Source organism: Haliotis rufescens, unplaced genomic scaffold (assembly GCF_023055435.1).
Source record: "Haliotis rufescens isolate VD_foot unplaced genomic scaffold, xgHalRufe1.0.p SCAF_17, whole genome shotgun sequence".
NCBI lineage: Eukaryota > Metazoa > Mollusca > Gastropoda > Lepetellida > Haliotidae > Haliotis > Haliotis rufescens.
The window spans coordinates 16,203,268-16,347,446 of NW_025963857.1; the positions used below are offsets into that span (position 1 = coordinate 16,203,268).

The 144,179-nt window shown below is 42.1% G+C and overlaps 3 protein-coding genes across 4 annotated transcripts; all 3 read right to left on the bottom strand.

The window, feature by feature from the left end:
- Positions 1 to 5,651: 5,651 nt before the first annotated feature.
- LOC124138029 (cAMP-regulated D2 protein-like) lies at positions 5,652 to 15,890 on the bottom strand. Its single transcript, XM_046504540.2, has 5 exons — positions 15,643 to 15,890; positions 11,961 to 12,084; positions 8,923 to 9,112; positions 8,153 to 8,283; positions 5,652 to 6,707 (listed from the first exon to the last, which is right to left on the bottom strand). Exons 1-5 carry the CDS (start codon positions 15,798 to 15,800, stop codon positions 5,703 to 5,705), a joined length of 1,608 nt encoding a protein of 535 aa, XP_046360496.2. The 5' UTR covers positions 15,801 to 15,890; the 3' UTR covers positions 5,652 to 5,702.
- Positions 15,891 to 19,713: 3,823 nt separating this feature from the next.
- On the bottom strand, positions 19,714 to 27,146 carry LOC124138030 (flocculation protein FLO11-like). The gene is made up of 2 exons (XM_046504541.2): positions 26,623 to 27,146; positions 19,714 to 21,164 (listed from the first exon to the last, which is right to left on the bottom strand). Exons 1-2 carry the CDS (start codon positions 26,690 to 26,692, stop codon positions 19,753 to 19,755), a joined length of 1,482 nt encoding a protein of 493 aa, XP_046360497.2. The 5' UTR covers positions 26,693 to 27,146; the 3' UTR covers positions 19,714 to 19,752.
- Positions 27,147 to 34,141: 6,995 nt separating this feature from the next.
- Positions 34,142 to 66,955, bottom strand: LOC124137941 (Bardet-Biedl syndrome 4 protein-like). Of its 2 annotated transcripts, XM_048397635.1 has the most exons (15): positions 66,866 to 66,955; positions 65,942 to 66,041; positions 64,473 to 64,616; positions 63,811 to 63,922; positions 60,335 to 60,407; positions 49,322 to 49,345; positions 47,634 to 47,687; positions 46,969 to 47,096; positions 46,178 to 46,232; positions 45,166 to 45,387; positions 42,854 to 43,025; positions 41,855 to 41,924; positions 39,113 to 39,248; positions 37,902 to 38,121; positions 34,142 to 36,002 (listed from the first exon to the last, which is right to left on the bottom strand). In XM_048397635.1, exons 1-15 carry the CDS (start codon positions 66,923 to 66,925, stop codon positions 35,647 to 35,649), a joined length of 1,926 nt encoding a protein of 641 aa, XP_048253592.1. In that variant the 5' UTR covers positions 66,926 to 66,955; the 3' UTR covers positions 34,142 to 35,646. The 2 variants fall into 2 exon arrangements, with proteins under 2 accessions (XP_048253592.1, XP_048253593.1); XM_048397636.1 differs by lacking the exon at positions 49,322 to 49,345.
- Positions 66,956 to 144,179: the final 77,224 nt, after the last annotated feature.

Sequence of the window (144,179 nt, forward strand, 5' to 3'; positions counted from 1 at the left end):
ACAGATAAAGATTTAGAAATCTTGTAAATGATTTCAAGTTGAACATGTTATCCAAATACACAAATGTCGTGCCATGAGGGGCGGTCGGGTAGCCTAGTGGTTAAAGCGTTCGCTCGTCACGACGAAGACCCGGGTTCGATTCCCGACATGGGTACAATGTGTAAAGCCCATTTCTGGTGTCCCCCGCCGTGATATTGCTGGAATATTGCTAAAAGCGGCGTAAAACCTCACTCACTCACGCACGCACGCACGCACGCACGCACGCACGCTCGCTCGCTCGATCGCTCACTCACGCACGCACGCTCGCTCGCTCGCTCGCTCGCTCGCTCCCTCACTCACTCACTCACTCACTCACTCACTCACTCACTCACTCACTCACTCACTCACTCACTCGTGCCATGATCGATATTGACAGATTGGTGGAGTTGAACATGCATTAGATAAATGTCTTCAAAGCACTGAAGTTACATGTATTCTTGTAGCACAAAAATGAGATCGTTTTATAGAGCCAAGTAGTCGAGGAATTTATGCTCTCATTTATTATGTTTCAACAATGAATCCTTCTCCCAAACATGGTCTGCCAGCGAGAATAAATTACCCATCATAAAAGAAGTTATGAAGTCTCCAAAAATTGAAGTTTAACTTCAGTTTAAAAGGCATTGTGACATTGTATCCAAGTGATGCCCCGCTTCATCTGACCCCAGTGACTGGTCAGTTAACAATGACAATTTGAACCAAATAAACTAAATGAGGTCACTCTGTAATGTAATGACGTCATATAACAATAGGTTACTCAGATCTCAGCGGGAGACAAGTAAACGGCTTGTATCTTCAAATTAATGTGTTTAGAGTAAGTGAGTGAGTTGGGTTTAACGCCGCTTTTAATAGTATTCCAGTTATATCATGGCGTGTCAGCTTAATGTGGGAGGAAAGCCCGAAGTGATGCAGGTCTCCGACGTTTACCACTTCGATGAAACCCGGGACCACGGGTATGGTGCTGACAAACCTAGAAACATAATTGGGGCGAATCGGGATTCGTACCCACAATCATAGGTTTCTGGCGTGTCCAAGGAACGCAACTCTGCACAGCGAATCGCGGCTCCTCAGACGACTGTGGCCCCTAATGTGTTTAGAATGAGAGAGGGTTATAAATAGGGATTTATGATTAGGGAACATGTCAGTCACTAATAAACAATAATTTTACTCGTAGCATACTTCCCGCAGTCGCATGTATTTCGTTAATTCATCCACCACAATCCGGGCCACAGTCAAATGTGTGTGACACCCCCCCCCCCCCCCCCCCCCCCCCCCCCCCCCCTCTCTCTCACCCACCCACCCCCACCCCCATCACCCTCACCCTCACCCCTCACCCCCATTCTTCTGGTCGTTTACACCTGAATGTGAGCTGAAACTACCACGAAAGTATGTTACCTGCACGGTCGGTCGCATGGGCGTGCACAGCTAACTGCATCATGCCAGTCAAGGTCAGCCGAAAGCATACACATTTACTTGCAGATCAGGTGCTGTTGCTAGATGTGTGCAAGTCCCGCGAACTGTGCTGTCAACATGAATTATCACTGTGTCATCATTCCGATGTTCAGCCTGATGTATGTGCAACGAAACAGATGTAGACACATTAACATATGATGTCTGCACACATATCAATGGCCGACTCCGTAATTCACAAAAAAATGTGTAAAACTTCACGAATATTTATTTCCCCAAATGCAAGATATATGTTGTTGTGTAGTTGCTGGAGTGTTGTACCACTGCATTGCTCATCCGCGACAATGTAGGATGAGCCGCAGGCCTTAAGGTCCTTTGAGCTACTGGTAAAATAACAACCGTTGGCGGCCATTTTGGAAAATTGTTGCCAGAGGACAAACCTGCGATGGTCCTAAAGCTAAACTTCTTCCTAAGGGCATGCTCTGAAAGTGTACTAAAGCTCGTGCTTGTATCACCAAAGGCACAATTCGCCCATACATTTTAGGAAGATGACGGATTATAATAGTGAACTTGCCGCTTCTTAGACATAATTTTGTCTCTGCACATTCGCTTTCCAGTCGTTTACAGTCAGTGTCACGGCACTGAACACAACTAACTAGTGATGTAGGAAATTATTGGTGATTCAAATAAATAAATAAATAAATAAATAAATAAATAAATAAATAAATAAATAAATAAATAAATAAATAAATAAATAAATAAATAAATAAATAAATAAATAAATAAATAAATAAATAAATAAATAAATAAATAAATAAATAAATAAATAAATAAATAAATAAATAAATAAATAAATAAATAAATAAACTTTTATTCTTATTATTATTAAAATGTTGAGGAAGTATTGTACATGTGGTAGACTTGTTCTCACCACTAACACATTAAAAAACACTGGAATATGCAATACCGAAGATACAACATGGTCTAGTTAACTATGTGCTCACATAAACTAACTACCAAGTGTTATGAATGAACAATAAAAACGTACTGCGTTGTTTTCTCACATGTCACAATCCTAAAACGTGTATATATTTTGATGATTTCACTACAATGTAATTACTTGAATGCTAGTAATAAGTTGTTATGTAGTTGCTAGTTTGTGTGAATAGTACCACTGCATTCCTCATCCTTGAAAATGTCGGGTGAGCCACAGGAATGAAGGTGGTCTAGAACATGAGTACCTGTACAATAACAAGCACATTTTGGAAAGTGACCGCCGTTGTTGCCATAGCAAAAATCTGCGATGGCCCTTCGATGAATATTATTGCATAATGCATTTCTTTAGTGATGTCCATGCATAGTTGAAGCCGTGTGTTACAGCTAAACGACTATAGTGAATGGTGTTTACCTGACCGCACGCATGTATGTTGATACAAACTTACAAATTACAAAACTGATACAAAATAAAAAGCGCAGCAAAGAGGGTTTGGGTAATCCTGGCACAGTCAGGCTGGTTAGGTTCATCATCAGTTCAGGGCCCTTGCCCCCTCTACACGCAGCCCAGACATCCGATGGGAACTCTCCCAGGTAGCGCTGCCATGTCGTACCCACGCAGAACTTTTCGGAGAATGTGAAGACCCCCCAACACTGCAGCCATCTGAAAGGCTGTATTCCGGGTAGCAAACCCGGGCACTCACCCAATGTCAGTCAGCAGATTGGGAGGTACCAAACCTAAGGTACCGAGAACAATGGGGAGTCGGACAACTTGGTACCAGAGATGCAAGCGTGACATTTCAAAAGGCGATGTCTGCATATTTGCCATGTTTTTCTTCAATCTTGTCAATCACATTAGTGTCAAAAGGGACTGAAAATTTAATAATATAAATGATTTCATTGGATTTATGAAAAAGGACAAGATCAGGTTTGTTGGCGGGGATACGTCTGAGTCTGCAAACGGGCCTATGCCTATGAATTTTGTATATCATTTTCCATGATGCCCTCTACATATTCTGAATTGTACCATGAATGGGCCTCTGTGTCAAAACCACAAGAATGGCGAAGACGGTAATAAAATGATCGAGACACTCCCTCATGTCGCTTAAGATACTGTGTTTGTGCCAAAGCGGGGCATCCACTGGCAATGCGTTGAATAGTCTCATTAAATTCATTGCATAATCTACATTTCATATTTACATTTTGATGCAAAATCACACATTGACGGTTTCGAGTGGGAGGTGACTGGTCCTGAGCAGCAAACAGAAAGTCTTCTTTTTCACTTTTCAGGTCAGGCGATTTCAACCAAGCGAAGGAGTGACTCTGCAGGGTTGCTGATCATATAAACTCGATGCAGTGGTCGTTCAGATAGCCTCTCCTTGAACAGCTGAGTCTGGTTAATATGGCACTTCGCTTGGTTGGCACTCCTTTCTGTGCCATCCACGCAGTACAGATCCATCAACAAAATCAAAACTGACATTTACATTATGTCCCACATCCTTGGCTCGTTTTAGAAAACTGTGTAATGCCTTGTTTTCATCATGAGTCTTGACAAGCTTCACAAGAGGATCATCAGACAAATAAATGTGTGCAAAAGGTGAGGGTCTATTTTCTGACATGATTCTTCATGTGAGGGTGTCGTTACCGTGAACTTCTTGTTTCGTCCAATCAACAACACCAAAAGATTATGAAAGAACGGGTACAGCATAATTGTATTTGTGGCTCCCACTTTATGCGAGCGTTCTGCTTTGAACTATTTACAAGAGGAAACGCAGAATTGGATTAGGTTTAGTGTCTGGCAATCCATGTTTCTATCCCCTGTTTTTCTCAGGTGACGACAGCCCGATAAGAGTTACTTCCCTTGGATCGTATTTCCCAAATCCATTTGCAAGTAGGGCGGTTTCTGATATTCTGTGAACCAGTCGTTACCAGTGACATATCCAGATTAAAGAAACATATATATCTGCGTCCCTTCAATTATATTTTAACCATAATAATCAGTTGTCCTTTTCCAGACTTTCACTGAATTGTTGGCAAACACTACATTCTCTACATAAACTACATTATCCCTGCCTTCTTCTCTACATACACTCTACTCTACATACACTCTACTCTACATACACTCTACTCTATATACACTCTACATACACTCTACTCTACATACACTCTGCTCTACATACAGTCTACTCAATATACACTCTACTATACATACAATCTGCTCTACATACACTCTACTCTTCATACACTCTACTCTACATAAACTCTACTCTACATACACTCTACTCTACATACGCTCTACACTACATACACTCTACTCTACATACACTCTACTCTACAAACACTCTACTCTACATACACTCTGCTCTACATACACTCTACTCTACATACACTCTCCTCTACATACGCTCTGCTCTACAAACACTCTACTCTACATACACTCTACTCTACATACACTCTACATACACTCTACTCTACATACACTCTGCTCTACATACACTCTACTCTATATACACTTTACTCCACATACACTCTACTCTACAAACACTCTACTCTACGTACTCTCTACTCTACATACACTCTGCTCTACATACACCATACTCTACATCGAACTCTTCTACATGTTTTAGTGAACGCTGAATATTTCACAATCGAGATTGCAGTTCACAACACAGGCGACGGAATGCATGTATTTACACGTGTGAGTTACTCAGGACCATCAACATGGAAATGAAATCAATCAGTGGTTGATTAAAATGCTTGAGTTCATTCCAGGGAACTGTACGCTTGCCCCGGAACATGTATTTCATAACTGTAGTAGTCTGCGAGCAATATGCACGTGCGGAAGGCTCAGAGCTTCACGTGCATGATATTGCATCACGTAGCGGCAACTGCCATGGAGTTGAGTGAGTGAGTGAGTATGGTTTTACGCCGCTTTTAGCAATATTCCAGCAATATCACGGCGGGGGACACCAGAAATGGGCTTCGCACATTGTACCCTTGTCGGGATCGAACCCGGGTCTTCGGCGTGACGAGCGAACGCTTTAACCACTAGGCTACCCGACCGCCCTTCCATGGAGTTGAAACTATGTTCAAATGTGGTTACTTGGTAATATTAGTCATGGGTTAAGTGGCGTCTAATCGTTGGAACTGCTTGTTTTAGTCATCCGACACACACACATTGCAAATATATACGAATACGAAAATACCTAAAATAGTGACAATATCAAAACTTCAATTTATTTTACACTAAACATGCGTACATGTCAGTTGTTATATCCAACTTTATCCCAGAAGTCACAGAAGGGTGCGTTGTAATATGTATCAACGAAAGAAGATGGTGTTTTGAAGTGCTGATAGGGCCACTGGTTCTCTGAATGATACTGAGGCCAGTCCGGGACGGCCTTGACCTTGGCCCCAGTGTCAGACACACCTTGGGGGTTACCGGTCTTGGCAAAGTTTGACCAGTAACTGATAACCAAATCACTAAGAACCAATTCTTCGGGGGTGTACTTAAACCCCCCAATGCCAGCCGACTGGAATACAAACGGAACTTCCGACCCATGGCAGACATAACCTTGACAGAAGGTCAGATTGCCCCAGCCAGGGAAGGAGAACGCGTGGTCGTAAATGTACAGCCATACGTCAGCAATGCCGTACTTCACAATTTCGTGTGTGACGTGCCGTGTGGGACAACCAAAGACATAGTCCGTTGCAAGTGCGACCAAGTTGTCCCTCTCGTCTTGAGGGGAGTTGGCAGGGTATTCGCGAAGGATTGCTATAGCGTGGTTAGGGTGCGTTGCTGTTACAGCAGCTTCGTAAAGAACGTTGTCTACAGGTTTGTTCCAAGCGCCGTAGATGTAGAGGCGAGTCTCTTCAGACGTTGTCCCCAACATTATAGGTTTTCTCTGGAAGTGTCCCTTATCCATGGTAGTAACCGGTTCCCCTGTCACGATGACGCCGTCCACCCAGGGACCCCACGGCTCGAAGTCTTCCAGTAACTTTAATGAGGATAGTTTGTTCCTGCTGAGGTACTGGGCGTAGGCGATGTCGGCGCTGTTCCTCTGGCGGAGGCAGCCGAGGTCCCTGGCGGTGCAGTTCAGGAGTTTGGCCATGTGAGCTCCAAGGAGGAGAGCTTCTGGGTACGTCTTGTATGGGATGGCAAAGGGAGCGCTCTCTATGATGGCGTTACGGAAATACGCCCCGCTTTCTGCCGAGCCGAGGTGAATCATTGTGGACTGCGCTCCAGCACTCTGGCCAAACATAGTCACCTGTAAAACATGGACGTTTTTGAATTATAACCATGGTATTTAGTTAGAAGTTTGTTTTCTAATAGCGCCATTGGCCACTTCATACATCCGAAAAAGTAATGACAGGCATAGCTGAAGCCCATTGTTTTAACACCACTTTGTTTGCCACAGTGTTTCGGCTCACTTAGGGAAGCATGCCAGAAGTAATGCAGGTTTAACACGGGCACGAGTATGCTGACAGGCCAAGATTTGTTTGTTTGTTTGTTTGTCTGTTTGTTTGTTGTTTAACGCCGCACTCAGCAATATTCCAGCTATATGACGGTGGTCTGTAAAACAATCGAATCTGGACCAGACAATCCAGTGATTGAAATCATGAACATCGATCCACGCAATTGGGATCGATGACATATATCAACCCAGTCAGCGAGCCTTACCACCCGATCTCGTTAGTCGCCTTTTACGACAAGCATAGTCGCCTTTTACGGCAAGCATGGGTTGCTGACGACCTATTCTACCCCGGAATCTTCACGGGTCGACAGGCCAAGACTCCTAATCAGGGTTAAAATGGGATTCGAACCCACGACCATAGGATTCTGGTACACCTATATAAAGGCAGGTATAAACAGGTTTGGGTTTGGTTGGTTGTTTTACGCCGCACTCAGCAATATTCCCGCTATATGACGGTGGTCTGTAAATAATCGAGTCTGGACAAGACAATCCCGTGACTGACATCATGAGCATCGATACACGCAATTGGGATCGATGACATGTATCAACCAAGTCAGCGAGCCTGACCACCCGACCCCGTTAGTCGCCTTTTACGACAAGCATAGTCGCTTTTTACGGCAAGCATGGGTTGCTGACGACCTATTCTACCCCGGATCATCACGGGTCGCATAAACAGGTAGGTATCTTGACTAATACATTAACATGAATTGGAACTAAATGTTACCGTTGTGCATCTAAGACCATCCTCGACTATAACCATTCTATTACAGTTATAAATGCCCCTTAACCAATTTAATTTGCCGCCATAGCTTCGCCTTGGAAGTGACGTCTCCATTGCATCTCTCCTATCACAAGCTCAACACAGAACTTTTCTCGCTCGAGATAGTTATTTGATTGGATGCCTTATTTTAGCGTCGCGCCATCGACTTGGGATCACAACGAAGCTATCCTAAAGAATGAGTGAAATATATTTATTGTAAGTGAATGAGTATGTTTTTTCGCCGCTTTTATTATTTATATCACGGCGGGGGACACCAGAAATGGGCTTCACACATTGTACCCATTTGGGGAATCGAACCCGGGTCTTCGGCGTGACGAGCGAACGCTTAAACCACTAGGCTACCCCACCGACTAGGCCTACCAAATCGACGATGATCAAAGGCAAATTTCCAACCTTGCTGAATATCAAAACGACCGTTTGACACGGAATCTAAATGTGACAAGTCGTCAATTCTCACTCTGCTTGGGTCGCCTCCAAACGCCTTGATGTTCTCGCTGACCCACTTCAGGGCCTGTCTCTGGTCCAAGATCCCGTAGTTCCCCACGGCGTCTCCCTCGCCTTTTCCAGTTACCAGGAAACCAAGGGCACCTACGACATCAACAAAGTTTCTAGGTTAAAAGGTAACAGCACCGACAAAATCGTTATACAAGAAGTTAAAAAAGAAACCTTGAATATGTTTTCTATTGGTCTGTCAATAACGTTGTAATGTGCCCGACACCGAAAGAAATATTATTTATGAAACATATTCAAGGTAAAATTGCCGGTCGGAATAAAATCGGAAAGAAAATATAATACAATTATCAAAACATGTTTTTTTTAAAGTGATCACTCTCAAAACATATCGGACGGGCTACATGAATGTGGTGTTTTTTTAAATGGTTTGTTGATTAAAAGGTTAAAGGGTTTCTACCTATTTTATATTTCCCGACTTTAAAGTTTTCTTCGTAAAAAGAACTGCACGTGAAGAAAACATTGTTCAATTATTCCTTATTTAGGAATTTGACTCGGACTTACAAAACATATAATAAAACAACTGCCTCAAAATGTGTAGATCGTTTTGCAATAGAGGTAGATTGTACAACATTAGATCTTGTTGAGGAGGTTGGCGACCGGTACCATTGATCAAAGATAATATATCAAAGGGACGCAATTCTGCACAGCTGATTGTGGCGCTGTAGACAAACCGTGTCCACTTAATAATTGAAACAAGCAATGCATGGGACTCACCGAGCCGGTAGTCCACATTGACCAGGATGATGTCGCCTTTCTGGGTTAGAATGCTGCCGTCGTACAACAAGCTGCCACCACTCATGTGGACGAAGTTGCCGCCGTGAATGTAGACCATGACGGCGAGGGAGGAGGTGGCGTTGGTGCCGAGAGGGGCCCAGATGTTCAAGTACAGGCAGTCCTCAGACGTCTATGAATAACATCAATGACTTATGAATGTACATTGAAACTTCTTCCCTTGTCTCCATGCTTCGTGAGCATTGTTCAGAATTGTCTCTCATTCCAAATATTTATTAGTTCGTGGGTGATAGGATCAAGGTTGTGGTATGCGACCTTACAAAATGTCGAGTTGTCGAAGTGTCGCCCTTTTGGTAAAAGTGAAAATATTATTCAAGGTACGAAAACGCGAACTCGTTTTCGCATTGTCGCGCTTTGGTTAGTAATGACACTACCAAAAGTGTTAGTAAATACAAGTGTTTCGGAAGGTTCTTCGCGGCATTTCGAAACCAAGTATTACACATAACAATATAATTAATGATACTTGGTTTGATTATTTTAGCAATGTTTTCATTGGTAATTCCACATGTGATATAGACTTAAACATGTATAATGATGATAATGTGTTTGATGTAGATCCTTGTGATTGTCACAAGGTCGATGAGGTAGATCAATATATACTTGAGTCTCCTATTACAGAACACGAAACACAAAATGCAATCTTTCACTTAAATGATGGCAAAGCCACAGGTATAGACAATATTATTATGGAAATGTTAAAAGTCTCCGAAAACGTGAGAATGCCTTTCTTGAAGGCATTATTTAATAGAATATTTAGTCCAGTGTGTTTCCTGATGTTGCTGGAGCGGTTATTATCCCTATTATTGTCTCGGGCAACGTGTACACCACTATGCTATGTATACGACTAGTGTTCTGGTCAAACAGTAGGAATAAAACACCAGAAGCTCAAGCCGGCTTCAGACAGGATTATTCAACTACTGACCACATGTTTACATTATATTCGATGGTACAGAAGTGTTTGAGCCAATAGAACCAGAAGCTCAAGCCGGCTTCAGACAAGGTTATTCAACTACTGACCACATGTTTACATTATATTCGATGGTACAGAAGTGTTTGAGCCAATAGAAATGCAAACCATGGGCTGATTATGTAGATTTTAAGAAAGATTTTGATTTAGTTAATCGAGGTAAATTACTTTAAATTCTTATGGTCGGAATTGTAAAATGCTGAACGCTGTAAGACGTATGTATAAAATTAATGTGTTAGATCGTGTTTAAGAAGCAACGTAAAGGTCACACGTTGTTTTGACTGTCCGAATGGTTTACGCCAGGGATGCATTTTAAGCCTGCTGCTTTTTTCATTCGTCATACGTGAACTGTCAAAGGAAGTTATTTCAAATGGCAAACATGGTATTCAGTTTTTTCCTGATTTATTAGAAATATTGTTTACTTTTATTTGCTAACGACGTTATTTTAGTATCAGACTGTGCCAATAGGTTACAGACGCAACTAAATATTAATGACACTTATTCCAATAAGTAAATTCGGCTAAAACGAAAAATCTGGTATTTAGACGGGGAGGTCCTCTTTCGATAAATAATACTTAGCATTATAAAGGATTTTTTTATTGAAGTTGTACCAAGCTACAAATATCTTAGTTTATTCTGTACATCTTCAGGAAATTTAAGCAAAAGTTTATCAGATGCCATTAGGGGAAAATGATCACTCCTTAAACTAACTTGTTTCGACTATGGTACTTTAAAGGATATGTGATACTCTAATACAGCCAATTCTACTATGTGGTTCTGAGTCGTGGGGGTTCCAGAAATAATCCATCTTCTAGCCATTAAAAAGTTTCTTAGTGTCGGATTACAAACACCAAATACAATGGTATATGGCGAAACAGGTCGCTTTCAAATCTATAGATACTCTCTCTTCAGAACAAGAAAACACTGGCTTAAATTAGTTCATATGCATTAAGACAGATTACCTAAGAAGGCATATGACATGTCGTTGCATTTAGGTAATGGTGGTCGCCACACATGGACCTCTAATATCCGTTCGCTATTTTTTGTAGCGGTTGGTCACACATGGACCTCTTATATGCGTTCGCTATTTTTTGTAACGGTTGGTTATCAACTGTCCTTTCTGCACTTATTCAAGGATGCATGTATCAATATGGGTTTTTTTCAGAACTGGTACTCTCTCCTTAGTTAAAGTTCACGTTACTATTTACATAAAGAATTCAAGAGACTATTAGAACTAGACAAACATCCCTCATCTTATCTAAAAGAAACTTTAGAAACTTTCTTCTAAGGTTTAGAGCGGGACTTTTAAAATGTAGGGAGATATTTGGCTATGGACAGATCACTAAGGATATGTCCAGTTTGCAATTACAGTATAGAGGACGAATTTATTTGTTCATTTTATGAAGATCTTAGTAAAAATATATCTACCACAAAGTTTCTGTAAATATCCTAGCCTAATTAACCTTAGGTCTAGTTTGGGCACTCACAATGAACGTTTAGTAAAGATTTATCACTATACTTGTTATGTGCTTATGAAAAACGTAAATCGATTGTAATGAACTGATATAGTCCTTGTGTGTTTGTATTTATGTTTTTTGTATCCATGTATTGTATCATCTAGTTCCTGTGTTTAAATGGTTTTGTATATACGGGCCTGATGCCTTCATGCAAATAAACTTCTTCTTCTACCAAAATTCATTTCTCAACTCTCATAATAAAACTGAGAAATACTTTTCCGTACTGTTCCTTTTAAAGGCGTTTGCATCCGGTGTATATCTCCATCCTATTATAGCACCTACCTGGACCCTTCGTCACCTTAGGGAAGTGACATCACGGTCTTCATCTTTCTTATCAAAAAGTTCCCATCGCACATCTGTCGCATTCAGTGCATTTTGATTTGACGGTTATTTGAACACTGTGAGATGTCACGGACTGGCTTATCGAGGGCGACCGGTGGATATTCGAGGGGAGATATAGTCGTATATGTACTCACTATTTGGGGGCAGACCATCGGGGGGTCCAAGGCGTCACACTTGAACTGTGGACAGCCTGGTTTAATATGGGTGGCGGTGTACACGGACGGGGCCCATGATGCAGGTTCCTTTGGGGGTGCCCATCTGGAGGTAGGTAAAGTCAGTGAGTATGGTCAAGCGTCTCTAATGTTATGCTATGTGGGAGAAAAGCCCGACGTTACTGGACGTTTACAAACGGAAACCCACGAGCACGGGTACGGTGCTGACAAATCAAGAAACAATCAGGGCGAAGCGAATTCAAATCCTCGGTCAGTGCAGACAGGAGTCCGTTGACGTTAACTCGTCGTAAGAGGCGACTACCGGGATCGGGTGTTCAGGCTCGCTGCAGGTCATCGTATCCCAATTTCCAGGGCGATGCTCATGAAGTCAGTCACTGGATTGTCTGGTCCAGACTCGATTATTTACAGACCACCGTCATATAGCTGGAATATTACTGTGTGCGGCGTTAAACAACAAACAAACAAACAAACAAACCCCCTCTCGCAAATAAAACAAAAGCCAACCAAAATACATCATCAACAATTAAATCTTTGACACCGCACAAACATGTATCGGAATATGTGTATGTTCCATTAAAAACTAGCCAAGAAGTTCCTACAAGACCTACCACAATATCGGTCTTCTAGAGAGTAGATAATGAATACTTGATTCGAATGCATCCAAGTGGAGGTCAAACGTGTTGACACATTTCCAATAAATACTAAGTCTGTCAGTACAACTCTACCAATCACGATACATGTTATGCTGAAAGCGCTCGTTAAATCTCCCAAACGAGTTTATTGTATATATCATAATCAGGGTGAAACTGTGATTCTGATAACAGGATCCTAGAACGTAGAAGGGACGCAACTCACATTGATTTGCGCCATTCGTCACCACTCGCCCCTTTCCGTAACCTGCAAGAAGACTCGTCCCCCTATCGATGAATGTTATGTGCGAAAATACGACAAACCAATCAGAATGCGCTTATGACTTGAAGTACTTTATTAAAGAAACCCCCAGGAATATATTTTGATTTTACATATGTCTTGCATATAAAATATACTCAAGATACATTTCAATCATATTGTATGATACTGTATGTCCCGATGTGTTTTAAATCACATCTGAAATATATATGATATATGGCGGAAATACGCGTGAATAATTACCCAACGAGTTGACAATTCTTTTAGCTATGCCCATTTGCGGTTAGACGAAACCCAGTCGCAAAAATGGCCACGAGAGGGGCACGAATCGGTATTCGGCTGTCCCGGAATAACACGAGTTGGTCGCGAACGTGATTTGCGCCCGAGACAACCGAACCACCCGTATTCCACTTTAAACGTAAGTGTTATCCAGATGACCATAAACATGATAACAAATGTACGTTATCAGTTACGATAACTAATGTGTAAAGGGGCGTGATGGATTGAGGTGGGTGATGGATGGGGTTGTTGATAGATGGGGGATTTGTGATAGGCGAATGAGGATGATGAGTCGGATGGAGGATGGTTGAAGGTGGATGCTTTTGCTAGTGGTTTTTAACACCACACTCAGCAATTTTCCAGCTATATGGCGGCGGTCTGTGAATAATCGAGTCTGGACCAGACAATTCAGCGATTGACATTATGAGCATCGATCTACGCAGGTCGGATATGACGACATGCATTAACTGAGTCATCTAGCATGACCATCTTCGCCTCTTACGACAAGCATGGTTGCTGAAGACCAAATGGGGTAGATGTTGGGTGGGGTTAGGTTTGGTGAATATTTGCTTGGGTTGATAGATTGTCCTGAAACGGGAACGGGCGTAATAACACACAGATAACCGCATTGTAGAGTGAGAGATGTGAGATATGTAGACCCTGGTATATAACTGTGGACGTCTACAAATACAGCTGTGTATCTTCGGGAATGGGTAGATACTGCTTATCTACTCGGACAAAGTCTGAACGTCCCAGATGTTGTTTATCAGAATAAGTCAGTAGTACATTTTGGTATATAACTGTTTATAAATAGCTTTGGGATGTTAAGCCCTAATTACATTGGTATGCCCAGATATAGTGGTAATAAGTTTACAAGCAGCGGCGTGCACGTATTCGTCTTCATATTCTTGATGGGTGAGGTTAGGTGAAATGGGGTTAAACGTCGCGTCTAAGATTATTGCACTGTACTACTCCTGACTGACGCCGATTTTATAGTGCAAGCACACTGAGATACCATGCCGCAGTTTAACATGAATATCCCACTCAGACACAGTATACAGACTCCCAGCCAACCAGTCCTTGTTTTAGAACCTTAATGCCGAGCGCCAGGCAGCATAACAACAAGTATATTCTTTTAAAGTCTTTAGGTATGACGCTCTCCGGGCGGACGCTCTACCACAGAGCACGGAGGGGAAGGGGGTGAGTGAGTGAGTATGGTTTTACGCCGCTTTTAGCAATATTCAAGCAATATCACGGCGGGGGACACCAGAAATGGGCTTCACACATTGTACCCATGTCGGGAATCGAACCCGGGTCCTCGGCGTGACGAGCCAAGCTTTAACCACTAGGCTACCTGACCGCCCCGACACAATCAGTGAACCAGCATGCACTACGGAACTGTTTTCAGGTGCACTCATGGGATAAAAGAGTGAGTATGGTTTTACGCCGTTTGTAGCAATATTCCAGCAATATCACGACGAGGACATCAGAAATAGGCTTCACACATTTTACCCATGACGGGATTCGAACCCGGGCCTTCGGCGTGGCAAGCGAACGTTTTAACCACTAGGCTACCCCAACGCTCCTTAGATTAATTACCTAAAAGATGTATGTTTACTGTACTGGGTAAATGCTATACTGGCACAAGGTTTAGGAGCGGGATTGGGCCAATGTGAAACAAACGTCATACATACTGTGGTACAATCACATGAATGCAACACGATATTATAACGCTTGTACTGAACTGTATATTGCTTCCAAGAGATGGGTCAGGATGATGAAGATGAATCGCACTTCTAACCATTCTGATGACCTCCAGATTAAGGGATGCACGTTTAAACTAATAATTATATATGGGATCACGTCTCTTATTTATCACTGAAATAACATATTACTCAAAATACGATAAAGAAGAGCCGAATTTTTATGTGACTGCAGTTAATATGTCATGGCTGGTTGGTATTGCAACACACAGCTCAAATTGTGGGCTTACTCTTTGTTTGTTTGTTTGCTTGTTTGTTGTTTACCGCCGCACTCAGCAATATTTCAGCTATACGACGGCGGTCTGTAAATAATAGAGTCTGGACCAGACAATCCAGTGATTGACATCATGAGCATCGATCCACGCACTTGGGATCGATGACATGTATCAACCAAGTCATCGAGTCTGACCACCCTGTCCCGTTAGCCTCTTACGACAAACATAGTCGCCTTTTACGGCAAGCATGGGTTGTTGAAGACCTATTCTATGGGGCGGGCTTTCTGTAACTTCTTTTGAATGATACAATAATCAGTATAGGTAGAAAATGGTGATTCGTTTGTTCAACATCAGTTGTGCAGCTATTGGCTGCTTGTTAAACCAATGATGATGTCTCTCATCTAGTAGACGTCTCTCATTTACTAGACGTCATAAATATATGTAGGTAAAGCACTACCACAACGAAGAGAGACAAACCTGAGAGCACCGACAGGGGGCTGCGCATACGGCACTCCATGGTATATGACATTGGTGGCGGTCTCAGCTCCCTGAATCGGCCCGTACTTGGTGTCGGCGATGGGTGCGGCGCCGAGCCCCAGCGAGAGACAGACGGAGAGGAATACAAGACGGAACATCCTTCCAGGGAGACGGACAGTCTGGCAGACGCGGTGTCTGAGGTGATGACAGAGGTGACAGCTCAACTTGGCCTCATATCAGATCATGTGACCGATAAGAAAACCAACCATCTGACACCATGACATCTGACTCCTGTAGGAGCACGTGACCAATAAATTGCTTAACTGCATATGTTTAGAACTGTCAATTTACAATTATTGCCAATGTCATCTCCAAGTGTAGAATACCTTATATCACAATTAATGAAACTGTTATTAATAGAAATATTATCGAAGTTGTACTACGTTTATTTACTACTTTATTCTTTAATTAAATATCAAAGGAGGAATGGGTGTCTTAGTAGTGCCGGGCGCCGCAATACTTTGGGCAGAGTTGCCTCAATTTGATGTCAGGATACGCTGGTCTTTGGCGCGTATCCAAGATCTGCCTAGATCATGATTTCTTTATCTGAGAGCACAATACTCTGACTCATGAGTTTCACCATTGTTATAGGGGGCACGGGTGATCCAGTCGTCTAAGGCGCCGCGATTCGCTGTGCAGAGTTGCGTCCCTTGGGCACGCCAGAAACCTATGATTGTGGGTTCGAATACCGGTTCACCCCGATTATGTTTCTAGGTTTGTCAGCACTATACTCGTGCTCGTGGGTTTCACCAAAGTGGTAAACGTCTGAGACCTGCATCACTTCGGGCTTTCCTCCCACACTAAGCTGACACACCGTGATATGACTGGAATACTGTTAAAAGAGGCGTTAAATACAACTCACTCACTCACCATTGTTATAAACCTACTGCCACTTTTGTCTGTTGTATTGTGGGTATCTTCATATCTTATAGTAACCTTGTGAGAGGTACTACTTTAAAGTGAGGCTTGGTTAGAAGTTTTACATTTGAATTGTAAGACCAAGGCTTTACATTTGAAGGTTTACGAACCTGCTGTGAGGTTTTACGTTTGAATTCTAAGACCTAGGTTTTCCAATTGACATTTTCTTAACTGGCCTTTTGATGTGAATATAATGTTGATTTTTGATTGTTTAATAGTCATTAGTCAATAACCCACTGTTTTTTTCCCACTGAGCCAGCGGAGCAGGCGATGAAGGAATTTCAATTTTACATGCCATGACTTTGGTTGTGTGCATGTTGTACGTGGTCTTTCTCTTGATCGAATTCCCGTTGTACCTCGGCACACTGTATTGTTTCAATGTAAGGTATCCCGATGCTTTCTCATTTTATCTGGTATATCCTGAACATCTACGATAAAACTACAACAGCGAGGTTATCGGTTGCCACCTGGTATAAGGTAAATGGCGGTGGGACAGTCTAGCTGTAAAGCGTTCGGTTAACCATTTGGGTATACTGTCGGGTGTGCCTCCGACCTGGAATGGCTGGAATATTGCTGAAAAGTGTTTTCGTATATCAACTACACAATGCCTAGACATCGAGGTTGTTTAATTCTTGCCACGATGCTTGTTGACAATTAATTAAACTGAGGGCAAAGGGAAGTACACCTTTGTTTTTTATGACTTTTTTTCTAATTTTGAAATGTTTAAAATCAAATTATATTTTTACGAATAAGATCATGTAGAAGTAAAGTATCTTAAGTTATCGAAATTATATCGCCAGTACAGATATTTCTGGCGATATAATATCAATAACTTAAGATATTTTCAATTGCAAATCAAACATATGATAAAATCAACTGAGAGGTATTGTTTATTTTCCTCCTCAGCTTTTTTGATAACGTCTGAAGCTGGTACCAGGTGAGAATAAATATCACTTCCGTGATCATTTGTCTCCAACGTACAGGGGCGGTCGGGTAGCCTAATGGTTAAAGCGTTCGCTCGTCACGCCGATGACCCAGGTTCGATTCCCGACATGGGTACAATGTGTGAAGCCCATTTCTGGTGTCCCCGCCGTGATATTGCTTGAATATTGCTAAAAGCGGCGTAAAACCATACTCACTCACTCCAACGTACATAAGCAAAGCTACTATAAAAAAAAACACTTTATTATTTATATATTATTTTCTACATAAATACATACTACAAAACACATGTACGATTGATGGGTGATATAGCTCACATAGAACAGGAACCCATGCAACATAATCCCTGCAAAACACAAAACACAGGGTGTTACTAACCAACAAATCTAAAAACGATAGTGTTATAATATATTTAAGGAGGGCAAGAATGTTGCTTTTTAATTTTGATATTAAGCCTCAGTAAAATGTCGGAATGTGTCGCTTTAACCTTCGTGGTCACTGCATTTTCCGCCACACAACAAATGAAAGAAAAGAAACATGCCGACACATGAATAAACAAGTGTCGGCTAGGTTCGTTGTTTACGTGATCCAACAGTTTGTTGTTATAAACGCATTATTCGTTCGTTCTTTAGTGGAACTTCCGAATCGTTAATCCAGACTGGACCGTTCATTATGACATCGTGTGGAATAACAGATATTCGTATACAACGAAACCATTATTATGCAGTAATATGGTTATACTCCTGACAGTAATGGCATACGTTGTAGATCATCCTAAAATGTTAACCTAAATAACTTAAAAAGAGGTTATTTCATGTGTCGAGTGATATATTCTGATCTCCTTTTCCACCGTCACGAGATGAGAGAAACATGATATTTCACGAGACCTGTGGAAGGTGGAATATCTTATTTAGTATATACTTTTTAGAGTTTTGTAGTTGTCTACCGGAAAATTATATTTTTCATTACGAAGGTAAAACCTTGAGACGTAAATTCTCCCAACCTAACACACAGGGATGGATCACCACCCCTTGTATTTGCGACTTAAAAAGTAGTTCCTTGTTTGCAAAATCTTAAAAATATATAACCAAAAAATTAAAAATATTTTGGGTCACGAAAATCTTTAGTATACATTTGGATATGATTATGTACAAAAACAACTTTAACAAAAGATATTCTTGAAAACTTGGAGACCGCTGTTAGAAGCGAAAGAATACACGCTGGTCAAGTAACAAAACACACACCGTCGCAGTGGTGACTTAGCATAACACCACTGCCACAGGCTTATTTGCATATCACGTGACCGGACTTTTCTCTTGTTTGTAAACAAACGCGCTTTTTCTGAAATCAGTATAGAACGGACTAATGCAAGTATTTGGGGGCGCTTTACATATTATTTTGCATAACTATATAGATATGCTACTACAACTGCGACAGTGAGTTGCATGGCAATATATATTTATGCATCAAAGTGACCGTGTCGCTAGCTCTCCGTTGGGCTTCGATCACAGAACGTGGAGCCGTACAACCAATGTAAACATAGGATAACTACGCAAAAACAAGTAGATTTTTACGTATTTGCATACTTTCTCAATGAAAGTTAACCATTCTTTGACATTTGTTTATGAAAATGTGTAGACTTGGCAAACGTGAAACGGATGAAAAGCATATGCAATATCTTGAACGGACTGTGAAAGATGTGACGAATCGTCACATGGCGCTGGCCTGTGGCAGAGGTACTATGCTAGCTGGTTGCCGGCCGCTTTGCGAAACGAACACTCACGATTGACGAGTTAAATGAGAAATTGACAGTTTATAACGAAACATTTTCGAGAGAATAGCAACCGGCTAGAAGTGAATATTAACTCCCAAATGACCTTCTGTCATTATTTTGCCTTTTCAATGTGGAACTCACGTAAAAAGGACGTCAACAGTTTGTGAACAGTTTGCCAGACACTTAAGATCAAGGGAGACAATTTAAGGGGATGTAACTCTTGTATGACAATTGTACCGTCAAAGTAGTATGTTCACTGCAGTTTTTCTCAACTTCAGAAAACTCAGTGTTTCACACTGAAGTCTATTATAAAACTGTTTTCTTTTAAAACAAAGCGTAGAAGGGGTTGGAACAGTCAATAATTATATATGTATCTATTTTCAAAAGAATCACGGTCGAATATTCAATGTCAGAATTTACTTTTTACCTGAGTTTTTACCACTTTTATTTTTGGTCAAACTTTTCTTTTGGTCGGATTGAAGAAAGTCATAGTCTCCACTGGATGAAGAATTCACATCCTTCTCGAACGATTTCGGATCTTTCGTTGGTTTTACGTCTGTCGAAACAGGAATCAACAGGTCATCAGAATCCCCTCGAAAATGCACGTATTTTTTATGCAAATCCTCATCCACACTGACAGCAACAGAAGCTGCCGTTCTCGTGGATGCTTTAACTTCAGCCCAGTCACCGGCACTGTGGGAGGCAGTATTTTTCGTAGTGTTTTTTCCCCCCGGCCCAGATTTTACAGGGGAGGAACTCCTAGGTGTTACTAATGATCCTTTCGATGGAGTCTTTGGTACTGGTTTTGGGGTAGATGCGTTTTTCTGGATAGCTGCTGGTTTAACAGCTACGATCTTATTGTTAGCTGCTGGTCTGGGAGATGGTGCTGTTTTAGGTCGTTGGGACCCAGTTGAAGGTTTGGTCCCACTGGAAAGCTTCGTGGGACTCGTACTGGAAGAGCGAGGGTGGTCCTTCCTCCCAACATCCTTTGAAGGAGAAGACTTGCCAGAAGCAGCAACTAACGGACTGATCGTGAAGATGTCTTTCGCAGGACTTGATCGCCCAGTATTGATCCCGGTGTTCGTTGGTGTAGTTCTTCCCCCCGATACAGGCCTTTTCACCACCACAGGACTTCCTTTCACAGGAGAATCCTTCTGCGGAGAGGACTTTCCAGAAACATCTTTAACAGGTGTTGTCCTTCCAGATACGGGAGTGGCCTTTGCTGTAACGGGAGTTCTTCCGTTTTCCGACGCCTTTCCGTTATCCTTCTGTGGAGGACGGGGGGGTTCTTTTGAAGCCGCCTTGAAGACTGAATCTTTAGTCGATTTTGAGGAGTAATGACTCTCTGGCTCCGTGATGGAGATGACGGGTACGTTGATCCCTCCTTCAGTCTGTGGTTCTAATTCATCTATAAACGTCACATGTGCTAGTGACTTCTTAACAGTTCCTTTAACCGGGAGTTTATCATTGGCATTAGCTTCTTCAACGTTTATAACATTGTCCGTTGACCTTTGAGACCCTCTCCTTTTTGCGTTGCTTGACCATAACTTGAAGAATCTTTTTGTGTTCTTTTTCTTCTCCTTCGGGGTCATTAGCTTCTTCTTCTTCTTCTTCTTAGATTTTGGTTTCTTGAAGTGACTCAGTGCTATCCGAGCCCTGATCAACTTCCGTGTGTGTTCGCTGATGTCACTTGCGTCGTCGTTGAGGGTAGCCCGGTCGTAGCAATAGTCGACTAGCTTGGACACCACGAACGCGATTACACCTACTGCTACCAACCCGGCCGCCGATATGAAGGCTTTGCTTAAGTCATCCATACCGGACGAGGAATCTGCAAGGAACACACGTGATCATATTAGTCCATGACAACATTGGGAAAACGAGTGAGTGAGTGAGTGAGTGAGTGAGTGAGGATTTACACCGTTTTAAACAATATTCCAGCAATTGGGCGTACCAGAAACGTGCTTCACACATTGTACCCATGTGGGGAATCGAACCCGGGCTTTCGGTGTGACGAGCGAGCGCTTCAAATACTAGGCTACACCAAGCGCCCCTTACAAATTAGTGAGAACAAGCTAACAGTGACTTGGTTTCATTTAACGCCGCTTTGAACAGTATTTCCGTTATGACACAGCGTGTCAGCTTCATGTGGGAGGAAAACCTGAAAGGATACAGTTCGTAGATGTTTGCCACCTTGACACCAACGAGCACAAGCATGGTGATGACAAACGAAGAATAATAAAAGATTCATCTCTTTGACCATGGATTTCTGGCGCACATGATAGATGCACATCTGCACAACGAAGTCCGGCTTCTCAGACTCAGACAAACAGAAATGGTAGAACATTGATTTTAACAAGAATGGGCAAATTTTAAAATCATGTGTCGGAATTTTCACAGAGCTATGATCTAGGTTGTTTCATTTCCATTATTTGTAAGTGGTTAAATGTTTACAAGAACAATTATAGACATTGGCTAAAATGTATGGAAAGGGCAGTTTTCTTTCGATTTCTAAAAAACCCATTTTTTTCAAAAAACGAAAGGTTCACAATTTGCTGCTATTGTCTAGTGCCACTAGTGGAATAAACATGCATGACTTGCAAATATCTTAATTGTCCTTCTGAACAACATCTTGTTGGACATACTACGAGGGCCTTGGCAACCTAATTCTCGCCCGCGGGCAGCTTGTGTAAGTACCTTATGGCTTGATTGGATCACAATCTATAATGCTGTCTTGTTCATTGTGTATGAATGTCTCAGTAAACCCATAGAATAGACCCTGTCTTTACCGTGTAAGTTGCATATCGGCTTAACAGGTGTCACCCTCGATTAATTACCAGCCCGCCCGACAGTCCGAGACTGTCTATTTTGCAGATGCAGGGTCAGTTTTGAAAGGTTTCACGCCCGATGTTCGGGCTATTATTGTATTCCCTACATTTCCTAAGCTTTCTAGTTTTATTCCAATGTAAGAGGTAACAGAACTGTAAACGTTAAACACATTATTCAGTCACTTCCGGGCATGCTAATATCAAGTTACTGTCCATATGCTATTCTCCTATTTACCCTCATGTTACTTTTGTTCGACAGTCTAGAAACTTCTGGACAGGCAAAATTTTATCTGGTCCCTAACTTTGCAGTCCGGTTGTCTGACTGAAATTTGGGGGGATTTTATGCACTGGGTATTACGACAAATAACCTGCACCCATTCGCATTCACGGTCCGATTCGAATGTTACGACTAACCGTACAATGAAATTACACATGTGAGGAAAGTAGTAAATTTGCTTGCGCTTCTCAAACCTGAAAATGTGGCACATGCCAAATGGTACAAAATTCTATAGTAATGTTAATGTTTCGAGATAGCGCTATGTAAGCGGGCAAAATTTATATGTATTTATATAGTGAGGCCTTCGGGGCCGGAGAATAGGTTCGAGATATCGGTACATTCGAGATAATGAGGTTCGACTGTAATTTCTCTGGCTGGATGCTTGAGGTTGTCGGTTCGTGAATAAGTTGAACCCCATGGTGCGAGGTGATTCCTTTTCATAAACCGACAGTTACAAGTATGTTTTCTGACTTAAAACACATCTGTACTTTCTAAAACTTGAAATAGGTTTATACTTCGGCAGGGGTAGGGCCTAGCAGTCTATGCTCGTCGTAAGAGGCGACCAAATGGATGGAGTGGTCGGGCTCGGTGACTTGGTTAATTGCTGTCATCGTAACCTGAATGCGAGGAGGGGGCACGGGTGGCCCAGTCGTCTAAGGCGCCGCGATTCTCTGGGCAGAGTTGCGTCCCTTGGGCACGCCAGAAACCTATGATTGTGGGTTCGAATCCCAGTTCACCCCGATTATGGTTCTAGGTTTGTCAGCACCATACCCGTGCTCGTGGGTTTCACCGAAGTGGTAAACGTCTGAGACCTGCATCACTTCGGGCTTTCCTCCCACATTAAGCTGACACGCCGCGATATGACTGGAATACAGTTAAAAGCGGCGTTAAACCCAACTCACTCACTCACTCACTCACTCACTGAATGCGAGGATCGTTGTAAACAAAATCAGTCACTGGTTTGTGTGGCCCAGATACGACTATCTACAGGCCGGCGTCACATAGCTGGAATACTGCTAAGTGAGACGTTAAACAGCAAACTATCAAACAAACGACAAAACTTTCTTTTGATGAAAATATTTTAAAACTAATCCATTGCTCTTTGAAGTCTCTATGAGCTCTGGATGGCGACATGCTTTTCCCATCAACATTCAAATGTCAAAATAACAAAATGTATCCATTAAAACCAAATGTATGTTAATTGAAATGCATTTTCACGATAATGTAAGCATGAAATATTAACAACAAATTCTCCATCCATGAAGGTAAACGGATCGTTTGTACAATAGAGTGACGTCACACATGTGTTGTAATTAAGAAATTAACTACCACGGGTCGTTTATTTCTTATACGACATATCAACATTATGTATTATTATCTTATATATGTATTTAACACTCTGCACATTTTAATATAGGTGATACATTAGGCGAGACCGATTTCACATTGTCTTTTATGCAATGTGCCAAAACACTTCTGGCAAATTAAAAAACAATATTTATCCAGGGTTGATTTTAGCTGAAATAGCTATAACAAAATTCAAAATAATGTTCAGAATGGGCATATTTCTCTCAAACAAAGCTTCTTTTTTTTATTATCTACAGATTAAAATTAAAAATGCAGTGAAGAGGGTTTGGGTGATCGTGGTACACTCGGGCTGGTTAGGCTTATCATAAGCTCAGGGCCCTTGTCCCTACTACACGCAGCCCAGACAGCGGATGGGACTTCTTCCAGGAAGCGCTGCCTAGTCAAACCCACCCAGCACTTTTCGGAGAATGTGAAGATTCCCCAACACTGCAGCCTTCTGCATTACCCAAATTGTCAGAAGGACTGCATTCCTGGTAGCAAACCCGGGTACTCTCCCAATGTCAGTCAACAAATCGGGAGGTACCAAACCTAAGGCACCGAGAACAATGGGGAGTCGGACAACTTGGTACTTGGGATGCAAGCGTGACATTTCGAAAGTGAGGTCCGCATATTTGCCATGTTTTTCTTCAATCTTGTCAATCACATTTGTGTCAAAGGGGACAGAAAATTCAATTATATAAATGATTTCATTGGATTTATCAAAAAGGGCAGGATCAGGTTTGTTTGCGGGGATACGTCTGAGGCTGTAAATGGGCCTATTCCAAAGGATTTTGTATTTATCATTTTCCATGACCCCCTCTACATATTCTGGGTCGTACCATGGATGGACCTCTGTGTCAAAACCACAAGCATGGCGAAGACGGTAATAAAATTATCGAGCTACACCATCATGTCGTTAAGATACTATGTTTGTGCCAAAGCTGGGCATCCACTGACAATGCGTTGGACAGTCTCATTAAATTCATTGCATTATCTACATTTCATATTTACATTTTGATGCAAAATCACACATTGACGGTTTCGAGTGGGAAGTGACTGGCCCTGACCAGCAAACAGAAAGCCTTCTGTTTCACTTTTCAGGCCAGGCGATTCAACCAAGCGAAGGAGTGACTCTGCAGGGTTGCTGATCACATAAACTCGATGCAGTGGTCGTTCAGATAGCCTCTCCTTGAAAAACTGAGTCTGGGCCGACTTGACATGGCACTTCGCTTGGTTGACACTCATTTCTGTACCGTCCAGCAGTACAGAACCATCAACAAAATCAACACCGACATTGAGATTATGTCCCACATCCTTGGCTAGTTTTAGAAAACTGTGGAATGCCTTGTTTTCATCATGAGCTTGACATGCTTCACAAGAGGATCATCAGACAAATAAATGTGTGCAAAAGTGCACACAAAAATTCTATCATGAATAGCCCCAACGTTAATCAAACCACGTCCTCCCATACTGATTGGTAAATATAAGCGATTGAGGGAAGAGCGAGGGTGGTGGGCGCTATTGTCTGACATGATTCTTCGCGTGAGGGTGTATTATTAATGTTGTTGTTGTTGTTGATGGTGTTGTTGTTGTTGTTGTTGTTGGTGGTGGTGGTGTTGTTTTACATTTGCGAAAGGCTGGGTTTCACGTTTTCACCCTTATTCAAATGTGTAACGCTGTGTACCTCTGATATACGGTGAATGACTTTGTATCTTATTAAGCAATGAAAATCGATTTTCATGTAAATATTTGAACACTATAACTCTATGAGAAACATAGGTCGTCATTAACTCCTGCATTAGCAAATAGTTGTATTGATGTCAGATCAGCAACAATTCCACTTATTGATTATTATGACATCTAGACACACGGGTACTTGTTCATTAAGGTAATTATAACGCTATGCCCTTCTTACCACGTTAGGCTACACTGGATCCCAAGTTGGCTTGTTTGTTGTTTAACGCCGCACTCAGCAATATTCAAGCTATATGACAGTTGTCTGTAAATAATCAAGTGTGGACCAGACAATCCAAAGTTGACGTCATGAGCATCGATCTACGAAATTGGGATACGATGACATGCAGCAACCAAGTCAGCGAGCCTGACCACCCGATACCGTTAGTCGCTTATTACGACAAGCATAGTCGCCTGTTACGGCAAGCACGGGTTGCTGAAGACCTATTCTAACCCGGATGGTCACGGGTTGGGTCTCCTGTGCCCTAAAGTTAGTTACTGAAATGAGGATCGGTGGTTACAATGCCACTTGACAGAGTACGTGTCATTGTTCCAGAACGAAATGGAGTCTTGCTATAGCTCTTGCTATCAAACAGTGGTGTCCTAGCCTCTGTTCGAACTATTTATAGGCCGATCGGATCGAGCTAAATATTGCAGATACAACATTCACTCGTTCACGTCAAACATGAAGGCGAATACAAATATACCAATGAGATACTTTTTGTTCAATGACACTTTCTACGAAATAAAATTAACGTTTTAACTTTTTTTTGAATTTTTTGATAGTTTATTGTTAATAATATTCATATTAACACAAATTTTCAACTGTACTTCAAAAGAAAGTATACACTTGTATACAATTGTATTTAATCAAAACGTTACTTTATCAAAACAGTCGCCGAAACAAAGACGTACAAAACACAACTATGATATCCGTATCAAATACATCACCATCAAATAACCATTTCTTGTTTGTTTCATTTTAGCCTGACATCAAACATAGGTGTATACTTTCCTTTGGCCAGGCAATTTATGATTTTCAATCTGAGAAAGTTTAAAGAGATACTCGAGAACGGTCGTTTTCAAAATAGTGTCGTACTTACTTTGAGCCTTGACCTTGACAACCAATATTGTTGTCAGTATCCACAAGCAGACTTGGTCGTTCAGGTTCATGGCGATATGAGCGCGGGTTAATGAGGTACTTATTTCCCTGTGTTATTCACAAGCATGTCCATAGGAGTCCATGTACGTAACGAATACACAGTCCGTTTGAACCACAAACCTCATGATTGAAACATACATAAAACTATGTACATATCACGTCGTTAGTGAAATGTACAGTTGTGTGACTGGACACACTCCGTGACTAAAGTGTAGTGGCATACACCAGCCATTGCAATATAGAACCAGCCATGGCCCGTCAATCACAATTTGAAATACCTCACACAGGTCAACGTCTCACACCATTTCAGCCACACACAAATAAATGTGCTTCAGTCACTGTGGACTATAACAACCGATCATAGGAATTCGTCACAGACGCACTTGCCAAACTTTCGAAGTCACTGCCAAGTTTTTCAAATATACAATTGTATCTCACCAGTGCTGAGTGTTCAATACCCACACAAACCTTGTGTAGATCAGCCGTTCCGCTCGGCCGCGCGGCTTTGTAAAATACGGAATATAACACAACCCGCGTAATGCTTTAGAATAAGCTTATGAAAGCCACCAGACCTTGTGACAAGCTTCTTAGTAGCACAGCCGGTGGTGTTGATAGCTATGTACAAAACACACGTCATTGTTCACGTCAACTAACCATGCTGAAAACAGTACTACCGTCTAACTTCTTTGAGAGGCATGTAGAAGTCGGAGCACTAATTAAGGATAAGATTTATGGAAGAATAACTTCTTTATTACTTTGAGGAGCGACGTTTCGGTGTAGGTTCTAAGACCATTAACACGTATCACTTGCTTGATAACGGTGTTGGAACCTACACTAAAACGTCGCTCCTAATTGTAATAAATAAGCTGTGCATCCATATCCAGTGAGTAATGTCTCTATTGTTATGTATAAATGGGAAAATTATTATTATTTTTGCACAGTCATTAATTATAAATTAAGGAATGAATGAATAAACAACATAACAATATTAATAGTTCGTTTTTAATGATTTTATTACAAGGTACACACGGTTAGTATCTATCGTGAAGACGTCCGATTTTCGATCACAAATCACTTAATTTCGTTAATCCGACACAATCATGTGCAACCAACGATGTCGGATTAACGAGACTTGACTGTATATTAAACTAATTAGTGATTCCGTCGTATTATTAACGAAGTGCCCTCATAACCCTTGGGTGGGCATGACCGTAAAAAAGCCAAAGGTTGGGTTTTCAAAAAAATCTAGGCAGCGGTTACGGGCGGAAGTTTTGTCCGCCATTGCATGGTCGCGATAAGGTATTTAATGCTCGAAAAAACTGATCCAATTACGAACCCTGAAATAACAGTACCGCTTGATTGGTGATTGTGAACGAGACTTGTCGCTCCATGCGTTAAATAAGAGACTTACAGCATGTACCATTGGTTAATGGTGCTTTTTGATTTTTTATAATGGATAAAAAAATTAAAAACACGTTGACATTTAAAAAAGTCGTTTTAATGAATTAATGCTAAAACCATCCCCTCATTAATTGATGGGTATTACTATTCGTGACGTCAGTGCTGTTCTCACCCGCGTAAGTCTAATCGAAGCTCCACACAGCGATATGACGTTAACTTCTGAAAGCGTAACGAATGATATCGCGCTACTTTGAAATCCTTCCGAAAAAAAATTGGACGTTTAATTTACATGCGTCATTGACATCGTTCGTAGGCGATTTATCTTGCGAACGGTTGACTTTAATCTTGTTAATCAGTTTTTGTTTAAACACACCGATATCTTCTCACGAGAGAGGGTAATAAAAATATTTTTTGAGAGATTTATTTGTCATATACATAAAATGTAAGAAATTAATACAAACTAGGAATTCTGGTGTTACTTCCTTAATAATACACATGCTATATTCCCCGATGTGTATTCCGGAGTACGACCCGCGAAGATCCCGGGTCTTCAGCAACCCATGCTTGCCGTAAAAGGCGACTATGCTTGTCGTAAGAGGCGATTAACGGGATCGGGTGGCCAGGCACGCTGACTTGGTCGATGCATGTCATCGATCCCAATTGTGTGGATCGATGCTCATGTTGTCAATCTCTGGATTGTCTGGTACAAACTCGATTATTTACAGACAACCGTCATATAGCTTGAATATTGCTGAGTGCAGCGTTAAACAACAAACAAACAAACAAAAATATTCCGGTGTACAACAAGGCCTAAACACATCATACTACATGTTGTAGTACTAACAACGCATAGTGGTCAATATAGTCTCTAAAATAGCTACTAATTGGTGGCATGTCATCCTGCAAAGACCGGAAACTTATAGTTTATATCCTACCTAGAAACACATGGGCCATGTCTATCTGGAAACTATAGTTTACACCCTACCTAGAAACATATGGGTCATGTCTACCTTCGAAACTATAGGGGCGGTCGGGTAGCCTAGTGGTTAAAGCGTTCGCTCGTCACGCCGAAGACCCGGGTTCGATTCCCGACATGGATACAATGTGTGAAGCCCATTTCTGGTGTCCCCCGCCGTGATATTGCTGGAATATGGCTAAAAGCGGCGTAAAACCATACTCACTCACTCACTCACTCGAAACTAAAGTTTACACCCTACCTAGAAACATTTGGGCCATGTCTACCTGGAAACTATAATTTACACCCTACCTAGAAACATATGGGTCATGTCTATCTGGAAACTATAGTTTACACCCTACCTAGAAACATATGGGTCATGTCTACCTGGAAACTATAGTTTACACCCTACCTTGAAACATATAGGTTATTTATATCTTGAAACTATAAGTTACACCCTGTCTAGAAACATATGGGCCATGTCTATCTAGAAACTATAGTTTACACCCTACCTAGAAACATTTGGGCCATGTCTATCTGGAAATGTATAGTTTACACCCTACCAAGAAACATTTGGGCCATGTATATCTGGAAATGTATAGTATATACCCTACCTAGAAACATTTGGGTCATGTCCATCTGGAAACTATAGTTTACACCCTACCTAGAAACATAAGGGTCATGTCTCCCAGACAAGTATGGGTCACACCCTACCTAGATCCTTTTTAATAAGAAGCTTTTCCCAAAATTAGGGGGCGGTGAGATAGCCCAGAATACAACTTCAACCTCAAAAACAGGTTTCGATGTCTCCCAAGGGTACAATGTGATGCCCATTTCTGTTGGCCACCGACGTGGTATTGCAGGAACATTGAAGCCCCTCATTCACTCCAATATTACACTGAACACACAATTTTCCCATTCGTATTGTTACACATGTACATCGTGTCGCTAATGAGAGCGATTCGTTATCGTTTATCAATAGGTATAGCTCTATGCTGGTTAATATTGCACAAAGTACATGAATGGTACAATTCTTTATTGAGCGTTCCCATTCACGGCGTGCGTTCAAGATTAAACCAATTACCCAGTCAAAGGTAATCCGCCACAGCACACCGTGTCAATGTGTAAAATATTTAACCATTTCATGACCAGCGAAGATTCTATGTTCTTGCTTTCGTGTTTGCAACGAGATCATTAAGCTTTTTTTTCGCTCAAAGCATTCGTCGATGTCTACAAACTCGCTGGAAAATGCTGTTCAACTTAATTGTTCAACTATGACGCTACCTTGAAGCCATGCAAAGTGAGCATGGTGTTACACAGCTGTTAGTAACATTCCAGCAATATCACAGCGGGGGACACCAGAAATGGGCTTCACCATGTGGGGAATCGAACCCGGGTCTTCGGCGTGACGAGCTATCTCACTGAAGCAATGCATTTTGTTAATGAATGATTTTAAGTTGATACGGCTTTTAAACCGTGTTAAATACTCTTGAAATTGTTAAACCTTGTTTCGTTACACCGTAATGGACATACTTCTTTAATGCTTCCCACACTAGCTTCCAGACACTGGCTTGGCAGTGTCCTGACTAAGTGTCAATAATATACAGTTACGAGTGAGTGGGTGAGTATGGTTTTACGCCGCTTTATCAATATTCGAGCAATATCACGGTGGGGGACACCAGAAATGGGCTTTACACATAGTACCCATGTCGGGAATCGAACCCGGCTCTTCCGCGTTACGAGCGAACGCTTTAACCACTAGTCTACCCGAACGCCCCATACGATTACGACCATTTTCGGGTGCTTTCGCAATGACATACATGTAAATGAAAAACTGTGAGTGAGTTGGGCATAATACTGATTTTATCAGTATTCCTGTTATATCAGATTAATGGGAGAAAAGACCGATGTCGTGTAGATCTCAGATGTTTACCACTTTTATATACCTCATTATTATGGTATGGTGCTGACAAACCTACAAACGTAATCAAGGCGAACAGGGATTCGAACCCACGATCAAACGTGTCTGGCGTGCCAAAGCGATGCAACTCTACAGACAGTTGTTCAACTCGCTCAGTAACATGAACATCCTTCACAAACAAATGTTCCAGAAATTAAGGATAAACGGAGGGTAAGTGACTGTGGCATCACACCCTTCTGGTCTTATCACAGTGCAGAATGCCTGGAATAGGCTTCACACATAGGACCGGTGTGGGATATGAAACTTGGGTCTTTGTACACAGTGCAAACGCTGCAACCACTACACTGTCTCCCCACTGGCGCTGGGTCAAGGATTATGACCAAAGAGTGTGTGTCGTAGGAACTGCACACCACCCAAGGTAAGGGGGTAGAGGTAAGGTGTCTCAAAAGTAGCATCACACACCTTGCCTGCTGACTATTCTATGTATTGACACTGGATCCAGTGTTTAATTGAAATGCAGGAAGACAAGCTTGCCTGATGAAAACCAAGCACTGTTTAGTGTGTGTGTGTGTGTGTGTGTGTGTGTGTGTGTGTGTGTGTGTGTGTGTGTGTGTGTGTGCATCACTTTGGTGAAACCCACAATCACTGTTTGTGTGAGTATGTGTTATGTGTGTGTGTGTGTGTGCGCACATGTTTACCCCCTAGGTGAAAACCACAAGCACTGTTTATTGTGAGTGTGTACGAGCATGAGTGTGTTTACCACTTCAGTGAAACCGACAAGCACTGTTTATGGTGCATGTGTGGTGTGTGTGCTCATATGTTTACCACTTCAGTGAAACCGACAAGCACTGTTTATGGTGCATGTGTGGTGTGTGTGCGTGTGCTCATGTGTTTATCACTTCAGTGAAACCGACAAGCACTGTTTATGGTGCATGTGTGGTGTGTGTGCGTGTGCTCATGTGTTTATCACTTCAGTGAAACCCACAAGCACTGTTTATGGTGCATGTGTGGTGTGTGTGCGTGTGCTCATGTGTTTATCACTTCAGTGAAACCCACAAGCACTGTTTATGGTGCATGTGTGGTGTGTGTGCGTGTGCTCATGTGTTTATCACTTCAGTGAAACCCACAAGGACTGTTTATGGTGCATGTGTGGTGTGTGTGCGTTTGCTCATGTGTTTATCACTTCAGTGAAACCGACAAGCACTGTTTATGGTGCATGTGTGGTGTGTGTGCGTGTGCTCATGTGTTTATCACTTCAGTGAAACCCACAAGGACTGTTTATGGTACATGTGTGGTGTGTGTGCGTGTGCTCATGTGTTTATCACTTCAGTGAAACCCATAAGCACTGTTTATGGTGCATGTGTGGTGTGTGTGCGTGTGCTCATGTGTTTATCACTTCAGTGAAACCCACAAGCACTGTTTATCGTGCATGTGTGGTGTGTGTGCGAGTGCTCATGTGTTTATCACTTCTGTGAAACCCACCAGCACTTGTACTAAGAAACCACAAACCCCAATCAGGGTGAAGTTTATATTCAATCCAGTAATATATATAGGGCTAAACTCGGCCACCAGTGCTACCCACAACACGTACAGCTAGAGTGGGGTCAATAATGTCTTGGGTCACTGCTCTCATCAGCCAGGGTCTGGGTACTCCAAGTTTCACCACACACCTGAAGTTTGGTCTCCACCCTAAACTGAATCCTTCTGACCAGAAAATGTTTTTTTATGTACACCAATATAAATGTCCCAAACTAATGACCACATGATTTCAGTTAGGTTATACTATAGATCTAGTACATAATCTCATAAAGTAAAAAGTTGAAGCAAATGGAAACAGAATGGGAACAAAATATAGAAAACAAGATGTTTTATTCACCACCATATAGGGTTCCAGGTTCCTGACAATTAATAACAAATAGTAATGATTAAAAATAAACAACAATACAGGGAGCATCCTAACTGGAAACCGGGACCTTCGCAAACATACACCTCCAGACAAGCTGAGTGTTGATTACTGATAAAGTTAATTTTCTTAAACAAAATACAGATCTAACAAAGTTTCACTGTAATAAAAAGTACATCTTTATGGACGGAGATCAAAGCAGATCAATGAGTCTACTTCCAAGTGCATATAAATACACATCATCATCATTATCATCATCATCATCATCATCATCATCATCACCACTGATGCTATCAGTTATGTACATGGTTGAGAAAGTGATCACCGTATTTGACATAATAAGCGCCCAGGGCGCTCTCAAAATTAGAAATAGGGGGCTCTTATTAGAATAAAAGATCGTAAATTTCGTGGTTTATGCTGACAGCCTGAAATGATACAAAAGAAAAGTCTGTGTGTATTATACACGGCAGATATAGTTTTCCAGAATTTAATTGCCCATAATTAAGGGTGCATATAACACACGAGTGGGTATTATACATGAATAAATAAGTCTTGTGTATATTGATCAATCGGAAGGAATTTGAATTGTTCACTAGCCAATATATTAGCAAATATCGCCGTGGACGCTTATTAGAGTCGGGCGCTTATTACATGGAATACTGTACCACAAATATACAAGACTTCCTCTGTTGTATAGACAGAGCCAATCAGTACAACCTTCTACAATCAGTGGAACCTGTCAGAGAGCAGCTCACAACATGACATTGATGCTCAAACCAATTGCAACACATTAATAAATCGTATTTGACGGCTGTCAATGGTATTCACAATGGTGACAGTGTACAGTACCTTACTCTGGGCGGACACTCTACCACCTGGACCAGACAATCCAGTGATTGACATCATGAGCATTGATCCATGCAGTTATGATACGATTAGTCACCAAGCCTGACAGGCATGGGCTGCTGAAGACCAATTGTAATCCGGAATCTTCACAGGGTTTTTGGTGGAGTGAGTGAGTTGGGTTTATGGTCACTTCTAGTGTTGTAGGGCAATGGAGTAGCCTAGTGGCTAAAGTGTTTGCTCGGAGGCCAAAGTTCAATTCTCCACATGGGTACAATTTATGGTACACTGGAATATTGCTAAAAGCACCATAAAACCAAACTCACTAAATCACTCTAGTGCTGTAAGGTATGATACCCCTAGCACTCATATCCCATCCCAGCCCAGCCCAGCCCAGCCCAGCCCAGCCCAGCCCAGCCCAGCCCAGCCCAGCCCAAGCAAGCCAAGCCAAGCCAAGCCAAGCCAAGCCAAACACCCACACCCACTTTAACAATATAACTGCTGTTTTCTCGTGACCTGCTCAAAAGACCAAAGTAAATTAATTAATCGATTCTCATTTCACTAAGTGATGTCAGGGCTAAAGTTTGTTTGTCCCGCTGTCGGAATCATTACTTCTTACTTTTACTTTTCAGGTATAGCACAAGAAAACATCCTGTAAAAAGAGGCCCTTACTGAGAATAGTTCGCAATCTTACGCATTGAGCTTGAGAGTTGGGCTATTCACTTTGAGACTGAAACAGTATTTCAGTATTCTATACAAGTTGAATTTGCTTCATGTGAGTGGAAAGTCTATCATGATGCAGATCAAAATGATTTACCACTTTGTTGAACCCCATGACAGACCAAGGATCTTAAGTGAGGCATATCTGGATTCAAAGCCAGCAGATCCTGGCATGGGTAAGAGACTTAACCCTGTGTAGCCACTCTGAAGACAACAGGGTCACCAGTGCCCCCATTATTTCAACATACAAACATTTCTCAATTGACACTCCTGTGTAAACATGGAATGTCCACATACATACACTGCTACATGAAACCGAAAACAAACATTGCAAACAGTGAGGGAGAAGAAATGTCACACTGCTTTGAAGACCGTATGGCTGTTAATAACTTTTAACCTTTAGATAATCTTTATTTGTTCACAGGTTTTGATCATTAGAACAACAAGAGTTTGCCACTAACGTGGCTATATCCCCCCGTCCCTGTTGCAGAATTTATGACATAATTAAATCTAAACAAACCCTAACCTTTTTTAACCGAGGTGGAACTAGTCACGGAAATTGTAAAAAAAAGAAGAGTTTGGAACCTAAGTCCATCTTGTTGCCATGGAAACATAAATGACAGACCTGCAAAGTTTCATGAAAAAATATTGAAAGGTTTCTGAGTTACATGTATGCTCCGGAATCGAAACGTGACAGACGGACGGACGGAGCCCCTTTCTATATCCCCCGCCAACTTTGTTGGGCGGGGGATAATCATACTTTCACACTGGCATTCTACAAGTCAGTGTGGATAGTGACAAACAAAGACATCGAACAGCAACTCCTTTGTCAAGGCCAACCAATCATTTAATGTTACCGGTAACATTAAGTTTGAAAAAGTAAATCATAATTTAAGAAATTTAAAACTAATTTTGACTTGAATGTTGTTTTATTCCAGGAGCAAATTTATTGTGCTTTCTACCTTTAAGTCTTTGACAAATGAAATCTGTAAAACATGAAATACAATTGAACTGGACGAAAAATTAAATAACAATGTTGCTATTCTGACCATTGTTATGTTTGTGGAAACCAATACAAAATGACCAAGAGGACAAAAAGAAACTGTAACATTGTTCCATTATTTACCACGATACTCTTCAGTATCAAGGTAGTGTCAGATCTCTACTACCATCATCACGTCACGATCCATCTATTTACAAATCAAATATAAGAATCTCTTCTTCACAAAGCTGGTACAGCGGATCTCTTTTGAGGCTTTTCAATTTCTTCTTCAATTTCATCCTCAATGTCATCGTCGTCATCATCTTCGGTCGGGTTGTTCCTAGGTGGCGCCGGTAGGGAGTCGAGACTCGGCAACATCCCAGCCCTCCTGACCGGAGGTAGTCCTCCATCCAGATTGGGGAGGTCATGACCTTTCTTCAGGGTGTCCGAGGACAATGCTGGTGGGGGCGGTGAGAAGGGGTTGTCGAACCGTGAGACAGGTGGCTTGTCATCACCCATCAAGCTCAGATCGGTCGGCTCTGATTCATACAGCATCTCAGGTTTCAAGTTGGGCGGTTCTTTGTCCAGGTCTGGTACTGAAACAGATGGGTCAAGTCTTGAATCATCTTGAGGTGAAAATTTGAAGAGGTACAACATCCTACTTGTTTGTTGTTTAAGGCAGCACTCATCAATATTCCAGCTATATGACAGCGGCCTGTAAATAATTGAGTTTGGACCAGACAATCCAGTGATTGACATCCTGAGCATCGACCCATGCAGTTGGGATACAATGACATGCATCAACCAAACCTGACCACCTGATCCCATTAGTCGTCTTTTACGACAAGCATAGTTGCCTTTTACAGCATGCATGGGTTGCTGAAGAGCTATTCTACCCCGGAATCTTCACAGGTGCAAAATCCTACTGGTGCTGTGAGGTCACATCCTGCAAACTACCCTGGATCTGTCCCAGTGGAAGAATTAGTTTCCAAAGTTCACAGGCCAGGAAGGCTTGTTGACAAAAAATGTTGCACACCCTCATCATGTTTTACTAGCCCCACTTAATGGCTACAGCCTACATATTTTGTGTTAACCTAAATATATATCATATGTTTGGAGACCATTACACTAAACAATGTTGAAGATGATTGGCTGCTTGGTACTACATGTATATGGTTGTCTCACGTTTGTGGAAGTTCTTAGGCTTTCACATGCATCGCTAATAACGCATGTACATGTATATTGGTCATAATCAGTGTACAGGAAAAAAACAGTTTAATACTTGGTGTGGGTTTCTGATAAAGGCGCTAGACGTAACATGTGTCTAAATGCAGGGCAGGACCGAAGTCCTATAAACACTAAGAGGCAAGCTGCGAACATGGTCACCCATCCAACTACTCTCCTCCACCAGCACTACTAAACTTCACCTCATTTGCGACCTGTGCTCTGTGCACAGGACAACGTGCGACCACAATTTCCACAGACTTCACACTCTGTATGATTGGAATCAAACTAAACCAACACTTGAAACACCAAACTGCCTGGCAATATGATGGGACATGATCAACTAAGGCTAAAGAATAGTCTTGGTTCTCAGACACTGCCCACATCATCTTAAAGTCTCCCCCATGTTTCGTTTTTATTTCCATTTGTAAAAAACATCCTTATACTAATAAAAACAATGCGATCCAATATATGACGCAGTTACTTCCCTTTACATGTGCACTGATTTACTGCACATTTTGTGTTTATGGTCATGGTGGCAATAGGAGTTTGTATGTTTGTTTATGTAGGGAGGACCTTTCCCAGGTTAATGGTACAGAACTGTTTATTTGGTTACATACTAATCTGAACCAACAAACAAAACAAACCACCGCCCGCCCACACTATAACCAATTCTTTTACTTTTTTAAGCCTAACAAAGCTGCTATATCCCCACGTAATATGTTCGAGCCTCACCTCTATTCGAGCCCCTAAACAATATATAACGATGTGCTTAATGACGAAATCAAGGTAGATGCTTCAACGCTCAGTGAAGTAATGCTACGAATTAAGCTACACGACGTAAGATATTAAATAAGTAATGAAAGCATACCTCAAAACTTACTTTTTTCACTAATGCACATTTTAATCAAACTTGATCTGATGATAATTTTGCATCAGAACAACTGTATCCACTGATGATGATTCTGCTGCTGTTTGCAACTTCCTGTCTGCAATGTCATGTGACTGATCATGTTGTGCATCTATTTTTAACTTGACTGTCAGGGAGGGGCTCGAAATCAGTGACAGTAACAAGATGGCACCTGCTTGACTCGTATCCCTTGGCAATGCATTATCACGATTAAATTGACAGGATGTGGTCATTTGACGATCCAATTGTAAACAGAAATAAATGTTCGCAAAGGTAAGACTTAATTTTAGTGTATTGCAATTGTTATTAGACAAGTAATGAAAAATACACCGAAGACGACACAGCATGAGTGGATACATACAAGGAGTAGCTGACAGACTGGCTTCCACAGCGGACGAGGTTGTAGGTCGAGGTCCAGACTGAGGGATGACAACAGGGTCAGATACAGACGAAGTTGGACGGGGCGATTTTTCTGGAGTGGATGGTTTTGCTTCTTTCTTGGGTTCGGCTGCTCCCTGTTTCCAGGTGAGGTTGCCCCCCACCTGTAGAAGTGGACCCATCTTGCTGGCCACGTCCATCAGCTGGGGAGACACAGAAGTCCATAGTCCACAAATAATGTTGTTGGTTGGTTGGTTGTTTAACGCCACACTCAGCAATATTCCAGCTATATGACGGCGGTCTGTAAATAATCGAGTCTGGACCAGACAATCCAGTGATTAATATCATGAACATCGATCCACGCAATTGGGATCGATGACATGTATCAACTAAGTCAGCGAGCCTGACCCCCCGATCCTGTTAGTCGCCTTTTACGACAAGCATAGTCGCCTTTTACGGCAAGCATGGGTTGCTGAAGACCTATTCTACCCCGGAATCTTCACAGGTCTGCATGGCTTAGTGACCATCTTGGTGAAGCCTACAAGCACAAGCATGATGCTGACAAACCAAGGATGACAATCGGGGTGAAACTGGGTTACAGGTATGGCAGGAGTGAGTGAGTTTGGTTTTAAGCTGCTTTTAGCAATATTCCAGCAATATCACGGAGGGGGACACCAGAAATGGGCTTCACACATTGTACCCACGTCGGGAATCAAACCCCGGTCTTTGGCGTGACGAGCGAACACTTTAACCACTAGGCTAACTGACCGCCCCAGGTATGGCAGGACAAGGAACACAGCGCTGGTCATTTGTTTACAGGGGTGGGTGGTCAGAGCTTTTCCATGCACCACTGAACTGAATATAATGACCCTCCCTTCAGGCTCATATTTTTGGATGACCTACCCCATGTCCTTGTACACCTTTTCGATGAAGACAAAATTCAAAAGCATTTAATATTTAATTTTAAAATGTTCGTATTATCATTATCCTCCCCAAATATGTGTCATCGTTTTTGGAATACTCCCCGATCTCCTGTGACCCCACCCATCCAATAAATGACAGATCCCTAATTGGGGTGAATCTGGGGATACAACAAGTAGCTCCTGGCATGACAGTAACGTAGATATATATTATTGTCAGCTCCTAATCTGAACACACAGTACACACTTAGTACAGTCATCTACAACACATTACCTCCTGATCAATGGGCACGCCAGACTTGTAGTTCTTCACCCTCTGTTCAAACTGAGAAAGATTCTTCTGAGCCGACCTCCGGTCTCCAGTGTTGAGCAGGAACACAGCATAGTTGAGAGGGATGGACGGGTCCTTACTGGGGCACAAACAGGGTACAGATGTTTTTTGTTTTGTTTTGTTGCTTAACAATGCACTCAGCAATATATACAGACTGGGATGTACCAACTCCAGCTTTCAGTCTCATAAACATCTGATGTTTTACCTTGCGAAATTTGACCACCCAATCCACAATGATCCAAATGAAGAATGCTTCTCTCAGTTAGACTTCAGAATTTAAAAAGTCTTCATGCTGGTTGGCTGGTCAAAAAGTTCACAACCGTGAAGATCCGGGTTAGAACAGGGCCCACTTGCACAAAGCGCTACGACTATTGTAAGCCTATGTTAAAGTATGGGAGATACGATCATCTTAGCACTAAGATCGCTTTGTGCAAGTGGGCCCAGGTCTTCAGTAAAACCATGCTTGCCATAACAGGCGACTTTGCTTGTCATAAGAGGCGACTAACGGGATCAGGTGCTGACTTGGTTGATACATGTCATCATATACCAATTGCGTAGATTGATGCTCATGATGTCAATCACTAGTTTATCCAGACTCGATTATTTATGAACGCCGTCATAGAGCTGGAATATTGCTGAGTGCGGCCTTAAACAACATACAAACAAACAATTCACCTCATGTGACCACAGGTATTGTATTAGAGGAAAAGATCCAGCTATGATCATAATCATATTCTAGTTATCGGGAGAGTGAGTAGGGTTCTGCGTAACTTTCAGCAATTTTTCTAGTAATATTATGGTAGGGTACACTAAGTTGGAGAATCAAGCCCAAGTCGTCCTGGCACCTGCAAACACTTTAGCCACAAGGCTATCCCGCCTAGCAACTACGCTTTAGTTTACTTTAGCTTGTATTCCACTGCAGGAACACTGCATAAACCTTGCAAACTGCTAAATTATGATTACAAATAATTGAAGATGACATCGTTCATAACTCGTAATGTCACAGCATGTGTAAGTTCTTTGGAAAATCAAGGTGTAATTTGGAGAAAGAGTAAATGCTGTTTAACAATGAAGTCAGCAATATTCCATATATCACCAGCTTGTTGATAATCAGGAGTCGACGGAGCAAATCAGTGATTGAAAGCATTAACAATGATCATCTGGGTACATAGCATGCAACAAGTCAATGCCCTGTCACAGTCCCATTGTGCCCACTGAAGATCCAGGTTAGAATTGATCTTCAGCAATCAATGCATGTTGTAAGACTGACAGGATCGGGTGGTCAAACTCACTGACTTGGTTGATGCATGTCATCGCATCCCAATTGTGTAGATCCATGCTCGTGATGTCAATCACTGGATTGCCTGGTCCAGACTCAATTATTTACAGATTGCCGTCAAATAGGTGGAATATTGCTGAGTGCAGCGTTAAACAAAAAACACTATCATTTTCGTATTGCTGATTTGGAACTGCTAGCATTGATATAGCAGTATTTTCTGACCACCATCACATAGCTGGAATATTGCTGAGTGAGGAGGAAAACAACAAGCAAAAAAAACCTGTTGTGTTTGTCTATGATGAGAAAACGCAGGAGAGATTGGGAACCTCTTCTGACTCCAAACAGTGCAAATATTGAAGCGACACTGGCCCTGACTGCCATGGAGTCAGACTATGGCAGTCATGTCATGAAGTCAGACTGCGGCAGTCATGTCATGAAGTCAGACTGCGGCAGTCATGTCATGAAGTCAGACCGCGGCAGTCATGTCATGAAGTCAGACCGCGGCAGTCATGTCATGAAGTCAGACCGTGGCAGTCATGTCATGAAGTCAGACCGTGGCAGTCATGTCATGAAGTCAGACCGTGGCAGTCATGTCATGAAGTCAACCCGTGGCAGTCATGTCATGAAGTCAGGCCGTGGCAGTCATGTCATGAAGTCAGACCGCGGCAGTCATGTCATGAAGTCAGACCGCGGAAGTCATGTCATGAAGTCAGACCGCAGCAGTCATGTCATGAAGTCAGACCGCGGCGGTCATGTCATGAAATCAGACCGCCGCAGTCATGTCATGAAGTCAGACCGCGGCAGTCATGTCATGAAGTCAGACCGCGGCAGTCATGTCATGAAGTCAGACAAGGGCAGTCATGTCATGAAGTCAGACTGCGGCAGTCATGTCATGAAGTCAGACTGTGGCAGTCATGTCATGAAGTCAGACTGTGGCAGTCATGTCGGTGTGAATGTGACTCATCTATCAGTGGAACCAAACAGATCCCCAGGGAAGTCAGACTGCGGCAGTCATGTCATGAAGTCAGACCGTGGCAGTCATGTCATGAAGTCAGACCGTGGCAGTCATGTCATGAAGTCAGACTATGGCAGTCATGTCATGAAGTCAGACTATGGAAGTCATGTCATGAAGTCAGACCGTGGCAGTCATGTCATGAAGTCGGACCGTGGCAGTCATGTCATGAAGTCAGACTATGGCAGTCATGTCATGAAGTCAGACAAAGGCAGTCATGTCATGAAGTCAGACAAGGGCAGTCATGTCATGAAGTCAGACAAGGGCAGTCATTTCGGTGTGAATGTGACTCATCTATCAGTGGAACCAAACAGATCCCCAAGGAAGGTTCCTGTCACACATCATCCAGTTCCCTGGAGTGGAGACACAGAACATCTCGGAGTTCTACACCCACCTGTCTAGTGTCATGGCCTGCTCATAGGCCTGCTTAGCATTGTCCGGGTCCTCTAGGTTGGTCAGAGACACTGAAACAGTGTAAACACACCTGTACTATAACAGTTACATAAAAACAATCAGACAAACATTACCATATTTTCTTGAGTAAAGTGCGCTCCCAAGTATATTGTGCACCCCCCTCAAGCAAATTCAGTATTTTGGAGAAAAAAATAATTAATATTATGTGCAGAAAACAATTACACCGCACCCCTTCAGCAAACTCCGGTAAACGAACGGGTGTTACGAAACTTGGTCAGTACAAATTTATATCCATTCAAAAAGACATTTTCAAAATATAATATGCCATCACAATAGCCTATTTCACAAACACTGGCAAAATTTACAATCACTTTCAACAATTACCGTCTGATTTATGTGATATCTAAATAGTCTGCTGTTTTAACCCACGCCAAGGTAACAGCTGATCTATCCCTACCATCACATGTTCACTGCAAAGTAGGGGGAGGGGGGGGAGGGGAGGGGGGGGAGGGGGTGGGGAGGTAAGGGAATCTTAAGAGTGAAATGCTGGTAATTGAGGCCCTCTCCATGCTATAAAATACAGCTTTTGTGATTCGGAAATCTCAGTTGATAATTCTATCACATAGTTTCCATTTCGTCTAGAGTAACTTACAATGATACAAGAGGAGTGTCTCGATTGGACAGATGAAACATTATAGATGGATTTCATGCCAGGCCATAAACAAGATGTGCCTGCAATCGTAGCAGATGATGTGAGGCTAAATACATAAGCGCTCTCTTTAATATGTCTATGAAAATTAACCCTTGTGTGTTATTGGCCTTTTTTTTGTAAATTGGCATGTATGTTGTATAAATTAAGGAAAAAATCCGATTTTCATATCTCAGTTCCAAATTCATGACAAATATGACATATTTGAACAGTGCAGCTATGTTTTGTGAATTAAAAATAAAGATGATAAATATTTGATAATGTCCCTACCAGCCAAAAGCATGAAGAGCTGCGCCATCTTGGGTCGGAGGTTAATGGCGGCACTGAGGAAGTGGAATGCGGAGGCGTACTGCTGCATGGTGAGGTGCACCAGCCCAAGGTTGTACAGGATCTTCCAGTCAAACGGCGCCAAGTAGCTGGCTCGCTTCAAACAGCTGATGGCCTGCAACACACAGTCAGAGTTCAGACTTACCGTATTCCACGTAATAAGCGCCCCGCTCTCATAAGCGCCCTTTGCTAATATATTGAATAGCTAGTTAACAATCCCAATTAGCACCCCTTCCGATTGATCAATGTACACAAGACTTATTTATTCGTGTATAATACGCACTCGTTTGTTATATGTACCCTTAATTATGGGCAATCAAATTCTGGGAATAAATATCTGCCATGTATAATACGCACAGACTTTTCTTTTGTATCATTTCAGGCTGTTAGCATAAACCACAAAATTTACGATCTTTCAACTCTGTTTTTTTTTTCTCACGAAAATTATATTCTAATAAGGGCCCCCTATTTCTAATTTTAAGAGCGCCCTGGGCGCTTATTACGTTGAATACGGTAAGCATGAAACAGTGGGGTCTGTGGTGATTCCAGGTTAGAACAGATTCCCCAGAAGCTCATGCTGGTTGTAAGAGGCGAACAAAAGGATTGGATCAGGCTCGGAGACTTGGTTGATAGCGTGTCATTCCACCATGACGGCATGGAACGTTGGTCACAATATGAATCACTGGATTGTCTGGTCAAGACATGTTTATTTACGAGCCACCATCATATTGCTAGAATATTGCGGAGTGTGGCATTAAACAACAAACAAACAACAAAAACACTAACTTTTAAGGTTAAACAATTTTACGTTCCCCAGAGTCAAATATCATAGGAAAAACTTCTAAGACCCAAGGGCCTCCAATACTTTTCAAACACAGACAGAGATGGATTAAAGAGTGAACTCTTCATTTAAGTCAGAAACTGAAATATTGTTACATTACACACTGACCAGAATTATTTGGTCAATAGGCTCTACATTCATTGGCAGTGACCACATTACACATACTCACACACATGGGAAGATAACTCTTTTGAAATGCAGAAAAACTGTGAGAAAATATTGAATAGATGGAGTTATCTCCCTTCTGCTGCATGGCATGGAGCTGGCAAGTTTTGGCAGCCCTAGCAGTTGAGTGTGGCGGTAGAATGGGTTGACCGTTACATCACAATGATTCCAAAAGGAAAGAAATCAAGGCAAAAATTGCAGAAACTGACCACTTCCTCAGAATAAACAAAACTTTATATCAAAGAGTAAGAAGGGGCAGAATATGGCATTAAGTGCAGAAAGAAGTCAAAATCTGACATATGCAGCAATCCATCGGGCAATGCATGCTACAAAACCATCAATGTAATTATCAAAGGTCACAGTGAGCCATTGAGTGAGTTTGGTATAACGCCACATTGAACAGTATTCCAATTATATCCCGGCACATCAGCTTAATGAAGGAAGTAAGCCTGCAGTGATGGAAGTCTTAGATGTCCATGAATCCATGAGCACGAGTATGGTACTGACAAACTTAGAAACATCGTCAGGGCGAGCAAGAATCCGAACCCACACTGTAGGTTTCTGGTGTGCCCAAGGGATGCAACTTTGCACAGCAAATTGCAGAGCCTTAGACCCATGCCCCCAAAGGTAACAAGGAAAGGAATGGTAAATAAAGTTTGTTCCAAATTAATACACACCACATATTGTCGAGAAATGCTGTACATATATAGTTGTAAGGGGAACAGTTCAATATTTTCCACTGTAGCATTCGTGACCAACTCGTGTTATTCCGGGACAAGCCGAATAGCGACTCGTGCCCCTCTCATGGCAATTTTTGCAACCGGGTTCTGTCTTAGCGCAAACGGGCATACCTAAAACAATTGTCAACTGGGTGCGTGATGGTTCACATATATTTCCCCATATATTATATATATTCCAGATGCAAGTTACAGTACATCGGGACATGCAGAATTATACAGTATGATTGAACACAATTAACTGTGTCTTGGGTATATTTTAAGATGCAAGACATATATAAAATAAAAAAATATTTCTGAGGGATTCTTTGACGAAGAACTTGAAATCATACACGCATTCTGATTGGTTTGTCTATTTTCGCACATAACATTCATCGATAGGGGGACGAGTCTTCTTGCAGGTTACGGAAAGGGGCGAGTGGTGACGAATGCCACTGTAGTTGCTGGGGAGAATATATAAAGAAGAAACAATTTAAATATCACTACCACCCGTATCAACAGTGAACACTTACAGCCACAAACTTCTTCTTGCCAAAGAAACACATGCCAATATTGTTCCAGAGGGGCGGACTCTCTGGGGTGTTGACGGCAGCGATCCTGTACTTCGTCAAGGCAACATCAAAATCTGCGTGACTCTGCATCATACTCCCGGCAGCCATTATAGCCTTTGTGTGGGTTGGGTCAAAGGTCATGGCATTGCCAAGATTCTCAAACGCTTTCTGGTACTGTCCAATCTATGGTTAGAGACGAGAAACAGAATTTACAGGGCTCTATAACATTTGCTATGATATAGCGGACACTAGTATTTTCTTGTCAAATAACATCCTTATCTCATCAAGTGGCATGATAAGGTTGATATCTTCTAAACCACTGGTGAATATGTCACCTTTGTCAAGTCACAAGATATATGGTCCTTCTGTGAAAATATTTAAAACTTTGCACAATTACCAAATACTATTGCACACTAGGTTGGCCAACCCAAACAGTTTATGATAAAAAATAAAAATAAAAAACATATTGAACTACACAAGTATGATTCAATTGTTCTTTCAAACTACCCATGCTGACTGTCTCCATGGTCTAGTGGTAGAGCGTCCACCTGGTGAGTGGGGTTTGATCCCCGGCCGCGTCATACCAAAAGATGTTAAAATATGGTACTTGTTGTTACCCTGTCTGGCACTCGGCATTAAGGGGTTAAAACAAGGGTCAGTATACTGTGTCTGAGTGGGGTATTCACGTTAAACTGTAGCATGGTATCTCAGTGAGCTAGCACTATAAATCGACATCAGTCCGGACTAGTACAAGCAGCCACACAAACCCATGCATGCACCTCGCTATATAAGTGCAATAATCTTGGACGCGACGGTAAATCCAATTTCACCCAATTTCACCTTACCTCACCTAATCATGCTAACTGGTTAAAACATCAGTAAACCAAAAATGTAAAATGCATGGCCTTGTTTGTGCTAGGTGATGGCTGAGTCCTGGGACGTGTCCCGGAGGTACTGCTCCAGTAGAACATACCTGCATGTACAGCAAGCCAAGAGTCGTCAGTAGGTCGGGATTTTCAGAGGAATAACTAAAATAGAAGATAATTCACAATCAAATATAATATTCATGTGTTGTGTTGTGTTGTGTTGTGTTGTGTTGTGCTGCTTTGTGTTGATTGGATTGGATTGGATTGGATTGTGAGTGAGTGAGTGAGTGAGTGAGTGAGTGAGTGAGTGAGTGAGTGAGTGAGTGAGTGAGTGAGTGAGTGAGTGAGTGAGTGAGTGAGGTTGTGTTGCTTTGTGTTGATTGGATTGGAGTGAGTGAGTATTGTTGTGTTGTGCTGATTGGAGTAAATGTGTGAGTGAGGAAGTATTGGTGTGTTGATTGGAGTAAATGTGTGAGTGAGTGAGTATTGTTGTGTTGTGCTGATTGGAGTAAATGTGTGAGTGAGTGAGTATTGTTGTGTTGTGCTGATTGGAGTAAATGTGTGAGTGAGTGAGTATTGTTGTGTTGTGCTGATTGGAGTAAATGTGTGAGTGAGTGAGTATTGTTGTGTTGTGCTGATTGGAGTAAATGTGTGAGTGAGTATTGTTGTGTTGTGCTGATTGGAGTGAGTGAGTGAGTATTGTTTTACGCTGCTTTTAGCAATATTCCAGCAATATCAAGGCGGGAGACACCGGAAAATGGGTTTTGCACATTGTGCCACTGTGTGGATTGTAGAGGTGTGGAGGGGAGTTGAGTGGAGTGGTGTGGAGCGGTGCCGTGCGGTGTGGGGTGGATGATCAAGTGAGTGGATATATGTACTAGCTGTGTGTGTGACTTACTCGACTGCACTCTTGTACACCTCTATAGCAGCATTGATGTCATTCTCCATCAAGTGTATCTTGCCCAGCATCACATAAGAGATTTCATGGCGCCGGCACTCAATGGCCTGCTTCAAACATTCCTTGGCCTGCAAATGCCAAGTCAGAAATAATCCTTGGAAGACAATAGGATGATATCAGAAGAGAAAAGGTGATAACAAATAATCTGATGTTCAGCACAGTGAGGATGCATTATTTGGATACTGTGCAGATATAATGAACATTGCTGATAGTCAAATAGTCCATATTTTTATCTTGAACCAAATAATGTATTTTCAACAAACTACAAGAAAATCTTCTCAATGTGCCCAACAGGGAAAGATTTTGTACCCAAGGTAGGACATGATTTGTTAAACAATGTACATTTCAGTATTAAACAATAGGAGTTAATTATTTCTGTATTTCAGATAAACAAATAAATAACAAAACAAATGGTGCTCCATTTCTGATGGCCAGTTATTTTCTAAGCTAATTGGTCACTTGACCTAAATTAATTTAAATCCATGTTCAGCAATATCAGAGCAGTATCACCGCAACTGATGGGGGTTATCTCCCTTTGTTCAGTCAAGGATGTAATCACCAGACCTGTATGATGAATGTTTTGTGAAATGGCCACAGTTACGAACCTTGGGGAAGTCTCGAAGGTACATGTAGCACACGCCTTGATTGTGGTAAATCTCCTGCAAACAAATAAACACTATCTGATATATGACAGGAAGCATTTCTTCAACAAGTTATCATGAGTCAATGTAAGTTAATATGTTTTTAAACTGCTTTTATCAATATTCCAGCAATTTCAAGTCGGGAAACACTGGAAATGGGCTTCACACAGAGTATCCATGAGAGGAATTGAACACAGATCTTTTGCATGATGAACGAACACTTGAACCACAAGGCTTACTCTATGGGCCTCCTAAGTGAATACAAGGGAGTCGGGTTTCACCCACATTCAACAATATCACACCTGGGCAAGTCAGGGATTGTCTTCACACACTGTACCCATGGTGAATCATCTTCCTGAGACAAGGGTGTTAACTGATAATATAAGTCCAGTTTCCACCCTTGCTGAACTACGCTGGAATTTTCAGGCTCGATCGTAGCACCACCAGTGGCTATTACGAGTTATGTCCCTTCTTTTTCCCTTCTTTTTCCCTCCTATTGACCAATCAGATTCCATCTTTTATATTACTTGCATTTGCTTCAAACAAAATGGCGGCACCCAGTTAAGAGGATCTGATCCAGAATCAAGATCTTTATTGTTATAAAACGGGACTTACCCCGCGAAGTGCATCAAATCACTTGAGCACCTTGATTAAAAACATGAAAAGATTTTCAAAATATCTGAGGATACCCAGTTGAGAGTATACATGCTTTGCAAATCCTGCAGTCAACCGGAATCTGCACGTTGAAATCCATGTTGTTTACAAACAGGATGTCTAGTTACGCGATTCTGATGGGACTATGCATAGACTCATTAGTCCAGCAAAAATGTAACTCTGGAATACCAGCCTAGTTTTCCCAATTTTGTATTTATTTTTTATGTTTATTCAGGACACAACCATTTGTTTATCACAATATAGATCTTGATTATCGATCAGATCCTCTTGACTTGGGTGCCACCATTTTGTTTGAAGCAAATGCAAGTGATACGAGAGGTGGAATCTGACTGGTCCATAGGTTAGGCTTAGAAGGGACATAACTCATAATAGCCATTGGTGGCGCTACGATAGAGCCCAGGAATTCCAGCCTAGTTTGGCAAGGGTGGAAACTGGACTTTTATAGTCAGTTAACTCCCTTGCCTTGGGAAGATGATGGGGAATAGAACCTGGGTCTTCTGCATGACACACATACACCTTAACCACAAGGCCACCCTGTGTCTTACAATCTTTGTCAAAAATGGAAAATAAGGAAAGAGATGAAGGACTTCAATTTTCAATCTGGAACTCTTAAGTTCTTTTGAAAGACGTATATCTACTTGGACATGTGGAGTTATGTGATTAATAACTAGGTTAGTAAATCATATACATTTTTAGAATATTTTATGACTTGTAGGTAATCAGATGTGGAAATGCTGGGTCCAGATTTTCAACACGATCTCAGGAATAAGACCTAAGATAGACCTAAGATATCTTAATATGTCACACATTCTAAGAAAGCTCGATATCTGTCAGAAGTGTTACGGTAACCAAAGGACAATCAAAAGGAATATTGGCATTGATAATGAAATAAACATAATACAGGTACTATCAGATTAAATGGTTCTATTCAACATGAATGATTCATAGAATAAAAATATTTTTGGAAGAAATCTTACCATTTTTGCAAAACCCTGTTCTCTCTGTTGGTAACCATGACAACCATTATAACAGTGGCGTACACCCATGCAAGTCAAATACCAGGTGAGTTTGGGGGAAAAGGACTTTCATTAGCATTATTATTATCAATTAATTATTATCCATAACAATCACATTGAACTTGTAGATGTTATGATCAGCAATAAATATAACAAATATTAATTACATTGAACATTAAATATCTATTTTAAGTACACGTTTGCTAAATGTTTTGAATAGAAGTTTGTTTGTTTTGTTTGTTTGTTGTTTAACGCCACACTCAGCAATATTCCAGCTATATGTAGCGGTCTGTAAATAATCAAGTCTGGACCAGACGATCCAGTGATTGACATCATGAGCATTGTTCCACGCAATTGGGATACGATGACATGCATCAACCAAGTCAGCGAGCCTGACCACCCGATCCCGTTAGACGCCTCTTACGACAAGCATAGTCGCCTATTTTGAATATTAACTATAATAACTAAGCAATTATCAAAATTAATGTAATTATGTTAATATAAGCAAGAAACAGTATACTTGTACATGCTGTAGTAGAAATTGATCATGAAATACAACACAACACATGAAACCCATGGGCGTACATGTACTGCCATAGTTCAGAGTTTACAGCAGTTGAAGATAGTTGACAGCACAAAATATTAAAACCATATTTACACAACAACAATAACATAGACTATGCACATAGAAATACCGCACATTCTTTTTTCGTTTGTTTATTGTTCTATAGGTTATATAGTCTGTCTACCCTGAACCAGCCAAACCAGCAATAGAAATTGGAACTAGTCCTATAGTCCTTAACTGCTTAATAGTTCATGTATCATAAGGATTACTTCCCTTAAATTTGAACATTATTTAGTTTTCTTTTCAACATGCAGGGCTCGAAAAAAAAATTCAACCCTACTTGTCCTGCAGAGCAAGTGCTTTTTATTTTGTACTCGTCCTGCCAAATTTTCACTTGCCCTATTGCTCAATGCTGAACAGACAATATCATGTATCATGTACCATGTAACCACTGAAAACAAAGTAAATAAATTGTTTCAAGATTTATTTTGTGTTTTTATTTCCACAGCAAGACAATATTGAATAAATTAAGGAATAATAAGTTAAGTTATTTTGAACAGTTAGGTTATGATGAAAGACACATCAATCTGTCACTGTCAGTGTGATGCAGGGGAGTTACAATAAACAGTACTGTAGACCCCAAAGTTCAGAGCAAAAGTTTCACATCAGCCTGTCACTCTGTCAGGGTGATTGTGGAAGAGAAGACACCTGGAGATGATTGAATGCCTTGCAAGCATGATCATTCAAATAATTTGTACCAAGTATTACACCATTCTTAGACTGCAACTGACAAAGACTTGGAAATTTTGAAAATGGTTCCCCTTCTATTGCAACATAGTAGGCTGTTGTGAATAGCTTTTCATAAACTTCACTGTTTTTTTCGTCAACTTTTTGCATTGACTTGGCAAACTGCGCAGTCTGGGGTTTGTCAAAAATTTTATCATGTTCACAGCACTGAATATGCTTCCTACTTTTAGCGTGAAATTTTTACAAACCTGTAGAGTTATGAATTCTCTGATGAAATCCTCCTTGGGGCACTTATTGCATTTTCCTTGCTCAAGAAAATCTACATGACATAGTTGTAACCATTTTCCTTAATAAAAAATGTTACCACACAAAAAACTTCGTTTTTGTATGATATACGACCACCCTTACGGGGCCTCACCCCCAACGGCGCCTCACGCCAGGGGGAGCAACTCTCACCCAAATCACTTTCCATATGTCAAATGCTGACGGAATGTGGGGAGGTGGGTGGCCGTGCCCCAAGGAGGATTTCATCAGAGAATTCATAACCTCTACAGGTTTGTAAAATTCTCTTTCTGATTAAATCCTCCTTGGGGCACTTATTGCATCAAGACAGACTCCCAAAGATAATCTAGGAAGTGGCATCCGTCAGCAACAGGCGTAAATAAATACATCGTATTTGATTATTCAACAGAATAAAATATTGAGTTCAATAAATGGAACCAACCTTATCGTGAGGCACCACCGTCGAAAGGCGGGGGCTAGAGACAGGGCGTGGTCAACCATATATTATGATAAAGCCTGTTTTTGCGGCTTGTCATAAGTTGAGAACTCGAAACACCTCCCACCCCCCCACACTTTTTTGAACAAGTGATATAAGGGCGTAGATCACGAGAGACCATAACCAGCGCTGAGCTAGGCCAGAGGGTTCCCGAGGATCGAAGGAGTGCGTGCGCAAAATACGAGTATTATCGAGTAGTAAGGACTGATATTTATCGACCGCAGAAGATAAAATCCGGACCATTACTGAGCAGTATAACCGGAAGACTGTCTAAAATCTCGAATGCTCAATCAGCTAGAGATTAGAACTTTGCCCAATTCGGAGAACTGACTGACCAAACCGAGTACGCTCGCTTGAGTGTTTGTCGAGTTGGTAAGGTTTGATTCGGCTGGCTCCAAATAGCCGCGGAGCAGATCTGCTCAATGGGCAGAGCCGCGGCGTACGCTTTTGACGCAGCAACTGCTCTAACCTAATGAGCCTTCAACCTGGTAGGGGGGTCCCTGCCTGTAAGCGTATACGCTGTACAAATGGTTGAAACTATCCACCTCGAGATAGATTGTTTACTCGCAGGTGAGCCAACCTTCCTACCGCAGAAACAGCAAAATAGTTGGTTATCCTTACGGACACCCATATTTCTGCTGATATAGGCCTTGAAAGTCGTGCGGACATCCAAGACATGAGCATGTCTTGCAGTGGTCCCCGACGAGGAAGGCTGTGATAGAGCAGGTAGCTCAATAGGAGCCGTTCACGTGGAATCGTGTGCGACCCTAGGACGGTAATAGTCCGGTAGACGAAAACTGACTGTCCCGGTGATATTTATCGACCCCATGGAAGACAGTTATTTTGGGATCGGCTGACATAACACGAATGTCGCCTACCCGTCTGCCGGACGTTACCACCACAAGGAACGCCATCTCCCAGCTCAACAGCTGAAGAGAGAGAGACGACCGATCCCGAAAGGAAGTACCGGACAGCCAATCGAGAATGATTGACAAGTCCCAAGGGGGACTGATCCGCCGGACTGGCGGTCGGATCCTGTCCACACCTGCTAAAAAGCGCTGCACTAATGGGTGTGCACCCAGAAGTGCCCCGTCGACAGGGACGTGAAAAGCTGCGATAGCTGTAGAGTACCCTCGGACTGTTGATGCGGCCAGGCCGTCATCTAGTCGCGACTGGAGAAACTCAAGCACGGATACGAGATCTGCAGAAAAAAGATCTGCAATCCCTCTATCGACACACCAGGGCGCATAGCAGGCCTATCTATCGTACTGAACGTTTGTCGAATCCCTCCGCGAAGCCAGTATTGTGTCTGCAACTCGTGCAGGAATACCGCTCTTCTGGAGGCGATTCCTGACAGTGGCCAAGCCACCCATTGAATCCTGAGATTCGGGTGGAGGGCCCCGTTCTGGGATAGGAGGTCCGGTCGTAAAGGTAATATAACAGGAGGCTGAGCCAGAAACCTGAGTATTACTGGAAACCCACTCTGCGCCGACTAAAGAGGTGCCAGGAGCACAATTAGTCGCGCAGGCTGAGTGCCTAGCTGAGACAGGACCTTGGTGTCTGGTTATTTAACCCAGACGCAAACAGATCCACCTGTAACGACCTGTATAACAGGGAGAAAATCCCGAATATCCCCGGGTCGAGCCTCCACTCGTGAGGAGCGAGGATCCGGCAAGACAGAGCGTCCGCACGGACGTTGTCCACCCCCGGGAGATAAACAGGTAGCACCCTGATATCGTGAGAGTCGCACTATAGTAGGAACTGCCACGTCTTTCGTTGAAGCGACGGAGACGCCGTTCCCCCCTGCTTCCGGATGTAAGTCATCGCCGTTTGGTTGTCCATCTCTAGACGAACCACTTGGCCACGAAGCAGATCCGGGAAGCGTTGGAACACCAACCTGACCGCTCTCAGTTCTAGCACATTGATATGCAGTTTGATCTCCTGCTGGGACCATAGTCCCGAGGCAGTGTGATCATTCAGAACGCCTCCCCAGCCGGAGAGTGACGCGTCTGTTTGAACTGTGAGAGACGGAACGGGGGTGATTCCCGACCTCGGTCCCTGGAGGTGTGTAATGAGCCACTACGGAGTCTCGAGCACAGTCTCGAGATCTTCCGAGTTCGCCCAAAGTCGACGGAGTGCTTGTTGAATGGGACTCATTCTCAAGCGCGCCCGCCAGACCAAATCCACTGTCGCCGCCATGTTGTCCAGTAACTGGAGCCATGTACGAGCAGTGTGACTTGCGCTTAAGGGACTTGATATCTTGTGACAGAGATACACGTCCTCTCACCGTGTTGAAATTAGCCACTAGGAAGACTAGATTCTGAGTGGGGCTCAGATCTGACTTCTTGAGATTGACCATCCACCCTAGAGTGATCAGAATATCTATCACTTGTTGTGTAGCTATCTGACTCAGGGATTGCAATAGAGCTCTTAGTAACCAGTCGTCGGGGTACGGATGGCAGAACCGACCTTTTGACCTGGCCACTTGGGCGGGAATCAACATCAGCTTGGTGAACACCCTCGGGGCCGTGGAGATCCCGAATGGTAGAACCCTGAACTGATAACACCTCCCGTCGAAAGAAAACCTCAGGTATTTCTTGAACTCGGGGTGTATTGGTATGTGGAGATAGGCGTATTTTAAGTCTATTGACGTTAGCCATTCTCCTGTCTCGACAGTTGAGATCACTGTTTGGTGACTAGGAAACAAGTCGAGTAGAAGCCCTCACTTTCCTGTCCCTCGGGACCCGGTTCGATCGCAGCTTTCATAAGAAGTGCGTCGACCTCGGCACGGAGGAATTCCGCCTTCTCTCGGGTAGCAGGCACCGGAGTGTGCTTTATCCCAGAAAAGTGGAGGAGCGGATGAGTTTTCCACCGAGGCAAATGGCCATCCCTTAAAATGGACGGGGTCTGGGGATTGTGATGTAACTGTCTCCCATTCCTTCAGGAATAGAGCCAGTCGGCCGCCTACGGGGACATCCGGCTGGAGGCAGTGGACACCGGCTGTCTGCAGTTCGATAACTTGCGACTGTGGGTTCACCCGGGGCTCTTCGGGCGCTAATGGGAACCCATCGTTCCCAGCCCCGCGAAAAAGCTGTTGGCCTCGACCAGCTGCCTTGCCCCGGCCCGTGCCTCTCTTGTTCCTCCCGGCGCCCTTATACCTGAAGGAAGCGGCGGCTTCCAAGCAGGTGTGGACGTCTGACCCGTGCGTTAGCGTAGGAGGGGACAATTGGAGAGGCCCGCTTACGCGGTTTTAACGCTTGGTACCTCCAACAAGGCCTTATGAGTCTTTGATGGAAGTATATAATTGAGCAGCCTCTCGGACCACCTGCTGAGCCCCAGGGAAGAGGGTGGCACCCTCTTATACGGCAAAGCAAGTAGGTCTTGGCGTGTGTAAGTCAAGTATTTAGATACCGACATCCACCGCCTGCGCATGCCCATAACAGCGCACATCATCTGCGAGGCACAGCTACGAATAACGTCCCGCGCAAGATAACTGAACTTCCGTTAGTTGCGCGGCCAACTCCGAAGAGTCGGCCGGCCCCTCTCCCGCTAACTCCCTCTGTACAGCCGACAGATACGCGGAGTGTACGGACACACGGAGCTGTTGGCATGCATTATGATATTGCTCCTCGAAGCATATGTAAGCAGCCTTCAACTCCGCACCGCACACGGGAAAGGGGGGGCAACCGCCGGCCCTGCTTGACCTTATTCAAGTTGGGTGTCTCCGACTCTGGCATGGGTGCAGCCACCTGAGGCAGTACCTGGACAATCCTGTCCCGCACGTGTCTCTGCACCCCGGCCCGAGGCCGACTCCCGGTGCCGAGGTGCCGGAGGTTCAAGGGAACCCACCTGGCACTGGGCTAGGTATCCACTAGTGAAAGCCTTGGCCTCGGAAGAGGCGTCTGGCTCCGCTAGGGAAAATTGTGCGTCGGTAGTGCACGGGCTCTTTTTTCTTCTTTTCTTTCTTCACTTTTTCGCTCGCCACCCCTTCGCTGGGGAGCGACCTAGAGCCAGAGCCGAAGCTCGGTCTCGGATCGTCCCCGAGACAAAGGGAACCAACCTGGCTCCGGGCTAGGTATCCACTAGTGGAAGCCTCGGCCTCGGAAGAGGCGTCTGGCTCCGCTAGGGAAAATTGTGCGTCGGTAGTGCACGGGCCGGTGCCCGCCACCACTACGCTGGGGAGCGACCTCGAGCCGGAGCCGAAGCTCGGTCTCGGATCGTCCCCGAGACAAAGGGAACCAACCTGGCTCCGGGCTAGGTATCCACTAGTGGAAGCCTCGGCCTCGGAAGAGGCGTCTGGCTCCGCTAGGGAAAATTGTGAGTCGGTAGTGCACGGGCCGGTGCCCGCCACCACTACGCTGGGGAGCAACCTCGAGCCGGAGCCGAAGCTCGGTCTCGGATCGTCCCCGAGACCAAGGGAACCGCCCTGGCTCCGGGTTACGAATCCACTAGTGAAAGCCTCGGCCTCGGAAGAGGCGTCTGGCTCCGCTAGGGAAAAATTGTGCGTCGGTAGTGCACGGGCCGGCGCCCGCCACCCCTCCGCTGGGGAGCGACCTCGAGCCGGCGCCGAAGCCCGGTCTGAGATCGTCCCCGACGCCGGGCATATCACAAGGTCTAGAAGCCGCGTCTGGCGCCGACAACGGGGAAGGCTCGGTCCGCATCTCCTCTCGGAGCTGAGACTTTACCTCCTCCATCATCGACGCCACCTGCGACTTAAGTAACGCAGAAAAGTCTGCCAAAGACAGTGCAGGAGAGGGTGCAGTGCTTACTACGGGGACCCTCGAGCCTTCTCCCCCGGCCCCCGGAGAGAGAGCGGGGGAGACAATCTCGGCAGCTTTTTTACCCTATTTAGATGGGGAGGGGGGGATGTCTTAGTAGATATGATATCTACCCCCGCCTTTAATAGACCTCTTTAAAGTGGAACAAGTCAACTTGTCTCTTTTGGGGGGCCCCGGGGGGTAAAGGCAATGTCCTCCGCCAGACATATTAGGCAGCGTTCGTGCCTGTCTTAGAACAACCCGTACACAGTTTGAAGGGTATCAACGTGTATCAGTGCGATATAAAGATCGGAAAGATACGTGCATAAATTGTGAAACTAGAAGCAAAGGCGTAATGTAGAATGCGATTTGTAACGCGATACTAATAGCCAATGTGTAGTATAATTATAACACCAAAGGGGCGTGTTACGCGCTAAGGTGTAAAACCCGTAAAAAAAAAAAAAAGGTAAGTGTAGTTTATGAATTAACACACCATCTTGGGTTTTGTAAAGGAAAAAATTGTAGACCAATGCTGTATGATATAACAAAACCCCAAGCCGTTTCTTAATGGCCTTGGTGTTACATGGAACTTTATTACATGGAACTACAATATGGACGCCATTACGGCCATTTGAATTCAAAGGTACCGTGCACGTGGCGTATTATTACAACTCTATAACTTCACAATGCGAGGTATTACGCCTTTGCAATGAAAGAAATGTACCATACATACAGTTTGGTCAGCCATGGTTCTTGTCGAACGATAGATTTCTCTTATTTTTGTCTTGTGTGAAAAATCGACACGTCTGTCTCTTACAGATGACATAAGGAAAGTGATTTGGGTGAGAGTTGCTCCCCCTGGCGTGAGGCGCCGTTGGGGGTGAGGCCCCGTAAGGGTGGTCGTATATCATACAAAAACGAAGTTTTTTGTGTGGTAACATTTTTTATTAAGGAAAATGGTTACAACTATGTCATGTAGATTTTCTTGAGCAAGGAAAATGCAATAAGTGCCCCAAGGAGGATTTAATCAGAAAGAGAATTCAAAGTTTCTTTTCTGAAATTATGATGTAAACCAGTTACGAGTCCACATTTGGGATCAGATAGTTTGGGGTATTTTCGACTGACAGTGCAATACAACTCACTGTCATCATCATCAAATTTTGCCCATTCAAATTCACTTAACCACGCAGATTGTACAACACGTTTTCGCTTTTGTGTATCGTATTGTTTTTGACTAATTTTCGTTTCTCCGCCTGTGCAGTCAGCTTTTTGTCGGTACGACCCTCCAACGAGAAAAACTTTCTCATATCCGCCATTTTGGTTTAGTTAGCAACCGGCTGCTTATATCTATAAATAAAGACTGGTTTCAGCGCAAAGCCTGCGCAAAGATACATCAAGAGACAAACCTCAGCCTAATTGTTAATGCTATACGCGACATAAATATCGATCAGCTGAATGGCCGTGATTTCCGTGTCAATATATCGCACATCAAAACAAATATAAATTAAACTGCTGTGAGTATCTGCTCGTCCGTCAGATGAGTATTTGATAAATTAAGCTTGCCTGCCATCAGTTACCACTTGTCAATACGAGCGGACGAGTGGATTTTTCGAGCCCTGACATGTTTAACCTAGGATAAAGAATCCTGTGAATATTGTCACACACTACAACTAGCAAACAATAAACTACATGGCAGGTGCTATTGTGATGATAGTTTGACTGTGTTTGCCATCTAGTTATACTGTGGACATAGACATGCATACTCAACTACAGAATACCCGGTACACTACTAACACAATCCAGCAGCTTCTGTACACTAGGACATAGGTTGTTATAACTAGCACACTTGATCAACTTATATAGATTTAACAAAGAGATAAATACATTGTGTTTAATATATACCACTCCAACTTTTGATAGGGATGTTTTTGTCTTTCATCAGTTGGTTTGTTGTTTAACGCTGCACTCAGCAATATTCCAGCTATATGACGGCGGTCTGTAAATAATCGAGTCTGTTCCAGACAATCCAGTGATTGACAGCATGAGCATCGATTCCTGCAGTTTGGATCGATGACATGCATCAACCAAGTCAGCGAGCCTGACCACCCGATCCCGTTAGTCCCCTTTTACGACAAGCATAGTCGCCTTTTACGGCAAGTATGGATTGCTGAAGACCTATTCTACCCTGGAATCTTCACAGGTCTTTTGTCTTTCAATGATACACAAAAATGATTCTCATAAGATAACATACGCATAATATGATCACATCTGATTATCCCAATCAAAAATTGAGTATTATATTATCCAGTTAACTGAGTTTCCAGCCTGTCTGTTGATCAGGTATTTGGTTTACAGTGAGTATGGTTTTACACTGCGTTTAGCAATATTCCAGCAATCTCATGGTGGGGGGGACACCAAAAATGGGCTTCACATATTGCAACCATATCGGGAATTGAACCCGGGCCTTCGGCTTGACAAGTAAAAGCTTTAACCACTAGGCTATCCCACTGCCGTGGTTTACAATTATCAAGCCATGACAAATGCATGAAATTCTCCTGCATTTCTCAAACATAAAATAAAAAAAACATAAAATAAAAAAATCTCACTTTGCACTGTCAACTCATCAAAATGATCCCCCAAAGAAAAAACAGAATAGTTTTTATCATCCACATTGGTTCTATTGTTTCCTATTTTGCTACCAAGGCTACCAGCTAAATTATGTAAAAGAAATATCCTGTTTAACCTGCGGAGTTACTTCCCTTCATACTGACAGTCAGCAGCTTGCAATATCACAGTCACACACCTGCAAGTGTAACCTGTAGAGTTACCTCCCTTCACACTGACAGTTAGCAGCTTGCAATATCAGTCACACACCTGCAAGTGTAACTTGTAGAGTTACCTCCCTTCACACTGACAGTTAGCAGCTTGCAATATCACAGTCACACACCTGCAAGTGTAACCTGTAGAGTTACCTCCCTTCACACTGACAGTTAGCAGCTTGCAATATCACAGTCACACACCTGCAAGTGTAACTTGTAGAGTTACCTCCCTTCACACTGACAGTTAGCAGCTTGCAATATCACAGTCACACACCTGCAAGTGTAACCTGCGGAGTTACTTCCCTTCATACTGACAGTCAGCAGCTTGCAATATCACAGTCACACACCTGCAAGTGTAACCTGTAGAGTTACCTCCCTTCACACTGACAGTTGGCAGCTTGCAATATCACAGTCACACACCTGCAAGTGTAACTTGTAGAGTTACCTCCCTTCACACTGACAGTTAGCAGCTTGCAATATCACAGTCACACACCTGCAAGTGTAACCTGTAGAGTTACCTCCCTTCACACTGACAGTTAGCAGCTTGCAATATCACAGTCACACACCTGCAAGTGTAACCTGTAGAGTTACCTCCCTTCACACTGACAGTTAGCAGCTTGCAATATCACAGTCACACACCTGCAAGTGTAACTTGTAGAGTTACCTCCCTTCACACTGACAGTTAGCAGCTTGCAATATCACAGTCACACACCTGCAAGTGTAACCTGACACACCTCTGACAGCTAGCAGCAATATCTACCAATTAACTAACCTAACTAGATATTCTTGAAGCTAACATATTTTAATATTTTTTCCATAGATTCTAATGTTAAACCTTGCGAAATTCCAATGAATATGGCACAGTAGGTCATATTTGTAAACATTGTCAATATATCTGAGGTGGTGATAACACTGACAAGCTATGTATTCTGTTGTTATGATGGTAATAAAGCTAACAAACACTACTCCTGGAATGACCCTCAACCCTGGATTTTGAAATACGTTTCAGGGACCCCTTCCACAAAGTGATTATAGCACAAAGAATGTTACTTACTTACTTATATTGGAGATTTTACGTGCGCTGTCCGACTGCAAGCGTACGCCGCACACGGAAAAACAAAGAATGTTGTAACTTTACGTTAAAGTATGGGAGCTACAATCGTGTCAGCACTAAGATCGCTTTGTGGACCAGCTTGTGAGCATTTACATGGCAGGAAGAAGACCAAGTTGACAGAGACAGACACAGGAATGTCATGCAGTGAGACATTGACGACAGAGCTGATGACGAGACACAGCACTGCTACTCACCCAGTCCCTGTTGCTAAGTCTGGCAGCCTCCGTGTACACATCTATAGCAGCCTTGTGTCGCGCCAGAAGAAACCTGCACACAGGACAACAAACACTGAGTGACTGCATCCTTGACACCAGGAGATTACCCACCTCGTCAAAAGCTCATTTTGGACAAGTGGTTATGGATTGGAAAAAACACGCTTACGAGGTTTTGGTAGACAGAGCATGCCCTGGGGAGAGGGAAAAACCAAGGGGGCAAAGCCCCCGCGGTTTTTCCCAACCCCCAGGGCATGCTCTGTCTACTAAAACTGAGGGAAAGTGTTGTTCCATACATATAAACCGTCTAAATTGATTAAATGTTATAACGAGCATCTATAAATGAGGCACTTCATTATAGCGCTTCCTTGAAGACGTTATATCATAACTTGCACGTGAAAGTCGCTGACTTGCCAGGCGTTCAAGAGCCCTTGGATGTGTCAACAACAAAACACAACTAAAATACTTACTTTTAAATGAAAGTGAAATCTTCGGTTTCTAAATGTTTGTGTTGCAATATTCCACCTCTTTTAAACTTTTCAAAACGAAAATTCGCAATTTTAAAGGTGTTTTTTGTTTTACAAGATTTTCGATATAAACAATCCAACTGTTACATAGAGGTAGTTGTAACGTAACGGCTAGCAGTTCCTGCACGTGCAAATTGTGCGGCATTGATAAGCACTTGTTTAAAAGCACATGTTTTGAAACCTTGCTGTCCTTTCACCAGAGACTCTGATGTGGAAAGATGAGCGACCACGACGACGACTTTCATTTTGTTACCCAGTCTTCATTCACTGAAGAAAGCGATGACTTTTCTTATTGATTTGGAATGGATGAAATTTGAAAGTTAGTCATTAGCGTCCATAATAGGTTTTACTTTGAAAGTAAAACCTCTTAATAGGTTTTACTTTGAAAGTAAAACCTCACAATAGGTTTTAATGCCTATAGAAAGAACTCTCTTACTTAATAGAGATCCCAATGAATAGGTTTATAAAATCGTTGTAAGCCCTCCTGCGAGGTGTTACAATCGTTGTAATACCTCCTGCGAGGTGTAACCACAATTTCAAAAACTCCATATCGAGTTACACAAACAGCCAGTAGGTTGATAAATGCAACTACATTGTGTGGTCAACACCTATTCCTTCCTGACTTTCACTTGTGACCATGTTTAACCTGATATTTCTCTACGTTCAGAAATGGTAACAACAAACTATTTATTCATTTTTTTATTTTCTTAGCTGGGAAAACCTTCAGAAAGAGACCTGCAATTGCTGGAGACTCAGCTGGACAATGATCCTGCAAACTCTGAGCTAAATCACCACTGACAAATATGGTGTGGATTTTCCTAGTCATACCTCAAAACCTTAAAGAAATCAGAGCCTAGAGCCTGTGGATGCTAGGACAAGATCTGATTGGAGCTTGTGGGTACTAGGACAGGATCTGTCTGGAGCATGTGGGTACAAGGACAAGATCAGCCTGGAGTATGTGGGTACAAGGACAAGATCAGCCTGGAGCATGTGGGTACTAGGACAAGATGAGCCTGGAGCATGTGGGTACTGGGATAAGATCAGCCTGGAGCATGTGGGTACAAGGACAAGATCAGCCTGGAGCATGTGGGTACAAGGACAAGATGAGCCTGGAGCATGTGGGTACTGGGATAAGATCAGCCTGGAGCATGTGGGTACAAGGACAAGATCAGCCTGGAGCATGTGGGTACAAGGACAAGATCAGCCTGGAGCATGTGGGTACAAGGACAAGATCAGCCTGGAGCATGTGGGTACAAGGACAAGATGAGCCTGGAGCATGTGGGTACTAGGACAAGATGAGCCTGGAGCATGTGGGTACAAGGACAAGATCAGCCTGGAGCATGTGGGTACAAGGACAAGATGAGCCTGGAGCATGTGGGTACTGGGATAAGATCAGCCTGGAGCATGTGGGTACAAGGACAAGATCAGCCTGGAGCATGTGGGTACAAGGACAAGATCAGCCTGGAGCATGTGGGTACAAGGACAAGATCAGCCTGGAGCATGTGGGTACAAGGACAAGATCAGCCTGGAGCATGTGGGTACAAGGACAAGATGAGCCTGGAGCATGTGGGTACAAGGACAAGATCAGCCTGGAGCATGTGGGTACAAGGACAAGATGAGCCTGGAGCATGTGGGTACTGGGATAAGATCTTTCGGGAGCCTGTAGGTACTCGGACAAGATCTGTCTGGAGCCTGTGAGTACTGGGACAAGATCTGCCTGGAGCCTGTGGGTACTGGGACAGGATCTGCCTGGAGCCTGTGGGTACTGGGACAAGATATGTCTGGAGCCTGTGAGTACTGGGACAAGATCTGTCTGGAGCATGTGGGTACTGGGACAAGATCTGTCTGGAGCATGTGGGTACTGGGACAAGATCTGTCTGGAGCATGTGGGTACTGGGACAAGATCTGTCTGGAGCATGTGGGTACTGGGACAGGATCAGCCTGGCGCCTGTTGGTACCGGGACAGGATCTGCCCGGAAAATGTGGGTACTGGGACAAGATCAGCCTGGAGCATGTGGGTACTGGGACAAGATCTGTCTGGAGCATGTGGGTACTGGGACAAGATCTGTCTGGAGAATGTGGGTACTGGGACAAGATCAGCCTGGAGAATGTGGGTACTGGGACAAGATCAGCCTGGAGCATGTGGGTACTGGGACAAGATCTGCCTGGAGAATGTGGGTACTGGGACTAGATCTGTCTGGAGAATGTGGGTACTGGGCCGAGATATGCCTGGAGAATGTGGGTACTGGGACAAGATCAGCCTGGAGCATGTGGGTACTGGGACAAGATCTGTCTGGAGCATGTGGGTACTTGGACTAGATCTGCCTGGAGAATGTGGGTACTGGGACAAGATCAGCCTGGAGAATGTGGGTACTGGGACGAGATCTGCCTGGAGAATGTGGGTACAAGGACAAGATCAGCCTGGAGCATGTGGGTACTGGGATAAGATCTTTCGGGAGCCTGTAGGTACTCGGACAAGATATGTCTGGAGCTTGTAGGTACCGGGACAAGATCTGTCTGGAGAATGTGGGTACTCGGACAAGATCAGCCTGGAGCATGTGGGTACCGGGACAAGATCTGTCCGGAGTCTGTGGGTACTGGGACAGGATCTGCCTGGAGCATGTGGGTACCGGGACAGGATCTGTCTGGAGAATGTGGGTACTGGGACTAGATCTGCCTGGAGAATGTGGGTACTGGGACAAGATCAGCCTGGAGAATGTGGGTACTGGGACAAGATCTGCCTGGAGAATGTGGGTACTGGGACAAGATCAGCCTGGAGCCTGTGGGTACTGGGACAAGATCAGCCTGGAGAATGTGGGTACTGGGACGAGATCTGCTTGGAGCATGTGGGTACTTGGGACAACCTCTCTCCATAACTAGGGGTAGGTGCTGTTAGAAATACTGGAGACAAGTTCTCCGTGGAGTACTCACAGTGACCTGGCCACCTGCTTCAGATTGTCAGCACTGTGAGGGTTGAGTAGTGTGCAGGTCTGAAACATCTCTAGGGACTCCTGTATACGGCCCTCCTGTCGCAGAATCAGGGCTGAAGATAAAAACAGGTCAACATAGTTGTTTAAAAGCCACAAACCACAAAATTTATGGAAATGATATACTTAGGTTTTCTATACTTAATCACTGAATTTTTGATAGATCTGGACAGAAAAACAACAACATTCAAAACAAAGTCATGAAGTGCATCGTGTAGTCTGGGGCCATTATTCATGGGATATTAATAGAATGACACACTATCAGCCTAGTGAAACCCAATAATCATTCTAGTTACAGGAAGTACTCGACCCACTATTACCCAACTCTACCTGGGTACCAGCTGTGGACACAAAATGCCTGATTGGGAATTGTTTTCGAAGCCCTGGGACTATGGAGTTTTATTGTTAAAATTATTGTCAATAAATAACATACCTTGTGACCAACCACATCCTGTGGGGACCCACCCGACCCGATACCCGAGTTACCCATCCCAGCTCTAGTTACAAGGAACCTTCTTGCTGCAACATCCCCATGTGGCTGTGAACACAGTGCAATGATGGACATCTACTGGGGTGAATTGTTGGAGCCCACCCAGTGTTCCCTACCTTGCACATACACAGCATATTCACACATGCCCCCACTTTCAGCCAGCTGCTCCTTGATGAGGGACTTGCATGTGCTGAACTCCTTCCTCACGTAATGCAAGTGGATCAGCCAGTTCCGTCGCTCGTACACCGGCAGCTCCGGCGCTGTGCACAGACATAACACGTTTTTAACTAAGCTCAATAATCATGATTGTGATATAGTGGAGTGAGTGAGTGAGTGAGTGGGTGAGTGAGTTGGGTTTAATGCAGCAGTAGAAACTAACATTTTTAGTGAGTGAGTATGGTTTTACACCGCTTTTAGCAATATTCCAGCAATATCAGGGTGGGGGACACCAGAAAAGTGCTTCACACATTGTACCCATGTCGGTAATCGAACCCGGGTCTTTGGCGTGATGAGTGAACGCTTTAACCACTAGGCTACCCAACAGCCCTAACATTTTTAGCCAACTAGTCCTTATAATGATAACATATAGCAAAACCCTTATAAATGGCAAATTTCTACAAATCCTTGCGATACCTTAACAATGGGCAGTTTGGCAAGGACTATAGGACGAGGGCCAATTTCTAACTCTCTTTAATGCTGCTTGCAATAGTATTCCAGTTATATCATGGAGTGTCACCTTGATGTGGGAGGAAAGATCGAAGTGATGGAAGTCTTAAAATGAATACCCTTTGGTGAAACCCACCAGCACGGGTATATTGCTGACAAACCTAGAAACATAATCAGGGAGAACCAGGATTCGAACCCACGATCATAGGTTTCTGACGTGTCCAAGGGACATAACTCTGCACGATGAAGTCTAGTTTGAAGCCCGAGTCCAGTATAATTCTGTTCCGTCTTGTAAGCTCAGCTAATAGTAGTCCATATAATTACACTAAAATCTACTGAAAAAGATCTTAATGCATTGTTCAGGCTTGTAGACTCAAAGGTTTTTTGGCACAGTCTGTCCATGTCAAGACATGCATGGTTCTGATATTACACATGCATCGAGATGGGGAATGATAGGGTAAACAAACCCTTGATATATTAATGATATGCAATCTTCATGTCAATTCTGCCAGGAGCACAAATTGCCATGGGTTTTATACAACATCCAGCCAATGAAGTGTGAGGTTACAATGTATTTTCTATGCAAGGCAAAAAAATCACTTTTTGCTTAGGTAGTATTTTCATTTCCAGTATAGCAAAATCAAAACCTGCCACATAACCATTATCAATTATATTGCTTATTGACATCATTAATAATTTATTCAGTTCATATCAGTTGTAAATTCTTTTAGTTCCACTGACAAACAGTGAGTACTAAACAGTTAGAACAAACTTGACCCCAGGAATTCATATATAGAATCTCACCCAAGTGTCTAGGCCCCAACCTAGAATTATCCCAGTACCTGTCCCAGCCCTCCTGGGATTTAGGTACATGTATAAGGATTTATACCTGAGGTATAAGCTTATATATCTTTTTTACCTTTTTTAGGCCTGGGTTTGGGAGGGGCTGCTGCAGGCAGAGAAGGCACTACTGCTGCTGGTTTTTCTGCAGGAACTTGTATTTCAGGTTCATCTTTTTCCTGAAATATTCCAAAGTATCACTTATGAGTACATGGATATATTTGGTAATGATTGTCTATATTAACATGTTTAATGTAGTCGTAATTTCAAATGAAAACAACAACAGAGCTGTAACAATACAATTTGTGGCGATGAAATATGTATTTCAAAGGCAATTTTGCGATAACATGCTCACTATAGTTAATCATTATAACAATGATTTAAAGCTAGATACTTTTCATGTTAATTGGTTAAGCTGTATTAATCAATTGAAAATTACAAAGGCCCCTGTTCTCTCACATAACTGTTGAGACATAATATATTTGCTTGATTTTATCACAACATTATTGTGGCACAAAGTGTTGTCATGCATAGCTGCATAAGTACAAGCTACTTTCTCTTGTGATTTATGTATAGCAGCTTGATGATGTATTACTGCAAGTTGCATGTATTCTATATAAGTAATATGACGTGAAATGTATCCGTCAGGCCTAGTTCTCGAATCGAACTAAAACTTTTGGTAAAAGTTACTGGCCGGTGTATGATAATAAACAATCGTGCAAAAATTAACAGTTGCTTACAAATAAACCAAATATTGCAGTTAATGTTTAAACAATAACCACAGTGGTAATCGTTAATAATTTTTGTTCCGCAAATACATTAAATTTCATTCTATTGTAGTTTGTTCGGCACGGAGTTAGTTGATCGAAAATAGGACAACTGACTATTACAACACACAACGATACGATTTTTCACATCGTGTTGCAATTTCTGCAGTGCCAACAAAGTATTGGCAAGAAAACAAACATGGAATAGTTGTGATTGACGTAAACAAAGAATTAACCTGCTTGTGACCATCTGGGGCCACAGCTTTTTCGATATCGGCATTTTCGACGTCCGCCATGACAAACTATTTACCAAACACGGTGCAAAAAGATCCTGAACACTGATTGGTTGAAATACATATTATGGTTAAATTATGGTACAAAAATACGTGTTTTCACAGTGTCGAAAGATTAGAAGAAAGATGATTAGTATCCACTAATACGGTATATCTAAAGGAAACATTTATCTATCTCAAATTTCATCACGTTCAAAACAAATGTCTTGAAAGAATAACGTTGCCTAGCAACCGTCTTGAGACAGCTCCCTGGAATCGCGAGGATGTCGCATTCAATCTCATGAAAACTTACAATGAGATGTTATGTCGTATTTATATAATTACCGTTGATGCACAGCGTTTTATTTACAATTATTTCTCCGATTTTGTATTGGTATTTCAAAGAACACATATGAAATAGATCCAGGTTCTAAACGAGTCGTTCATTCGCACTATTTCATCTTACATGCTTGCAAGAAATGATATAACCACCTCTCTCATACGTTGGTGGTTGCTAATTGTGTATTTAGCGGGACAAGAAAACCGCATTGTACATTTAATTACTATTGCAAAACTGCCCCGTTTATAAGTGCATGACATAGATCTATACAGTACAACGCGGCGTAAATGGTCCCTAAAATTCCTTTCATCACAAATCGTATCATTATCACTTCAATGTCAGGAAAAGAAATGTACGTGTTTAGACACAACGCAACTAAACTTACCATCTTAAAAGATGGATGGTATGGATGAAAACAAACACATAGCTGCTGTCACCACAGTGATTACATGTACAACATATTTAGCTGTAGGTTCGAATCCCAGATTCGTTCCGAAAATGATTCTTTGTCTGTAAGCCTCAGGTGTTTGTGGGCTGTCACAGAAGTTGGTTGGTTGGTTTGTTGTTTAACGCGCACTGAGCAATATTCCAGCTATATAGGACGGCGGTCTGTAAATAATCGAGTCTGGACCAGAAAATCCAGTGACTGATATCATGAGCATCGATCCACTCAATTGGGAACGACGACATGCATCAACCAAGTCAGCGAGCCTGACCACCCGATCCCGTTAGTCGCCTCTTACGACAAACATAGTCGCCTTTTACGGAAAGCATGGGTTGCTGAAGACCTATTCTACCCCGGATCTTCACGGGTCTAACAGCAGTGGTAAATGTGTACGACCTGTGTTGATTGAAGTTTTTCACCCCACATTACACGGACACGTCAACTGGCATGCTGATCAAAGCTACTTCAAACCCAACTGAAATACCCGCTTTATTGTTTTCACCAGGAGAGATAGATATATCACGTGTCCTCTTTCTGCAAACGAGTTGATCAGGTGAAGCGTCCGTAAAATGTTCGGTAACCTTCTATCTGCCCTCTTCGGAAGACCGACCCGGAGTTGGGGCGTCATTGCAATCGGATGGCTGAAACATTTGCCATGAATTTAATAAAAGGTTGAATATGTGAAAGACATGTCAACATTCAGTACCGAATGATGTTTTAAGTGGTATATTTTTCTGCTATATACTCCCGATATAGGCATAGAAATATGAAAAACACCGCGACGTTGACAATTAATAAAACGCGTTAGAATTTGTATTATGAAAGATATACTTCCAATTCATATTACAAAGGGCAAGGTAGGATAAAGGCTCTCTGCATAAATTAAAAAATGAGCAAAACGTTTAGAAATTGTTTTGACAATTGTCGGATAGGTTCACAAGATTTGTTTGTTTGTTTAACGCCGGTCTCAGCAATATTCCAACTATTGACAGAGATCTGTAAATAATCGAGTCTGGACCAGAAAATCCAGTAATTGGCACGGTGAGCATCAATATACGCAACTGGGATACAATGACATGCATCAACCAAGTCAAAGAGTCTGACCACCCGATCCCGTTAGTCGTCTCTTACGACAAGCATGGGCTGATGAAGACCAACTGTAAGCCCGATTTTCACGGGTTTGTTCACATGACAAAGAACAAGACTTTAAATTTGTTCATTTCAACACATCTGTGCCTTGGACTTTTAAGAACAACAAATGTGCATGGAAGGGTAAAGTTTGTCGAAATGGTTGTTTTAAGACGTTTCAGGAAACATTTTTGAAATATTTGAACACGAGCAAGTCTTTGACCCAAGCTGAAAAACATAACAAATATATGGTTAAAAAGTCATGCTGGGTCATAGACTTGATCCAAGATTTTCTCTTCAAGATGTAAATATATCGTCCTTTTCGCTCATTTTGACCATTATTATGAGCTAAAAAACAGAAGTCCAAAACTTGCAAGAGTAAGATAGAAAAAGGCTAAATGTCAATAATTTAAAAATCTAATAATTATCATACCATTATTATAAAGGTTTCCGCAACATTAAACTTTGATATTTCCAGTGGACATGCAAAGAGGGCTCTTATCTTACCTCCTCCCTTAAACTAAAAAAAAGGGCGGTCGGGTAGCCTAGTGGTTAAAGCGTTCGCTCGTCACGCCGAAGACCCAGGTTCGATTCCCGACATGGGTACAATGTGTGAAGCCCATGTCTGGTGTCCCACGCCGTGATATTGCTGGAATATTGCTAAAAGCGGCGTAAAACCATATTCACTCACTCACTAAACTAAAAAAAAACAAAGAACTTCCAAACATATAGCTCTATGAATATACACTCGTTTAACGCCTCTTCAGCACTCAATATTTCAGTTTTACCAACAGGCCTACCAAAAAAACACCTTACCTGTGTTAAAAAACATATGTGTCTGATATTTGTCTATTTTGCACACAGAAATATCGACTGGCAGAAATATGGGTAGATGCTGCACACTAACAGATGATGGTAGATATTGGTAGGCCTCACCAACTCGTGTCATGTTCCTTCCTGAGGAAAACAAGAGGTGGTTGATGTGGACATTTCCCACTTTTGTAAAACATACGAGCACGTGCTGTGACAGATTAATGGCCAAAATCGGGGCGCACCTTGGATTCAGATACACAGGAGGGACCAAAATAACTCAACAGTGTGAGCATGGATCAGGGTCAAAGGTCAAATAAGACATTCATAAGTATTATTTATTTTGAACATTCGGGATTTTAAAAATTATTTTTTATTAAGCACATGTAAAAGAATCGTGTTAACTCAAAGGGTGTCTTTTTTTAAACCCTTTAATATTTTTTTCTTCTAAATATTGTCTAAATCAATATAAATGTCAAGTTCATTCAATTATTGATATTTCCCTTGTAGAATTAATTATTTTCTGTAAAATTATTTAATCACTCGAATGATTAATGGTTCTTATAGGTATCGTCTTCAACGTTATGGACGCGGGAAGAGCAGTTTTTACACAGCTCAATCATTGACATTAATCAACTGTGTTGCCGATTCTAGACATCTCCACTCCGCTTCATATGAATCTTACTAGGTCAGTCATTCTCTTTCCTCATCCAGCTGACACCCTTGATTTTACAATTACCATCCTAAGAACTCCTTACCCTGGCAGAGAGAAGCGCAAAGCATTACAGATTCGGTTTCATTGTTAGGAAGGGCGATGGTCCGAGTTCGTAGATCTTCGATCGGCAGTTTACGTGTCGACACTCCTCAGAGATGGAGGTGTCGCTAGTTACTTTGGGAATATGCCGTTGGCTAGAAAAGCAATCAAAATGGAGCACAAGCTCTGATCCAGATTTGGAATGAGAGCGCGACCGCTCGGAACTGGAAGAAGTAAAAAGTAAATACAAAAGATATTCACTCTAATTCAAAGGAAATTAAACGGGTAAAGGCGGCACGTATCGTCTTAAACTGTAATTTAGAGACCGTCTTCCTTGTAGACGCTGGTTTCAAAATGTTGGCGTGAGTCGTAGGTAGTTTAACAGAAGTAATTTCCGAATAATGTTCCCACTCCCATATTGACAAGTTTTGTGAGGAGTTAGCTTACGAGTCCTTCAATCCTTTAAAGCATGTTCGAAGTACGCTAAAATAGATTGATTTCCAGATGTGTCAGTTTTAGATGATATGAAAATATTCATGAAGAAGAAATTTGGAATATTTGAAACATTAAGATTATTCCTTGGAGTTAATAAATTGTTTCCGTTTGCTATTTTCAGGATTCATTAAAATTAAGCCCTCGTTTCTAGTGAGAGGTTGAATATACTTCTAGCGTTATTCCATTCGCGTTAACCTCACAGGCAATAATCACAACAAAACATCTAAGAACTAACACGCATTCTCAAAAAGTGAGGTCTCATTTGCATTTTATCTCAATTCAAATTTGACATTGCAAAATATAGGCGTGAACTTCAACAGTAACACGTTACTGAAGCGCTTGCATAGAAGCCTAGAATGCGAGGGAGCAATTGCCTTTCTTGATCGAATTGACCAATTTATCCGTATGTCGTAGTACTTAAAATTAGACTGCCTACCCCACAAAGCAGTTAGATTGGCGACTTGCAAACCTATAAAAGCCAACGACAGAGCGTTCTTCCACGAAGCTGAGACTAATCCGGTATCGTTTTCGAGTGTCTGGGCAGAGGAGAAGTGCTGCAGTATTAGCCCTCATTAACTGACCGGTCATACGCCTTCGTAAATTCAATTATCTCCGACATTGTGATATAGACGAGGCTGGGTGTTAATACGATGAATGTCCCCCTTGGGGCTGACTTGGGCCATTTGGTAGTCTATGCACCCTCACCCTTCTATACAACATAAATATTGCATGAACGACCGTCCGTCCACATGCAAATCGTTATGCCATGGTAATGCCTTATCATGCCAGACAAACAAAGACTTATGGCAAAGAACGTACTAAGATCCGTTAGGTTAATGACTATATTTCTGGTTATTATGGGGAGGACACGCGTATAGAATAGTATACAAGGCAACAGGTTCCTAGGTATAGAAGGTGGTGGTGGCATGGTGATGGCGGCGTTGTAGTGGCGTAGTGGTGGCGAGGTGATGGCGGCGTGGTGGCGGCGAAATTGTGACGTGGTTGTGATGGCGTGGTGGTGACGAGGTGGCGGCGTTGTGGTGGCGGCGATGTTGTGGCGTGGTGACGCGGTTGTGATGACGAGGCGGCGGCGTGGTGGTGGCGGCGATATTGTGGCGTGGTTACGTGGTTGTGGTGACGAGGCGGTGGCGTGGTGGTGGAGTGGTGGTGGCGAGGTGGTGGCGAGGTGGAGGAGTGGTGGTGGCGAGGCGTCGGCGTGGTGGTGGCGGCGATATTGTGGCTTGGTTACGTGGTTGTGGTGACGAGGCGGTGGCGTGGTGGTGGAGTGGTGGTGGCGAGGTGGAGGAGTGGTGGTGGCGAGGCGTCGGCGTGGTGGTGGCGGCGATATTGTGGCGTGGTTACGTGGTTGTGGTGACGAGGCGGTGGCGTGGTGGTGGAGTGGTGGTGGCGAGGTGGTGGCGAGGTGGAGGAGTGGTGGTGACGAGGCGGTGGCGTGGTGGTGGCGGCGATATTGTGGCGTGGTTACGTGGTTGTGGTGACGAGGCGGTGGCGTGGTGGTGGCGAGGTGGTGGCGTGGTGGTGGCGAGGTGGAGGAGTGGTGGTGGCGAGGCGTCGGCGTGGTGGTCGCGTGGAGGTTGTTGGGACGGAGGAGGTCTGCCTGCCTCTTATGGGGGAGAGATGTCAGTAACCATCGTATTTGCTGAAGGTATCAGGAAAGTCGTGTGCCGCTGGCGGATATAAGTACGGATGTGATGAGATTACTGTGGGATGAACTGGGTTCAGGGATAATGAGAGTGGAGGAGTCTGAGGAGGTATTGGGATGGAGCTTCATGACTGTTTTGATTGTTTTGCAAAACATTATGCTAAGGTAAAAACTCGGTTATGTGTGATCTCCGGGGGTTAGGTAAGGGTTGATGTCTGGACTGTTGGGTAGGTGGATGTCAGTACCGGTACCGTAGTGTATAAGTCTTGGCGGTGGGGTAGGGGTGAACGTATGTGCGGTGGGGAAAGGATGAATATATGTGTGGCAGGGTAGAGTGAACGTGTGTAGGGGTGAACGTGTTAGCGATGGGGTAGAGGTAGTCGTGTGAGCGATGGGGTAGGGTGAACGTGTGGTCGATGGTTAGAGGTGGATGTGTGGTCGATGGGGTAGAGGTGGATGTGTGGGTGATTGGGTAGGGGTGGATATATGGGCGATGGGGTAGAGGTGGATGTTTGGGTGATGGGGTAGGGGTGAACGTGTTTGCAATGGGGTAGGGGTGAACGTGTTTGCAATGGGGTAGGGGTGAACGTGTTTGCAATGGGGTAGGGGTGAACGTGTTTGCAATGGGGTATGGGTGAACGTGTTTGCAATGGGGTAGGGGTGAACGTGTTTGCAATGGGGTAGGGGTGAACGTGTTTGCAATGGGGTATGAGTGAACGTGTTTGCAATGGGGTAGGGGTGAACGTGTTTGCAATGGGGTAGGGGTGAACGTGTTTGCAATGGGGTAGGGGTGAACGTGTGGGCGATGGGGGAGGGGTGAACGTGTTTGCAATGGGGTAGAGGTAGTCGTGTGGGCGATGGGGTAGGGGTGAACGTGTGGGCGATGGGGTAGGGGTGAACGTGTGGGCGATGGGGTAGGGGTGAACGTGTTTGCAATGGGGTAGGGGTGAACGTGTTTGCAATGGGGTAGGGGTGAACGTGTGGGCGATGGGGTAGGGGTGAACGTGTTTGCAATGGGGTAGGGGTGAACGTGTTTGCAATGGGGTAGGGGTGAACGTGTGGGCGATGGGGTAGGGGTGAACGTGTTTGCAATGGGGTAGGGGTGAACGTGTGGGCGATGGGGTAGGGGTGAACGTGTGGGCGATGTGGTAGGGATGGATGTGTGGGCGCTGGGGTAGGGGTGAACGTGTGGGTGCTGGGGTAGGGGTGGGCGATGGTGTAGGGGTGAACGTGTGGGTGATGGGGTTCGGGGGAACGTGTGGGCGATGGGGTAGGGGTGAACGTGTTTGCAATGGGGTAGGGGTGAACGTGTTTGCAATGGGGTAGGGGTGAACGTGTTTGCAATGGGGTAGGGGTGAACGTGTGGGCGATGTGGTAGGGATGGATGTGTGGGCGCCGGGGTAGGGGTGAACGTGTGGGTGATGGGGTAGGGGGGAACGTGTGGGCGATGGGGTAGGGGTGAACGTGTGGGCGCTGGGGTAGGGGTGAACGTGTGGGCGCTGGGGTAGGGGTAGGCGATGGTGTAGGGGTGAACGTGTGGGTGATGGGGTTGGGGTGAACGTGTGGATGATGGGGTAGGGGTGAACGTGTGGGCGCTGGGGTAGGGCTGAACGTGTGGGCGATTGGGACGGAGGGTCCATAATTTGATTTTGTCAACCTTCTTGCCAAAACGCATTGATTTTTCAAGGAAAGTTTCACCATCTACCAGGATTCAATCACTGCTCTAGGTTCACGATATATATACAGCTTCAAAGTCAAGTCTTTCTTCGGTGTGATAGATTGATGGCTTTTAAAGCCCGGGGCTATACACTAGTAATGCACCATCTTAATGGTTAAACTATATGCCTTTCCAAGCCGTTTCTGTTATGGTTCTTCTGATCGACAGTATACACACGCCCTTGTCCTCCATCTTCCAGAATGTCACGAGCAGTCACGAATGTATTGTTAAGTGCCAATGCCAGTAACGGCAGGTGAAATCGCCACTTCGTGTATTAACACATACACATATGCGTGTACAGAAAGTCATAGCTGTGTAGAACATGCAATTCAATTAACACCCCGTTCAACAGCGCATGTTGTTTATTTCAAATTGAATTGAATTGAATTTAAGAGAGAGGTATTTTGTTGCTCGTAATGACCATTTCATTTTTTTAGTCACTGGTTCTTCACATTGATTTTAAGTTAATTCTTGCAAAAGAAAGCGTTGCAATATCATTTTGAGCTTATGGCTAAGCTGATGGGCTTCTATGGCCATTTTTGTCTCATTTTTGTGTGTGATGATTTTGTTCAAGGTTTAAGATCAATGAATTCACGGCTTTAAATTTGAATTTATTTATTTGCTGCCAGAACAGTACACGACTGTCGCTTAACTCCCCACAACAAAGAGTGTGTGAGCGAGTATGGTTTTACGCCGCTTTTAGCAGTATTCCAGCAACATCGCGGCGAGAGACACGAGAAATGGGCTTGACACAATGTACCCATGTCGGGAATCAAACCCGGGTCCTCGGCGTGACGAGCGAACGCTTGAACTCATAGGTTTCTGGCGTGCCCAAAGGACGCAACTCTGTATCGGGAATTGCGGCGCCTTAGACGACTGGGCCACCCGTGCCCTCTAAAATTCGAAGATAATTGATGAGTGAGTCAATATCGCTTTTCACTTCTTGATCCATTTTACAGCTAATCGCGATTCAGAGAATGGAGATACAGACAAACGATGCATCTCATCGTAAGCCATATATATTTCCTCAGTTAACTCATTTCCCCGATGAAGAGTTAGTGAGTGAATGAGGAGACTGACACAAGGGAGACTATTACGATTGCCTTATAGTCGATGAGTGAATAAAGTTTAGAGCCGCAACGGCTGTAAATATTCGAGTCTGGATCAGACAAACCCATGACTGAAATCATGACCGCGATCTTCGCCGTCGGGGAACGATGACTCCCAAACAGCCAAGTCACCCACCCTGACAACCCGGTGCTCTTTATCCGACGGTATACCATGGCAGCGAGGAACAGTGAAACATATAAAAATCACATATGTACCTGTCAGCGAAGTGTTCACCTACATTATGCACCCCCGTCGCCATTACTCATAAATTATCTTAAACATAACCATTATTTAGACTTTATAACAATATTTGTAAATGCCAATTTCCAACATACGTTTACATTTTGATTGGAAAGTGTTTGTAATTTGTGCCTTAATAAAAGGGCGAAGAGTTTGTACATTAATCATGTAACAATTATTTCAAATCCCTCATTTCTAATCCCTCGGTGTTGAGGGATTAGAAATAATTTTTACCCTCCGAAACACACCCACAAATACGCCCCGACACATACATGGAGAGAGAGAGAGAGAGAGAGAGAGAGAGAGAGAGAGACAGCGAGCAATAAATAAAATTCAATAAAACCCGTCCAACCAAACACAAACAACACACCAGCGCACCTTTATCCACACACAAACACAAACACGTACTGATCTCCCTTTTCCTGACATTTTGTATCAATATGGTATCTTTTATACTTTTTCTCCATCAGAAGCGAATGAGCTAGACGTTTTGTTAATGGTGAAAGTGACAAAAACATATATATCGAACCCACGAACAACCAACTCGTAAACAGGAGACTAGAGATTGTTAATTTACAAGTACATTACTTTGGGAGTAACCCTTGTAAACAGCTGGTCAGGCTAGTGGCCGGTCGTCCCGAATATAGGCCGTCTAGTTTCCCTGAAAACCATTTCAAACTTGATCGTTTTACTGATAAATGGTCTGTCATCGTGAACATTTCAATGCTAAATCCGCATCACTGTCTCAGTGACATGGTCAGCATCAGTTATATACAGAGCGACACCGAAACAGTTGTGCACATTAAAAATAATGAAGTCGACACCCTTAGAAACCTATGTTATCACTGTCATGTGGTTAATACTCACGGCATTAAAATAATTAACGGGATCGGGTGGCCAGGCTGGCTGACTTCGTTGATGCAAGTCATCGTATCCCAATTGTGTAGATCGATGGTCATAATGTCAATCACTGGATTTTCTGGTCCAGACTCGATTATTTACAAACCGCCGTCATATAGCTGGAATATTGCTGAGTGCGGCATTAAACAAACAAACAAACAAAACTTTAAAGTATACGGATAACAAACTGCATAAAGATCATTTTCTAACAGCAGTTAGCATTGGTCATGGAGAACCTGTCAATCCTTTCACACACCCATACATATTTTTGACTAATATTTAGTCTAAGACACTTGATCAACTACGCAAATATGTGTTCGGTGATATAAACACTCCAGACCTCTGCCAAAAAAACTAAACAGAAGGAATTAAATATAAAATAGTAGAATAATTTATGTAATCGTTCCAATCATAGTTCTGATATTATCATCCGCCATGATATTTCAAGTTATATTCCCCCGTGTCCTCATCCTTGGTCAACAACAAAAACCAGTTATGCCATTTTTGTGCCATCTCATTCGTCAAGAACATTTTCATGCCCAAAAGATAGCGAAACTAATCTAAAATGCACTTCCGTTGTCTAATCTATAATAATATTATCGAAAACATTTTCTCTGAGCGTGTAGCTCGTTGTCTCGCCACTTCCACTACACACAAGATAACACTGACTTTTCCCCCATGATCAGCTCCTGTTACAGGTAACCTACGTGGCTACATCTTGCAACAAATTGGTCCCCTGCCAAATGACGGTAATTGATCAATTCTTTTCAATTAACATTTTCCCTCCCGCTTTCCGAACATCTGAACGTCAATTGTGAGACGAGATATGAATCAATAAGAAAGAGTAATGGTGCCAACCTTTGGGAAGTACCATCGTACATTACGTTTTTGACATAAATGAGAGTGTTATACAGAATGTTTATATTAAACAAAGAGATATTGTATCTTTGAATTGATTTATGTACGATCTTCGTTAAAACCAGACATGGATATGTCCCAAAACGCAGTAAGTCTTCTTTCAGCACGTTTATCAACATCGTCGTAAATAAAGTTTTCACAAAATTCTTTTTGATGTAGCTCTCCTTTTTTCAGCAATGTATTGATCCACAGAGTCAACTGAAGGCCGTTTTGGAACGCTGATGCATTCATTATAACTAAATACAGAACTAACAGTTTTTAATTAACAATAGTTGCTAGCTATATGAAGTATGTCATGGTGTGGGGCTTCTTCTTATAAGTGGGACCGCCTCCGTGGTCTTGTGGTAGAGCGTCCGCCCGGAATGCGGAAGGTCCGGGGTTCGATTCCCGGCCGCGTCATACAAAAATACGTTAAAAGATTGTACTTCTTGTTACCCTGTCTGGCGCTCGGCATTAAGGAGCTAAAACAAGGACTGGTCGGCTCGGAGTCAGTATACTGTGTCTGAGTGGGGTATTCATGTTAAACTGCGGCATGGTATCTCAGTGAGCTAGCACTATAAATCGGCATCAGTCCGGACTAGTACAAGCAGCCACACACTCACATACACGTGCATGCACGTCGCTATATAAGTACAATAATCTTGAACGCGACGTTAAACCCAATTTCACCTCACCTCTTATAAGTGAATGAGAGAGAGAGTTTGTATGGTGCAGTCTGGTTTGTCTGGTCAAGGCTCCACTATTTACAGACTGACTTGGTATGGCTTCCATTTTCAACGGTTGCCTTAGATTCAGCACAACTGCTGTGGCGTACAAGTGTTATGTGCACTGTGATCAATGTGTTTGTCCTTGTCCCATATTTTTGACATATCTAGGTCTTAACATGTTTAAGATTGTGTTTGACAGCTGAACTTGATTAGGGTCTAAATGTGTACACACTCCTTGAAATGTTTTGTAGGTGACTGAAAAAAAGGTTCTTTATATGTTTTTATTAGCGTTTAATGGGGATACAGAATTGAGTGTGTGTGTGTGTGTGTGTGTGTGTGTGTGTGTGTGTGTGTGTGTGTGTGTGTGTGTGTGTGTGTGTGTGTGTGTGTGTGTGTTGGGGCGGGGGGAGGATGTTGGTAACTTAAATAAAGTTACGGGTCGATCGTAGGAGACAAATGTACATTGATAGTCAGCTTCAGGATTGAAGTACTATGAGGAATTGATGAACACAAAACCTCTAGAGGATACGAACCTGCAACCTGTCCTTCGGAGAATGATGTCATCACAAGTGTCAATTTTTCTAGTCACCATTAACCGAATTTGATTAATTTGTACATTTACATTAATATTGAACGAAGTTGCTTGTAAGTCCTGTTTGTTTATGTGTTCTGCGAGTGCCCGTGAATCTGGAATGCACATCTAATTTCAATAATTATTATTCATCTTATCCCTATTGTACTTATTGCCTAATGATACTGACTTAATTGAAATAGGTTTAAATTTTAAACATGTTTCAACATGTTTATATTCGAAACATGTTTTAACTTTAAAGATGTTTAATTTCATAACATGATTAAACGTGTGTATATTCTAAACATGTTTAACCGTGTTAAAATTCTGAACATGTTTAGATCATGGGGATGTTGTGTTTAGGTGGTGTTTAGGCAGTGAGTTGGCAGCTCATTTCATGTGTTTAGACCTAAATGCGTTTAGATGTAACACACCAAATGTGTATTCCAGTAAGGAGTTAAACGCATTCCTAATCATGCCAAGTATTTGTGTACTATGAGGAACATAACTCAGACATGTGAGTGAGTGAGTTGGATTTAACGCAGCCTTTAACGGGTGGTTCATAGCCACTGTGAATCGTTGATTGTAACCTCGACCACCGGATCCTGGCACGGTGGAGGGACGTAACTATGCACAAAGAATTGCGGCGCATTAGACCACTGTGCCAAGCGATCCCCAACCCCATCAATATGCCGCTATGATGATTTAGTGTCAAAGAGTCATTATTCAGGACCCGAAAAACACGTTAATGTGCAGTCAATCAATTATGTAGTTTCCTGAAAGATCCCCGTCTTTACCCCTCAGAGTAGGTGTAGTTATGGTAAATGCAATCAGTCATAGGGTTCTTAGTAAGAAGACACAATATACAATTAGCCCGTGACGTTTAAAGTGCTGCAGCTACTGCACAGTGGACTACAGCTTTCAGACCTAATCCCCTACCGCAAGTTAAAACTCACCCATCGATCCCAATTTTCTCCCGATATAAGGAACAGATTGGCCTAGAGTCACACATATGCTACTTAAAGATTAAGCTAAAATAGATCACCAGTTTGCTTAGCAAAACCGATTAGAACTACATATTCGGAATCAAATCATTATAGATAGATACGCAATGCCACAAAGACAAAGCATTTCCAAATACTTCATTCCTTTGTATTTAACACACGTACGACCAGCGTCCCACGACACTTTATTATAAAATACCGACACATCGTCTAATCAAGAAAAGACTGCGTTATAACAATGAAGACACCGGGTGTTATATATTTTTCACATAAGGCCAACACTACGAGCAGCATCCGCTGTGGGCAAAAACACGTTTGCCACAAGCCCCGGAGAAGCTTTAAAAACATGAAGCAATTAAAGGCCGTCGGACGGTTTCCTTAAGAATGTGACTAATCTCTTGATGGACAAACCCACTTTGTACCAACTCCCAGATGATGAACTGATACTTGCCAGTGCTATAAGACCGAAGTGTCAGAGACAGCCTACAGATACAGCAGGTGCGCATGGACATAAAGTGGCCATTATTGCAGCACCAACTGACCACACGAAATCCCTCTGCACATCTCGGTAGGGTTAACTCGTTACGAGACCATCCCAAGAGAGGCTTCTGGGAATCGTCTGTACAATGGCCGTGACACCTGGCTAGGGAGAGAGAGGTTACATTACATCAAACAGAAACTACTCCAGGAATGGTTCTCCGTGGTGTCAATGGCACCATGGTTACAGTAGAATAACATGCTATTGTTTTCTTTATCGGTACAATGTGATGAAAACGTACTTTTGGTAACTGCCTTCGAACACCTTAACGTTATTCCTGGACCTTAATAAGCATGATGATACTACCTAGGGTGGTTAAATTACAAAAACGACCCCTCCAACTCCCACCACACACACACACACACACACACACACACACACACACACACACACACACACCTACTGTGATAAGAAAGACAATTGCTTTTGTTAGAAGTAATTGCTCCATACCCAAACAATTCGATATGTGTTTTTGTTTGTTTTTTGTTTTACTTTCGATGGTGCATTCATTTCCGATTGACATTAGATGAACAATCTATTTGTAGCAATTAAACCACTTCTGGACAGTAGATCATCACCACTACCACTACCATAAATAAAAGCGACAAAATTCATTTAATAATCATAAGAAATCTCTGCCAAAAGCTGAGTGTACGATTCCGACAATGAGTTATGTGTTTTTGAATCACCCACAAACAGTGATGATATTAGTTGTTCGCGAACAGGTGCGCGTATCCTGCCCGACCCATTCTGTCATCACCACTACCACTACTGACTCCAATACTATTACCATACCCACTATCCTACCACTACTGTTTACCACAACAACTACAACTACTATCATTACTATTACTACTCCCGCGACTGCTTCGACTACTGCTGCTACCACGCTGCAACTACAGACACAACCATCTACAAATACTCTCATTACAGCTGCCACAGACACTGCGGATACTACTACCACTACCACTACTACTACTACAACTACAACTACCAGTATCAAAACACCTTCTCGAGGCAACGGAGTTAACTGACTATAAAAGTCCAGTTTCCCTTGCCGAACTAGGCTGGAATTATGGAGTAAGTTATATTTTGGCTGGACTAACAAGTCTATGCTCGTCAACCGAGATTTCGGTCAATTGTAGGATTTGCAAAGCATGTGTACCGCCAACACGGCATGAACATATATTTTTTCAAATCTTTTCATGTTCTTAATCAACATGTTCACGTGACTTGATGCACTTCGCGAAGTAAGGCACGTTTTATCCCAATATAGATTTTGATTATCGATCAGATCATCTTCTCTGGCCGCCGCCATTTTGTTTGAAGCATGAGATTTGGAATCTGATTGGTCAAAAGGAGGGACATAAAAGGGACATAACTCGTAATAGCCACTGGTGGCGCTACGATCGAGCCCAGAAATTCCAGTCTGGTTAGGCAAGGATGGAAATTGGACTTACAGGCAGTTAACTCTCTTGCCTCGGGAAGATGCTACCAAAGCCGCTGCCACTACTTTTACCATAATCACTATTACTTGCATCACCAGTGCCACTACTACAAATACTATTATCGCTCCGACTACTATTACAACTACCACTATCATTACTACTACCGATACAAGTTTTCATTAAAACGTCCCTTACATGTACATCAATTGACACTGACACTCACACGACCACAACCGCTGAAACCACTTTCACTATCCTTATCACTAGTATCACTTCGACCACTATCACTATTCACGAAGGACCGCCTCCGTGGTCTAGTGGAAGAGCGTCCGCACGGAGAGCAGAAGGTCCGGGGTTCGATCCCCGGCCGCGTCATACCCAAAGACGTTAAAAGATGGTACTTGTTGTTACCCTGTCTGGCGCTCGACATTAAGGGGTTAAAGCAAGGACTGGTCGGCTCGGAGTCAGTATACTGTGTCTGAGTGGGGTATTCATGTTAAACTGCGGCATGGTATCTCAGTGAGCTAGCACTATAAATCGGCATCAGTCCGGTCTAGTACAAGCAGCCACACACACACACACACCCACTCACACACGTGCATGCACGTCGCTATATAAGTGAAATAATCTTGGACGCGACGTTAAACCCAATTTCACTTCACTTACTATTCACGAGTGGTCCAATCGTCTGATGCGCCGCAATTAGCTGTGCAGATTTTCGCCCCTTATGCCCGTCGGAAACCCATGATCGTGGGTTCGAATCCCGGTTCGCCCCGATTATGTTTCAGCACCATACCCGTGCTTGAGGGTTTCACCTCTGAGACCTACATCACTTCGGGGTTTTACTCTCACTCTATGCTGACACGCCGTGATATAACTTTAATACTGTAACAAGCGGCGTTAAACACAACTCACTTACTATTCACTAACTACCTTCACTACAGCTATCACTACCACTGACACCTCTACCATTAATATTACTACTTTCACTACCAATAACATTAATACTACCACTGATACAGGCATCACCACTCCTAGTACCATATCAAGTACCCCTACACATTCTATTTTAAAACGGGGGCACGGGTGGCCCAGTCGTCTAAGGCGCCGCGATTCGCTGTGCAGAGTTGCGTCCCTTGGGCACGCCAGAAACCTATGATTGTGGGTTCGAATCCCGGTTCGCCCCGATTATGTTTCTAGGTTTGTCAGCACCATACCCGTGCTCGTGGGTTTCACCGAAGTGGTTAACGTCTGAGACCTGCATCACTTCGGGCTTTCCTCCCACATTAAGCTGACACGCCGCGATATAACTGGAATACTGTTAAAAGCGGCGTGAAACCCAACTCACTCCCTCACTCTATTTTAAAACACGTCCGGACTTTAAAATCGCGGTGCTGTCACTGCTTGCAGGACCCAATAAACAAAGGATTTTCCGTTCCTTTTATCTTTTATCCTACAAAGTAACCATGAATTAAAACGAACATTCTGAATTATCTTCTGAAATGAGATTTTCCACTTTTAAACCAGACGTACGATTCCATTAGGCATGTCTTATACTGGGAATTATCCTTGAGGGCCAAAACAGTCACACTTCTGATGCTATTTCTCAACCTCAGTTAAATCCACAGTCTGCACGTCCCGCATGTTTGACTTGAAACAATCCAATGGAATCATCATTTTACTACGCACGAACCATTCCAAGAATCAAACTATGATATATTCGCAAGGTGGAGGGGCGGTCGGGTAGCCTAGTGGTTAAAGCGTTCGCTTGTCACGCCGAAGACCCGGGTTCGATTCCCGACATGGGTACAATGTGTGAAGCCCATTTCTGGTGTCCACCGCCATGATATTGCTGGAATATTGCTAAAAGCGGCGTAAAACCTTACTCACTCACTCACTCACGCAAGGTGGAATTCTCTTCGGAATTATGGTTCAGTACAGTTACTCTGATGCTCCGCTTTTCCGCAAACTATGATGTTGGAGGACCCCGCGACCGGGTTCCTATGCAGAATGGACTATTGTAACGAGTGAGTGAGTGAGTGAGTGAGTTGGGTTTAACGCCGCTTTTAACAGTATTCCAGTTATATCGCGGCGTGTCAGCTTAATGTGGGAGGAAAGCCCGAAGTGATGCAGGTCTCAGACGTTTACCAGTTCGGTGAAACCCAGAGCACGGGTATGGTGCTGACAAACCTAGAAACATAATCGGGGCGAACCGGGATTCGAACCCACAATCATAGGTTTCTGGCGTGTCCAAGGGACGCAACTCTGCACAGCGAATCGCGGCGCTTTAGACGACTAGGCCACCCGTGCCCCCCTATTGTAACGTACATGTATAGTATCATGATAGAAATACAACTATCTTTATTTTCATCAGGTGGCAAGGCTGATAGTTTCTGTGACGAAGGCTTGGATAGAAAAGATAAAATCAATGTACTGAGCTCAAGTTACTCGAAAAGGTTTTATCACGTTGGATTTGTTTGTTTGTTTGTTTGTTTGCTAAACGACGCATTCAGTGGAATTTCCAGCTATATGATGACGGTCTGTTAACAAACCACGCTGGACCAGACAATCCTCTGATTGACTTGCGAGCATCAATCTACGCTAATAGGATACGATGACATTGCGATTGGAACAGAACTACGGGTAAACTATACCAATAAACTTTATTATTGGTGAATTCTTAAGAGTTCGACTGTATTTTATAAGAACTAATTTTTACGGAGAAAACACATTCAAGTGCGCAAAATCAGTCGCAAGCTAACCAAAGAAGGAACAATGTAATGCAGTGCGTAGTGAACCTCGTGTGATCTCAACTGTCCTGTGTTGTCTCAATACAGTGTTGAAAAGATACATTGACCTTGTTAAGGAATATATACAGTAAACTACGGTTGTAACGAACTCAAAGGGACTACTAATTTTAGTTCGTTATAAACGTAGTTCGCTATAAGCATATATACAGCATAACTACAGCAAATAGTCGGGACCAAAAACGTTAGTTCGTTATATCCATCAGTTCGTTATAAGCGTGTTCGTTATAACCGTAGTTTACTGTATGTGTGTATGTGCATGAGTACTCGAATGCATGTGCAGCGTCAAACATACCTTATGGTACTTCAACAGCTGTACAAACACGTAATTTGTTGAAGAAAGTGAATGCTAATCTATGAACTCTGATTGTTATTTCCTCTGGCCTTTCACTTCAATACATCTGTCCTACAAACAAGATGATGGATTCCCGACCTTTTACGGATTTCATTGACCGTTCAGAAACGATGTTTAGTCGTGTTGTCTCGGAAACCTACCGTTACGCCATACTCAAACTCAGTATAGCTCTGTTACTTTGTTTGGTTTCAGGAAACTTTATAGTCCAATGAAAGTGATTAACTGATTCTTTATTGATGCAGATTTTCTACATGACCTGAGCCAGGGATGTTGTAGGCTATAATATGGACCATTGGATATATAATAAAACTGTAATCCTATGACAATGGATGAATCAATTGCATATACTATGCAAGAAGAAATATTACTTAAATTATTGTTTACTGCCTTCATTGAAACTGTCACCTTATCAGAGACTGTATGAGATGGTTTTGAAGATTGGGCTCAGTAAATGTTGTTTAGATCACAATCAGTAGTTATGAAAATTAAGACTGGACCTGCTAAACCAATTGCTGACAGCGCGAGAAACAATACTCTGGAGTTACCACCCTTGGTGACACGTCCACCGGTAGGTGGCGGGTTAAGCCTTTGCTTGGTATTACCTCAAATATTAAATTTTCAATGAGTTCTTTTAATTACTATTGAAATTGGGCTACATTTAATCTGGAACAAAAGACACGTTTGAACCAGACATCCCTATTGCAGTAAAACATAACGCCTCTAAGTACAGGTGTCTAGTATATCTCCGGGTCCCAAAGGGCTTGTGTATACCCATAGGGGTTATATGAAGTGTATGGCGTCACATTCCACTCATAAATAATCTCAACCACTAGTCTGTCAGAAGACTCTCATACATTCAATCCCCTACAAGAAGGTATGAGTTACATACACTGACATATTCAAGCTCAGATGCTCAGAATCCTGTCCACTCAAATGCCATCTCTAGTAAAAGCACTTGCCATTCACATAAAGTAAAGACCAAGACACAGCGGAAAGTGCAATCAATATCTTAGAGAGCATACATGAAAGACGTTGGTTGTCACTTGTCAGCAAGAACTCCATACCAACCGGAAAGCAACATCTGCGCGTTATTCCCCCCTCGCTGTGTCCCGTCTTCCCACCTCGTTTTCAGCCACAGTCAAACACCCCACAATCCCTTAGCTTTCCCCTGTGTATAGAAACTTTGCGAGTCTTTGAATCCTGAGTGAGTGCATGTCTCCCACAGTTCCGGTGACGACGGATTCACTGCAGCTCTGAGCGAAGTGGAAACAACTTTGACATGTTTGGCAAGCGACCTTCATTGTCTTATTCATCACACTGACCACTTTTACTGACGTAAATACTAGTAGTCATCTTCAATTTTCTTGAAAGAAATAATATTTTAACTTCCACATCCCGCGGTTTTTGTTTTTCCTTCATGATATATGCATTCCCCAACATCAAATATTTACCGCTGCTATGAGCTAATGGATACAACTTGTGACATACTTCGCAAGTGATTGTTGATAGAAGCATTTGCTCACAGCCTTTTGACCATTTTTGCGAACATTAATGGACATCTGCAATGTCTTGAAGGAAATAATATTTGTTGAGCTGTTTATACTGTTTCCGCTTTAATATCCTGCGGAATATGTTCTATTCATTATTAATATATGTATTCCCCTCAAGTATATACGTTTTATTTGAAACAAGGACCTTGTTTAAAGATAAATTACGTAAATTAAATTAAATATTCTTTTCATCTGTTGGAAAAGAGAATGATAACCGATCCATTAGCTGCCTTTCAAATATTTCTGAATTGCCGGATACGTAAGATGCGAATATCCATTTCGTTTTGAGTGAGCCTTGGTTCAAATGTGCCATTTGTATTATCATTTGTTATTACCATATCGTTTTGGGTTTTCACCAGGGTGGTAAATATCTATTACCCTGTGTCATTATTGTCATTTTATGTATATTTAATACGGGTGGTCTCTTTGATCATTGAGCAACGTTTTTCATTGTTTTCTCAGTAAATGGGAAATAAAATGCGATCAATCAATCACTTGTGAGACAGTGGATACTTGATATCTGTACCATAATAAAATATGTATTTGATAGAACAATAATTGGGGTATTTCAAATACTTAATAACACAATATATTAATACAGAGAGAAAGTAGCATATTATCAACCACGCCACAAACTGCATTTCCCACGAAATCTCTTATCGGTCACAATTTTAACAGCATAGGAAATAGGTTCATTTCAAGGTTGTGCACCGGTGAAAACACGGTGATCGGACACACGGGTGAGAGGAGGACAGTTCGTAGTGGATAGGCTAGTTTATATGTAAAAGACAACATTCTGTTGGTCGTGCACATGGTTAATCCTCCTGACTGGAGGTAGGAAGTTGGAGCATGGTGAAAGAAACGAAACCGAGCATATCAAAAGTTAAACTAATCAACGAAATGAATGTAAATGGCATCAAAAGGCTTTCCGACAACCGGGTCTGTTATCGTGGTTATTCTGCTCGTAAAATCACTGTACAAAACACAATATAAGAACAGGGTAAGCCAATTAATATCACACATGTGGATTATCAAAGTGACAAATTGTGTTGACAGTATAAATCAACAGAATAATGAGCATTGATTTGGGCGTTTCCTGACTCTTTTTAACGATTATGTATCGAACAATTTAAACATATTGATTGTAATGCTGAAGAAAGTCATTTGATGTTGCATCGCAGGAACTAATTCTATATTCACTGTGTTTGGGAGAACAAAGGACGTGACATGAAATCAAGTTATGGTTACACTGATATATTATTATAGATTCAGAAAATATACTTCTGACCACATACCGTTGTGCATTTAACAAGTTACAGATAAACAATGGATTGTGTGTAAGGGGGGATACAGAAGATTATTTCATTTGATGCGTATGGTACAACCATAACAACATTGATTGAAGCACTCAGAGAGAAGATGAACGTAGGAAAAACTAACTCTAAACCGTTTACTTACCAGAAGTGGCAAATAACACATAACCTGGCCTCTGGAACAGTGATGAGATCGCTGACATGCCACAGAGCCTCAACAGTTGGTTTCTGAAACAGGAACAGTGATGAGATCGCCGACATGTCACATAGCCTCAATAGTTGGACTCTGAGACAGAGACAGTGATGAGATGCCTGACTTGCAAAATTGCCTCAACAGTTGGCTTCTGAGAAAGGGACAGTGATGAGATCACTGACAATCAAAATAGCCGCAACAGTTGGTCTATGAAACAGGTACAGTGATGAGATCGCCGACATGTCACATAGCCTCAATAGCTGGACTCTGAGACAGAGACAGTGATGAGATGCCTGACATGCAAAATTGTCTCAACAGTTGGCTTCTGAGAAAGGGACAGTGATGATATCGCTGACAATCAAAATAGCCTCAACAGTTGGTCTATGAAACAGGAACAGTGATGAGATCGCCGACATGTCACATAGCCTCAATAGCTGGACTCTGAGACAGAGACAGTGATGAGATGCCTGACATGCAAAATTGCCTCAACAGTTGGCTTCTGAGAAAGGGACAGTGATGAGATCACTGACAATCAAAATAGCCCCAACAGTTGGTCTATGAAACAGGAACAGTGATGAGATCGCCGACATGCCATATAGTAGGATCAGTGATAAAATAGCTTTTTTGCTAACCTATTGCCATTTCCTTCAGAGATATAGTAATAATAACGTCAGCAATAACTTGACATTAAATGCGAAGTGTTTAAACCATCTCATCTCCATTCCCTCAGTTGGTATATTTATACACGCATCAACGACTAATCAAAGGAAACAAATCCTTTCGTCTGGCCAAGGCGTTTGTTATTTGCATGTCCAGACATTATCACTAACGTGTATTGACCTTGTCTGGTGAATGTCGACGTGTTCACAAAGAAGGCTTCTACGTATGGATAGAAATCTTCTGTAGAAGTCAAGCACCTTGACAAAGATCGCCTTAAGAGCTTACATGAGTTGTCTGCACAGTTCACATGTTTTTTACCTCAAAATATAGTGGACACGACGTGTTGGTATCCAAGCAAACGTTCTTAAGTTAGACCAAGAGAGGAGTGTGGTAAGAAAGATTTACTCCTAGGTCCAAATCCTTGCGTCAAAGATTAACCTCAATCCTTAACACAATCAAGGAAGGACTTTTCTTCACAGAAAGTATTTAAGACAAGTTTAATTAATACGAAGTGGAATCTCAAAAACTGGAAGTGCTTGAAGTGTTTCAATTTCAGAAAAGAACCCATTATATCAAAACATTTGATTTTCTAACTTTGTACACCATTATCCCACACTCCAAACATAAAAAACTTCATTCCTTGATCCATGGGACATTTTGTCACTGAGTTTCATCGCTATCTTCAAAGGTTCTGGGCAGTTTGTCTAAAATGAAAGCAAATGTCATCTGAACCTTAATGAGAAAAGAATATCTGAGACTTCCTGGTAGATAACAGCAATGTGAAATTTGGGGATAGGCATTCCGGCAAGAAGTAAGCATCTCCATGGGCACCATTTGTGCCCCCTTCTTGCTGCACGGATTCCGTATGCATACGAGTAAGAATTTCTGCCCGGATTGGCAAAATCAAACGAATTTCCTCATGTCGAGCAACATTCAAGCAGTTCCAGCCTTAGGTGTTCAACAATCGAGTGTGCCATTTTCATGAATATTCCAAACAGCCTCATACGACTGCTCAAAACTTATGTGATAAGTGTTATAACATTCAGGGCCTTCAAAACGTTTTATGGAGGACATGTGAAGAACATTCCCAAATTAGTGATTAGAGTCGGAATCGTACAATGGAGCAAATATTACTTATGGCAAATTAAATGGATCTGATTTTTCAACGATCTTTAAAGTCATCAGCAGCAATATCCAAGTTACTTCTCATACAGGTACCCCTGCAAGAGCATGAACAACTATCTCCGTCTCTCCTACATGTACATAGTTGAATTTTATAATATTGGTAGTGTTTAATGAGTAACAGAGATGGTTAGTGGCTGTATCCTCAAAGGGGGTTGAAGTAGTGTAAAATTATTGTCCCCCTGAGAGGTTATGTAAGACCACGTCCTGAAAGTACGTTTATTCATACCACTGTTTTTAAACGTAGTATATTTGTTTTTGTTTTAATTATGGCTTAATTGCGTACCATCGCCAGCTGCTTAAGGGATGGTGTAAATCCTGCTGGGGAGCCATGCAGGTAGCAGAAGTATTGTAAGTCCCCACGGGCCCCAGTTAGGTGGCCTCACTTTGGTTGCTGGCGATCTCTAGCCCGATTTTTATAATGTATTGTTGAATAATAGGTTATTCTTTTAATTGTTCTAAACTAGTTTTACTTATAAACTGTCATATGCTAGTTGTTCTACTGTCCGTCGATGACAGGTGTTTTATTCTCATGTCAGTATATTAAATGTTCTCGTCACGATATGGCTGAAATATTGCCGATGTGACGTAAAGCTTTAACTCACTCAATGTTATCAGGGTTGTTATCGCCGACATTCAAGCAATTTTGCCTTTAACACTGAACACTGCCATACCAAACAATTGTCCAATGTTTTCATCAGCAAGTTAACGCCAGAATAATTTCGTTGGATATCATTACGCTCCACTGATGATGTACATATATTATACGTCTTTTGAAACAATCAAGCAATTATTGTTCAACTGAAGTGAGTTCGGTGTTCAGTTATTTCACATAATATCATCTTGATGATGGAGGAAAGACGAGTATAGACTCTTCGAGACGTTTATGACTTTGACGAAACTCATAAGCTCTCGATCTGATACTTGCCCACACAAACAGTTCAAAACCCTCTGTCAGCTGATCTTAGCACTGCTAAGGGACAAAAGTCTTTACAGCAAGTTGCCTCTCAGCCAAGTCGGCCACCCTGGCCTCCATTTGGATATGTTGTTGTGGATATGGTAGTTTAATATTCGAAATACTTCAAACACGTGTCCCGAGCTATTGATATTTAAACTTAACAGTCATGCACAGTATTGCATAATGGCTGTAAGTGCTTGGACCATTATGCATATGTAGCATTTTTCGGACCACGCCCGAGATGAAATTATTCCTTATTAGACATTTCTACGGTATCTGCTTATTGAATAAAATGAAATACCTAAAATTGATAGGTAAAGAAAATATGTCACGTAATTACCTTGGATAAGTATATGAATAAGTAATGATTCAAGGAAAAGGGTAAATCATTTAATGAAAGAAGCATAGATCGATATATATATCGGGCTACAAGAATCGTATAAACTCGATGGCATCCAACTGATCGCATGACGCCGAATGGCAACACCGCATTGTAACAACGGCAATGATGCATGTTGATGATACATAATTTATATGGGATTTGGAGGAGACAGAAGAAGTGAACAGTGTTCGTTGCTTAAACTCGTTACAGTGATAAACGTAATGAAGAGATGGCTTCTTCCGCTGGAGGCGATTTGTTTTGTTAAAGCAGAAAACGCGCGAGCAAAACCAGACCGGTGAATGCTGGCTGTGTAACCCTGAATACATCACAGATAAGAGCATTGGGGAATGAGATAGTCTAAGCCAGGTATGATATTTACACAATCGATTCATTCCTACACTCATTTCAGTTTTGCACATTCATCTTCAGTCAAATAGAATATGATATTTGGATTAGCCCGTTATCATTGGTCTAAGGCGAGGGGATCCATTGTGTTGAGTTGCGCTCTTAACAGTACCAGGATCCTTTTATCTTTGGTCCGAGTCCCAGATTGGCACCGATTATAATCCTCGGTCTGTCAGCTCATACGCGTGGGTTTTAACCATATTTGTAAACGGATACGTCAGATTTTATTACGCATTAAGTTTACACGCTCGTTGTAACACAATTTACTAAATCATAACATGAATATGATCCCTGGTCACTGATCCAGGATGCCCTATCCTTCATATGGGTAATGTCTTGAGATGCAAGAATGGTGACAGTGGGGTCATTGCCAGGTTAAATTAACCTTCTTTTTCAGAAGGGGCGGTCGGGTAGCCTAGTGGTTAAAGCGTTCGCTCGTCACGCCGAAGACCCGGGTTCGATTCCCGACATGGGTACAATGTGTGAAGCCCATTTCTGGTGTCCCCCGCCGTGATATTGCTGGAATTTTGCTAAAAAATGGCGTAAAAAAATACTCACTCACTCACTCACTCTTTTTCAGAAGGACCAGCTACAATCAACCTCATTGACCACCATTGTGATGGCACATCCACTGACCATCCCGTGTATGAACGTGGCAGTGTATTTATACAATGATGGCTCGACTGAGAGCAGGTCATTCCATATTGTCGAGGCCCGTACAAAACTCAGCCTTGACCATGTCATACAGATATAAACATTTCTACCCCATCAACCAGATCAGCCTTCATTTCTCACCACCTAGATTATCCCTATCCTAACCCTCCCAGATGAGCCTCCATGCTTTTTCACCCCAGCACCCGGTCACAGATCAACCTTCTCACGTCACAAACAATGTCATCTCCGCCCTCACTTTTTCATATGAGCCTTTACTTCTTACCACCCAGGTCATCCTCACCCTAACCCTCCCAGATCAGCCTTTGTGCTTTAACACCCCATTCCCCGGCCACAGATCAGCCTTCTCACATCACACTGATTCAGTATGGTTTTACACCGCTTTTACCAATATTCCAGTAATATCACGGCGGGGGACACCAAAAATGATTTTTCACTAGTCTAGTGGAGGAGCGTCCACACGGAGAGCGGGTAATCGGGAGTTCGATCCCCGGCCGCGTCATACCAAAATACGTTAAAAGATTGGTACACACACACACACACACACACACACACACACACACACGCACGCACGCACGCACGCACGCACGCACGCACGCACGCATGCACGCACAAACACGCATGCACGCACATGCACGTCGCTATATAAATACAGTAATCTTCGACGCGACGTTAAACCCCATTTCACTTCACCTCAGTCCTTTTCATTACCCTTACACTAAATCCGCGTCCAGACTTTAAACTGGGGTTCTATTCTTGTTTGCCGAGTTTGTAATACCTTCTACAGCTTCCAATAAACAAAGGATTTTCCAGTCCTTTCATCCTCCGAAACCTGCCTTAATAGAAGTGAGCACTGCGGATCACCTTCGAAATTGACTCTCCGCTTTTACACCAAACATACGGTTCCATTAGACATGTCTGATACTGTGTATTAGCCTTGAGCACAAACACAGTCTCACTGCACTTCTTTTAGTGCTACATCTTCAACCAAGTAGATCGGTTGATGTCAGCACATCCCGCGTTTGTTGACTTAAGCCTTTATGCCAAGAAAAGGATGACTGTTTAAATGATCTGTTCAATGTAACTTAAACATTGAAAATGAAACCAACTTTTTCCATAATCAAAAAAAATCTCTGTTTAAAGCAGAGTTCATTGACAATTCCGACTACAACACGTGTTTATAAATCAGCATCAAGTAGTGATGATAACAGGTGGTCGGAAAAGGTTTGCGTATCCTGCCCCACCGGGCGCATCCGTCACAAACACATGCAAAGCAAGTCGAAATAGGATATTGCATCAGACATACTATTTTGTCACTGATGCGTCAAATTTTGAAATGGTCTCCATATGTCTACCATAAAGGGTTTTGAAAGCTTTACAAAGGCCTTGAATGTTGTAACCCTTTTTAAACAACTTTCAGCAACAGTTGTATGACGCTCTTTGAAATCTTCGTAGAAAGAAAATGCTCGATTACACCTCATAAGTTGAAATGTAGTGGAATGTAGACACCAAACTTAAGGCTGGAGTAGCCTATTTGAAGGGAAGGGAACGTAGACTATTGGAAAGTTGGAGTCATTCCTCTTGTCACAGACTTGTGGGGAGTTCCTTCCACAGACCCATTTGTTATCTGGGCACATTTTCTTCTTCTTATCTTCCAATGAATTCCAAGGCTGCTGCGAAAGTGCCCCACCGTTGGGATAGGACACGCTTCCCTTTATCGCAAAAACCTGGTATAATCAGTATTTAATAGTGCCTTACACACACATGTTCATGATATGGTAATTTCTCGTCACGATATGGCTGAAATATTGCCGATGTGACGTAAAGCTTTAACTCACTCACTCACTCACTCACTCACTCACTCATGATATGGTCGAAATCGTGCAGTCGACTCTTCGGTTTGGAGATATTCCTTATGAATATGAAAATGGTTTTGTCGCTTTTATTTGAATTAAATATATAATCAGTGATGCGAGCTAAAGTGAGTTTGTAAGGTTCATATCACACCGGAACAATGCTATGGGCTAACTCTGCTCATCAATTATATAATTGGTGTGAAATAAGAATGTTTACATTCTGGGCACCGTTCCACAAAGCGATTTTAGCGCTATGATTGTCGTAAGCCAGTGTTAAAGTATGGGAGTTACGATCACCTTAGCGCTAAGATAGCTTTGTGGAACAGGGCCCTGGTTGTATTTTATCATATAAGCAAAACCAGCCTTAATGTGTTATGTTCGTAAGCCCAGGAACCAAATAGAGTTTGAAGACCATGCCACGCGTTAAAGAATATGTATATGTGCGCATGCGTGCGTTCTTCCAGGTGTTTTCAGTGTCCGAGGCATGGTATGGTATTTCAAAAACACTATTTTAAACAATGTGTGAGTTGAAGATATGTTTTCTTATCAGTGTACACCAAACTATGAATGAACGTGTTGTTCCCTCGGAATTGAAGGATTCATAAAGATAATGATGTTATTTTTCGATCGATTATCCTGCCTTTTGTAAATAATTGATGCATGAACAGCAATCCACATTTTGGGGTAGAATGACACACACTGCGTCAGTGGACAGAGAGTACCACATGATCAGCTGATACGCCTAAAGCGTGAGATGTTGATGATCTACTCTCGTCCGTATTTTCCAAAGGGGACTGGGGTTGAGGGTCTGTGTACCCTCAAGGGGTTGTAATTGTGTGGGGAGTGTGCAGTGTTTGGCGAATCACGCTAATCATCCCGTTCTACAAATCACTCCGAATAATCTAAAACATTCTTATCTACTACGAGAAAGTATGAAATGAATATTTGGATGAAACCTTTTAAATTCAACAACCTAAAGCACAACATACTAACACATAGTGGTGTTAATCCCAACTCACTCATTCAGCTAAAAATCCCTATTGCAGTAAAACATAACGCCTCCAAGTACTGGTGTCTAGTATATCTGCGGTCCCCAAAGGGCTTGTGTATACCCATAGGGGTTATATGAAGTGTATGGCGTCATATTCCGCTCATAAATAATCTCAACCACTAGTCTGTCAGAACGCTTTCATACATTCAATCCCCAACAAGAAGGTATGAGTTACATACACTGACATATTCAAGCTCAGATTCTCAGAATCCTGTCCACTCAAATGCCATCTCTAGTAAGAGCACTTGCCATTCCATGCCCACTCACATAAAGTAAAGACCAAGACACGGCGGAGAGTGCAATCAATATCTAAGAGAACATACATGAAAGATGTTGGCTGTCACTTGTCAGCAAGAACTCGATACCAACCGGAAAGCAACATCTGCGCGTTATTCCCCCCTCACTGTGTCCCGTCTCCCCACCTCGTCTTCAGCCACAGCCAAACACCCCACATTCCCCTCAGCGTCCCCTGTGTATAGAAACGTTGCGAGTCTTTGAATCCTGAGTGAGCGTGTGTCTCCCACAGTTCCTGTGACGACGGATTCACCGCAGCTCTGAGCGAAATGCACACAAAATGTTTGGCAAGCGATCTCGCTTGTCTGATTCAATCGCTTAAAACTTCTTGACCACTTTTAAGAACGTAAATAGTCATCTTCAATCGCCTTGAAGGAAGTAATATATTAGCTTTCATATCTTGCGGATTTGTTCTGTCCTAAATGAAATATGAATTGCCCCTTTGTACAAAATGTACTGCTGCTATGCGCAAAACTGTCGACATGTTCGGCACGTGATCGTGGGTGATTGAAGCATTTGCTTATACTCTTATTGAACAATTGTGCGAACGGAAATAGACATTAGCAAGTTTCAGTACTTTTTGAGACAACCAAACTATATGAGAATAATATAACACCAAAACACTGTCGTAACTATCGTAACACTCAGTGAACGATTGACACTAAACTTATATTTCACATATAGGATTCAGAATAGCCAGGAGAACACTGCATGTAGTTGTGGGGCTTATCACAAGGTAACAGTTGTCCATTCAACCGAATGACTTGGTACAGTTTGAAGCTGTCATCCTGCTCCCACCGTCCATCTTCCCAGTTTCCACCCTTGCCGAACTATGCTGGAATTCCTGGGCTCGACCGTAGCGCCACCAGTGGATGTTACGAGTTATCTCCCTTCTATGCCTCTCCTATTGACCAATCAGATTCCACCTCTCGTATCACTTGCAATTGCTTAAAACAAAACGGCGGCGCCCAGTCAAGACCATCTGATCGATAATCAAGATCTATATATTGTGATAAAACGAGTTTTACATCGCGAAGTGCATCAAATCACGTGAGCACCTTGATTAAAAACATGAAAAGATTTAGAAAATATCCGTTGACAACGAGTAAACGGTGCACATGCTTTGCAAATCCTGCAATCGACCGAAATCTGCATGACAATTTACGAACCGGATTTCGATTTCGGAGCGCGAATTTGATTGGACTATGTATGCATAGACTCGTTTAGTCCAGCCAAAATGTAACTCCATAATACCAGCCTAGTTCGGCAAGGGTGGAAACTTGACTTTTGTAGTCAGTTAACTCACTTGCCTCGGGAAGATGCCACTGTCTTGACAAAGATCATACAATGTTTCTTAACTTTGACCTTGGCTCGTGACGGGTGCTGCTGGTATGGCATGATTTGTTTACCCTTTACCATATAGACTTTGTCATTGTAGCTTTTGTACAGCAGTTCGTGAATTTAGGTTTTTTACTTTCTTATGGCTTCCCCTCCTGTCTTGATAGAACCCTCCACATTAACCGTTACTATCAATGTAACTGTTACTGTCCACATTGCCTCGTAATGTAGACGTCAGATCTCTAAGAACTTGGACGTGAGATAATGTCAGTATTCCATACTTGTTGCAAAATACACGATAATCGATAGAAAAATGACATCATAATATTTATGAATTCTTCAAATCTGGAAAATACCATCGCCCCTTTCCTTTAAGTCGGTGCGGACATATAATTAACGGGCCACGCAGTTTGTATAATGTTACATCATGATGTATAAATGTAATTGTATGTATGGCTATGAGCCCCTTTGATAAACTAAACAACGTTTCATCATTGCATCAAGAAAATTGGAAATAAATTGTTCAATCGATTGTGAGACAGAAAATAAAGGATACACACTTTACTAATGGAAATAGTTATACAAGTATTGGGATATTCAAAATACTTTCAAAGAACTAATTTTTTAAACTAATTTTTAAAAATAAGCTACAAAACCCGTTCAAGTCATAAGACATCTCTGACTAAAAGCAGAGTCGATTGCACAATTCTTTATTGTAAAGAATATCAACCGCCATCATCATCTTGATCACCATCTTCTGCACCAAGAGACAGCTAGGGTGTAATCTTGCCTCATTTACCAAGTGTGTGAGTGCGTGCGTGTGTGTGTGTGTGTGTGTGGGGGGGGGGGGGGGGGGTATAATGTACGTGTGCGTGCTTGTGTTTGTGCGTGCGTGTACTTGTGCGTGTGTGTGTGCGTGGTATGGTGTGGGGTGGGTGTGTGGGTATCTACGTGTTTGTGTATGATTGCGTGCGTGACTTTATAAGTAACTTGGCGTCTGTGTGTGCGTGCGAGCGTGCGTGTTCATAACCCAACCTTTATTTTAAACATTGTGTTAGTATATGTCTTATTTTACCTTATCCAGATCATGACGTTATAATTTGCTTTTATGTCTAGGTGTCTCGTGGGCCATAGCTGGTCGAATGTTATATATTATTGTTCATGTACGTATTTTAGTATGAAGTGTATATAACATGTGACACTATAATAAACATTATTCTCTCTCTCTCTCTCTCTCTCTCTCTCTCTCTCTCTCTCTCTCTCTCTCTCTCTCTCTCTCTCTCTCTCTCTCTCTCTCTCTAACATAGCGTTAATATCCCCGTGTCATGTCATATCGCTTGAATACCTAATATGCACAATCACCATTTGTTTAGCGACTAATCATTGATATTCTATGAGGGGTTTGGGGACCAGATATTATTTCAGCTACAGCTGCAGATTCAAACTTTAAGACTATATTTTCTCTAAAAAACACGTTAAAGCTTTTGGTCGTCACGCTGAATGCCCAGGATCGATGCCCCACATGGGTACAATGTGTGAAGCTCATTTTCCTGGTGTCCCCCGACTGGATGTTGCTGGAATACTGCTAAAATAAAAACGTGACGTACAATCACTCACACTCTGAAAAAACACATTACAACTCTATTTTTTGCGGCAGACAAAAACAATTCCAACAAAATAAAGCATAATTATTTTTTTCAAGAATGTTCGGCTTTCTCATCATTTCCTGACCATGATGACTGTGACACCTTACATAAAATAGCTTGGAGGGGATAATTCCCATGATGAACAAAACCAGTTTTTAAACGTTATACATGAAAGCATCTGACGGTCGTAGTGACAAATTGTGTGAGTGGCGGTGCTACAGTTAGAACCAGGGCATGCTTACCCTTATAGCGAACACCTGGTGTCATTAATTGTCAGTAATCCATTCATATGGTTGTCATCACTCTTTCCTTCTTTGCCGTAAGGAAACAGTTTCAACAGATATTCGAGACTGACTCTCACAAGCGTTGACGTCAAGACACAGAAACACTACAGATCATATTTGTTGTAGATGTCGAGATCGCATTGTAAGATTCTGCTGGAACATAAACAATATAACGTCACAGCTTTGTTGACATTAAATGACATTAAAGGCTAACTGTTCAAATGATCTCATCTCCACTGACGTGCACTGGCAGCTCCTCAGACGGTTCATTAATACACACATCAATGAGGACCCTAAGGAACAAATTCATTCATTTTGGCGAAGAAGTTTGTTATTGTGCACGTCCAGACTTTATCACCAACGTGTATTGACCTTGTCTAATGAACGTCGATGTGTACTCGAAGGCGAGGCCTACATTCAGACACAAGCCGTCTATAGAAGTCAAGCGCCTCGAAAAAGATCACCTTAAGAGCTTACCGAAATCGACTGCATAATACACATGCTTTGGGCTCAGACATATATAGTTGAAATCCCGATCATAAATCACCGAGCAAATGTTCCAAGGGCTGAGGTAGGACTGTTGTTCGAGATAGATGCGTCTGGTGCTGTATGAACTAAAACGCATTTCTGTGTTTGTCCGTTCATGCGTTGTATAATGTACAGAGAGTACGGCAGTGTGTATACCACAAGGAACAGCCATGTTGAACTCCCACTGAAGTCTTCCCCAATGTCAAGATGAACACTCATTAAACTCATTAACTGTAGGGGGCGGTGGGGTAGCCTAGCGGATAAAGCGTTCGCTCGTCACCCAGAAGACCTGGGTTCCATTCCCAACTTGGATACAATGTATGAAGACCACTTCTGGTGTCCTCTGCCGTGATATTGCTAGAATATTGCTAAAAGCGGCGTGAAGCCAAACTCACTCACTCATTACATGTAGCGCTCAAGCATTATTGAACCTTTCCAGCTCAATCCCAATCAATAAGATTAAAGAATACCATGTGATGCAATGTCGGCGACCCTTTCCAGTGTTGATAGAATAAATATATTTTCGAAATATTTCAAAACGTGCCTAATAACGATTGATATGTAAACTAGGCTGTTTTGTATAGCAACTAATTCCTGAGGGTATTGTATTATAACCATTACGAATGTACGCGAACCACTTGGGTCTTATGCACTGTGCAGACCACGCCAAACAGAATTAATATCTAACTTGACATTCCTTAAGGCGTATCTACTAATTATACCACTTCTTATTAATACAAGAATATACTGTTCAAAGCGGCGTTAAACCGAAGTCACCCACTTACTATTAATATAAGAAAAGTAATAAATAGAATAAATATATGAGTTGAGATATAGACACTGTACCATCGCAATACAATTATTAGAACATAAATACATTAGTAATAATGCTTCAATCAAGCATCGAAGGATGAAAATAAAGGTTTTGGTTTGTTTGTTGTTTAACACCGCACTCAGCAATATTCCAGCTATATGACGGCGGTCTGTAAATAATCGAGTCTGGACCAGACAATCCAGTGATTAATATCATGAGCATCGATCCACGCAATTGGGATTGATGACATGCATCAACCAAGTCAGCGAGCCTATCCACCCGATCCCGTTCGTCGCCTTTTACTACAAGCATAGTCGCCTTTAACGGCAAGTATGAGTTGCTGAAGACCTATTCTACCCCGGAATCTTCACGGGCCCCACGTAATTGGGATATGATGACATGCATCAACCAAGTCAGCGTGCCTGACCACCCGATTCCGTTAGTCGCCTTTTACTACAAGCATAGTCGCCTTTTACGGCAAGCATGGGTTGCTGAAGACCTATTCTACCCCGGAATCTTCACGGGTCTTGCACATAATGTGTCAGCAAAGCAATATGTGCCGGTCTGCATGTGCAGCTCCATAATATATATACAGTAAACTACGTTTATAACAAACACGCTTATAACGAACTGATCGATATAACGAACTTAGTGTTTAGTCCCGGCCATTTGTTGTGTATATGCTGTATACACAAACTAAAACTACTAAAACAACTAAAATTAGTGGTCCCTTTGAGTTCGTTATAACCGTAGTTTACTGTATCTAAGATTGAAGCTTCTTTACCTGTATAACGATACAAAACAGAGTGTCTTAATAAAGGTGTGCATTATATATGGAATGTTGACGAGGGTTAGATCCTGTACTGTCCGTGCCATAGCGCCATAGCAAGGACAGACATTATGGAGGGCGGTTTTCTTCCACTCATGACGTTCTGCTTGTTTCGAGTGGAAAACGCACAAGCAAACCTACCAATTAACGTTTAACGTGAAACAAAGACTACATCACAGAGAAGTACATATTAATTTGACAGCGGTTATCTCACGACAACTAAGCATTTCTCCACAATGCCGGTATTCTGTTGGATTCACTGGATTTTCTGGTCCATCATTTGATTGTCTGCTTTGTTTACATGCGGTCGTCGCACGGCAGGGCTACCGATGCGTGGAGACATGCAACAAAGTTTGACACTTAAAGTTGTATTACATGTACAGTTGTGTGAGTGGGGCATGCTACCAGCAGGGCAGGACACGCTTACCCTTCTCGCGAATACCTGATGTCATCACTGATTTTTTCTGTGATCCATTCATGTAACTTTTCACTTCTAATTTGCCTACTTCATATTGCATGGTGACCCGTGAAGATCCGTAGAATAGGTCTTCCGCAACCCACGCTTGCCGTAAAAGGCGACTATGCTTGTCGTAAGAGACGACTAACGGGATCTGGTGGTCAGGCTCGCTGACTTGGTGGATGCATGTCATCGATCCCAATTGCGTGGATCAATGCTCATAATGTCAACCACTGGATTGTCTGGTCCAGACTCGATTATTTACAGATCGCCGTCATATAGCTGGAATATTGCTGAGTTAAACAACAAACAAACTAATTTGCCTTTTATTGCAATCAGTTTAGGCCGATAGTCGAGACTGGCTGTTTTCTTGCGTTGACGTTATATATTTAAATTACTTTGGTTTTACACGCGTGCCTCTTGTCAACATATTCTAACATTCGGGGCATGATGACCCAGCGGTCTCATGCAACACAATTCGATGTGCAGTGTTGCGTCCCCTTAGCCGTGCCAGGATCCGTTTACCGTTGGTTCGAATTCTAGATTCTTATCGATTATGACCCTTGGTCAGCACTATACCGTACTCGTGCAGCAAAGCGGTAAACGTCTTCGACGCGCGTTATATTGAGCTTTCCTCCCTCGTTATGCTCACACGCCGATATAACACAAGAACATTCTACGTACTTGTGAAGTTCTGAGGAGACTTCTTTGATAGGCATTTAGAAGTTGAGTATTAGGTAAGGATAATAATCTATGGATGAACGTAATGAACATAATTGTAATAAAGAAGTTGTTCATCCATAGATGCTTATCCCTACTCTGAGGAGACTGTGCTGTGTTTTGAGTTATGACCTATATGCACCTTGCTCTGCTATAGTCACCCACAAGAACGCCCACTGTGAGGCTACAGCTGGCCCTATCTAATGGCTGTCACTGAAGCAACTCTTTTCTTAATGCAGTGGTCGTTCAAGCTGAAACTACTGTGAATTGCCTCTGGTACTGCGGACGATCTGTTGATCGTGCGAGAACGTACTGCGACACAGGGCCCATTGTAAGTATTACAGAGAGCCTGACCATTTGACATTCTTTTGTGTGTGTGTGTGTGTGTGTGTGTGTGTGTGCGTGCGTGCGTGCGTGCGTGCGTGCGTGCGTGCGTGCGTGCGTGCGTGCGTGCGTGCGTGCGTGCGTGCGTGCGTGCGTGCGTGCGTGCGTGCGTGCGTGCGTGCGTGCGTGCGTGCGTGCGTGCGTGCGTGCGTGCGTGCGTGTGTGTGTGTGTGTGTGTGCGTGCGTGTGTATGTATGTGTGTGTCAGTGTCAGGGTATTGAAGGGTGGGCTGGTGAGAGTGGCGTGTGGGGTTGGTGTGTGTGAAGTGAGGTGTGTGTGTGTTTTCCAGCTTTTCCCGAAAATGGTCTGTCCAGAAGAATACCAGTTGATACTCCATGGTCCCTACTTTAAGGGTAGTACGCAACCTGCGCTGTGAAGACCATGCAATATATAGATGATAATGATACTACTCTCTTGACAAATCAATGTGCCCAAGCCTCAGGAATAGACGTTTTCGTCCCAGTTTTGGGAGTATACGTACTCGTCCCAGTCTTAGGCGTATACGTAATCGTCCCAGTTTTAGGAGTATACACGTACGTACTCGTCCCAGTCTTAGGCGTATACGTACTCGTCCTAACCTAAGGCGTATACATACTTGTCCCAGTTTTAGGCGTATACATACTCGTCCCGACCTTAGGCGTATACATACTCGTCCCAACCTTAGGCGTATACGTACTCGTCCCAACCTAAGGCGTATACGTACTCGTCCGAACCTTAGGCGTATACGTTCTCGTCCCAACATAAAGCGTATACCTACTCGTCCCAAACTAAGGAGTATACATACTCGTCCCAACCTTAGGCGTATACGTACTCGTCCCAACCTAAGGCGTATACGTACTCGTCCGAACCTTAGGCGTATACGTACTCGTCCCAACATAAAGCGTATACCTACTTGTCCCAAACTAAGCAGTATACGTACTCGTCCCAACCTTAGGCGTATACGTACTCGTCCCAACCTTAGGCGTATACGTACTCGTTCCAACCTTAGGCGTATACGTACTCGTCTTAACCTAAGGAGTATACGTACTCGTCCCAACCTTAGGCGTATACGAACTCGTCCCAACCTAAGGCGTATACGTACTCGTCCCAACCTTAGGAGTATACGTACTCGTCCCAACCTTAGAAGTATACATACTCGTCCCAACTTTAGGCGTATACGTACTCGTCCCAACCTTAGGAGTATACATAATCGTCAAAGCCTTGGGAGTAAACGTATTCGTCAGTCCGTCACATGACAAACAAACAAGCCCCAACAAAATAGGAGGGCAACTTCTTGACTTGAACTTCGAAATCATTAATGACACCAGGAGGTAACTCAGCCATGAATGGACATAGTGACATTTCTTAACACTATTTGACAAGAGGGTATGAATGCTATATTTATTATATTTATTTATTGTTTTAAAAAGTACATCAAGTGTAATGTTTCTCTTAGCAAATTAGATGCGCACACATCAACATGACACCATACTTTGCTTGATGCCATTACATTCCTAAGTAATTCTAAAAAATGGTGACAAAACCCTTTCCATTTTCATAAGGAATATCCGCCAAAGGCAGAGCACATTGTAAGATTCCGACATTATCATAAGCATGTGTTTATGAATCACAATCAAATAGCGATTACACCAGGTGGTATCGAAAAAGTTCACACAACCTGCCGCACCGGTGGCACCCGTCACAAACACATGCAAATCCAAGTCAATTTGTTTACTGACGATGTCAAATTTGGACATGCCCTCCAGTGTAAAGATTTTGGAAGTTTAAACTCTGAATGGTGTAGTTGGTTGGTTGGTTGGTTTTGTTGTTTAACGCCGCACTCAGCACTATTCCAGCTATATGACGGCAGTCTGTAAATAATCGAGTCTGGACCAGACAATCCAGTGATTAATATCATGATCATCGATCCACGCAATTGGGATCGATGACATGCATCAACCAAGCCAGCGAGCCTGACCACCCGATCCCGTTAGTCGCCTCTTACGACAAGCATGGGTTGCTGAAGACCTATTCTACCCCGGATCTTCACCGGTCTTGAATGTTGTAACCGTGATCTATCTTTAAGACTGTCTAACAGCAAACGATATAAGTAAATCTATTAACGACAAACGAACGACACATTAGATATCATGGCACTCTCCTTACTTCAAGTAAACTGCCGGGCAAAAGAAAGCATACACTTGAAAATGGGATTTGACCAAAGTTTTCAAACAATATCACAACGTTACTTGGCTGTAAACAATCGCCGAAACACTGCAAACCTGAGTTCCAAAACACACCTGAGATACGTGTTAAAAATAAATCACCATCGAATAACCATTTCAGGTTTGTTTCATTTTTAGCCACTATCATACATGGGGGGGGGGGGGGGGGGGGGGGGGGGGGTAGTTTCTTTTGCCAGGCAGTTTATGTATCAATGTCAATCGAAGTAACTTCTGACGTGTAAACATGTATTGCCAAGGACGAGAGCGGCCGGGTAGCCTAGTGGTTAAAGCTTTCGCTCGTCACGCCGAAGACCCAGGTTCGAATCCCGACATGGGTACAATGCGTGATGCCCATTTCTGGTGTCCCCCGCCGTGATATTGTTTGAATATTGCTAAAAGCGGCGTAAAACTAATCTCACTCACTGCCAAGAACGATATGATGCCATATAGACGTACAGCACACGATGTCGTTATTCAGCAATTACGAAACGCGAAGCTCCTAGTCGCTTTCCTATATTCATGGGTACACAGACATTGACCTACAGTCTTGACATGTCAGGCATCCCTAGTGTATGAAGACTTACACGATTCGCGAGTGTTGGCCCTATGGTTCTGACACTTCCATTTCCATGCCATTCGGTAGAGATACGAATGTTGAACGTGGGAGTGCTTAAGACAAATTTCATTGATTTCCATGATGGAAGAAATGTATTTCAGTTACCCTCAATTGACAACCGTACTATGATGCAGATGCGCTTGTGATAAAACCTATACAATCATATGTAGAGGCGGAATGTGAGTGTAATGCGTTACTAATTATAACATGTACTCTACCTAGACTTTCTGTATGAACCTATAGTTGATACCCTTTGCGCCCAAATCCATACCAATTAGCACTTCGTGTCTCTTGTCAGAAAGGGGGGCACGGGTGGCCCAGTTGTCTAAGGCGCCGCGATTCGCTGTGCAGAGTTGCGTCCCCTGGACACGCCAGAAACCTATGATTGTGGGTTCGAATCCCGGTTCGCCCCGATTATGTTTCTAGGTTTGTCAGCACCATACCCGTGCTCGTGGGTTTCAGCGAAGTGGTAAACGTCTGAGACCTGCATCACTTCGAGCTTTCCTCCCACATTAAGTTGACACGCCGTGATATAACTGGAATACTGTTAAAAGCGGCGTTAAACCCAGCCAACTCACTCACTCTTGTCAGAAAATGTTAAAGAACCAAAAAGTGAAATGTTAGTATTCCCTTTGAGTGTTAAATAAGACATGATGCCCGATCAACATCATCAGGCAAAAACTAATCTGCATGCTTAGAACTAGGTTTCTTTCTATGTGCTAGTCAATAAAGTACTTAATGTCAAAGAATTGACAGATTAAGTATGATAAACGGCCCTCTGCACGCATTGATGTATGATGTCTTAAGAATCTCGTAGTTGTTTGAAGAAACCCTTCCCGCTTGATATACGATGCTACGAAAGAAAACTCTTGTTAACAGACCGGAGTGCTCTTTTACGCGGAACACTCCCCTGTCAAAATGTATCCATCATGGTATTGATTATAAGTCCTGTCTTTGCGAAAGGTAGTTATAGGCTACTGACGAGTACTGATTCATCCTTTCGAAACGTAAGGTTACATCTCAGAGTTACTGTAATTTAAGGGAAAGCACAGGTCTAAAACATTTCTGGTTCAATCTGGGTTTCCATGCGTTGTTGTCGACGATATTTGGTTCGAAAATTCGGTGCATTTCGTGAGTGTCATTTAAACTATATTTTATGTCATTTTAAGTGTCCTTAACATTTTCCAATGGTTAGTAAATGACAGAAAACACATTAAGCCGCATAAACAACATTGCTGATATTCGCTGCTGCATGGCATCAAGTCAATATAAAACGTCAATCTCGACCATCCACTGAAGCTTGTTCCCTTGGGCTCAATAGGCAACACAGCGGCGAAAACCATATGAACGGAACTCTGAAAGTCAGAGACAAAACCAGGGGCGCGCGATAAGGGCAAGCATGTCTTGCCCCACCATTCCTGCAGTTGGTTGAGTGAGTGAGTTGGGTGTAACCCCGCTTTTAACATTATTCCAGTTATATCTCGGCGTGTCAGCTTAATGTGGGAGGAAAGCCGGAAGAGATGCAGGTCTTAGACGTTTACCACTTCTGTGAAACCCACGAGCACGGGTATGGTGCTGACAAACCTAGAAACATAATCGGGGTGAACCGGGATTCGAACTCACAATCATAGGTTTCTGGCGTGTCCAGGGGACGCAACTCTGCACAGCGAATCGTGGCGCCTTAGACGACTGGGCCACCCGTGCCCCCTCCTGCAGTTGAAATTAAAACATTCCTGAAATGTCTTGCAGAATGATAGCTGTGTGTATATTTACGTGTAAGAGATGTATATAATAGAGTTGCTGTCGCTTAAAATACGTGCTGACTGATAATAATTCACTACAAAGAATAAAAAGTATGCATTACCAAAAGCGCAAAAAGGTAGGTGTTCAGTTCCGAATCGGCGTTGACATCAAAAGATTTTTAGAAAAGTGGCACGTTGTGTGAATCAAAAGAGAAAAAAGTCTTTCCATATTCATAAGAAATCTCTGCCAAAAGCAGAATCGATTGTACGATTCCGAATAAATGATGAGCGCATGTGTTTATAAATCACAATCAATTAATGATGATACCAGGTGTTCGCGAAAAAAGGTAGCAAATCCTTCCCCAACCGTGGGGCACTTTCGCAGCAGCCTTGGAATTCATTGGGAAAGAAGAAAAAAAGTGTGTTCAGATAGTAAACGAATCTATGGATAAACTTTCCACAAGACAAGTTGGATGACTCAGACAACACAATGAGCATGCTTTATGAATAAGAGACACAATCCAATAAACTTGTCAAAACCACAACCATACTTGGCTGCTGAACCCAGACCGATAAACGGCAGATGTGACACTTCATCGTTTGTCACTTGCCAGCAACATGCCACCAGCGACACGGAGAATATTCAGGTCGTCGGCAAGTTGTATTTCAGACGTTTGTAGTGCACTGTTACCAGGCGTCTAGTGAGTGAGTTGGGTTTAACGCCGCTTTTAACAGTATCACGGCGTGTCAGCTTAATGTGGATGAAATGCCGAAGTGATGCAGGTCTCAGAAGTCTTTGTACGTCAGTTTATTGAAGGTAAAGTAAGGATAAGACATATGGATGGACAACTTCTTTATTACATTTGGGAGCGACGTTTCGGTGTAGGTTCTAATATCGTTATCAGGCAAGTGTCCCAATTGTAATAAAGAAGTTGATCATCCAAAAAATCTTATCCTTACTTAGTACTCCATCTCAACAACCCAAAGTGTAATGTGTGTGTGTGTGTGCGTGTGTGTGTGTGTGCGCGCGCGCGTGCGTCTGAGCCTAAGGTTGCGTATTTGATACCTACATGCACAAATATATATTTAGTCCTGTACCATGATTGTGGAATTTTTTAGGTATTTTTTTTAATAAAGGCCTAGGCAAGTCTAGTGTGCTTGGTATGAAAACAGCAGAAGGGGAAAGGTTCTTTTGAAGAAAAACAATTATTTCAAAGACATGTTTTCATTGACTGGGTGTTAGTGGGATTTTTACAATCTGACGTGACGCATAATACATTGAACTGTTTGCCGCCCTGTCTATTAAAACTAGCGGAAAATATATGTGCGTGTATACAGTACATGGACTATATTTGTAATTGCACCGACTACATGTGAATGATTGAAGATTATAAACGCGCAGAATGCCGGGAATCATAATAGATGTGTTCAGTATGCATGTCCTTGCCCATGCGTGGACTTCACGAACACCCGGTATCCTCACTATTTGATTTGATACTGATTCATTAGGCCATGGAATTCCTTTGATTATGGAAATGGAAACTACAGTTATATACTGTAGTTACTGATGTCAAAGATTCAAAATGATTCAAACGCATTTTTTAATGTTCCCCATATCTACATGTACATTCCTACACCACTGATTTATGTGTAAACACAGTGATGGACTTTTATACTGCGTTTCTCTGCTTATGATTCTTAGAAAGGTGCTTCCATTCATTTGCATTAATGTTGGTGCAAGCTGTATTGCGGACAACGTAAAATGTTCAGCAATTACCATAAACCATCAATAAACATGAACTAGCGGTTGCTTACTGACCAATCAATGACTAATTAACATTAAACAATTTCTTCTATTATACTGTGAGATCCCAGGAGATTTTCCTATCGAAATTAGGTTAACAAGGTGGGTTATTTGATGCTTTAGACTCATGCTCAAAAGTTGTTTGATCTGGGTTACAACATTCAAGGCCTCAGTAAAGCTTTCAGTTTTGTGAAAGACAGGCAGGGGACATTAATCCTTTTTTTCTCCAAATTTGACGTATCGGTGACAAAATGTATTTCCTTGTTCTGACTTGCACCATTTGTTCCCGTGATTTCCCGCTGAACAGATGACTTCACCAGCGTTTGTGACGGTCGAGGCTCGACTGCTTACACCCCCCCAAACCTCCCCCCTCCCCCCATTCCTTACATTTTTATGCAAAGTGTTAGTAGCGGGTGTCATAGGTGGGCAGGATACGCTCACCGAACATTTTTCGCGTTTTTCGCGAACATCTGGTTTCATCCCTATTTCATAGTAATTCATGAACTTATGATGTATGATATAGTCGGAATCGACAAAAGGATTTTGTCGCTGTAATGTATTTGATCTTATCGTCGGTCTAACATTAGACCTGACGTGTGACAAACTATAGAACACTCAGCATAATCCGCTGTCTCTTTCATTAACATCATCTTCGAAATGCAATTAAACCGCCTTCTATTTACAAAAGTTTAAATAAGAACCAACATAGTGTCAGTTGAAATTAACGTCAACGTGTTAAATAACAAGATCAAAGAATTGTCAGTGCACTAAAGCTCACCTGGCTAAATATAATTGCACTCGACAGAGATACAGGCAACCAAGAACCCGAAGCAGCCACAAGGGGCAGTTGTTGCAAATATCAATGTTTTAAAAATTCAAATCTGCTACCGAAATTAGTAATCTTAAGTAAATCAAACGTCGCGTACTTATAGTGTTAATGTTTGTATGGGAATGCTACGAATCATTAACTTCCATCTTTAACAAATAAAATGCCAAACAGTTAATTATAATCACATAAAAATATTGCAGTTCAAATATACTTGTGGAAGAACTCGTTTTTGCTTATGATAATCCAGACCCGTTAGCCCGGAAACCGTGCTTCGCGAACGATTATTGTATGGGACGTCTTCATGTGATTTCAGAGATATCACTACGTACCCGTGGTTCGTTAATCTAAGATAAATATGGAACATCAACGCCAGAAAGTAACCAGTCTCGAGTGTTCGCTGAAACAGATTCCATTTGGGCATGAAAGGTAAAATAGCTGAAAAATATATGAACATCTTCCCGAGGCAAGGGAGTTGTAGTAAAAGTCCAGCTTCCACCCTTGAAGAACCAGGCTGGAATTTCTGGCCTCGATCGTCGCGCCACCTGTGGTTGTTACGAGTTATGTCCCTTCTATGTAACTCCTATTAATCAATCAGATTCCACCTCTCCTATCACCTGCATTTGCTTTAAACAAAATGGCGGCGATCTGATCAATAAACAAGATCTTTATTGTAATAAAACGGGTCATACTTCGCAAAGTGCAAGAAATCACATAAGCATCTTGATTAAAAATATGAAGAGATTTGATATATATATATATTTTTTCACGCCAAATTGACGGTACACGGACGAAATCTGCACGGCAGTTTACGAACCAGATGTCGATTTCGTCACGCGATTTCGATTGAACTATGCATATACTCGTTAGACTTGCCAAAATATAATTCCATAATTCCAGCTAAGTTACCCAAGGGTGGAAACTGGACTTTTAAAAACAGTCAATTAATTCCTTTATCTCGGGAAGATGTCTATGAATAGACCACTGATTGTCTGCAAATTACCTGCTGACTTGGCCGAAAAAACAGAATTCTCAAAGGTACTGACCACCATGGAGGAGATTGTTCTACAGCATGTGGCACGGTAAGTAACGATCCAACATATTCAGTCCGGGAGCGGTGGCAAGTTAACCGATTAAAGACCAGTTGCTGCAGGTGAGTGGGATCCTCGGTCGACAGCAGAAGTACTCTCAATCAAACCCTTGTATTACCTTTTCACTCAGGATTGAGACATTCTCTCCGCAAAACAGTTCAATCACTTAGAAACCAAGTTAGCACCTTGCTACCACAATACCCAGAGGTTATCCCCCAAATATTAGGTTTCCCTAAATCCAATTTAACCAATTCCAAAATTCAATTTAAAGATAAATCAAAGTCAAAGTTAAAAACAGTATATCGTGTCCGGGTCTGATGTAAAAGAAACCCTATTAAAAGAAGACTTCAGTAATGCATCGGTGTATTTGGAAAAGTATCCTTCAGTGGAATATCAAGGCAATGGATTTTATCATCACACGAGCTCCATCCTTATGTTCAGGTTTTGAAGAAGCAAAAGACGATAATTCCGCTACAATTAACGATCAAGGCGTACATCATTTATTACAAAACAGATGTCCACACTCTATACCCATTTTTCCTGCTATAAAAACTTTTACGTAGGCCAAATGTAATTAACTCTCCCATTGCTTTTCTTTCATTTGTTCTTTGTTGGTGTAACGTGTTTTTTGTTCTGTTCGCCAAGCGCGGATTCGCTGACTGGAATACACTCAAACATGTATAAACACACCTTTAAAATTAATGTCAACGCCAGAGAATAATCAGTCTCGATTATCTGTGGAAAAAGATTCCACTGGATGTAAAAGGCAAAATAGCGGTAAAAATTTAATAAATGGATCACTGAAAATCTGTCAATCGAGTATTGAGTGATCAAGTGATGGACCTGACATGCCAGTGACGGATTTATTAAGGAAGGATTGGTAATGGGAACAGTAAGGGCAACGTATGACCAATAAGGGCTTAAAATACACTTACTTCCCATGGTGACACTATTCCTACTTCATGTGACCAGATAAGTGGACTCTTTCCTGTTGAAAAAGGCTTTCAGATACTCTCCGAAAAAGAAGGCGATATTCGAAAATAAACGGAACCGGTTGTCACTGTCCAGTGACCCTTCCATGGACAATATGCTTTTGTTTGTTTGTTTGTTTGTTGTTTAACACCGTACTCAGCAATATTCAAGCTGTATGGCGGCGGTCGGTAAATAATCGAGTCTGGACTAGACAATCCACTGACTGACATCATGAGCATCGATCCACGCAATTGGGATACGATGACATGCATCAACCAAGTCAGCGAGCCTGACCACCCGATCCCGTTAGTCGCCTCTTACGACAAGCATAGTCGCCTTTTACAGCATGCATGGGTTGCTGAAGACCTATTCGAGTCCGGATCTTCACGGGTCGGACAATATTCACATGTGTTGTGGCAGTCATTGTCATCCCGACCCATATCATTACAAACCCAACTCCAAATTTGTCATGTTACTCTACGTTGGCGTTCGCATATTTTTTTTTAGGATGGCTCCAGCCGATTCCACTCTTATCCAGAAAGTCCAGAGTGAATTCGGACTGAATGAAAACATTACACCAAGTTTCTACGCTCTACACACGTCTGGCTAGAAAGTGCCGATTTGTTAACGGTATAACACCTGGTTGCCGAGCATGCTGACGATTTCTCATCGTCTGGTCAGTGACTTGAACTCCCTTGAGAAAGGAAGTATTTCTTTCACCTCCTGAACATAATCCTCTTCATGCAGTTGTGTGAAAGGCCATTTCAAAGTGTATCAGATGATAAAGGCAGTTGATGATGATGTCGACAGAGAATTGGCTTGGTGCCAAGGTAAAATGCGTTTTCATGTTGTTTTTTATTCATCGTAAATGGGCTTTTTTAACATTATCATCCACACTGATAATTGCAGAATTCTGAATGAGTATCTCTGAATTTTATGTTTAATATTCAGTTTGACAATTCTTTAGCTCACCTGGTCATCGACCACTGTCGTTTGTCTTATCATGCGTTACCCGTCGTTTTGTTACGTATTAACCACATTAATTCACACATCACTATTTGTTTCAAGAAGGCTCAACTCTAAGCTATCAAAGCTGCATATCCTCATTGAACGGAAGCCGGAACCAGCGGGCGGTGATCCAGATATGAGACAACATCTATACAACCTCTTTGATCATCACGGCGTTTTCTTCAAGTCACTTCCTCAGTAAATAGGTTATGAGTTTGCGCAGTCTCGAAATATAGTACGCTTAGCGAGGTTACAAAATCAATCACGACCTCCCTGTCTAAAAGTCATTACATGCAATCAATTTGCGACGGTTCAAATACTTTGAAATACCAAAATGGGTCTCAGCTTTCAAACACAACCATCAACATAACAATTTAATCTAGTGATCCCCTCGTTTTAGAAAACAGATGGGTTAGAAAGTCTGGCACCGCGGCTTAATCTTGATAGATGTTTGCATTTAATCTCGCTTGAAAAAAATATAATAAGATTGATTTATTAGCCATCCAAAATAGACTATTCTAATCCATGATTTTTATAGGCTCTTTTATTAAATCCCATGTGCCCTACCAAGGTTTTTTTGTGACGTGCCGTTTGTCTTGGGTCATTGCGATCTTTCCCGACGTGTGTAAGTCATTGAAAGGCCGAGACACGTGTTACTCCGCAGTGCGATATCCCCACGATGGCCAAAATCCTTTTCTATAAATCATACAAGACGAGTTAACACCTTTCCCCCTTTCAGAAGCAACAACGAGCGTGACTGGAAGCCAGACAAAGCTTGTAGTTTACGCCACATAGCCTCAGAAACACAAACGCTACGTGTCTGATATTAAACTGCTGTGCGGTCAGTCTGGCATCATTAACATTACGCGTCTTTGGATGTCAGTAAGGTCTACCAAAAACAAACAGTCCAACTCTTAGGATTGACATGGTACTCATATGAGTGTGACTATTATACCTTTTCTCTAACTCCCCGATCATTAGGATAATGATTAAACCAATAAACGGTGTTACTGATACGATGTCATACTTTTAGACTTAAGACTCATCTCCTAACAGAACGTGTAGAAAACATGGTGCTGTTACCCTCGGCGGGAACACAGGTAGCTCTAGAGCGTCCCAACTGGCCACTCATGTAAATGGGTCTTGCATCCTGGTAAAGATAATCTAACAATAGATAATACGTTCTACTTGCATAAAATAGCAACACTTAAACTCACCAACATCATTCTGATTACAATCTCTCCCAGGGCAATGTCTTTTTGTCCGTATTTAGCAGCCAAGCAATGGCATTGGGTGCTCAAGTAAAGTAATTAAATTTCCAACGGGACACAAAACGAAAGTAATTTTTGTCTCAAGATTCCACCTTGGCAATGCCCAGCACCACTGCAACGGATTCTAGCCATTTTTTTTAAAATCGTAAGAAACGGATATACCAGCATTAATTTTCATTGAAGAAATTACAGGATACTATAGAATCCTAGAAAGAATATTGTCTCGTTGTTATAATGTCGCCCTAGCGCTCTCACAATAACAAGCAAAATGTGTCAATATTAACCATTGTCGCGCCTTTTTCTCACACATTTTAGATAGGGCGACAATGCGACATATTTTGAACTTGAGTTTAAAAGTATTATTCACAGCCCGACAATGCAACAAATGGTCAAAATGTTGCTTTGTCGCACTTTTTTTTAATTTTACACTTTTTGCATGTTTCTGTAAGGTCGACAACGCGACATATTGACCATTTGTCATATTGTCGGGCTTTTGATAGTATTAGTCATTTTTGGAAATGATAATCATAATTTCTGTACAATTTTCACAAAATTAAAGTTTGAACAAAGCCTCGAATGTGTTTATTGGATAACTTTGAACAAAGTATTATATTTCGCTGATACAAATCACACAATGATTATTCCATGAAAGCTGCAAATCAAATGTTATTATTTTCAGAACCAAAGCAGCTAAACTGATCTTAAATGTTTTAGTTTCTTGTGAAATCACTAACATGTGTCTGAGGTGAACAATCTACTTGTGGAATGTCCACTTTATGTAATAGCTTTAAGGCTCATGAGAATTGTGAGCCTTCTCTATCTTCACCCAGATCAAAACGACCATTAGACACTTCACAAGTCTTTTCCAAACTGCTTTGATGACCAAACGGAATTATTAGATACACTCGAAACGGTCGTTTGAATAATTGATTGGTTTCACGATTGAAATGCTTTTCAAAAGGGCAAAGAGTTCAAACACCAGCAATTGCTTGATTTTACATTGGATTCCTTGACTTATATTTATAAAACGGATTGGGTTTATATTCGTAATCCACTTGGAAATCTTAGGATAACGAACGAAGTGACATTCTTAGCAGCTTGCGGCTTACCGATTGTGGCTATTATTTATAAGGTAGCATGATTAAAAGAATGATGATTATATGAGTTTAGTTGAAGATGTCAGGCGACTAACGGGATCGGGTGGTCAATCAGGTTCGCTGACTTGGTTGGTGCATGGCATCGCATCCCAGTTGCGTGGATGGATGCCCACGATATCACTCACTGGATTGTCTGGTACATACCGCCGTCGTATAGCTGCAAAATTGCTGAGTGCGGCGATATACAACAAGCAAACAAATGTATAAGATAATAAGTACCCTTCCCTTTGTTGATCGCAGGGGCTATGAATGGTTTTTATTAGTTCCCACATTATGTTGCTTCTTATTCTCTCTCTTGTTATGGTGGAGGCAACGGCGATGAAGCAACGACGATGAAGCTGGTCCACGGTAGTTAGTGGCTTAAGTGTTGCATGTTATCTTGCATGGCGGACTCATTTTGTTGTGTTTTTTTTTGTCCCCCCCCCCCCCCCCCCCCCCCCCCCTTCTCTTTATTCATCTCAGCAGGTACAGCATTTATGTATACATGTCATGTCAATACAATTGTGGTACATGGTATTCAAGAAATGTACATCTTTTCATACATAAAAATTCTTGCCTGTAAAGTCAACGAATTACTGTATCAGTTTTTAACAAAGTGTGGAAGGAAGACCAGAAACTAACACGTTTGCATTGTTACAGTTTGTGAATGATATTACCTTTGTAGCATTGTAATAACTAATTATCTCATGCTGTATGTGCGCTGTATGTGCGGCTCGTGTTTTAGTTCATCTGTGGTGTTAAGCTCGTGTGACTGGGCCGGGTGTTCACAGTGGAATGGATCCGGGACATTCGGCGTAAGGGTGCAACCATTTACATTTCAGGGAGAGGGTGGGAATGTTTGCGTGATACTTTCTAAAACAAAATCAACAAATCACATATGCCTCGCATTATAGAACACAAATAATGTGCCCTTTTTTTCGTCCAAAGAATAGAGTTGTATTTATTTAAAAAATACATTTGGGTGTCTGTTTTATTTTTTGGAAAATAAAATGCTGATCTCAAAGCAAAATCACGCTCCCACTCACCCTAAAATCACTTGCTTGCTCCCTACCGGCATATTGTGTATGTGTACGGTAGAGATAGCGACCATGCACGTACTTTGTTATTCCCTATGTCTTTCCGTGACAAGCCTGGATCATTAAAAGGATGTTCAATAATCTCCGTGCGGTGACAACTCCCATGACGAGTCAAACCACTTAGCTCGAAATCCCCTCTGAGAGTCTGATACTTCTCACTGCTTTCATTGACAACAACGGGCGTGAGTCTAAGCCAGACAAAGGTCTCAGTGACACAGTCCTCAGAAGGCTGTTATGTCAGGTGCCCTTGGGCGTCCCGTGGTCATTGTGGAAGCAGCAGTTGGCCACGAACTCACGCCTCTATACATCTCGGAAAGGTTAACAAGCTACAAACAGATCATCTCATCGAATGCACCTTGGAGTGGTCTGGAAACTGTGTGATGGGTGTTTCAGCTGGGTTGACGTTGACGTACAAAGAATGGATGTAATTCATAATTGGTTGTCAGTCTTGTGTGTATACATATTGAACGTTCATTTTGGACAATTGTCAAGAATATTGACTTCAACTAGGAGTAGGTTGTCTCATTGAACGTGATTTATTTTGCGAAGCATATATAGAAGCAATAGATTATATTACTGGTATTACCCCGTATGACTATGTATAAGGTCGACCCACTGGTGCGTACCATTGTGAAAAAGGGGTAGCGGGCGGTCCGCGACAAGTAGTACGATGGATATGTGCGTGTTGTGTCTCGGCAAACAACGAGTTCTAGTGGCTAGTTCAAAAGCACTTCATAGAACGTGCTGATGTGAGGTACTCGATGATTGTGAAAATGGTGAGAGCAAATTTTCATAGATGACAACAATTGAGAAGTATCGTAACAATAAAGGGAATTAATTTGTTGTAAAGATAGAAATCAATACTTTTTTACCCCAGAGAGTAATAATGAAATGGTGTCATTCAGCAAATGATTGTAAAGGTTGAGACCTTAACCAAGTGATAATTGAACAATGACATACTCCTTAATTAATCCAATGTGATTGTTTTTTTATGTAATTAACTTCTATCAAACGACTTTGGAATAACTTATGGTGTATAATAAGCGTGTGGAAGAGTGTACTTATATTCTCAATACAAAGTTCCTTAAAGATTATCTACAAGCATGGTTTGCTTATAAAACACAATCATACTGACACATTCAAAACACTTGTCATGTTTGTGTTTATGTTTTCACGTTGTATTCGTACAGTCTTTTTTACATGAGAGGTAATGAACATGGCTTACGGACGGAAGGATTGTGAACGCAGAATAAATGATACGGATATGATTTGTTTAGTTGTTGATTAACGCTGCTCTCAGCAATATTCCATCTATTATTGAATCTGAAACAGTCAAACCAAGTGGGGGTAACGTAAATGGGGATTGTGATGGGATAATGGTTGAACTTGGTCGGTGTCGGGAGGGATTAGTGAGTGAGTGAGTGAGTGAGTGAGTTTGGTTTAACGTCGCTTTAAACATTATTCCAGTTATATCACGGCGTGTCAGCTTAATGTGGGAGGAAAGCCGGATGTGATGCAGGTCTCAGACGTTTACCACTTCGGTGAAACCCACGAGCACGGGTATGGTGCTGACAAACCTAGAAACATAATCTGGGCGAACCTGGATTCGAACCCACAATCATAGGTCTCTGGCTGCCCAAGGGACGCAACTCTGCACAGCGAATCGCGGCGCCTTAGACGACTGGGCCACCCGTGACCCCTCGGGAGGGATGGAAGATTGATGGTAAATGTCTAAGGGTTATGCGAAAGGTACTCGTGACGAATTACAATAAACATATTATATGTTCATTTATATTTCAGATGTTTGACGTGACAGGATGGCGTTAACATGACGGATTAATTCGTAGTAATTCTATGAATTGATTTGAAGGTGACATGAGAGGGTGATGTGAACGGACGTGGTTTTATCGGGGATGACGTACCGGGAAAAAAACCTTCATCCTTGTTAGTCCAGATTCGGCCTGACTAAATTATGTTTCTAGGTTTGTCAGTACCATACCTGTGCTCATGGGTTTCACCAAAGTGGTAAACGTCTACCACCCATGCGGATTTCAGCCCACATCATGCTGACACGCTGTCATATTATTGAAATAATGTTCACAGCAGCGTAAAACACAACTCTCTCATTCTGATCAGACGGTTTATTGAAACCAACATAAATGTATTTATTTAAGTAAGTGCCCACGCCAAAAAGGTCGACTTTATCAATGATCATTTCCAGACTCGGACACGGGATGAATAACATGCAAAATGTGTTCAAAGGCGGCCTGCAAAATGGAGGTTCTATACCAGTTGGAAAAAACTGTTTCTTCAAATATAATTTAGCTCAAACGGCAAGAAATGCTTCAATAACCTAACTAGTCTTTTTACAAGGAGCATAATAAGAATGGAACAGCTTTTCCTTAATTGGGTTAGTCTAGGACATATTCCAGCCATTACTGAGTAACCACATTCACGCACAACATGGCCATTCATTGTAGTTTTACCCCGTCTTGAGCTGAAAAACACATCTAAAAACTCATCCATGTCATTGATTGAATTTATCTACGAGAATTAATTCCCTGAGAGGACCGCCTGGAAGCAGTGCACAATACGTTTTCTTTCGCTGTAAATTTATACAATTATAGATTTATACGTACTTTTTACAACGTCCTGGAGTGGCTATGTGTCATTTCTTTCATCCTATCTTACACTGTAACTGTGGGTAACTGGTGACAGGGTTATGAACCAGTCAGGCCGCATGTTTCACTGAGATATAAATGGATGTATGGATTAATAATGCTAATAGAAATTTATAAAGCTCATCCAGTCGTAAAGCACATCCAGTCGTATGTTCTTCAGAAGGGGGTGGTCTTAGGGGTAGAATGGATGGTCTTGATAGTAGAATGGATGCTTTTGTGGATGATCTTGAATGTAGATTCTATGGTCTTGTGGGTAGAATGGATGGTCTTGTGGATTGTCTTAAGGGTAGAATGGATGGTCTTGTGGATAATCTTGAGGGTAGGATGGATGGTCTCAAGGGTAGAATGGATATTTTTGATAGAATGGATGCTTTTGTGGATGGTTTGAGGGGAGAATGGATGGTCTTAATGGTAGAATGGATGGGCTTGTGGATTGTCTTAAGGGTAGAATGGATGGGTTTGTGGATTGTCTTAAGGGTAGAATGGATGGGTTTGTGGATTGTCTTAAGGGTAGAATGGGTGGTCTTGTGGATTGTCTTAAGGGTAGAATGGATGGGCTTGTGGATTGTCTTAAGGGTAGAATGGATGGGTTTGTGGATTGTCTTAAGGGTAGAATGGGTGGTCTTGTGGATATCCTTGAGGGTAAAATAGAAGCTCTTGAAATCCTCATTTCTCCTGACATCCACTGGAGGTCTACCCTTGGCACAGCGCCATCTATACTGCGGCTTATGAGTTCTCAAGCTGTTGCGTGTGGCACTATCATCTGATGTCGACTTGCACATCTCAGTGCAAGGTCAGGTTGGTATAACCTTGTGATCGAGTTCTTGTCTGTGCCCTGGAGGATTTGTACATCTCATTGCATCACGTTGCGTGATAAATGTATTTAAATGTCATGTAGTAATGCCATAAAAATTTGTTTTCAAATGATGTCAACCAAGAACTGCAACATGCTTCATATAATCTACATGAGTGGGTGAGTGAGTTGGGTTTAACGCCGCTTTTAACAGTATTCCAGTTATAACGCGAGTCAGCTTAATGTGGGAGGAAAGCCCGAAGTGATGCAGGTCTCAGACGTTTACCACTTCGGTGAAACCCACGAACACGGGTATGGTGCTGACAAACCTAGAAACATAATCTGGGCGAACCTGGATTCGAACCCACAATCATAGGTTTCTGGCATGTCCAAGGGCGCAACTCTGCACAGGGAATTGCGGCGCCTTAGACGACTGGGCCACCCGTGCCCCATAATCTATATGAAGTGTCTTGGTAATGCCTGCCCCTCTATGTAACACATATGGGGTACTGAGACAGCGTTTATGAGTGGCATCTTGGTTTAGGGTGGTTCAGATAGGGTTAACGCTTTGAGTACACGCTTCAGCTTTATGCAGGACGAAGATGATTCAATCCCATAGTCATGGGATCGTGGCACACAAAAAGCGCAATAATCGTGAACTCCATTTCGCCTCAACGTACAAGTAAAAGTAACTGTAGTATTTGTTTGTTTGTTTGTTTGTTTGTTTTTTTGTTGTTTAACGCCGCACTCAGCAATATTCCAGCTTTTTGACGGCGGTCTGTAAATAATCGAGTCTGGTCCAGACATCATGATTATCGATCCACGCAATTGGGATCGATGACATGCATCAACCAAGTCAGCGAGCCTGACCACCCGATCCCGTTAGTCGCCTTTTACGGGTCAGTAACTGTAGTAAGCCATGGTGGTGGTAGTTGTGATGCTTTTGGAGGCGGTGGTGGTGTTTGTGATGGTGATTGTGGTAAGGGTGATAAAGAGACGGAAATACAAATATTATGGCTTGGCAACCAAGACGGCAAGTCATTGGACAAGTTATGTCCACCCAAAATCAAATCTGGCTTCCAGTATACTCATTGGAGCTGAGGAACCATTGTACCATTGCATGTACACAGCGCAACCAGTGAAAACGGTAACACTATAGCACTCATTACCCATTACAATTATTGTCTCTATACAAAATCTCAGCCCCTACCCACTTCAACCCCTCCCCGAATATCAAATGCTTGATCCCTAAGCATACACACGACGAGCCATTTTTAAATAAATGCTTGTTCACAATTAGCCACTTGGTATAAATGTATGGCTACTACTTCTTGCTTTAAGACGCTTTCCCAAAAACTATGGAAAATAACACAGGTCAACAATCCTTTCTTCTGCTCTATCATGTTTGACCAAATATGTTCTGTATAGTGTTGGTCTGAAGTTGTGGGACGTTGGCTTCCTAACCTAAAGTCAATGCATTACTCCTTGTCGGAGAGCCGAGAGAGCGTTGTATAATGATAAACGGTTCTCTTGAACGTAATGATGTATTAAGTGATAGGGAATTCCTATTTGTTTGGAGCGAGCAATCCTGATCTATCTGAGGCGATTAGGAACACGGCACTCTTTGAACAAAGTGGCAATATTTCCATAGAACACTCTTCTGTCAGAACATATCAATCATGGTATTGATTGAAAGGCTGTCCATATTAAAGGGTTTATAATCTCACTGGCATTTCTTCATCTTGCGATATACATTCCGAAAAGCATCGTATGATTACTGAACCACTGGGGAAGCCTCTTGTCCGAATACTGTTATCATCTGAGCTACACACGACAGTAGTCATTAGGTCGCCTGCAATAGCGTGTCTTCATTTGCAACACTGACGCAAGTGCCATTTTGTTTTCAAACTCTATGTGATAATGGTAAATGCCACAAAAGCTACAGTTCCAGCACGAGGATGTGAATCGCCGCGAACAACAGGAAGATGGCTGATGCGGCATTCTTCAATAATCACTGACGTTTGTGAAGCAATTTTCAAATAGATAACAGAAATTAAGTAATTACCTTGTGAATATCACCATATTATGAATGTTTCTTTCATTTACTCTTGCAAGCAATACACGTATATATTTTAAAAAGTTGTGGCTACGAGTATTAAGATCGTAGGAATAGAACCGTATTTTATTTTAATCTTATGTAGTGTTTGTATTTGGATTTAAGCTACTTCGAGGAATTGAATACCATTATACCATACTGTAATATATTCTTCGATCGGGTAGGCAATGGTCTTTGTGTCACAAGAGATTATTCAAATGACATCTTAAATATTGCAAGTCGTTATTGTATTATAACAAAGAAAGTTGGTGATATTAGGGGCACGGGTGGCACTGCCATTCAAGGTGCCAGCATTCGCTGTGTTCGCTCGCGGATTTCACCAAAGTACCTAACCTCAAAGAACTGCATCCCTTCGCACTTTCGGACCCGTGAAGATTCCTGGGTAGAATAGGTCTTCAGCAACCCATGCTTGCCGTAAAAGGCGACTATGCATGTCGTAAGAGGCGACTAACGGGATCGGGTGGTCAGGCTCGCTGACTTGGTTGATTCCTGCCATCGATCCCAATTTCGTGGATCGATGTTCATGATGTCAATCACTGGATTGTCTGGTCCAGACTCGATTATGTACAGACCGCCGTCATAGTTGGAATTTTGCGTTAAACAACAAACCAACCAAGCAGCTTCGCACTTTCCACCCAGATCAAGCTAACAGGCCCTGATATATCTGAAATAGTGTTCAAAGCTGCGTGAAAACCTTGTCACTGATTCATTCAATAGAAGCACGTTGTACAGCCCTGTGTGAATCACCTCTAATCTTTCACTGCCCGTAGTTTCTTATTCTTATATTTATGCAGTCCATTTAAACGTCTCTGGAAATCAGGACTGTCAGAGTATCACAAGCTGCTGACAACTCTCATCAAGATATCACACGTTTGTAATGGCTACAGAAGAAATTGAATTACCAGTCTTTGATAAAGACGATCAATTAACAATATGAAGAGGGAATGTTAGTTTTTAGCTCATATCTTTGATGACATTTCGTTTACATTCATCTTCATAATACAAAGTGCAGTTTCTTTCACCTAACAGTACGTTATTGCACAAATGCTTGCAAAATACCCTGCTGTTTTCTTCTGTTTAATATAGAATCTTACAATCATTTCCGAAACACACGAATTGAAATGAAAGCTTTCAAGCTCTCATCAGCGCAACACCATTATCACATGTATTTAGCACAGCTTCTTCATATGAGCTCTCAGAGGAACATCAAAGCTCAGCTCGAATTAAAAATCAGTTTCTACAATTTCTGCTTTCTTACAATGAACTGGATCAATAAGACGGTTAAAAGACTTCACAAGAATTGAGTTTTTTTCATTCATTTATTAGCAAAGGAGATAGTTCAACCTATCCCAAGGTAGCTGAGAACCGGAAGGACTTTCGGTTTCAAACGAAACGTGTCACTGACAACATGATGTTTTACTTAGTTTGGCTAAAAGAACACATTGATAAATAATCTGAAAGTTTTGAAACAGGCCCCAGGCCCTTACCACCCCCACACTAGAATTTAATGGTTGGGCCTTATAATTCCTTCGTGTGTGACAACGTTATCAATGTGCAGTTCCTCACCTAATCTACATTGTCAGTTGTATCAAATGGTCTCATACATAAAACGTGGCTAGAGATACACGCATGTGTAATATTATTTCTTCAGGTTCAGTAAAAATGTACATTCAAACGATGCCGATGTGCTGTCAAACAGGCTAACTCTCAGCCAGTTGTTTCGTTGTTCGCTGTGCCGGAACCCTAGGATCATGGGTTCGAATCCCAGATTCTTATTCTTGGTTTGTCCGCACCATGCCTGTGCTTATTGGTTTCACCATAGTGGTAAACTATGGAAGCGCATAAGTGACATATTCTAAAACAACCATCTACGCATACTTTCATCTACGTATTATATTCACGTTTCACCTCTTAAACCTAATTTTCGTAATTGAAAACGACGTTATTTTTTAGAGGAAAGTGTCCAGTGAGTTGTTGCTAGGCAACGCAGATGAACGCAATGCCCGAACGATCGCATTCAAAAGTGGGAGAGATATGACAATCTGTATTTCGAGAAACGATACAGAAAACTGTGAGAATATCCGGGAAATTCCAAATGACATATATATAATTTGCAGACGACTCAAATGTGAACACGAAACTTTGACACAAGTGCTGAAGAGAATCAATTCCTTCGTATGTATTAGGATAGACATCATGAACAGCACGACGTCTTACTTTATTGACAATGCCTTTTAAACGTGGAGTATATAGGATGACAGATGACAAACTCTCAACCATCATTTCAAGAGCTACGGAAGTTGGCTTGCAGAGTATGGTGCACGGCTTGACATTAATAGACAGAAGGTTATTAGTTTGTGAAGAGATAATGCCATTTGAAATCCCCCAAAGGCTGAACAGCGTATATGAGATAAGCAATTAGTATATAGGTTTAAACTATTCAGATAGCAAGAGTTGCGAGAGCTTTACTCGTAGTTCTGTTTTCAACTGTCAAAGTTGATATTGAAATAACCGATCTGGAGCAAGACTCACGTCGCCTCCGGCAAATTACATACAAAACTGAAACCTCGAGATCGTTAGTCCCAATTCCGTTCGCCTGGAAACTCCGGCATTTGGTGGTAGGTATATGTACATACATCTAGCTGAAGGGAAATTACAACTTTTCAATGATCAGTTTATTCGGAAATTCGTACATCCGGACGAAACCCCACGAACTGTATCATCCGAATTAACGGGGTTCATTAGCGTATTAAGAATTGTGACACCGCTGTTACGGGTGATTTCCAAAATGACACGCAGGGGTTAATCTAGAATTAATTAATTCGCACAGATAGTTTGTTTGTTTGTTTGTTGTTTAACGCCGCACTCAGCAATATTCCAGCTATATGACGGCGGTCTGTAAATAATCGAGTCTGGTCCAGACAATCCAGTGATTGACATCATGCGCAATTGGGATCGATGACATGTATGAGCCAAGTCAGCGAGCCTGACCACCCGATCTCGTTAGTCGCCTTTTACGACAAACATAGTCGCCATTTACGGCATGCATGGGTTGCTGAAGACCCATTCTACCCCGGAATCTTCACGGGTCAATTCGCACAGAAATATGTTGTAAAATTAGTAAGTGACCCAACCAGATTAATGAAAAATCAATCAATTATTTTCAAAAACAGTTTTTGGTTTACAATAGAAAAGGGCCAGTGGGTCAAATAAGTGGTAGCAACAATTAATATAAGGGCACACACGGACGTTCGGAAAAGTGCTACTGTTACATTTCTGTGGTCCGTCTCCGTTCTTGAATCCAGAACAGTGTTGGAAACTAGCAGTATATCGGTGTTTCCAACTAAGTTGGTTGGTTGGTTGGTTGGTTGGTTGTTTAACGCCGCACTCAGCAATATTCCAGCTATATGGCGGCGGTCGGTAAATAATCGAGTCTGGACCAGACAATCCAGTGATTAATACCATGAGCATCGATCCACGCAATTGGGATCAATGACATGCATCAATAAAGTCAGCGAGCCTGACCCCTCGATCCCGTTAGTCGCCTCTTACGACAAGCATAGTCCCTTTTTACGGCAAGCATGGGTTGCTGAAGACCTATTCTATCCCGGATACCCAAACCGCACTTGTCAAGTTTGATCAGCAACAAATCATGTCTTGAATCGCCCTCTTGTCGTTCTTATATTTAAGGGGCGGTCGGGTAGCCTAGTGGTTAAAGCGTTCGCTCGTCACGCCGAAGACCCGGGTTCAATTCCCGACATGTGTACAATGTGTGAAGCCCATTTCTGGTGTCCCCCGCCATGATATTGCTGGAATATTGCTAAAAGCGGCGTACAACCATACTCACTCAATCACTCACTCTTATATTTAATGTCCGATTCAGAAACGCCTAGAGGTTCAAACCTGGTCAGGGCAGCACTTGATATTTTTTCTAGTAGTTATATCATTTACTACCAAAGACAGTTGCTACAAATATATTCACAACAGTTTCTACCGACACTACAATAACTTGCATATATAAAACTGAAGACCCGGTTCCCTTCTAATTGTTCATCGTTTTGTATAAACCTGTTTGGTTTGTTTGTTTGTTTGTTGTTTAACGCCGCACTCCTGTTTTGGTTGGCGTGTGATACCTGTGAGTATCATGCAATTACCGCAATATCTAATGACTTCCAATCTTTTTATCGACCATCCAATCTGCACAAAAAGCTGTGACATTTTTTCTGTGAGGGAAGCTTAACATCATGACAAATCTCTCTAAATGAGCTTCATCGATTTAACTTTAACAAGGGTTTTCATTAAGCGGTTCTGATGTCTGGTGCACATGGGATTCAGTCACGCAGTCTACCCACTCCATATCGCAGTCCATCACGTTTTACCCACTAATCTGATTGAACGAAGGTCAACACGTTCTCAACGTGATATATATGGCGACCCCTAAGTGGGGTCGTTAAATGATCCCTTGAATTGAAAATCAATGTTGTGATAATGAATATTTTTCATTTTGAAACTGGTACATGAAGGCATTATCCATTACTGGAACACATGGTCGATATCGTTCGTGCGAAATCTGCGATTGGTCTGTGTAATGCAGCACTTTAATTCTTTCCCACTGCAATTGGTCATTTGAAATAAAATGAATAAATATCACATATTTTTAACCTCAGTGCCATTACCATTGCATTGATAATGACTTATAGGATCAAGTGCCTTCAACACACCCCATATATGTACACGTATCAAAGACACTGTGATGTCACTGATGCCGACATTAGAGTGAGTGAGTGAGTTGGGTTCAACGCCGCTTTTGACAGTATTCAAGTTATATCGCGGCATGTCAGCTTAATGTGGGAGGAAAGCTTGAAGTGATGCAGGTCTCAGACGTTTGCCACTTCGGCGAAACCCACGAGAAACCTAGAAACATAATCGGGGCGAACCGGGATTCGAACCCACAATCATAGGTTTCAGGCTTGCCCAAGGGACGCAACTCTGCACAGCGATTTGCGGCGCCTTAGACAACTGGGCCACCCGTGAACCCCCCCCCCCCCCCCCCCCCCCCCCCCACACACACATTAGATGTGGAACGTGATCTCCAAAAATCCTCGTGAACAACCCCTGCTGACGTCATACTGTGTTTCGATGCATCAATACAGCCAGATTACCATACATTGATGACAACTTGAAATATTCTTAGGTACAAGTGAGTGAGTGAGTTAAAACTTAACGTCGCATCGACATTATTTCAGCCATATAGCGACGAGACCAAGTGAATATGTTTACAATTGAGTCATTTATGCAAAGTTATATTTAAAACCAATTTATGAAACATATTTGAGTATAACAATATCATGTATACAGTTTTAAAACACGGGCTATAGGCCACCAGTAACAAAAGCTAGGCCGCCTCGCTGGGGATCATGGGGACTTACAGTAGCTCTGCTTCCTGCATGGTACCCAAGCAGGATTTACGTCAGCACTTTAGCTACAGGTGGTTGTGCACAATACTAGCCAATAATAAAAAATACTCAGCAATGAGTTGGCTTAAAAACACTGGTTGATGATAGTAAAATCGATTATGATAGGATTGGGTACGTTTGTTTGTTTGTTGTTTAACGCCGCACTCAGCAATATTCCAGCTATATGACGGCGGTCTATAAATAATCGAGTCTGGACCAGACAATCAGGTGATTGATATCATGAGCATAGATCCACGCAATTGGGAACAAGCCATGTCCTGCAACATAACTGATAGCATGATAGTTATTAAATGGAGAAATAACCTGCAGTTGATCATTAATTTTAGTTACCATTCGTTTTGCATACAATTTAAAATGTGTTTTTCCAGACATGTGAGAACACAATCAGAATACATGTATGTTGTTATTTCAGACTATAATCAGAGTCCGCCTCCGTGGTCTAGAAAACAGAGCCTGCCCGGAGTGGTACTATGTTTTACTCTTCAGAGTGAGTGAGCGAGTAAGGTTTTACGCCACTTTTAGCAATATTCAAGTAACATCACGTCTGGGGACGGAAATGGGCTTTACACATTGTACCCATGTCGGGAATCGAACCCGGGTCTTTGGCGTGACGAGAACGCTTTTACCACTAGGCTACCCCATCGCCCCTCCTCTACAGATATAGTTATGATTTATTTATTTTTACAATGGGTTTTATAACGGATCATCTTGGGTATCTGGTAGTTTGAATATACTCAACAACAAAAATATACATAGACATGATGATCAAGCATTTTGGAGCATTTGCCCCACAACAGCATTTTGCGTGTACTAGAATTCCACGCCATGCTCCTGAGTGATAGCTTAACTGGAAATCATGTACACCGACTCTACATTTTAAGGGTCAACGAATTCAGTTTTACGTTCCTACTTTTGACAATGTTCTATTAAGCTATCAGCCCGATATGCCCTGCTTGAGACAAATTGAGCGTGAGAGAGGCTTGCTACCGGAAGTCAGGTTGTTGAAGTTGCAAGGTATGTTTTACGTTACCAGAGCAACAGTTCAAAGGATGAGGAAGCAGCTTCACGCAACCATTAATAATCATCACTGACGTGGTAGGCCAGGGGTGACCACTCCTTCACAGGATCGATACTCGCACCATCCTTTGTCATCTCTTTAACCTGGATACCCATTTCCTGGTTTAGTGGCGCTATGGAAGTCTGCCCAGGTCGTGGGTTCGATCCCCGGCCGCGCCATACTAAAATACGTTAAAAGTCGGTACTTGTTGCTACCCGTCCTGACGCTCGGCATTAAGGGGCTATAACTAGGACTGGTTGGCTCAGTACTCTGTGTCTGAGTGGGATATCCATGTTAAACTGCGACGTGGTATCTCAGTAGGCTTGCACTATAAGTCCAGTATAGGTGTAGCAGGGCGTGGAGTCATCCCACAGATGACTTCCTTACCTTGTCAGCTTGCTGACGGGGTTAACTTCTTTGGTCATGTGGACAAGGCGTCCGACCTGTGATCAGAAGGTCCGTGGTTTGAATCCCATCACGGGACTCGGAAATTTTATTGCCGCTACATTGGCGCCCAACGTGGGGCTGAGAATGTTCATATTAAATTTGAACAAAATAAGTCTCAGTACCCTACTATACGGCCCGGGACGTGCCTTCGGGGGAGTATGTAGCAGGGCGTGGAGTCATCCCACACATAACATCCTTACCTTGCCAGCTTGCTGACGGGGTTAACCCCTTTGGTCATGTGGACAAGGCGTCCGACCTCTGATCTGAAGGTCCGTGGTTCGAATCCCATCACGGTACTCGGATATTTTATGGCCGATACATACGGTACGGACTGGTGTAAGTGTAATATAAGTGTATATAAGTGTAACAACATTGAAAAAGCTTCGTTGCACCCCACTGCACCTCACCGCACCTCTTCAACATGATAGAGCATCTTCATCATCCTGATTAATATGAGTTTATTAGAGCAACGTACATTCGTCTATTCACTCCTCGTGAACGTGCCGATGATACATGTGTTTATATGCACGGCTGTTGTCCTAAATGCATAACACTATAAATGAATCACTTCACTTTTCAATTACATGCATCTGTACGAATCAAGGAAAAGGGTTTTGTCGTAGACTTCGAGCTGTACAATTTCGTGTAGTAATTTGCAGGAGGTAAAGTTCACATATCACTCCGCTTCCTAATGTACCTATTCTTTAGCGCAGACAGTGTTATGTGAGATGTGAAGGGGTTGCACGTTGATCAGATCTCACTGTCCCTTCAGAACATGAGTTTTTAATTTTACACTCTATCCGCTTCTCTGTCTGTTCAGGTTACAACTTCAAAGAGTCTCCTCTCAAACATCTAATGCATATATTTCCCATATCATGTAAAATCCACACTGACCACATCGAGGTACAAATGCAACCTCTTTAACAATTCCCTCAGTGATAACATGAATAAAAAGACTGACCATTTCATGTTGGCTAAGATAAACGACATCACCGAAGACATGACTAAATCAATATATAATCGATACTTTTGTCAAAGATTTCTGTGCGCCAGGGTAGTTCTCATGATAACGAGCTTGATGTGCCACTTTATCTCATGTAGAGGTCATTAAAAGCTCAATTCTGAATTATACCTGTAATTATACTACATCCCATGCGCACATTATTGCGTCCTTCTCTCTGTTTTCAGCGTACCGTTTACAGTTTGTTTGAACAACGTAATATTTGTACTGACTTTGTCATTGCCATTAATCTTGGTAACGCTGATTTATAACATATGACTAACCGAATTTATTGACGATGCACCTGTGCTTCACACACATCAGTATGTTTGTTTCAATCACTAGCACGGCACTATCATATGTAAAATTCTTTGAGGTAATTGTACTACACAGTAAACTACGGTTATAACGAACTCAAAGGGACTACTAGTGAGTGAGTGAGAGAGTGAGTGAGTGAGTGAGTTAGTGAGTGAGTGAGAGTTAAGAGTTTAAGTCACATCGGCAATATTTCGGCCATATCATGACTTTCAAAGGTTATAGACATAATAGATACGTGTAAACTATAAAAACCTGTCAACAAGGGACAGTAAAATAACTATACTTATCACAGATTATTATTTAAAACTAGCATGGAACCATAAAAATACATCACTAGACAGAACAATACATTATAAAAAAGAGCTATAGATCGCCAGCAACTGAAGGTAGATCACCATGCTGGGGACCATGGGGACTTACAGTACCTCAAAGGGACTACTAATTTTAGTTCGTTATAACCGTAGTTCGTTATAAGCATATAAACAGCAGATAGTCGGGACCAAAAAAGTAAGTTCGTTATATCCGTCAGTTCGTTATAACCGGGTTTACTGTATATATAAGGTGAAATTCAATACAAGTCATTCGTTACAATGCAATATTATCATAATTATTCTTCCCTTTGCTCAGAATCAACAACCACCAAATAAAAACGACAAAATCATTTCCATAATCATAGGACATTTCTATTTAAAGCAACGGAATTTCTGGTCATTATTGTAAGGCATCATGTACACATCGATTGATGACCCCTTGCCATTCGTTTCACCAAAAAACTGCGACCATCACGTCCTGTCTCGTGTTTGCATTCGCCTCATCAAAAATGTTTAAAGAACTTTCAAGATGATATACGTCAGTAATCTTTTTATCTGTTGCAAAAGACGTGATGATAGATCTACATGTAGCTATCCACCAACTATTTCTGTACTGTGCTTGTCTGGCGGCTCCAAACGCTGCTCCTTACCGAAAAAGTCAATCAATTACTCACTGTCATCACCTTGACAGAGTGTTGTCCGTATTAGAAACACTTCTCTTGCACGTAATGATGTATTAAGTGGTAGGAAAATTGTATTTGTTTGCAGCTACCAATCCTGACCTCTTTAAGATGATAAGAAACGCAACTCTCGTTCGTAGACAGGGAGATCTTTCCACGGGAACACTTGTTTGCCTGAACAGATCCATCATGATATTGATTTTACGACTGGTCTCTGTGAAGGGGTCATGTCCTTGCGGGTTGGAACTAATTCATCTTGTGGAGACAACATTTATGAAAGCAAGATAACTTCGTATGATACTGCAACTCTAGAGCCCCGTCTTGTCGACATTGCGATATGATCTGACTGATTACGCTGCTGTGGTCATCAGGTAGGATTCACTTGGAGCGACGCAATTTGCCACGCCGTGGTATATGTTATTTTTCTTCCCAAGGCTGTCTTGAAGGATAATGTTGAATACATTTACCGATCATTTTTCAATCTGTTTTATCTTTTTCATGTTTACATATAGAAGCGTTCTTTATGTTTATTTATATGAAGTATTCAGAACTTATTAATATTATACAACCCCTTATACAATAGACATCATGACTCCTTGAAAAGTGCCATATGAAAATATCAGATAGTCTGACTTATTTGTTTTCCAGTTGTGGGTACACCTAACTGCCATTGTGTAGTTAAACAGAATTGACTATTTCTGTTATCTATTGTCATTTTCTTTCAGATACTTAATGCTTGTCTATATGTGGGACTCATATCGGGACAAAAGTGCATTTGAAGTCTGGTTTATTTCTGCTGCATAGTTTCTTAGGTATAACACTGCAAACGGAGTTAATGATTACAGAATTATCGAAGGCTTATATACTCACCGCCAAAAGAAACGCGAATTCATTACATGTTGGTTAATATATAAAGATTTACTCGTATTCAAGAGATATTTCATTGGTTCGATGCACAAACGAACATACTGGTATGTTATATATGTGAGCCGATGCTCATAAATGCATCACAAGTGACGTCATAGATCCATGACTTTTCTGTGTTTCTATGGTACGCATTTCTTTCCGTGGTGAGTATACCTCGGTGAAGCACTTGTATTGTATCATGGTGACATCCATATCCTCCTTGACATTGTAGCTTTAGGCTAAGATGACACTTCTTTAAGTTCAGTTTAAGCCATCCCTAAGGGGGAGATTTCTAATCCAAAAAGAGGATTTTGTAGTTAAATCTACCTTAAGGCATCGAGGAGTACAGTTTTATGTATTGCGTCAGAATGTATTAATGGTTTCTGGGAACAAACCAAACAATAAATATTTTGCTACATTTCCAGGAAGGGTTGTTCAAACATGATTACTGCCACGTGGGCGGAAACAGATTGTTTTGTCAAAAACTGACGTCTTTCAGATTTTCATCAAAGCAACGTGAAAACGTTGGAGGAAGAAAACAAATGCATGACAATTTGCCTACAATTTGGTATGCACTATGGACATCGCCCGTCCTTTCATGTTCTAACAAAACGGCATGTCACACAAAATCACCGTTTGTAATGAATAGTGCCACGTGCACCTTGGGGCACGACAAGGCTATTTTAAGATGTGAATTTGTTTTCTTTAAATGTTTCTTACTTGCTGTTACAAAATGATTCCTCACGGATGTCTCCGTCAGGAAAAAGATATCGATGGAGCAATTAAACAACACAGAAGTAGCATGATATTACTGTCGTATTGAATGAGACATGAGAACTTAAATAGGAGATATGGATACTGAGTTTTGAGGTTTTTCGGCGGAAGTTAATGGTAATGAAGAAGAACCTCTTTTCTCAATGTCTCCCTGAAGGTATTTCCAAAGAAATATACATACGATTATGGGTTAAAATACAGATTTGCGATCCCTACAATGCTCAAAAGTATGTGTGGCAATCTTAGAAAACTCAACGGAATTCGACAAATGTCAGGGACACTAGAGAGATTGAAGTAATTCTTATCTCAGGTGGTTGTTTAGGTTTTCTTTCGTTTTCTTTGACGTCTCGCATTTCGAGATACCAATTATTATTTTTTCACAGCCGGGAAATTACTTTTAACACTTACTCAGTATTCACCTGATGAAGGAGCAAGAAGTAGCTCTGAAACGCCGTGACAAAGAATAAAAGAAGTTCTTATCAATAAACAGTGTCATGTTTTCCTGTTCTTCCAAATTCTAAATGACTATCAAAGACTTCAGATAGTTTCATCGCTAATATTTCATAAACCTTGAACATAATTTGTAATTAAAACCAAAGATGAACTCTAGTATTATGTTCTATTATATGTGAAATCAACAATTCAATCGCAAAGACTTTGAATACTTATTATTAAAGAAAATTATTCAGTAGGTATCTGGCTGGTTAATCATGATCTGTTCTCTTTCACTTTCAGGATATTGTTTTAGACTCCAGCGTGCTGTCAAACTATTCATGAAATATGACGGCATATGTTATTTGTAAATCTATGAACGTGTATCTACGGTTTCGTGGGTTCGAATACCGTTTTACCCTGAACATGTTTCTAAGTTTGTCAGCACCATAGACATTGTAGAGGGTTTCACCAAAGTGGTAAACGTGTAAGACTGTCATTACTTCAAGCTTCCCTCCCACACAAAACTGACACGCCGTGATATCAATGAAATACTGTTCAAATCGGCGTCAAACAAAAATCACTTTTTTCTCCACATCCAAACAGAAGCCAATCACACGACCGCGGACCCTTAGAAAGAGGCGAGAAGGTTCAACTTATACCAAACACTTTACTTTGCGGAAACACGATGTTGAATTGTATAGGATTAAAAGACGAGAATATACCGGCATTAATTGCATCCCGATCCACCCATGTATCTCCACATCGAGGAATGACCTGTAGGATTTTGGAATCTCACCAGGCCTGTAGTTAATGAATGTGTTGTTGCCAACCTGCCCGCACATCACACAGACTACATCACAAGGCCCAGATCCGAAAGGAAATGAAACGGATTTGTCCGCTGCCATGTCAATTTCTCTGTAATCTTGAATCTGTATGATTGAACAGTAAAGTCCGCAAGACCACACAAGAGAAGAATCAGCCCCGGACGAAAGATCGACGTGGGATTAGCTGCCTCTCGGCGCTATCGAGGCATGACGTTTTGGCCTATGGCCGAATAAATGTGATATAATGCCTATCATTTCTATCAGGACATGTTCTTGAGACTTTTGTGTGGTGAAAAGGGCCGAGAGCTGCTAATAATGTTGTCTGATCAACAAGAACGATGGTTTAAGCAAATGGAGCACTATTGCACAGGCGGATCCAAAGTCGTGAAAAAAGGCGTGTACACTATGCCTAGTTATGTTGACAAGTGAGAGGTCTAACGAAAACACCACCTCTAGTTCTGCCAGTGCAAAACAAATGAGCGAGTGCTGTAATCTGATTTATTGATGAACAGGATCTTAAGCTTACAACTGGACAATGCAATACGTATGCTTGCATGTACGGAGAGACTTTCTTCTGAATATTACTTTGTGACTGAAGCATAATATATATATTATATACTGGAATACTGTTTCAAGAGGTGTTTAACCCAACTCACTCACTCTTATTATAAATTTCGCTACAACAGAGCCCACAGAAAACATATTTGCAATGTTAGTCAATTTTTTGCATATATAAAAAACACATGTAAGTATTTACAGAGGATGAAAGATTTATATTATACCTCTATAAAAAAAATTGCGAAACAACACGTGCCTTAACAGATGTCCAAATTCAAATGTGTATCAAACACCCTTGCATTGCGACAAGGCTGAAAAACAGAAAAAAGTTGTCATTTCGAAAAATGTCAATATCTGACCTTTCAGAAAATTGTCATGCGACACAATCGGTTATATGTTACCAGAGATCACGGTCCCCTCAAACCGACAGTGAAAACAGTTCCTTGTCAGTTATGTCTAGTGTTGCTTCGCTTACCAAGCGTCTCGTGTAATTTTTGATACATTACCGCTTTAATCCCGATTGTCAAAGTGCGTGCTTATACCTTACAAACGTAATTCGACCTATAGGATATGAAATATACAGGTGTCAATGTTCCATATCGTCTAGATCTATCGATCGTTTTTTAATCGATCTAAAAACTTATTCTCTGAGCCTTATGTAATCTCACCAACAACAGGAGACTTCAGCGCAAGCTGTGTCCACGGTAGAATATTGAATACGTATAAATTCTTACACCTGTCTGGCTTATTACAATGTAACGTCCGTGTATGTAGTGTTTAAGCATGAAAAATGGAAAATATATACCCAAACCTCTCTGCTTGCGACAAGTCTAAATGGTAAAATAATACAATCTACTGATTCATGCTAAAAAAAGGTTGCGTCTGTTTCTAATAACCCGAATTTTGCTACGTAGATATACCATCAATCTCCATCTTCTGACACCTTTATTACGACATTGCGGCGTAACGTCAACGGTGGTGTCATGCGCCTTATGCTCTGGTGTCCACTGATTTGTAACAACATGGCTTTGGTTGGGCATCAGACAGCTCTAGCTCCCCGCGTGTTTGGAATTAATCACCTTACAGGCAATACCACTGTCACGGGGAATACTGATATTAGCTCGACAAAAGCCGGTTGAATTCATCTTTCAGGTCAGTTGATACTAGAGGGCGCCATAAACGTCAAGGTCGAATGAGGGCTTGGAAGCACTTCAGCTGTGTTTGCACGAATATTTGAGACTAGTTTTAATCTCAGATAGCTTTTGTGTTTCATGTTCTTACGCAGGTTCCGTCAGTTGTTCAAACTAAGCTGTTTTCATCTCTTTATAAAAAGTGTGGGTAGCGTAATTGCAGAGCGTAATTAGGACTGCTTTTAATGAATACGAATGATGGCAGACAAGTAAGTGAACAAAAAATATTTGTGCAACTGTCGATGTGTCATGGAAAGCCAATGAATATATTGTGGAGGTTAAGGGATTTGAAGCTACGAACAGTAAATCATGACAAAAGGAACGATAAATATGCACAGTGAACTCTATTTGACGGCGGTCTGTATGGAATCTAGTATGGACAAAACTATCCAGTGATTGTCATCATGAGCATCGATCTACTCAATTCAGAGACGGTGACATACATCAACCAAGTCACAGAACCTGACCATCCGATCCCGTTAGTCGCCTCTTATTACAAGCAAAGGTTGCTGAAGACCAATTCTAACCCGGACCATCACGGGGATGGTATAAAATATGTATGATACGTTATTCAATATTTTGCTTCAGTGGAATAAAGCGACAAACCCCTTTCCATATCCGATAGAAATCTCTGCATTAAGCAGAATCGATTGTACAATTCCAACTTTATCACGAATCACTATCATATAATAATGATACAAGGTGTTCGCGAAAAGGTGAGCGTATCCTTCCCCATCGATGGCAACCGTCACAAACACATGCAAAGGCAAGTCAGTTGTTTACCTGAAAAAACATTTTTGTCACTCCACCTGCACATGTCTAACATAATTTTTTTGAAAGCTTTACTGAGGCTTTGAATGTTGTAACCTTGATCAAACAACTTCTGAGCAAGAGTCGAATGACGCTCTTTGAAATCTTGGTAGAAAAATATAGTTTCTCATATGTTGTGAAATGTAAACACCAAAGGCTGGAGCTGCTGGAATATTGCTGTCAAATAGCAATGAAACAAGGTGTTCGCGAAAAGGTGAGCGTATCCTGGACAACGGGTGGCATCGGACATCAATGTTCTCACTGATGCGTCACATTTGGAAATGTCCTCCACATGTCTACCATAAAAGCCTTGGGCAAGAGTCGTATCACGCTCTTTGAAATCCTGGTAGAAGGAGCATGCTCGATGGTATCTGGAAAACTGTGAAATGTAAACACCAAAGGCCGGAGCTGCTGAAATAAAGCTCGACATGAAGAGAAAGTTGACTATTGGAAAGTTGAAATCATCCTTCTTATCATACAGTCTTATGGTGAGTATTTTGTCACTCTGAATCTTTATGCATTGATCTAAATATGAAACAGATGAGGCGGTCTCACGCGTCTCCTATATTTCTACTTCAGGTGGGTAACTGAGTTGGAAGGAATTAGCTATTTGTTTGTTTTGTTGTTTAACGCCGCACTCAGCAATATTCCAGCTATATGACAGCGGTCTGAAAATAATCGAGTCTGGACCAGACAATCCAGTGATTAATATCATGAGCATCGATCCACGCAATTGGGATCAATGACATGCATCAATAAAGTCAGCGAGCCTGACCACTCGATCCCGTTAGTCGCCTCTTACGACAAGCATAGTCACCTTTTACGGCAAGCATGGGTTGCTGAAGACCTATTCTACCCCGGAATCTTCACGGGTCGAATTAACTATTTGACTGTTATTGAACGATATCGATATACCTGAAGCTTAAGTTAAACTTTTTAGCCAAATTATCTTGTGTTGATTTTGCCAATCCGAACAGAAAATCCGATTCATGTGCTTAAAGAAACAGATCCGCAAGAAGGGAAGCACAATTGGTGCCTATGGTGATGCCTACTTACCCCCAAATTTTACGAAGATGTTATCAATGAGGACGTTCACATATTGTTGTCTCAATTAACTTGATGGCATTTGCATTCATTTTTCACAAATTGTCCTGAACCTCTGAATATAGATACGTTACTGTATCTGTGTTCACCGTGTTTTGACACAAAAGCCCCATGGATCAAGGAATGAAGTTTGCCATGTCGAATAGGCAAGTTCTTTGATCAAACAATTAATGTAGTGATGCTTACATATAATGGTTATGTTATGTCTTTTCAGTGGAAACAACTACAAAGCTTTCATGTGGGGCTTTGGATGGCAGCTTGGTTTGTTACAACTCCGTTTCCTCTATTCTACCAATGACAACATCACACACGGACTAAACCCACTGTGAAAGACATTCAACGGGTTCCCATGTTTTAGCATATTCATCGACAGCATCCATAATGATTTGAAGTTGTGATCCCAATTAGTAGGAGGTAGGAGGTTTTCACATTATTTTGGTACTTATTTGAATAACTGACGAAGGCTGTTATTGTTGTTATAGTGCAAACCATTTCAATACTTTTATTTATAATTGTGCAAACCATTTCAATACTTTTATTTAACATTTCATTTATCTAAATACCTAACTGGTTCAATATGTTTCCAAGTGCACCGAAATTCTATGCCCTTTGTCTGTTTAATATATTCAGCAAACATTCGGCGTATCCCCTCTTATCATAAGCCCCTTTGGGCAGGACCCTTAATCTCAAGCGCTATCTATAAATTTCAATTAACACCTCCTAACGTCGCCGGATCTTACGTATATAAATACACATGGGACAATGACCTTGCCACACGTTACGTAATACCTCGCTCTACAAAACCCGACTGACCTGGTCAGTCAGGGAGACAGCCAGGAGACAGCCTGGAGACAGCCAGAAGATCGACTCGTGTAAGTGACGGAACGGTTCTCCCACCCGTGAAGATTGGCCACTCGATCCCGGTGTGCGTTCTACGTTATTATCAACATGTACCTTTTCGACTCATTTCAACCTGCATCAATAAATATGGCTGCTGTCGTCTAAACTTCACTCCTGAGTTTTGTCCTCCGTCATCACCCTGAGCTACCATCCGAGGGCCGAAACTTACGCCCTTGGACAGATGGTGGAGAATCCGGGTAGCGTGAGTTTGCTGTGACTCACGCACGATCCCCCTACCCTAACTTGCAGCAAAGCAAATGGTAGTTCAGAGGTGATGGGAGACAAAAACAGCGTCAAGCCACCATCTTGACGGGAAAACGAAGAAACGACAGACGCCACCCCAGCCAACCCGATTGTGAGCAACAGACAGCAGCCCAGCCAACCCGATCGTCAGCAACAGACAGCAGCCCAGCCAACCCGATCGGCAGCAACAGACAGCAGCCCAGCCTACCCGAACGTCAGCAACAACGACATCCAGACAATATTCATGTAACCATGCTACCAACACTAAAGATCAAGTCGACCATCGTCAAGATTCTTTAGCAAGTGCCTACCGATATATGTGTGTGTGACAATATATTTGAACTTTCGTTCCAAATCTCAACGTGTACTGTGTCTATACGTATTCCTACGGACATTCTTGTTCATATAAGGTATGTTATGTAATCGGGTTTTATTGTTTCGTTGTCTTAAAATTTTGTCATGTTTTTCTTTAATGAGTATGTATTGCAATCTATGTATTGTTATCAGAGGTACATCCTTATCAGATTAAGTTTTTGAAATCGGCTAGGCTCCTACTCTATTCATGTCCTACACCCTACGCTTATACGCATTTAGTGCAGATCCACAATATCTGCGGGTTCCGAGTCGTCCCATACAAATCAGACTCCCGGTTTCAAGGATTTTACTTTTAATTTGTGGCCCTATAACCATTACTATAGACAATAGCTTTCACAAAGTTATCCAATACCCTACAATTTCCTGCTTATATCTTCATTTATTCCTTTTTGAATATGTAAGCACTGAAATTATTTGTACTTTTTGTGAAAACTGATAAAATCGATGTAGTAGCAGCGATTGTAGAAGTATAATAAGTTAGGGAGCCTCGTTGCTTACCAAGCTTATTCAGTGGAGATTGTGTATACAGTCTATATCCTACTTCTTCGTTTTGCCAACGTGATTTTGTGCTTAATTATGATACCGGCGAAAATTATGTATATTCGTGCGATCAACCGTAAATGGTCTCTCGCACACAAAATACGATTCGTTCAAATATCTTCAAGACAATTTCACATGATTGAATTTTTCATTACATTCCAGTTTAGACTTTTGAAGTTGGTTAGGTTTTGCATACACATTCTACTTTTTAGCGCAGATCACACTTCACATCTGCTAGCCTTGTCGAGTCTAGGCTCACAATATAAGACTCCCAATTTCAAAGATCTTACTGTTATCATGAATATATTACTTTCATATGCAAACGACAACGCTTTACGGACATTATGTTTTTGTCCTTACGTCATCAGTGTACTTTACTTCAACAATGTTTATTGTCTGTTTCAATGTGATACCTGTGATCTAGCAGTCTCGTATTCCGACTGCAAGGGCGACCACGGGCAGGATGTGTCGCTCGGTTGAAACTCTTCCAGTGTTCTTTGTGTATGAGCCGGAATCTCCGCTCACCTGTATTTTGTATTTTGTGTGTACGAGCCGGTACCTCCGCTCAACTTGTTAATGTTATGTATAGTTGTTTAACCCGTATTGGCAATGCTGTTATTCATTTATTTACTTTTACACGCCTGTATATCTTATCGAATGTCATTTCAATCATCTCAGTCAAGTTCAGTGCATGAAGCAACTACTTGTCAACCTGTCGATGTCACTTGCATTGTACTGTAATTGTACTTGTACTCCATATTGTCACTATTTTTCATCGCTCTTGAGGACAAAAGCTCCACGACGTTCAGGGGTATTGTTATAGTGCAAACCATTTCAATACTTTTATTTATAATTGTGCAAACCATTTCAATACTTTTATTTAACATTTCATTTATCTAAATACCTAACTGGTTCAATATGTTTCCAAGTGCACCGAAATTCTATGCCCTTTGTCTGTTTAATATATTCAGCAAACATTCGGCGTATCCCCTCTTATCATAAGCCCCTCCGGGCAGGACCCTTAATCTCCAGCGCTATCTATAAATTTCAATTAACACCTCCTAACGTCGCCGGATCTTACGTATATAAATACACGTGGGACAATGACCTTGCCACACGTTACGTAATACCTCGCTCTAAAAAACCCGACTGACCTGGTCAGTCAGGGAGACAGCCAGGAGACAGCCTGGAGACAGCCAGAAGATCGACTCGTGTAAGTGACGGAACGGTTCTCCCACCCGTGAAGATTGGCCACTCGGTCCCGGTGTGCGTTCTGTCACGTTATTATCAACATGTACCTTTTCGACTCATTTCAACCTGCATCAATAAATATGGCTGCTGTCGTCTAAACTTCACTCCTGAGTTTTGTCCTCCGTCATCACCCTGAGCTACCATCCGAGGGCCGAAACTTACGCCCTTGGACATTGTCAACAATTGATTATATGATCTGCAGGTTGACAGCAGTATGAGTCTTGGCAGCCACAAGTTGTGGAATTTACATCATGAGCTGCTACACGTTCCTATAATTGAACAACCTGGATGAAATTGTGTTCGTATAACAACGTGAAAGTATTGGTAGTTCCTGAAACTTGAAATATTGTGGAACATTTTGAGAAACTGATCTTTTCCCTGAGAATGTTTCTTAAATTTAAGGTAGCAAATCCTTTGTTTGCAAATTTCAAATTCAAGGAATTGCGGTCTTTGGCTGATTTAGTGGAGTCTGTTTCTGGTTTGGCAAAACGTTTCAAAGCGATATCAAGAACTATATTCTCTTGTCGATACTGTTGGCTCTTACTGTTTGTAGACACACCAACCAGCAGAAGTTTCTGGGGTCATTTAATTATTTTCAATGACACAGTAAAGTCTTTTTCTTACTTTGTGCAGTCCCAATGGCTCCTGAAGGAGAGGCAACACATCTTCCAAATGAATAGCACCATTGGCCTTCGCCCTTTCTTGTGACCATGGCTGCGCCGACGTCTTTGAGATGCCGGAAACAAAACTCAATACATTAGCAGTTCGTTGGTTAGAAATACTGCGAACGTCTTTTGGTTTGTCATTACATCCATATGTCTTCGCTGTACACAACACTCGACTCCAATGATTTTCTCTGGACATTCAATAAGGTCGATTGAGTCACTGTGATTTTCAGAATTGAAATGTTGGTAGACACAATTGTTTATTTGTTTGTTGTTTAACGCCGCACTCAGCAATATTCCATCTATACGACGGCGGTCTGTGTAAATAATGGAGTCTAGACCAGACAATCCAGTGATTGATAAATCTCAGCTCTTTAAATGTTTATGTGAAAACGACAAGGCCCTAGCTGTTGAAAAGCTTACAGTAAATCAGTATAAAAACTGTTATGATGAATAAAATGAACACTTTAGGCATAATTTAACACTAAAATCTTAATGCAAAAGTGATTGAGTACAACGACGTGTCAGCTTGAGAGGATAGCAGGTCGTGTACATTCATCACTTGAGAAATACGGGAATGGTGTCGCAGAGCCATCTTAGCAATGTACTGCCCCGATTTTACTATCCGACATCGACTAATTGTAGCTAGGTACGGCTACGCTTTTACTATTTATCTAAATAGAGTTCCAATTCCTATTTACCTTTGAATACATCCATACCCTTTTTTGTTTGAATATGTGTTTATATGACGGTCTAAAACCTCGAAGGGCCTGAGTTCACTGTCGGCCGCTAAACACAGCAACATGAAGACATGTAGCACCCACCACTGCCACAATGTGCATAAAAATATGTGTCTGTTTCCTCACACCGCACAGCATGCGACGAAGCTTTGAAAACAAACCAACAAGTGATGGCCAGGAAATCAAGTCACACGATAGTGCATTTACTGATGTTTGTTAACACAAACAATATGTTAATTTTGAATCACGTGCAGAGATATTTTATGAAGATAAAACGTTTCAGAACATAAGTAATACTATACTTTCATTCTTTTATTGTTTGTTTGTTGTTTAACGCCTCACTCGGGAATATTCCATCTATAAAAGAGCAGTCTTTAAAAATCAAGTCAAGGACAGACAATCTAGTTATTGACACCATGAGCATCACTCTACGCAATTGGGATACTATGACAAACATCAATCAAATCAGCCTGACCACCCCATTCCATCATGACAAGCATGTGTTTCTGAAGACCACCTCAGCCGAAATCTTCACGGGACGAGAAACATTTATTTAACAGTGTGTGCCAATATTTGATTATATATCATTCAACTTTCTATTTTCAGGTTTCAAATGACAGGATTTCTGAATTTACAACAAGTAGGAACTAGTTGCTCTTACGTATTTCCTGGTTTCCACGGGCAAGAATTTTCAGTTTAACACAGGCACATGTTCTACTAATGAGAAACCTGGGACTGTTTCAGTGGCGATAAGCAAACATTCGACGTGACTATTTCCTTGGAGACCGCCTCCGTGGTCTAGTGGTAGAGCGTCCGCCCGGAGAGCGGAAGGTCCGGTGTTCGATCCCCGACCGCGTCATACCAAAAGACGTTAAAAGATGGTACTTGTTGTTACCCTGTCTGGCGCTCGGCATTAAGAGGCTAAAACAAGGACTGGTCGGCTCGGAGTCAGTATACTGTGTCTGAGTGGGGTATTCATGTTAAACTGCGGCATGGTATCTCAGTGAGCTAGCACTATAAATCGGCATCAGTCCGGACTAGTACAAGCAGCCACACACACACGTACATGTACGTCGCTACATAAGTGCAATAATCTTAGACGCGACGTTAAACCCCATTTCACCTCACCTCACCTGTTTCCTTGGTTCATTACCGGGGAATCGACATTTGTCATGTTATAGCAAATCGGGTGATGCATATAAGGATTATTGGGGCGGTTGTCTTTCAGAACAAAAGAAGTTTAATGTGATACAAGCCTAATTATGGGTAAATACAAATTAGGGAATGAACATTAGACGAAATAGACTCATCTCATGTTTATTCACTTATACCAATCTTAAACAATTTGTATCAGTTTGAACACATTTTTAGTACAGTTGTCACAGTTCATGCCAATTTAAGCAGGTGTTCAAGACATGTTACACGACCCGTGAAGATCCGGGATAGAATAGGTCTTCAGCAACCCATGCTTGCCGTATAAGGTGACTATGCTTGTCGTATAAGGCGACAAACCGGTTCGGGTGGTCAGGCTCGTTGACTTGGTTGATGCATGTCATCGTTTCCCAATTGCGTGGATCGATGCTCATGATATCAATGACTGGTTTGTCTAGTCCAGGCTCAATTTGTTACAGACCGCCGTCATATAGCCGGAATATTGCTGAGTGCGACTTTAAACAACAAACAAACAAACAAATGTTATTATTAATTTGTCGTTACTTGATTATCTACTACTCAAAAGAAGTTAAGGATCACCTGATTCTTTCATATTACTATAGTTAGTCGCTCATGTCATGCCAGATTAACTTTACCATTATGAAAGAATCGGGTGATCCTTAACTTCTTTTGAGTAG

Excerpts from the sequence above, each read along its gene's own strand:
- LOC124138029 (XM_046504540.2), bottom strand. The coding sequence starts at position 15,800 with ATGTTCCGTCTTGTATTCCTCTCCGTCTGTCTCTCGCTGGGGCTCGGC. Across the intron at positions 12,085-15,642 it reads CCCCCTGTCGGTGCTCTCAG|ATGGGCACCCCCAAAGGAAC; the intron begins GTTTGTCTCTCT and ends ACCTACCTCCAG. Across the intron at positions 9,113-11,960 it reads CGATGGTCTGCCCCCAAATA|ACGTCTGAGGACTGCCTGTA; the intron begins GTGAGTACATAT and ends TGTTATTCATAG.
- LOC124138030 (XM_046504541.2), bottom strand. The coding sequence starts at position 26,692 with ATGAACCTGAACGACCAAGTCTGCTTGTGGATACTGACAACAATATTG. Across the intron at positions 21,165-26,622 it reads TGTCAAGGTCAAGGCTCAAA|ATTCCTCGTCCGGTATGGAT; the intron begins GTAAGTACGACA and ends TGTTCCTTGCAG.
- LOC124137941 (XM_048397635.1), bottom strand. The coding sequence starts at position 66,925 with ATGGCGGACGTCGAAAATGCCGATATCGAAAAAGCTGTGGCCCCAGAT. Across the intron at positions 60,408-63,810 it reads AAGCAGGTGGCCAGGTCACT|GTTTCTTCTGGCGCGACACA; the intron begins GTGAGTACTCCA and ends TCCTGTGTGCAG. Across the intron at positions 41,925-42,853 it reads GCTCTTCATGCTTTTGGCTG|TGTCTCTGACCAACCTAGAG; the intron begins GTAGGGACATTA and ends ACACTGTTTCAG.